The sequence below is a fragment of the Phragmites australis genome, chromosome 18 (genome assembly GCF_958298935.1).
Source record: "Phragmites australis chromosome 18, lpPhrAust1.1, whole genome shotgun sequence".
In the NCBI taxonomy this organism is placed as follows: Eukaryota; Viridiplantae; Streptophyta; class Magnoliopsida; order Poales; family Poaceae; genus Phragmites; species Phragmites australis.
In genome coordinates, this window is record NC_084938.1 from 11,072,039 (window position 1) to 11,216,217 (window position 144,179).

At 44.2% G+C, this 144,179-nt stretch overlaps 1 protein-coding gene across 4 annotated transcripts; it reads right to left on the minus strand.

Moving 5' to 3' along the window:
- Positions 1 to 42,379: 42,379 nt before the first annotated feature.
- LOC133898463 (synaptotagmin-5-like) lies at positions 42,380 to 93,790 on the minus strand. Of its 4 annotated transcripts, none has more exons than XM_062339168.1 (15): positions 93,516 to 93,790; positions 89,513 to 89,617; positions 89,377 to 89,427; positions 89,124 to 89,244; positions 83,028 to 83,149; positions 77,892 to 77,993; positions 77,738 to 77,812; positions 77,586 to 77,665; positions 77,353 to 77,503; positions 77,058 to 77,288; positions 70,005 to 70,277; positions 69,821 to 69,934; positions 69,259 to 69,307; positions 43,425 to 43,482; positions 42,380 to 42,757 (listed from the first exon to the last, which is right to left on the minus strand). In XM_062339168.1, exons 1-14 carry the CDS (start codon positions 93,618 to 93,620, stop codon positions 43,457 to 43,459), a joined length of 1,605 nt encoding a protein of 534 aa, XP_062195152.1. In that variant the 5' UTR covers positions 93,621 to 93,790; the 3' UTR covers positions 42,380 to 42,757; positions 43,425 to 43,456. The 4 variants fall into 4 exon arrangements, with proteins under 4 accessions (XP_062195152.1, XP_062195151.1, XP_062195153.1 ...); XM_062339167.1 differs by lacking the exons at positions 42,380 to 42,757; positions 43,425 to 43,482 and adding exons at positions 47,864 to 48,101; positions 48,770 to 48,827; XM_062339169.1 differs by lacking the exons at positions 42,380 to 42,757; positions 43,425 to 43,482 and adding an exon at positions 47,864 to 48,101.
- Positions 93,791 to 144,179: the final 50,389 nt, after the last annotated feature.

A 144,179-nucleotide genomic window follows, 5' to 3' on the forward strand; every position in this document is an offset into this window, starting at 1 on the left:
CCCTCTCTCTTAAACCCCCAGTCCGACCGTTTCCCCCTCGATTCCCCTCTCACTTGCATGGAAACCGAAGTTTGTGTTAAAATTAGGGCCGTCGGCAAATCTTCTCAAATCCGGCGCCTCCCTCCCCCTCTCGGCTATTTAAGCCCTCCTTCGGCATCGTTGCTTCATTCCCCACCCGAACCATCCGTTTTCCCCTCAGTTTGCGCTCGAGTTTAAGCCCTCCGCCGAGACCACCATTGTTGACGGTAAGAAGCTCAACCGCCGCCCATTTCCTCCATGGCCGAGCCTCATTTAACCTTGCTCTTCGCTCAAACGGTTCCGTACGGTCTCGGTCTTCGTCCCTTGGTGCTTTTTGGAGTGTCTCTCGTGACCGGACTCCACTTCCGCCGAAGACCGAAGCGCCACCGGCCTCCCTCACCGTCCACCATGGACCGGTGGACCGGCCTTCCAGGCCGTGGTCCATGGTCCCGTAGACCTTTTCCATACAATTTTGTTTTGAGGAATAAATCTGTTTTGCTTTATGACGTCATAAATCCAATTTCCAGTATAAAAACAATTCGGATTTTCTCTGATAATAAGGAAATTTTGCAGAAACACCCCTGGAACTTCAAATAATCATAACTTTTTGTTCATAGCTCCGATTTAGGCGATTTTCGCGCTCAAACGATCGTAGCGTCGCGTAGAATCTGTTTATAGGGTTTTCATCTAGTTTTAGGAATGTTTGGTGCACTGTTCTTATGTTAGATTGTGTGCTCGTGTAGACGGTTCAGTCCAGGAGTTCGGCAACTTTCAAGAGGAAGATTTTGAAGGACCTGTGCAATACTTCGACAAAGGCAAGTGTCTTGACCATGTTGCAAACCCAGTTTTTACATAAAGCTAGTCTTTGTCAAAATATGCATGCTATTTTACAAAAATGGGTAGTATAGCAAATACTAGTGTTAGATATAGATGCTTTATCCATACAAGATCATCATGTTTATGCTTAGCCATGCTTTAGATGAACATGTAGCGTGTAGGTGATGAATCTTGAGTTATGAACTAAAAATTGATATAGGAAGAATATCATGGAAACTGATGTTGTTAAGGGAGTTAACAACAAAGATAATTGGGGTTTTTGGGCAAGAAAGAGCTACTTTTCCCAGCATGATTGGTTGTTTGGTAGTATACCCTTATGGGGTTATTGGAGGTCTTGTCCAGACCATTTTAAGGACCGATTCGTGGAGCGAACATCCATGGCAAACAGAGCAACCTCGAGACCAATATGGTACGGCTTGACCTAGTAACTAGATGTTCTCCCAGTGTTGTAAGAGCCAATCGGATGTGTAGATAAGGAAGGGTTACTTCCCGATTCTACCCGGCACAAGAGGGGGCTTCTGGGGTGGAGGGTTACTCCACTTATGTACGGCGGTGAAACCTCAGTGGGCAAGTGCGTAACTAGGAGACTCTTTGGAAAAGCCTCGTAGTGATCTCTTGGCGCACACCCCGGAAGTGTGTAAGGTACCTTCAGGTGCTGGCAACAGAGAAGATCACGACTCGTGGGTAAAGTGTGTAAACTCTGCAGAGTGTCAAACTGAATATTCAGCCGTGCTCACGGTTATGAGCAGCATGGACCCTCACATGATTAGCCGGGTGGGTGTTTCTCTTGGTTTGGGAATTGGGTTGAATTCCCGGAGGTTAAAGAAGATCTTTGGGAATTGGGTTGAATTCCCGGAGGTTAAAGAAAATCTTTGGTACATCTTTTCTCGGTTAAAGTAAAATTTGTTTTCCATAGTTTAGGGCTAAAAATCGGCTTTTATGCAAATGAAACCCTAGAATAGGAAACCTTGTTTCAAGCCACCATATCAAATTCATTTTTCCCCCACTTGTTGAGTATTGGAAATACTCACGCTTGCTGTTTCAGAAGGTGAAACCTTTGAAGAATTTCCGGAGGACGACTTCCCCAAGGATGATGCCGAGTTCTAGGCTTGTGGAACTCTCGGTCGGCTGCCTGTTGGCTTGGAGCTGCGCCGTTCCTTTTTCTGTTGTGGTGTTCTTTTCTTTAGACCCGTGTGTGGTCATTTTGTAATAATTTAGCGTTGTAATAAGAAGCATTGTGTATATTACACTAATGAAGTCGCTATATGTATGAATAACTGATCTTGGCATACATATAGTTTACATCTGGTTTTGGTCTTAAAACCGGGTGTGACAGATGGGGAGAGGTGAAAACTGGGCCGGAAAAAGGATTCGGCCCAAACGAATTTCTTTATTTTCAAAACCTTTTTCCATTTGAATTTCAGCATATTTTCCAATAAGGTTTTAAAGCGACGAAACCTAGCGAAATTTTGCAAACTTTTTCCACCCAATAAAACCTTATTGCATCTACAACGGCATGAATGCATTCAAACAATTATCGTAGGCCAAATTAATTTCCTATTGAGCTAAGTTGCAACACCTGAGTTCATTTCTAGGAAAATTTTAAATTATAGCAAATATTAAAATTCTCGAGATTCGGGTTGATCTACAAACAACTGCGGGAATTCTGCCTTCAGATCATCTTCTTGCTCCCAGGTTGCCTCATCTTCTGAGTGATGACTCCATTGAACCTTGCACATTCTAATAGCCTTTCTTCTCGTCGTTCGCTCTGCAGTATCCAGAATCCTGATAGGATATTCTGCATAGGTTAGGTCTTCTTTTGGGTCCACTTCTTCCAGGGACAGCTGTTCTTCTGGCATCCTTAAACATTTCTTTAATTGAGATACATGAAATACATCATGCACGTCAGCCAGTGCAGATGGTAGTTCTAGCTGATAGGCTACATCTCCACGTCTAGCGATTATCCTGAATGGTCCAATGTACCTGGGTGCCAATTTTCCTTTAACCTTAAACCTGCGGAGACCTCTGATAGGTGAGACTTTCAAATACACCATATCCCCTACTTCAAAAGTCAATTCTCTTCGCCGATTATCCGCATAACTCTTTTGTCGGGACTGTGCAGTCCTCAAGTTTTCCAGTATGGCTTGAACCTGTTCTTCTGCTCTTCTAAGAATTTCTGGCCCAAACACTTGGCTTTCTCCAGTTTCGTTCCAATATAGCGGAGTTCTGCACTTTCTACCATACAAAGCTTCATATGGAGACATTTTGAGGCTGGCTTGGTAGCTATTATTGTAAGAAAACTCTGCATATGGTAGGCTTTTATCCCAACTCTGCTTGTACTTCAAGGTGCAGGCTCTTAACATGTCTTCCAACACTTGGTTGGTCCTCTCTGTTTGTCCATCGGTTTGGGGGTGGTATGCGGAACTGAAGTTCAGTTTAGTGTCCAAGGATTCGTGTAGTTTCTGCCAGAAGCGAGAGGTAAATTGGTTACCTCTGTTCGACACAATCTTTTTGGGTACCCCATGTAGACACACAATTCTTGACATACACAACTTGGCAAGTTTCGCACTTGAATATGTTGTCTACTCTACGATAAAATGCGCAACCTTCGTTAAGCAATCCACCACTACCCAGATAGAATCGTAGCCTGCTTGAGTGCGGGGTAAACCGACGATGAAATCCATACCAATTTCTTCCCACTTCCACTCTGGAACTTTCCAGGGTTTCAATAATCCCGCTGGCCTTTGATGTTCTGCCTTTACTCTCTGACAGGTGTCGCACAAAGCCACATATTCTGCAACATCTCTCTTCATACCATACCACCAATAATACTCTTTCAGATCTTGATACATCTTAGTGCTCCCGGGGTGAATGGAATGTGCAGAATCGTGTGCTTCTCGTAAAATCAAATCCTTCAAAACTTTCTGGTTGGGTACACAAATCCTTTTCCCAAACCACACTATTCCTTGATTATCTTCCGAGAATCCCGGTGCCTTATCTGTTTTTATGAGTTCTTTGATCTCCTTTATTTTCTCATCTTCCCATTGTTCTTTTCAGATGTTTTGTTCCAATTGTGACTTCATTTCTATTACTGTTGCATCCATGTCGGCAATAAAACCTAAATTTAATCCCTAAAACTCCTTGCATAATTCCGGCTGACTTCCTCGCAACATAGTCATATTGCAATATCCCTTCCTACTCAGGGCATCTGCCACAACATTTGCTTTCCCAGGGTGGTAATGTATTCCCACATCGTAATCCTTGATTAGTTCCAACCATCTACGTTGCCGCAGATTAAGATCTGGTTGGGTGAAAATATAGTTTAGGCTTTTATGATCCGTATATATTTCATATTGGTTGCCTATGAGGTAGTGCCTCCAAATCTTTAGGGCGTGAACCACTGCAGCTAATTCCAAATCGTGGGTCGGATAATTTTCCTCATGTTTTCTTAACTGCCTAGATGCATATGCTACCACATGACCTTCCTGCATAAGCACACATCCCAACCCTTGTCGAGACGCGTCACAATACACAGAGAACGATTTTTGGGCGTCTGGCATGATAAGAACTGGCGCGGTGGTCAACTTTTTCTTCAATTCGTTTAAACTGGCTTCTTGAGTGGTTGTCCATTTGAATTCTGCTCCTTTTCCTAGTAGTTCTGTCATTGGTTTCGCTATCTTGGAAAAACCTTCTATAAATCGGTGGTAATACCCTGCTAAACCCAAGAAACTGCGGATCTCCGAAACGTTCTGCGGGGTTTTCCAGTTTAGTACATCCCTTACTTTGGATGGATCTACGGACACACCTCCTGATGAAATAATATGACCAAGGAAGGGTACTTCCGTCAACCAGAACTCACACTTACTCAATTTGGCATGAAGCTAGTTCTCTCTGAGTTTCTGTAATACCATCCTTAAGTGTTCCTTTTGTTCTTCCTTGTCCTTGGAGAAGACCAGGATATCATCAATAAACATTACGACAAACTTGTCCAGAAACTCCATGAAGACCTTATTCATTAGGTACATGAAGTATGCTGGCGCATTTGTCAAGCCAAAAGACATTACTGTGAACTCATAAAGGCCATATCGGGTGATGAACGCAGTCTTTGGAATATCTGAAGCACGAATCTTCAACCGGTGGTATCCGGACCGAAGATCAATCTTGGAGAAAATACACGCTCCTTTCAACTGATGAAACAGACCATCAATGTGAGGTAGTGGGTATTTGTTCTTGATAGTTGCTTCATTGAGAGCCCGATAGTCTATGCACATCCTTTGCGTCCCATCTTTCTTGGGTACAAAGATGACCGGAGCTCCCCAGGGTGAAGAACTAGGGCGGATAAACCCTTTGTCTAACAGCTCTTGGATTTGCTCCTTGAGCTCTGCCAGCTGATTGGCATCCATTTCTATAAGGTCTCTTATATATAGGTGCAGTTCCTAGCACTAACTCAATCACAAATTCTATTTCACGATCTGGCGGCATACCTGGAAGATCATCGGGGAAAACGTCCGGGAACTCGTTCACCACATTGATCTCTTCTATAGGAATATCCTTCATTTGATTTAGTGAGCTTTCCTCTGTCGAGGGTATAGCTGCAACAAACTCGACCTGCGTGCCTTCTCGTTTAGTCAGTTGAACTGCTCTTCTGCGCAGTCTATGATTCCCTTATATTTCGCCAGCCAGTCCATACCCAAAATGACATCAATTCCATTGGATTCCAGAACTACAAGGTTGGCTAAGAAATCTACCCCCCTTATATAAAGGCTTAGCTTTGAGCATATATACTTTGCCCTCATCTCTCCTCCAGGAGAGCTAATAATCATTTGTTTCTTCATATGTACAATTGGCAGATTATACTTTGCAACATATCTTGTAGTGATGAATGAATGCGATGCTCCTGAATCAAATAAAACTGATGCTGGGTTTGAGTTGACAAGGAACATACCAAGCACCACGTCTTGCGCCTCTTGGACTTCTTCAGCAGTGACATGGTTGATTCGCCCACGCGCGTAATTCTGTTGAGCCCGGTTGGTTGGAGCTGGTGCCGGGTTCCCATTGTGGCCCGGAGCTTGATGTTGTCCTTGCTTTGGAGCATTCCCATTGCCATACTGCATGGGAGAGTTGTTGGGTTTCTTCCTTGGGCATTTATTGGCATATTGCCCTACTTCACCACAGACGAAACATGCCTTTCCGGTGGAAGGTGCCTGATCACCAAACTTCTGTTGAGGCGTCAGGGGTTGGGTCTGACGAGGGGCTTGGAAGTTTGAGCGATGAGCTTGCATCTGTAGCTTGTTCTGATTCTGATGCTGGTTCTGATTTTGGTGCTGGTTCTGTTGGCGGAACATGGGTCCTTGTTGAGGTGGGTTATAGCGGGGTCGGGAGTGACTGCTTGAGCCTTGACCTTGAGAAGACATCTTTCTCTTATGATCCATCTGGCGGCGTTTGTGTTCCACCACCAGGGCTTTATTTACCATAGCCTGGAAGCTTGCAAAATCTTGGGGAAGCAATGCATATTGGATACCATCATTCAGGCCCTCTAGGAAGTGCTCCTGCTTTTTCTCATCTGTATCGACATCCTCGGGGGCATACCTTGATAGTTGTGTGAACTTTGCCACATACTCACTTACAGACATAGCTCCCTGCTTAAGCTCATGAAATTCCTTCTTTTTGAGTTTCATTGCCCTAGCTGGTATATGGTGAGTGCAAAAACTAGTCTGAAACTCCGCCCATGTAATGGCTTGTGCGTCTTCATGGGCATTGATGTATGCGTCCCACCAATCTGTCGCGGGCTCAGAAAGCTGATGTGAAGCAAACAAGACCTTTTCCCTGTCGTTGCACTGAGCTATTCGGAGTTTCTTCTCCGTGGCGTTCAACCAGTCGTCAGCATCCTTTGGTTCCATAGCCTGTGAGAATACTGGGGGTTTGGTCCTCATAAACTCTCCCAACTTATATTGCGGGGGAGGAGGAGGGGCTTGCATGCGCACGGGGGCCTGCTGCATATTTGCCATAGTTTGAGCTAGTCCCTGAAGGATTTGCGTTTGCATGGCCATCATTTGCTCCATGTTGAATTGAGGTGGTGGAGGAGGAGGAGGCAGTTGCTGGTTGTTGTTGACTTCGTTGTTGTCGGCGCGGAGGTTTCTCCTGGTGTTCACCATCTGCTGGTTGCCAAGGTATGAGCGGGGAACGGAGGGAAAAGCAAAGATGACAAGATATGACTGAGACAGGAAGAACAAGAGCAAAAAGACTCCCAACTATTTATTATATTATAAGATAAGTGATGCAACGTGGAGAAAGAGCATCCACCTTACATCGACAGTCACGCAAAGATCCAACTCATAACATGATCACAAAATAGACATGACGACACCAGGACTAGACAACACAAACGGTCTAGACGACTTATTAAACTGGCTTCAGGTACTCTCCTAAGCTTGCGACCCGACAGATGGTTTGGCAGTTGACTGATCGCCGTCCTCCGAAGACTCCTCACTAGAAGGATCATTGTGGCGCGGCCTCTTGGGAGAGGGCGAGCGAACGGACTGGTCCTCTGAGTCGGAAGAGCTGGACATCCCATTGAGGCTCTTCTGCAGCTCCCTGATCTGTGCTTCGGCATCACGAAGGCGCTTGCGTGTGTCCTGAAGCTCGTCCAAAGCTTCATCCAAGTCCTCGTGCAATGTGGTGGCCAGCAGCACCTGCTCTCGAGCCACACCGCTGTGCTCGTGGGTGGTTGCCTTCACCTTGATGTCCCCGCTTCCACGCTCTCGATGAGGGAAGTAGTCGTAGGAGGTCCCCCTCAGAGTACTCTTGTGGCGCTCACAAACACGAGCCAGTGCCTGCCTTGCTGCGTCTCGGATCCCCACTTCGAAGCTTGCACGGACGGCCATTGCTTTGTGGATGCCCATGATCTCATAATTGTCGTCGCCTTCTGGAGAACCATAGAGGCACACCTCCACTGTCCACTCCTCACGTCCTGGACGAATCTGGCGAAGATCGTGGTAGACAGGCACCTTGGTGTACCCTAGACGCTGCAGCATTTCCACCAGTATCATTGGTGCCTTCCCTGCTTCGAATCCCTTGGAATGGTACAGCTTCTTGCTTCCGTTCTCAGGGATGGTGACAACACGGCTGGGTCCAGCAGAGGCGTTGGGTGCAAAAATGGCCGACGCACGGGGAAGAACATAGCCACCGGTGGTCTTGCGGGAAGTCTTCTTGATGCGGGCCATCTACAGTTTGGAAACAAGAGAGAATCAGTAAAACATTTTTAATAAGGCGGTAAAATGAAGCTCAAGGGTAAATGAGGATTTTGCAAATATAGTTTTTATAAATTAATCCTTATTACACGATCATTTCTAGCTAGGCTTGCGACCTACGGTCAACACGGCTCTGATACCACTTCTGTCACACCCGGTTTTAAGACCAAAACCAGATGTAAACTATATGTATGCCAGGATCAGTTATTTATACATATAGCGACTTCATTAGTGTAACAGACACAGTGCTTCTTATTACAACGCTAAATTATTACAAAATGACCACACATGGGTCTAAAGAAAAGAACATCACAGCGGAAAAAGGAACGGCGCAGCTCCACGCCAATAGGCAGCCGACCGAGAGTTCTACAAGCCTAGAACTCGGCATCATCCTCGGGGAAGTCATCCTCAGGAAATTCTTCAAAGGTTTCACCTTCGGAAACAGCAAGCGTGAGTATTTCCAATACTCAACAAGTGGGCGGAAAAATGAATTTGATATGATGGCTTGAAACAAGGTTTCCTATTCTAGGTTTTCATTTGCATAAAAGCCGATTTTTAGCCCTGAACTATGGAAAACAAATTTTACTTTAACCGAGAAAAGATGTACCAAAGATTTTCTTTAACCTCCAGGAATTCAACCCAATTCCCAAAGGTCTTCTTTAACCTCCGGGAATTCAACCCAATTCCCAAACCAAGAGAAACACCCACCCGACTAATCATGTGAGGGTCCATGCTGCTCATAACCGTGAGCACGGCTGAATATTCAGTTTGACACTTTGCAGAGTTTGCACACTTTACCCACGAGTCGTGATCTTCTCTGTTGCTGGCACCTGAAGGTACCTTACACATTTCCGGGGTGTGCGCCAAGAGATCACTACGAGGCTTTTCTAAATAGTCTCCCAGTTACGCACTTGCCCACTGAGGTTTCACCGCCGTACATAAGTGGAGTAACCCTCCACCCCAGAAGCCTCCTCTTGTGCCGGGTAGAATCGGGAAGTAACCCTTCCTTATCTACACATCTGATTGGCTCATACAACACTGGCAGAACATCTAGTTACTAGGCCAAGCCGTACCATATTGGTCTCGTGGTTGCTCTGTTTGCCATGGATGTTTGCTCCACGAACCGGTCCTTAAAATGGTCTGGGCAAGACCTCCAATAACCCCATAAGGGTATACTACCAAACAACCAATCATGCTGGGAAAAGTAGCCCTTTCTTGCCAAAAACCCCCAATTATCATTGTTGTTAACTCCCTTAACAACATTAGTTTCCATGATATTCTTCCTATATCAATTTTTAGTTCATAACTCAAGATTCATCACCTACACGCTACATGTTCATCTAAAGCATGGCTAAGCATAAACATGATGATCTTGTATGGATAAAGCATCTAGATCTAACACTAGTATTTGCTATACTACCCATTTTTGTAAAATAGCATGCATATTTTGACAAAGACTAGCTTTATGTAAAACCTGGATTTGCAACATGGTCAAGACACTTGCCTTCGTCGAAGTGTTGCACAGGTCCTTCAAAATCTTCCTCTTGAAAGTCGCCGAACTCCTGGACTGAACCGTCTACACGGGCACACAATCTAACATAAGAACAGTACACCAAAATTTCCTAAAACTAGATGAAAACCATATAAACAGATTCTACACGATGCTACGATCATTTGAGCGTGAAAATCGCCTAAATCGGAGCTACGAACAAAAAGTTATGATTATTTGATGTTCCAGGGGTGTTTCTGCAAAATTTCCTTATTATCAGAGAAAATCCGAATTGTTTTTATACTGGAAATTGGATTTATGACGTCATAAAGTGAAACAAATTTATTCCTCAAAACAAAATCGTATGGAAAAGGTCTACGGGACCATGGACCACGGCCTGGAAGGCCGGTCCACCGGTCCATGGTGGACCAAGGGGTCTACAGGCTCGGCAGGTCTAATCCGGCCGTTGGTTGGAGATCTGATGGCTGATATTTAAAAGGGGTGATGCCGGCAGCTTTCAACGAAGGGGGCGACGGCTGGCAGCGGCAGGGGTGGCGGCGAGCTCGCCGGTGATGCGCCAAACGGCGCATCCGGCCACGGAGCTCAACGGCAAGCGGCGAGAGAAAGGGGGAGAAAGGGAATCTCATCACGGGTTCGACGGCGACCGAGGAGTACCGGAGATGGCCAGCGACGGTGAGGGAGGCCAGCGGCGCTTCGGTCTTCGGCGGAAGTGGAGTCCGGTCACGAGAGACACTCCAAAAAGCGTCGAGGGACGAAGACCGAGACCCTACGGAACCGTTTGAGCGAAGAACAAGGTTAAATGAGGCTCGGCCATGGAGGAAACGGGCGACGGCTGAGCTTCTTACCGTCAACAATGGTGGTCTCGACGGAGGGCTTAAACTCGAGCGCAAACCGAGGGGAAAACGGATGGTTCGGGTGGGGAATGAAGCAACGATGCCGAAGGAGAGCTTAAATATCCGAGAGGGGGAGGGAGGCGGCCGGATTCGAGAAGATTGGCCGACGGCCCCAATTTTAATCCAAACTTCGGTTTCCATGCAAGTGAGAGGGGAATCGAGGGGGAAACGGTCGGACTGGGGGTTTAAGAGAGAGGGGAACGCATCCATGCACTTTGATTGCCGAATCAATGCGCGGGGAGGCGATGATTTGAAGCGGCGGCGGGATTTGGGAGCTCGGGAGTCCGGCGTCGGGAGGAGGAAGAAGGCGAGCCGACGGCTTCGAGGCTTGGCGCTGGCTTCGGCTCGGGCTTGGCGGGTCCACATGTCAGCGAGAGCGGGGCGACGGGGCCAGCTAGAGTGGGAGGCGGGTCGGCTCGGCGCTGGCTTGGGCCGGTGCTGAGAGGGACTTGGGCTGGCGCGGGGAGAGGCCGGTCCACGCGGGAGGGGAAAGGAGGGAGGGGAGGAAGGTAAAATGGGCCGGAAGAAAGAAATCGGCCCAAACACATTTTCTTAATTTCCAAAACCTTTTCCATTAGAATTTTAACATAATTTCAAATGAGGTTTTAAAGCGGCTAAATCTAGCGAATTTTTGCAAACTTTTTCCACCCAATAAAACCTTATTGCATCTACAATGGCATGAATGCATTCAAACAATTATCCTAGGCCAAATTAATTTTAGAAATTAATTTCCTATTGAGCTAAGTTGCAACACTAGATTAAATTTCTAGAAAAATTTAAATTGTTGCAAAAATTTGAATTTTGGGTGTTACACCCTCCCTTCTTCCCCTCCCACGTGGGCTGGAATCCCTCTCAGCGCCGGCCCAAGCCAGCGCCGAGCCGACCCGCCTCCCACTCCAGCCGGCCCCGTCGCCCCGCTCTCGCTGACGTGTGGACCCGCCGAGCCCGAGCCGAAGCCATGCGCCGAGCCTCGAAGCCGTCGACTCGCCTTCTTCCTCCTCCCGATGCCCGACGCCGAGCTCTCTTTTGCCACCGTCGTTTCAAATCGAAGCCGCCCCTCGCATTGAATCGCGAAATCAATCGCATGGCCGTGATCCTCCCCCTCCCCACTCTTGATTCCGACCGTTTCCCCTTCGTTTCCCTTTCCCCTTGCATGGAAACCATAGTTTGAATAAAATTTGGGGCCGCTGGCCAATCCTCTCGAATCCGGCCGCCTCCCTTCCCCTTTCGGCTATTTAAGCCCTCCATCGACATCGTTGCATCATTCCCCACCCGAACCATCCTTTTTCCCCTCGGTTTGCACTCGGGTTTAAGCCCTCCGCCGAGACCACCATTGTTGACAGTAAGAAGCTCGGCCGCCGCCCGTTTCCTCCATGGCCGAGCCTCATTTAACCTTGTTCTTCGCTCAAACGGTTCCGTAGGGTCTCGGTCTTCGTCCCTCGGCGCTTTTTGGAGTGTCTCTCGTGACCGGACTCCACTTCCGCCGAAGACCGAAGCGCCGCTGGCCTCCCTCACCGTTGCTAGCCATCTCTGGTACTCCTCTGCCGCCGTCGAACCCGTGGTGAGATTCCCTTTCTCCCCCTTTTCTCTTTTTCGCTGCTCACCGTTGAGTATCATGGCCGGATGCACCGTTTGGCGCATCGCCGGCGAGCTCGCCGCCGCCCCTGCCGCTGCCGGCCGTCGCCCCCTCCGTTGGAAGCCGCCGGCACCGCTATTTCAAACCCCAGCCATCGGATCTCCGATCTACGGCTCGGATTAGACCGGCCGGGGGCATACCCCTTCGGTCCACCATGGACTAGTGGACCGGTGTGTCCTCTGTGGTCCACAAGCCCTGTGAACCTTTTCCACGCCTTTTCCTTTTAAGAATTAAATCTGTTTTGCTTTATGACGTCATAAATCCAATTTCCAGTATAAAAACAATTCGGATTTTCTCTGATAATTAGGAAATTTTGCAGAAACACCCCTGGAACTTCAAATAATCATAACTTTTTGTTCGTAGCTCCGATTTAGGTGATTTTCGAGCTCAAACGATCGTAGCATCACGTAGAATCTGTTTGTAGGGTTTTCGTCTAGTTTTAGGAATGTTTGGTTTACTGTTCTTATGTTAGATTGTGTGCTCGTGTAGACGATTCATTCCAGGGGTTCGACAACTTTCAAGAGGAAGATTTTGAAGGACCTGTGCTGTTTCGACGAAGGCAAGTGTCTTGACCATGTTGCAATCCCAGTTTTTACATAAAGTGAGTCTTTGTCAAATATGCATGCGGTTTTACAAAATGGGTACTATAGCAAATATTAGTGTTAGATATAGATGCTTTATCCATACAAGATCATCATGTTTATGCTTAGCCATGCTTTAGATGAACATGTAGCGTGTAGGTGATGAATCTTGAGTTATAACTAAAAATTGATATAGGAAGAATATCATGGAAACTGATGTTGTTAAGGGAGTTAACAACAAAGATAATTGGGGTTTTGGGCAAGAAAGGGCTACTTTTCCCAACATGGTTGGTTGTTTGGAAATGTTTGGTAATATACCCTTATGGGGTTATTGGAGGTCTTGCCCAGACCATTTTAAGGACCGGTTCGTGGAGCGAACATCCATGGCAAACAAAGCAACCACTAGATGTTCTCCTAGTGTTGTATGAGCCAATCGGATGTGTAGAAAAGGAAGGGTTACTTCCCGATTCTACCCGGCACAAGAGGGGGCTTCTGGGGTGGAGGGTTACTCCACTTATGTACGGAGGTGAAACCTCAGTGGGCAAAGTGCATACTGAGAGGCTCTTGGGAGAATCCTTGTAGTGATCTCTTGGCGCACACCCCGGAAGTGTGTAAGGTACCATCAGGTGCCGGCAACAGAGAAGATCACGACTTGTGGGTAAAGTGCACAAACTCTGCAGAGTGTCAAATTGAATATTCAGCCGTGCTCACGGTTATGAGCAGCATGGACCCTCGCATGATTAGTCGGGTGGGTGTTTCTCTCGGTTTGGGAATTGGGTTGAATTCCCGGAGGTTAAAGAAAATCTTTGGGAATTGGGTTGAATTCCCAGAGGTTAAAGAAAATCTTTGGTACATCTTTTCCCGGTTAAAATAAAAATTTGTTTTCCATAGTTTAGGGCTAAAAATCGGCTTTTATGCAAATGAAACCCTAGAGAATAGGAAGCCTTGTTTCAAGCCACCATATCAAATTACATGTTTTCCCCCACTTGTTGACTATTGGAAATACTCACGCTTGCTGTTTCAGAAGGTGAAACCTTTGAGGAATTTCCTGAGGATGACTTCCCCGAGGATGATGTCGAGTTCTAGGCTTGTGGAACTCTCGGTCGGCTTCCTGTTGGCTTGGAGCTGCGCCGTTCCTTTTTTCCGCTGTGGTGTTCTTTTCTTTAGACCCGTGTGTGGTCATTTTTGTAATAATTTAGCGTTGTAATAAGAAGCACTGTGTCTGTTACACTAATGAAGTCGCTATATGTATGAATAACTGATCCTGGCATACATATAGTTTACATCTGGTTTTGGTCTTAAACCGGGTGTGACAAAATATAAATAAGGTAGAGAGAGAGCAAACTCAGCACAATGGATTTTTCCCGTGGTATCGATGGTATGAATGCTATCCCTAGTCCACATGGAGCTGCACAAAGGATATGCTCCTAGTCGGCACCCTGTCACGGCTCTTGAGCCACCAAGTCACAAAGACAAGGCCTCCACCCAAATGTGCCACCAAGCCACCAAGGAAAATCTTAGCACTAGCCTCTCTTCCGGTTCCTTGCCGCTATGATCATTTTGGAGCTTGAGCCACCAAGGCAAGGGTCTACGCGTCCCTGTACACACTTCTCTCCACCGCTCCACACCAAGTCAGAGGGTCAACTAGCTTGCCGGCAAGTCACCAAGACTCCAAAGTACCGGCATACCACTTGGATCACTCCTTGATCCACTCTCTAGGCAACAATCACCTAGCAACACTCTCTCTAGGCCTATAAGCACTAATCACTCCCTAATCTTGTGCTTAATCACCTTGGATAATCACACTAAACACTTTGGTGGCTTGGTTGTCTTCTCAAGTGTGTATAAGCTTCCTCTAGACTCCAGCAGCTTGCCACATCTTTAAATGACCGAGTGGAGGGGTATTTATAGCCTTAAACCCGAGCAATAGCCATTAACCAAATGACTTAGAAAAGTTGTTAACACCGGATGACCCGGTGAGAACAATAGTACTAACTCCGGATCATCCAGTGAGTACACTCTGACAAACTAGCCGTTGGAACCCCACTCAAGCCTCTATGAACACCGGACACTATGGTGTATACTTCATCTCCATCACTGGACTATCTGGTGAGTTATCATGAACCATCCGAACCTTTCCTTCTTCTTTGTGTAAATTGCTCCGGTGAAAGCATCTGGTGCACATCACTTCATCACTGGACTATCCGATGAGTTGACTTTAGGTCAACCGAGCCAATACAACCCTCTCTGAAAATAATGCTCCGGTGTACATAACATCCATCACCGGACCATCCGGTGCCTTGAACTTCATTCATCAACACTTGGCACCCTGTGTAAATTGATTTGGTGTTAAGCCTCCAGTGTGTACAATACATACACCGGACCTTCCGGTGTGTTGAACTCCTTCTGTCCAGTTGCACTGTTCATTGTCCAATGTGTGCAACACATTGATCACCAAACCATCTGGTGCTTTGATCTTCAATTTCAATGGCTGCAATCTTCTTTGATTACCGGACCTTTCAGTTAGGTCTTCAGGCTTCTTTCCCCTTTGTCAAATATGCTCTGGTGAGATCAACACCTAAAGCATTGGATCATCTGGTGAGGCAAATTCTTCTAGGACTTCTCCAATTCAGTCCAACTTTGTCTAGGCTGCAGTGGTTTCTTCATATATTGCATCTGTGAGAACTACTAACATATATTCTTAACAAACATGTTAGTCCCATTGAATATGTTATGGTTAGTCACCGAAATCACAATCATAGCCTAATAGGGTCATTTGCACTACAATGTCCCTTTTTTTTTATTGATGACAACATAACCAAAGCAAGTGACAAGTAATAAATTATACCAAATGTAAAGATCATATGTGAGCACGAAGTCTTACCACATTGCTTGAATTCATGTTCTTACCACTTAGTCTCCTTTTGTTGTGGCTCCCCCTTTCTCCATTGCTACTATCTCCCTTGAACGACCTATGCAAGAGGTTCTCTTTTGTTAATCTAGGAGCCTAGCATCTTTTTTTCTCCCCCTTTGTCGACTTCGGTATTCCTAGATATCTTGCTAGTTGCTACAATCTCCTCCACATTGTTCATCTTGCAAACGTCTTTGTTTGGTCGTCAAACTTCTCCCTCTTTGTCAACAATCTCCCAAAAAAGGGTTATAAACACATGTTGAACTTAAGGGAAAAACATTAGAGCACATGGGAGAGAGCTTCACAAATTATGATCCAATAAAAGAATACCAATTGTATGGATATCACTACAAACGAATGATACTAACTGTAGGCTATGAAAGCACATGGATCATAATTTATGAAACTCATATAATATAGTCTAAACTCCTTCTATATGTGTGCATACATATAATAAGAAAGAAACATATGCACAACTAGACAATATGTCAAGATAGGAAGTTTAAGCTATATTATGCATGGAGGTAGATTAAATGAATAAAAGATTTGACAATAATATCAATTGAAGCATTTAAGCATTGCATACCTCCAGGGATATGTTGATTGTTCCATGAGACTACAAAAGATGTCACTAGAAATACATGTTAGTCTCAAAATCATAACCTATAGGATATACTCCCTCTAAATATGTGCATACAAGTGTTGAATACTTGTGAGATATATATGCACTTGTTATTGATAACAATGAAGATTTATCCTATAGATTGGATCATGGCACATGAAAGATACCAATTATAAAAACTAGTGCCATAAAATGAACCTACAACTAATAAACCATGTAGGTTACTCATGGTTAGAGATAAACACAAGCAACCTACCATATGAAAACATACACTAGGTATTGCAATAAATTGAAATAAGCATATGCAATCCTAGACGAGGCAAATAAGCTAGAAGCAAAAAAAACAAAATGCATGAACATAAGTCTAGCTACTATTTACCTCTTTTACCTTTGGATACGGATTTAGGTATACGATGATCATAATCTTCATCAACGCACCTATCTTGTACACTTGGCTTATTTGCTTCAACCTTCACTACATCTTGCGAGCCAAATCTCTAAATCTCCATAGTAGCTTCGGGCTTCAAGTCGTCTTTGGAACCCAAACCGATTGGGGCCCCTTCATATTGGTGATGACTTCTTTAGGCACCCAAATGGGTTGGTTCCACCTCCAAAACTTTCTCCTAACCATATGTGCAACCACCTTGCCATTGTCCTCCTTCTTGAGCTTGTAGTGGTTGCTCTTGATCTTGATCTTGTACTTGGGTTTGGTGTAGAGGTTGGAGGTCGTGTTTGAGAGGTTCGCTATCTTCTTCTTCTCCTTGGTCTCCTTCTTCACTTGTTTGTATTGGACGGACTTGTGGCCTTCTTGACAGCATTTGAAGCATGTCACGGTTGACCCCTCCATAAGCTTCTTCATCATGAAAGCACGGTTATCTTGAGGAGGTTGGACATGTCCTTTGCCCTTTAAACTTGCCAAGTTCTTCTTGAGCTTCTCCACTTCTTGCTTAAGCTCATCATTCTCTTGTGCAATGAGGCTGTTAGATGATTCTACAACAACATTCTCAACACAAATCTCATTACAAAAGGGTGAGCTAGATAAAGCAATTAAATCATCACAAGAAGTAGAAGCATCTACCTTAGGATTGAAATTAAATAGAGAGGTAGATTGCTTCAAACGGACCTTAGTTTGAGATTCAATGCACTCAAATTTAGCTTTAAGTTCTTCATGCTCCTTGTTTAGCAAATTGAAGTTACATAATAATTGTTCATAATTAGAAACAAAGGTAGCATGAATCCCATTAAGTGCATTGAATTTCTTAAGCGCTTTTGATTATTTCTTAAGGGCCCTTTGTTGCTCATTAATCAAATGAAGGAGTTCATCATAGGAGGGAGAATTCTCATCGGATTCATCATCGCTTATATTACTATCCATACCTTTGGCCATAAGGCACTTGTGTGATGACTTACGCGATGACGACCTTGAGGAAAAGCTTCTTTTGGAGGACTGGATAGTGATTCTATCATCACATGAGCTTGAATCTTTATCATCACTCACCAATCTTCATATGCTAGCAAGTGCTTTGGCCCTCCCCTTTGTCTCCCTCTTCTTGATCTTGATCTTTTTCTCCTTCTTGATGTGATCAATTGTGTTGACCAAGTCTTCAATGGAGATAGGATGGTCAACCTTGGCATTTATGCTCTTCATGTTCTTCTCTTACTTTGAGAAGAGTTTGGCCATGTTAGGATCAATTTCTTCATCACTTGACGTGCTTTGATCATCCTTTTCATAACTCTCTTCATCTTCATCTCCGTCATCTTCAATTGAGCTTGACTCTTGCTCTTTTCTCTTCATCCTTGCCTTCATGTGTTGGCATCGAGCTTGCTTGCTTGTGAGAGTAAGGTTTTTGGTGTCGGATGAGGAAGAAGTTGATGAGCAATGTTGGCCTGATCTTTCGATAGGTAGTGATAAGTCGATGGGTGGAGAACTCGACGTTGATGATCCAAAGGCTTCGACCCAAACAGATCGTCTCCCTTGCAATCACTACACCACAGCTCTGATGGTTATCAACCGTGTCGCGCGGTTGACCTCACCAAGAAGGCTCAATCCCTGCAAGCGTATCGAGAACACAAGCAAGAACGTAGAAGATGCAATCTGAAATATTGCGAATTGAATTCAAGCATTCGAAGTCGGGGTTCCACAAACACTTGCGGCGGCCTAGTTGGTCTGGAACAAGAGCGAAAATCTCACAACTGTGTGTAGATCAATGTCTAAGCAAAACCCAACCCTAATTAGGGCGGCGGCTACTGTATATAAAAGACTAGGGTCGGCCAAGGACCCCTGGACGCGTCTCTAATGGACTCCAACACGTTACACGGCCCAACGGCCCAAAAGACGGTGGCGCAACACCCTGACAGATTCTGGACGTCCACATGTTTCGACGATTCCTGTTGACTCAGAAAGAATTTGGACATGGAACTAGTACCGTTGGAAAGCTTATCTCCTTAGCTTTCCAACCATGTGTAGAACGTCGAAAACGGAGTCCGTATGCGTCCCGGGCGATGATTTTAGTGCGGACTGGTCCTGGACTCCGAAACGGACTCGAACTGGATTGGGCCTCCACCTTGGCTTGAGCGCCCTTGCTGTTCTTCTCCCGTGTTCCTAAGTAACAATACATCACAATTATTTAGTAGCATCCTATCCTCATCAAAATATAAAGGAACACTAAGGAACGAGCTCACCTCATGATTTAGTTGATGTGCACGAGCTCGTGTCAATGGACCTATTGTTGGAGGAATACTCGGTGTGTGTGTATCCGAAAGAGTGATGTCCTCATCAGAAGTTTTCACCCTCATGTTCACTGTTATCTCATAGGCAGTGATCTTGCCGAGCACTAGACTTGGAGTCATCTTCTTGATGTCATTATTATTGTAGATGATGCAGACTATCAACCTGTACTTCGTAAGAAGAGCTTGAAGTATTTTTCTCACCACTTGATCATCTTCAATTGGCGTCAAACTGATGAGCAATGTTGGCCTGATCTTTCGATAGGTAGTGATAAGTCGGTGGATGGAGAACTCGACGTTGATGAATCCAAAGGCTTCGACCCGAACAGATCGTCTCCCTTGCAATCACTACACCACAGCTCCGATGGTTATCAACCGTGTCGCGCGGTTGACCTCGCCAAGAAGACTTAATCCCTGCAAGCGTACCGAGAACACAAGCAAGAACGTAGAAGATGCAATCTGAAATATTGCGAATTGAATTCAAGCACTCGAAGTCGGGGTTCCACAAACACTTGCGGCGGCCTAGTCGGTCCGGAACAAGAGCGAAAATCTCACAACTGTGTGTAGATCAATGTCTAAGCAAAACCCAACCCTAATTAGGGCGGCGGCTACTGTATATAAAAGACTAGGGTTGGCCAAGGACCCCTGGACGCATCCCTAATGGACTCCAACACGTTACACAGCCCAACGGCCCAAAAGATGGTGGCGCAGCACCCTGACAGATTCTGGACGTCCACTTGTTTCGACGATTTCCATTGACGCAGAAAGAATTTGGATATGGGACTAGTACCGTTGGAAATCTTATCTCCTTAACTTTCCAACCATGTGTAGAACGTCAAAAACGGAGTCCGTATGCGTCCTGAGCGATGATTTTAGTGCGGACTGGTCCTAGACTCCGAAACGGACTCGAACTGGATTGGGCCTCCACCTTGTCTTGGGCGCCCTTGCTGTTCTTCTCCCGTGTTCCTAAGTAATAATACATCACAATTATTCAGTAGCATCCCATCCTCATCAAAATATAAAGGAACACTAAGGAACGAGCTCACCTCATGATTTAGTTGACGTGCATGAGCTCGTGTCAATGGACCTATTGTTGGAGGAATATTCGGTGTGTGTGTATCCGAAAGAGTGATGTCCTCATCATCCTCCCCCTCTTGAATTGGAGTCGTCCTCGACGCAATATCATCTTCTTCTCCCAAGTAAGGCTTTAAATCTGAAATGTTAAATGTGGGACTAACCCCATAATCTGCAGGCAACTCAAGCTTATATGCATTATCATTGATCTTTTCCACAATTTTAAAAGGACCATCAGCTCGAGGTAGCAATTTAGACTTTCTCAAATCAGAAAACCTATCTTTGCGCAAATGTAACCACACAAGATCACCAATTTCAAAAGTAATATGTTTCCGACCTTGGCTACCATAAGTTCTATACTTCTCATTCATCTTTTCAATATTTTTCTTAGTCAACTCATGCATTTTCAGAATCAAATCAGCACGTGTCTTAGCATCAAAATTCAATTTCTCGGATGTTGGTAAAGGAAGTAAATCAATAGGGGCATGGGGGTTAAAACCATACACTACCTGAAACAGACTTACCTTGGTGGTGGAGTGAACTGATCTGTTGTAAGCGAACTCAATATGGGGTAGACACTCTTCCCACATCCTCAAATTTTTCTTCAAAACAGCCCGCAACATGGTGGATAATGTGCGGTTCACAACCTCCGTTTGTCCATCGGTTTGAGGGTGACATGTCGTCGAAAACAGCAGATTTGTCCCAAGTTTATTCCAAAGTGTCCTCCAAAAGTGGCTCAAAATTTTTGCATCACAATCCGAAACAATGGTGTTAGGCACTCCATGCAAGCGAATGATTTCCCTAAAAAACAAATCAGCTATGTTTGTAGCATCATCGCTCTTGTGACAAGGTATAAAATGTGCCATTTTTGAAAAACGATCCACAACGAAAAATATACTATCCCTCCCCCTCTTGGTCCTAGGCAATCCTAAAACAAAATCCATAGAAATATCCTCCCAAGGCACACTAGGAACAGGAAGAGGCATATAAAGTCCATGTGGGTTCAAGCGAGACTTAGCTTTATTGCAAGTAGTGCAGCGTGCCACGTAGCGCTCGACGTCGCGCCTCATCTTAGGCCAAAAGAAGTGAGTAGCCAGTACATCCTCGGTCTTCTTCACTCCAAAATGTCCCATCAAACCACCTCCATGCGCTTCCTGCAAGAACAATAGGCGAATAGAGGTAGCTGGGATGCATAGCCTGTTAGCACGGTATAGTAATCCATCATTGAGCACATATTTATTCCAAGTTCTTCCTTCTTTACAATGTTCGAAATCATCTTTAAAGTCCAAATCAGTAGCATATAATCCTTTAATTGTTTCTAAACCAAAAATCTTATGATCGAGTTGGGACAACATGGTATAACGTCTAGATAACGCATCTGCAATGACATTGTCTTTACCTTTCTTGTGTTTAATGATATAAGGAAAAGACTCTATAAATTCAACCCATTTAGCATGACGTTTGTTCAGTTTGGCTTGGCTTCTAATATGTTTCAAAGCTTCATGATCAGAATGAATAATAAACTCCTTGGGTCAAAGATAATGTTGCCATGTTTCTAAAACTCGCACTAAAACATACAACTACTTATCATAAGTCGAATAATTAAGAGATGGCCCATTCAATTTCTCACTAAAATAAGCAACGGGTTTACCTCCTTGTAGTAGCACTCCTCCAATTCCAATGCCGCTAGCATCACATTCTAACTCAAAAGTCTTACCAAAGTCCGGAAGTTGGAGTAGAGGTGCATGCGTAAGCTTATCTTTCAGCGTATTAAAAGCTTGTTCTTGTGCTGGCCCCCATTGGAACGGAACGCCCTTCTTTGTCAACTCATTGAGTGGGGGCAGCAATGGTGCTGAAATCTCTCAAAAAACACCGATAGAACCCTGCAAGGCCATGAAAGCTTCTCACCTGTGTGATAGTCCCAGGGGTCGGCCAGCTCTTGATGGCTTCAATTTTAGCTTCATCCACTTCAATTCCCTGTGGAGTAACAACATAGCTAAGAAAAGCAACTCTATTCGTGCAAAAGGTGCACTTGTCAAGGTTAGCAAACAAACGTGCCTCTCTCAAAGCAGTAAAAACAGCACGTAGATGATCAATGTGTTCTTCATATGACTTGCTATAGATCAAAATATCATCAAAGTACACCACCACAAATCTTCCTATGAAAGCACGTAAAACCTCATTCATCAATCTCATGAAAGTGCTAGGTGCATTAGTTAAACCAAAAGGCATCACTAACCACTCATATAGACCGAACTTAGTTTTGAAAGCAGTTTTCCATTCATCTCCCAATTTCATTCTTATTTGGTGGTAACCACTACGCAAGTCAATTTTCGTGAAAATAATAGAACCACTCAACTCATCAAGCATGTCGTCTAGCCTAGGAATAGGGTGACGATACCTTATTGTGATATTATTTTTTTCTCTATAATCAACACATATACGCCATGTACCATCTTTCTTAGGAACCAAAAGAACAGGAACAGCACAAGGACTAAGGCTCTCTCGTACGTACCTACGGTCCAAAAGGTCTTGGACTTGTCGCTGAATTTCCTTAGTCTCCTCCGGATTGGTCCTATATGCAGCGCGGTTTGGCAAAGTCGCTCCCGGGATCAAATCTATTTGGTGCTCTATCCCTCTCAATAGTGGTAGCCCCGGGGGTATCTCAGCTGGAAAGACATCCTTATACTCCTGCAAAAGGTTAGTGACAGCAGCAGGCAAAGAGCTAGGTATATCATCAATTGAAAATAAAACCTCTTTGCATACGAAAGCATAGCACAAAGTATCATTATCTTGAATTTCAGCAAGGTCAGATTTAGTAGCAAGCATAACACCACCCTTTAACTTAATGCCTTCGGACCTAGGTGTGTTCTTCTCTTTCTTAGGTGGAAAAACAGATTGAGCTACTTGCTGATTTTCATATTCCAAAACACGTTCTTTCTTTTCTTTGTCAGCTAAAGCTTTATCACATTGCACAATTTCAGCAGGTGTCAAAGGAAGCAAAGAGTTTTTCTTTCCCTTCTGCATGAGAGAGTATTTATTACTTCTACCATGGTGTGTAGCATCGGTATCAAATTCCCAAGGACGGCCTAACAAAAGTGAACATGCTTGCATAGGCACTACATCAAAATCAGCATAATCATGGTAGGAACCAATAGAAAAATATAATCTCGCAGATTATGTTACCTTAACCTTACCGCTATTATTGAACCACTGAATGTAGTATGGATGAGGATGTGCACGTGTTGGCAAGGAAAGATTCTTCACAAGATCGGAGCTCAAGAGGTTGTTGCAACTCCCGCCATCAATTATGGTACGAACACGTGCATCTTTGACAATGAGGAATGTCTGGAATAGATTATGGCGTTGTAGCTGCTCCGCTTGCCCCATTTGAGAACTCAAAACTCGCTTCACAATGAAGGTGCGTGCTGCATAACTCTCCGTGGCAGCGGTACCACTAATCTCCTCCCCCTCACTATCCATGTCATGATCGGCTGCAAGATTAGCTTCAAATGCATATTCTTCCTCGACATCACTATGACTAACATATCCACCATCTGCTGTTGCGGAGTATGCTCGCTGGCTTGGGCAATCCTTCATGACGTGGCCAATACCTTGGTAGCGACGGCACACAATGCCCGTTGTACGACCCGTGGTAGCTGCACCTGAAGAAGAGCGTGGCATTGGATCCTGCGAAACAGTAGATTTACTCACCTCACGTGATGGTTGTGGTGCTCCTGCTGAACGCGCCCGAGTGTTGGAGGAGGGGGCAGCAGATCGTGTAGATGTTGAAGGGAATGTTGTTGCTTGTCCCTGTGGTACTCGTGAAGTAGATGTACTCCCAAAATTGTTCCGCAATTTCTGCACCTGTTGTCGACCCTGCAGTTCTTTTTCTGCCAAGATAGCAAAATGGAACAATCTATTGGTAGTATTGTAATCTTTGTAATCAACAAGGTCCTGAATTTCACGTCTCAACCCGGAGTAAAAACGAATCATGGTATCCTCATCATCCTCTTGTATACTACAACGAAGCATAGCAATTTGAAGCTCTTGATAGTAATCATGCACAGATTTAGAACCTTGATTTAAGCGCTGCAATTTCTTTTTCAATTCACGTGTATAATCAAGAGGAATAAATCTATTGCGCATGGCACGCTTTAGTCTAGGCCATGATTCAGGTTCTAAGCCACTAGAAACTAGACCATTCCACCAAATAATAGCATAATTCGTGAACTCACAAGTGGCGAGTCTAACTCTATGCATTTCAGGAACCATATGAGAACTATACTTTTGATCAACCGTCATTTCCCAATTCAAATAAGCATCAGCATCATATGCACCATCAAAAGGAGGCATTGAAAACTTAATCTTAGAATAAGGATCATCGCGACCGTTGCGATTAACATTATTACCTCCATTACCTTGACGACGTTGTTGTTGGCCACGACGTAATTGTTCAGCATGAGGACGTTGCTCAGCACGCGCATCTTGCCCAACAAAAACCTCACCATCTTCTTGGTCACCATCATTAGTATCATCATCATCATCATCATGTGAATGGTCATCATCCTGTGGTGGCTGTCGCAACTCAAGATCGTTGACTCGCGTGACGAGGTTAGCAATGCTTGTTCTAATGTCTGTCAATAGCCTAGTATGCTCTTGCAAGGCTTTGTTGAGTTCTTCCTTGGATACACAATCCTTAAAATCCAACGGAGAGCCATCACCTGACATGGTTAGTAGAAAACAAAGGATAACAAATATTATCCCTATCAACTACTAGGTTGTGGAAGGTGGAATCACACACACTCAAGCATCTTACCACGCTCTTACAAATGTTCTTACCAACGTAGCAAGGAGGAACAACCGGTGACGAGTCTGGAAGCGTGGGATGATTGCAAGAGTGAACCTGTTCGGATAAAAGGAGGTGGAGCTTGGAAGGCACAATATGGTAGCAAGGGTTAGCAATAATTGTAATCAGAAGAGCAAAGCTAAATAAGTGTCCAAAGTATGAATCATAGTTGCTGGTCTATCACGTGTCCCTAGTCCTAGCACAATAGCTGAAACAAAGCTAAAAAGGATGATCAAAGAAAGACACAGCAAACAGCACAATTATCTGGGTGTTCTGTATGTGCTCCTCTTTTTTGTCTTTTAGCACTAGTAGGAATCACGATTTTTTTTTTTCATATTTTTCTGATATTTTTTTCTGAACTAGGAGCACACAAGCAACAACCATAGAAATTTTCAGCTCAAACGGATGCAAGATGTGGCCTACAGAAAATCAAGCACATTCTCTGAAAAGCGTGCGGAAACTTCGCGGCTCGAATACTCAATCTTCCAAGCCGAATTTGGGAAAAAATTTTTGGTGGAACCCAGCAAAGTAGGGGGAGCAACGGATGTAACTTTTTCTGTAGATGTCCGTGAAAAAAAATTTTGCCTGATTCCGAGTCCGTATGAGAAAGTTATGGCTGTTTTACTGAACCCCTGTCGAGTTAGGGTTTTTTTTTCAAGCAACTCTTGCAGAAATTGACCTCTTTAAGGTATTGCAAGCAATAGGATCGCGAGATGAACAAGGATGGCAGCGGTGGCAAGGCAATTGATACAAGGCGGCTTGCGACCTATCTAGGGTTGGCGTGGCGGAAAGTAACACAAGGCGGCTCGCGGTGGCAAATCGAGTAATGTGGTGGCTCGACTTGTTGGTGGGGATAGTGGCGATGGGATAGCGGCGTGATCAAAATAGCACGGAGCGTTGACTAAAAACCAAGAACACGACTCTAACACCAGCAACAAGACTCGACCACGGACACAAACTCAACAACGCGTAACTGAAAACAAAAATTGCAAAGACACAAAGGGTTCTAGGGCAGCGGAAATTGACGAAATTTTTTTTGGGCTTTTTCTGGACTCTTGGTAATGAAAAACAGACTAATCTAAAGGGGAAGACGAAATTACCTAACGGGTAACCTGAAAATTTGATACCAGTTGATGAGCAATGTTGGCCTGATCTTCCGATAGGTAGTGATAAGTCGGTGGGTGGAGAACTCGACGTTGATGAATCCAAAGGCTTCGACCCGAACAGATCGTCTCCCTTGCAATCACTACACCACAGCTCCGATGGTTATCAACTGTGTCGCGCGGTTGACCTCGCCAAGAAGGCTCAATCCCTGCAAGCGTACCGAGAACACAAGCAAGAACGTAGAAGATGCAATCTGAAATATTGCGAATTGAATTCAAGCACTCGAAGTCGGGGTTCCACAGACACTTGCGGCGGCCTAGTCGGTCCGGAACAAGAGCGAAAATCTCACAACTGTGTGTAGATCAATGTCTAAGCAAAATCCAACTCTAATTAGGGCGGCGGCTACTGTATATAAAAGACTAGGGTCGGCCAAGGACCCCTGGACGCATCCCTAATGGACTCCAACACGTTACACGGCCCAACGGCCCAAAAGATGGTGGCGCAGCACCCTGACAGATTCTGGACGTCCACTTATTTTGATGATTCCCGTTGAATCATAAAGAATTTGGACATGGTACCAGTACCGTTGGAAAGCTTATCTCCTTAGCTTTCCAACCATGTGTAGAACGTCAAAAACGGAGTCCGTATGCGTCCTGGGCGACGATTTTAGTGCGGACTGGTCCTGGATTCCGAAACGGACTCGAACTGGATTGGGCCTCCACCTTGGCTTGGGCGCCCTTGCTGTTCTTCTCCCGTGTTCCTAAGTAATAATACATCACAATTATTTAGTAGCATCCCATCCTCATCAAAATATAAAGAAACACTAAGGAACGAGCTCACCTCATGATTTAGTTGACGTGCACGAGCTCGTGTCAATGGACCTATTATTGGAGGAATACTCGGTGTGTGTGTATCCGAAAGAGTGATGTCCTCATCACAAACCTAACCCATTAATCTCATTAACAAGAATGTTCAAATGAGAATAGATATCATTAGCACTTTCATAGGATAGTTGCTTGATGCCATTGAGCTTAGTAACAAGCACATGATATTTCTCATAGCACGCATCCTTTGTGCCTTCATGTATTTCAATGAGACTAATCCAAATATCATATGCATTAGTAAGAGAATAAACACGATTAAATGCATAAATACATATAGATGATAAAAGGATACTCTTGGTCAATACATCTAATTGCCTCTTCTTGTTGGCGATGCGAGGTCTCATCCCATCCTGAGTGACTCTCCAAACATCCAACCCTCGAGCTTACAAATATAAAGTCATTAGAATTTTTTAACAGGAAAAATTTGAGTCATCGAAAAGTGGAGCACTATAGGAATCCATCGCAACCCTGAACATCACAACTCACTAGGCGGTGAAGCCTAACCGATCACAATGAGACTAAGTCTTAAATGCCACTTGAATTGGCGAAACCTTGTAAAAGGTGTGAAGCTCTAACACAAATTAAAGAGCTAGATGTGAGTCCTAGCTCTGATACCAATTGAAGGGATTGGTGACGTTATAAGAGGGGGGTGAATTATGATGCTTGGAATTATTTTGGCTCCAAAAACTATACAAGATAAACCTATATCAATTTCTATCTATATGTACTCTAGGTTTATCTAGTATGTCTACTCTACCGATCAAAGAGCTTGCAACCTATCTAAGAAGGTAGATTGCAAGAAGGTAAATGCGGAAACGTAAATAAGGTAGAGAGAGCAAACTCAGCACAAGAGATTTTTTTCCCATGGTATGATGGTATGAATGTCATCTCTAGTCCACATTGGAGCTACACAAAGGATATGCTCCTGTTCGCCATCCGGTTATAGCTCTTGAGCCACCAAGTCACAAAGACAAGGCATCCACCCAGATGAGCCACCAAGCCACAAGGCAAGGTCTCACCACTAGCCTCTCTTCCGGTTCCTTGCCATCGTGATCACTTCGGAGTTTCAGCCACCAACACAAGGGTCTCCGCATCCCTGTACACGCTTCTCGTAACTGCTCCACACCAAATTGGAAAGTCAACAAGCTTGCCGGTGGGTCACCAAGACTCCAAGGTGCCGGCGTACCACTTGGATCACTCCTTGATCCACTCTCTAGGCAGCAATCACCTAGCAACTCTCTCTAGACCTATAAGCACTAATCACTCGCTAATCTTATGTTTAATCATATTGCTTAATCATATTAAGCACTTTGGTGGCTTGGATGTCTTCTCAAGTGTGTATAAGCTTCCTCTAGACTCTAGCAGCATGCCACACCTTCAAATGAATGAGTGGAGGTATTTATAGCCTCAAACCCGCGCACTAGCTATTAACCCAACGGCTCAAAAAAGTTGTTAACACCGAATGATCCGGTGAGATAACAGTACTAACACTAGATCATCCGTGAGTACACTCTCACAAACTAGCTGTTGTAACCTCACTCAAGCCTTTATGAACATCGAACACTACGGTGTATATTTCATGTCCATCATCGGACTATCCGGTGAGTTATCATGAGTCTCCGAGCCTTTCCTTCTTCTCTGTGTAAATTGCTACGGTGAAAGCATCCAGTGCACATCACTTCATCACCAGACTATCCAATGAGTTGACTCTAGGTCAACCGAGCCAATACAACCCTCTCTGAAAATAATGCTCCGGTGTACATAGCATCCATCACGGACCATCCGGTGCCTTGAACTTCATTCTTCAACACTTGGCACCCTGTGTAAATTGGTTTGGTATTAAGCCTCCAGTGTGTACAACACATACACTGGACCTTCCGGTGTGTTTACCTCCATCTGTCAATTTGCATTGTTCATTGTCCGGTGTGTGCAACACATTGATCACCGGACCATCCAGTGCTTTGATCTTCAACTTCAATGGTTGCAACCTTCTCTGGACAAAATGCTCCGATGTGTATCTTCTCTGATCATTGGACCTTCTAGTGAGGTCTTTAGGCCTCCTTCCCCTTTGTCAAATATGCTCCGGTGAGATCAACACTTAGAGCACCAGACCATCCGGTAAGGCAAATCTTCCTGGGACTTCTCTAATTCAGTCCAAGTTTGTGCCAGCAGCGGGTGGCTTCTTCATGTATTGCATCCATAAGAGCTACTAACATATATTATTGATAAACATGTTAGTCCCATGGACTATATTATCATTAATCATAAAAATCACAATCATTGCCTAATAGGGCCATTTTCGCTACACCAGGCTACCAATAGAACCAAAACAAGCCATTGTGCATTCTTTCTCTTCGATAGTAGAATTACATTACTAAATCACACTAGAAGAAAGTTGATGCGTGGCACACCATTGTTCGCAAAATTCTTGTCAAAAACAAACAAAAACTAAAAATGTCTGCACTACACTAGAAACCCTATGACATCCCTACACTGAAACTGCATCATTTCACAAATCCCAGCCACCTAGTGTCGTCTCCAAACATTCCTACACTGAAAACCCTATGACAAATACATCAATATATGGACTAGTCCAAACACCCGCACTTAATTTTGCACTTCAACTCGATATCTGCACTAGTCTAGCAATAGCTAAAGGTAACCACTTATTGCACACTTCAAACCAAAGATGGGGGACGAGACGGAGGGTGGAGTGGGGCGTACCTGACAGAGATGGGAGGTGGACGACGAGATTGATGGAGATGGGGGTGGCTACCTGGATCTCCAGTCACACCCAACGAGGATGGTGGTGGCTGGACGGAGCAAAAGGTAGTGGCACGGGCAACCTCCTGCTCCACTGGGGAAGTGCCGTAGAGGGTGTCATCGGTCAGGCCGTCAATGGGCACAGGGGCTAGATAGCAACGGAGCACGGAGGAGAGGGCGTTGACAGTGGCAATACATAGAGGAGAGGGCATCAATGGTGGCAGCACGGGCTTGACGGCGACTTTGGGACGAGGAGGCTGGAGGTGCGGCTCGGGGAGTTAGGGCTAGGACTTAGAAAAAATGACATGGGGAGGCAACCTATCTATAGTTAAATGATTATAGGTGACGGGTAAACACTACTATCACCCATCACCTATGATATTGACCATCACTTATTACAAATCATAAGCGATGGGTGAATATTATCACCCATCACTTATTACTTATACTCAGTGACCGGTAAAGAAAGTCATAGGTGATGACTAAATAGTATCACCCGTCACTTATGACTTTCTTCACCGATCACTCTGTAAGTGATGGGTGATAATATTCACTTGTCACCTATAATTTGGACAGAAATTTCAGATTCAAATTCATAACTTGTTATGTTCAATTTAATATTACAAATTTGACATTAATATTCAAATTAGATATTAATATTGCAAATTTGACATAAATATTGAAAATTTAATATATATACAAATTAAAATTTGAACTTAATATTACACATTTGACATTAATATTACAAATTCAAAAACCTTGAAGCCTAAAATTCAAAGTCGCCATTTTCGTGCTTTCTTGACATGGATCCCTTAGTTATGGTCAGAGCGTGGGTATAGAGTTCTCTCGGTCGGCGAAAGGCATGGCATGATTGCATAGCAAAAGTGGGGATTTCATCGAATTGATTGAACTCCTCCTCATCAATGACATTTGCAAGATGCGTCTTTTCCCAGTGAGAACCACATGGTGTTTCTTCTTTGTTGTGTTAGCCACATAAAAGACTTGGCGAACATCTTTAGCGAATACGAAGGGTTCAGACTTGTATCCGGCATGTTTGAGATCAGTGCTAGTAAATCCATGCTTGTCATTAGTAACACCCTTTGCCCTATATTACCCAACAGCACCGAAATAGGGCTACCTTTAATCCCAAGTAGTTTAGCTCCCAGATCTCCTCTATTTGACCATAGTATATGCCCCTCCGCATGTCGTTATCACACGCATCTATACGGACACCACTGTTCTGATATATGCTCTTCTCACCTTGGGCAACCGTGTAAAATGTGTATCCGTTTATATCGTAGCCTTGATATGTCATAATTGTGTATATAGGGCTCGATGCCAGTTTTTTTTTATCAGAGCACTTGTAGGAGTACTCGATTGTCTGATTCAATCTCGGAACCAAGTGGTGAACCTTTGCATATGTTGCTTTGCAACCCAAGCTTTAGTCTACCCTGGATTCTCTTCAAGTAGCATCTACTTGTGTTCATTGACATATAGGCACACTTCGATCATTTGTTATAGAATGAGAAAATGAGCTTGGTTGTATGCCTTTGGATCAGGAGCTATTGCCATCTTCCCTAGAACATGTTTCTATATGGGTGCTTCCTAGGAAGGAAACATCAATGCTGCCTGTACACTATTTTCTTTGAGTTTGTTAAACCTCAAATTGCATGTGTCATCTAAGCAATGGGGCAAGCTTTACCTCTTTTGCTCTGACCTGACAAGTTACGAAGTGCTAGCAGATCGTTGATGGTGATGAACAACACGGCGTGCAAGTAAAGTACTCTTGCTTGTACTGATCCCAAACCTTGACGCCTTCCGACCAGAGTTCCTTAAGATCATCGACTAAAGGCCTGAGGTACACATCAATATCGTTGCTAGGTTATTTCGGTTCTGATATCAAGATTGACAATATAATGTATTTCTGCTTATTACAAAGCTAGGGTGGAAAGTTGTAGATAGACAATACAACAGGCCAGGTGCTATGTGAGGTACTCATGTTACCAAATGGATTCATGCCATCTGTGCTCATAGCAAACACAATATTTTTCAACTCTTTAGCGAACTAACCAAATGTGGAATCAACGATTTGCCACTAAGCAGAATACGCCAGGTGCCGTATCATTGCGTTGTTCTTACGACCCGTCTTATGCCAATGCACCAATTAGGCCTCCTTTCTATTTGCATATAGACGCTTCAGATGGGGAATTACAGAAAAATATTTATTTTTCTTGCCTCTGTCCTTGTCACCACCATCATTTCTATGCTTATATCGATAGGTTCCACACACGAGGCATTGATCCAGCTCTGCATATTCTCCACAAAACAAGATGCAATCATGCTTACATTCATGCATTTTTTCTATTTCTAGTCTTAAATGACCAATTATTTTCTTTGCATCGTAGATGCCCTCAAGCACCAAGTTCTCCTCCGGTAGCATGTCCCTTAGCAGATCTAGCAATGCTTCAAAACTCTTATCAGTCCAACCATAGGTTGCCTTCAGATATAGAAGCTTTAAGTTCTGAAATATCTGTGTGTACTTCTTCTTATAGTTGGGACAAAGGGGTGTCTTGGAATCCCGCACAAAATCCTGGAATTTAGCAAACTCACCATTGTTATACTCGTCGTGGCACTCAATATTCCCCACCATCTGGTCTATATTCTCCACAAAATCCTCAAGATCATTGTCATTGAAACCTAATATATCCTCGTCCCTGAGATCATGATCCATTTCACAGGGTGTAAGTGCTTGATCCACACTGTCGGCATGGAGGGTCCGATCCATCTCTCCCTCGTTAATGCCTTCCCCACCATGTTTGTTCCAACATATACAATTCTCTTTAAATCCACGCATTACCAAGTGTGCATGGATATTGTCTGGTTTCATGAACTTCTTATCATTCCTGCTGTCGCGACATGGACAATACATTGCAGTTTTACCACGATCTTTCATATCTACTAAGGCAGCACTCATGAAATGCTTCACCCAGTTCAGGTTCCAGACAAGTTCGGGTCTCAAGGTACATCCAACTTTTGTCCATCATCTATAATTAATGTAAAAACATTCATTCTTCATCAACAATTACCTTAATTTTGTGGTTAAGCATGCGATTAAAAATTCCATACAATTACACTAGATTTGTGGCATCTCGCGGTAGACCAGGCAAACCTAGCACCAAATCTAACATAAATACAACTCAATTGTACTAAGATTTTGGATAAAGATGCAAAATATCCGATAAGAACTCAAAACACAACAAATCTATCAAATATGGATTAGATGAGGAGGAAAGGGAGAGATACAAACCTTCAAAGACCTAGCACCAATTCAAACATCAAATCAACAAAATATTACTGAGTCTCTAGGGGAACCAGAGAAAATCACCGATCTACTGTGCGCGCATAGTCCTGGCCAGTCTGGGTGTACAGTAGCGGGCCAGATCTTATAACAGAGCTAAGTCATAAGTAACGGGTCATAATATGACCCTTCACTTATTACTTGTGCAGGGAGACCCGTCACCTACGCCATATTATAAGTGATGGGTCGTGATATGACCCGCCACTTATGTTTGGTGTGAGGAGACCCATCACTTATAACCAGATCATAAGTGACAGGTGTAGTTATAACCCGTCACCTATACAGAAGTGACGGGTAGTATTATAATCCGTTACCTATGACCTACAATTAGTGACGGGTCTATGCCCTGTCCCAACCTGAGGCTATATAAGTGATGGATCGTATAATGACCTGTCACTAAATTATGTCTCTTTTGTCCATTTTTAACATAATGATATTTGTATCATTTGTCAAGAATGATATTCAAACTTTGAGTCTGAATACTTGGTACTTCTGTGCAATTGAAGAAGATGCATGCACTTGTATATGCTGTTGCAAGATGTTTATTGCCTTATAAACTAGATCAACTCTCTTATTTTTAATATATGCTCAGCTTGAGCTCTAGCTCGTTGTGTTCGTTTTAAAAGATGCTTATTGTATTCTATGGTCCCTTTGAGGGGGAAAAATAATAATGGAGGAATTTAAAGGGATTGAATTTTGTGGATGAAGCCCTATGAAACAAAGCAGCGAGCTTTTAAAGTTTTACTAGATGACTTGTTTGTTCCGCAGGGATTTTGGAGAAACTATAACATGAGGCCCATCCTTTTTTATTGCAAATTTTTGAACCAACACAACATAAAGTATTCCAATGAACATTGGATTAGGTTTATATGCCAAGTGCCACAGATAAGAATTAATAATGGGAACAATAATTAAATTTAAACTGCCTCTGTTCTCAAATAAATATTGTTTCAAAAATGCATGCATGTAAACTTTAAAAACTTTGATCATCACTGTACACAAAATAACTAGCATTTTTAAGCAAAAAAGTATTAGTACACTTTTCATGAAAAATACTTTCAATTATATTTTAAATATTTTGCTAACATATATTTGGAAAATGTAAGTGTACAGTTCATGAAACTACGGAAAAAAAATCACAAAACTACACTTTTTAGAATCAATTTTGTAACCATGCACCTTTTTATCACTTTGTATCACAAGACCACACTTAAGATTCAATTTCACATCAGGCAAAATTGCCCCGGTAGCATTATTCGTGAACCATTTTGCAAACATGCCACTCTGTTGTTCCCAATTTAGCAGTTCTCAGTTCAGCTTTGTCTAGCACTATACCACACGATTGAAAAATCAATGACTTAGATTAGATCCGATCCCAGCACCGTTATATATCTCCGGTCAGTCCTCTATTTCTCCCTCATCGGAGTTTCCTCCTTCCTCTGAATCCCTCTCTTATATATGGCACCAATCCCAATCGTTGACCCATAGCATGTGGCTTCTTCATCCCACTAGCAAAAGTCCCCTGCTCTCCTCGACACGCCCACCTCCACTTTGTTTGCCAGATTTAGAAGCACTCCATATCATATTGATGCTGCACGGTGGCACCAGCGCCATAGCCATGCTATGTCTCACCATCTGTGTATCCTTGAATTGCAGCACCGAAGTCCAATCCGATGAGCCCCATCTCCAACCTCCCCTATGCTACTACGCTTTGTGTTGCTGGATCCAATGGTGCATGTGATATGGCCACTGCGGCCGCTATGCGCATGTGGCCTGCTCATGCACAAGCAGCTACATCCATGGCCTTCACGGTGGGGTGGACTCCCGTCGGCAACACCCAGATCCACAGCCGACTATGACAGCTGCGGGGCGGTGGTGGTAGGAGGCAGAAGCAGGGCATGGCGATGTGAAAGGATAGAGATGCCCAAGAGAGGGGGGTTGAATTTGGATTCAAAAACTTTTTTATCACTAAAAATATAGAAATGATCTACCCATCCTTAATCTATGTGATTCTAGGCTTCTATGTGTGTCTATGCTAACACACAATAAATTTCCAACCTAGTTCAAATTCTATTCTTTCATGGCAATTCTGCAAAGGTAAATTGTGGAAAGTAAATTGCGGGAATTGAAATACTAGAAATGAAAATGCTCAAATGTAAAGAGAGGGACTAGGAAGGCTCATTTTTTTTTTTTTTTGAGGTATCGGAGAGTTGCCGCTCTCCATAAGGAACTAAGCGCAAGGGTAGTTCTTCTCCACTCCGGATTAGTGGACTCCAATCAGACATAACTCCTTCTTGGGTATTCAACAATATCTTCTCCAATCCGCCTAGGTGACACAAAGAGTAACAAGCTAAGAATATCACTTGACCTAATCAAGATCAAAGAGCTGAATGTATGTACACAAGCTACTCTCCTAGCACTAATGATGTCCTTAATATTCAATTAAGAACTTGAATGATCACTCTAGTGCTTCTTCTTCCTCTTGGCTCTCCAAAGGTGTAGATGAACTAAACAACTAGCTAAGAGGGCCATCAATGAGGTGAGGGGGCATATTTATATCGAACCACCAAAAACTATTTGTTAACCCCTCGGCCTCCAGAAAAACAGGTCAACAGACAATTAGGTGGGCCATCAGACTTTCCGCTGCCTTCAAATCCAATTACCAAAAAACTAGCCATTTACTATATGGCCGCCTCACCGGACAATTAGGTGGGTCACTGGACTATCCGGTGGCCTTCATCTTCCAAGTGTCCAAGCCCTCTAGACAAATATTCTAGTGGCCAATGGACAAGATAGACGAACTGTCTGGTGACCCACCGAACCTTCCAATGGCGTCCAAAGTACCAGATGAAAGGATTGGATGGCTCGAGAGGAGGGGGGTGAATTGGGCACTAATTAAAAACAACTTCTATCGAATTCTAAGCCAAGTAACCACCTTAAACTATAGGAAAGGTAATGAAACTACACGATCAAACTAAAGGAAGGCAAGGAAAAAAATAAGGTAGAACACAAAGTAAATGCAGAATTGAAAGCTTGCAAGAAAGTAAATGCTCAAATTTAAATGTGAGAAAGTAAAGAGATGGGAAAGAAGACAAAGTAAAGAGATCCAGGAAACAAGCTAGAACACACATATGTCCACATCCATGAGCAGAGCTAATTAACCAAGGAAGGCAGCAAAGTGTTGTCTCATATCAACTCCTACAGCCAACTGCATATAATGCCAATTGAGCGTCTTGTGCTCGCTCAAGTTGACCTTCCTCCTTAGGTAAGATGCATGAAAGCTCTTGCAGAATGGTCCAGAACCTAGGATTTACCCTCTCATCTCTCTGTGGGCTAAACCACTCTCCAACTGGCACAAACTTCAGCTTCTTGATCTTTATTGACTTGAAGGACGTCAAGTCACGCAACCTGATCTCACCCTGTGCTGGAGACTCCTCTGACTGCTGCTCCTCCTCCTGAGACTGCTCCTCCTCTGTCTCTGGCTCCTGACGAGCCCTTTTTCGGCTGCTTGACTGGCTGGAAGGCGTCGAGCCCAACCCCATGGCAGAACAAGTGTGGATGGACCGACGCAGTGTAGAACTGTCTCCAATCTAAAAACCACGCTAAGTCTCAGATGCATCTGTAACAGCTACCGCTCGGTCCCATTCCTTCTGTGCCTTTATCTTCTTCTTTGGCTGCTCAACTTCCTTTCCCTTGTTGCGGCACTTATGACCCATCTAACAGATCAAACTTGAATAGCAAGATGAGCGAACGTGTCAGGTTTAAGCAATTTGACTGAATTTGACCTGAATTTGAATCCTAAGCAAGAATTTGATGTGAATTTGGATGAACATGCTACAGATTCAAGTTTGCAACACTAGACATTGATCAAATGCAAATGATTTGTCTTCAGTTTGAACAAATTGATCAAATTTGAGTAAATTTTGGGCAAATTTTGGGGCTAATTTGCATAATTTTAAATCGAGGATTTGCAAAAATGAGCAATCAGTCGAAGAGAATCTCACCAGGAAGAAATTAGCGAAGGAGATGCTGGTGGTGAAGGAGGAATGGTGGTCGATGGCACTGGCGACGGAGTTAGGGCATAGAACAAGCGGTGGCTCTGGGCGGCACAGCACTGGGCGGTGATAGTGGAGGTGGCGCGATGCTGGGATGGAGTGGCGGTGAGATGCTACAGTGTGGAGTGGCACAGAGCGGTGGCTGGACTGCGGTGGAGTGTTGGGCGGTGGCGTGCGAGTCGGCAAGAGGCATGGGCGACGGCCCGACAGGTCAAAAATGAGGGTACGGTGCTCAGCCTGAAAGCTTATATGACAGGTGGGACCCACAAAAAATGTGAGTGCCGACGATCCGCTGGTAACCATCTAAGCATCAGAGAGATGCATCGGACCATTATTTCCAGAATGTTTTCTAACTGAGCCGAAACCAAATTTCAAACGCCAGATTATCCGCTGATCATAGCATTGAATGCCGGACCTTTTCTGAGAGAGAACTGACTTCTACACGTCGGAAGATCCGATGATTGGAAATTGGCATGCACCAGACTGTTTTCCAAAACATCTAAGAGACAACTATTGTCTTGAGCGCTGAAAGGTCCGGTGAAAGTCTTTGAGCATACGCCAAAACAGACTGAACACAGAGCGCCGGATGATCCGCTGAGAAGAAAGAAAGTAGTGTCAGACCATCTGGTGAGAAGAAAACTTTCTATTGATCTAAAATCTCTCACTATGTCCAAACTTCAAATAAGCGCGCAATAAAAACAGATGTTTGGATCAATTTGAGTTAAGACCTTATCCTCTCAAACACTCATTTACAAATATTTGCCCATAAAAGCTATAGCATACATACTTTTTGAAATAGGCAATAAGAACCGAAAATTAAGGAGGGAGAAAACTCCAAAGAAATGTATGAGCTATATTGCCTATGAGTTCAAAGATTAAGACTTTAAATTCGCTAGGACATGACTCACTAGGCACTAAGCACAAACATCTTAGAGATGTTCATACTTTTACTCTTGAGAAACTTAGAGAAGAAATTGAGAAAAAGGAGAAACTTGTTGTGTTAAATTGCAAATATGTTAAAAATTCAAGTTGTTCAATGTCTGATTTGCATGATTAAATTTCCTATTCTAATTGCTCAATTCTTGAATTGAAGTTGCATGATGCTAATAATAGAGTTTCTCAAATAGCTAATTACATGATTACTCATGAGGTTCTTTCATGCTCTAACTGTCATAAACAAAAGAAACCTATGAGTGTTGCTTGTGATAAGTGTCCAGCTCTTTCTAAACAGGTTGATTATTTGAAAGGAACTTTAGAACGTTCTAAGGGAAAGATTTAGATTCATCTAAGTCAAGTATATGTAAACATGGTTTAGGTTTTGATCCCTATGCTCGTTCTAAGATAAATGCACCCACTATTGTTAGAACTCTTGGCTGTGGCAAATTTAAACCTCTTGCTGAATCTGAACCTAAGAAGGTTATTTTTATGACCGTTGGATTTTTCTCCTCTACAATGAATGCAAATGTTGCTTCTTTTTCAAAATCCATACATTGGGTTAAGTATACTTGCACTCATTGTGGTAGAGATGGATATTTAGTTGATTTTTGTATTAGACTAACTAAACAACAAAAGAAAGAGAAGTCTAAGCTAGGTCTAATTTGTAAAAGGCATGTTTTATTCCTCGTGAGGTTGTGGAACCTCATTTTGTGCATTAGGTGAAACAGTCATCACCTTTTACTCCTCGTGTAACTCGAGTTGAATCTACTCGAGTTTCTCAAGTTATGATTACTCGAGCTGCTAGTGCTTCTCGAGTGGAACTCACTCGAGCTGCTTGAGTTAAGTCTACTCAGGCTACTCATGTTTTGCCTACTCGTGTCGTTGGTCGAGTGACTCAGTACTAGATTCCTAAAAGCCTTATTACTAACCCTAGTATTGAGCCCTCGACATCTTATGTTTACTTGTAGGCTTCTCGAGCAAGGAAGGAGAATATTTGGCTGGTCGATTCTTCCTCATTGTCGATATTCGTCTCATGTTCATCCTCATCACCTGCATGGTTAGTTGCAAGTACACATTCATTTTCAACATCACTAGCACTTACATATCCATCGTCTTCTGTTACAATGTACGCTCGTTGAGTTGGCAATCCTTCATGACGTTGCTCATTCCCTTGCATCGGTGTCATACAATCCCGGTCGATCAGCCTGTAGAAGCAACCGAAGAAGAGCTCTTGGTTGGCCCCTGCACACTTACAGATTTGCTTACCTCAGGAGCATATCAGGTGTCGAAGGTACTGCTGAATGCGCCCTACTCAAGAAGGGGTAGTACACCGTGTAGCTGAATGTGGAGCTATTTTGACTTGTCCCGTTGTTGATTTTGAAGTGGTCATGCTTCCAAAATTGCTCCTTGGCCTCTATTGTCGTCCCTATAATTCTTTTTCTACCAGACATGCAAGTTAGAATAACCTAGGAACACTATTGTATTCTTTGTAATCAACTATGTTCTGAATTTCACACCTTAACCCTCCATAAAAGCAACACAACATACTAATTTGTAGCTCCTAGTAATATTCTTCTATAGATCTATCACCTTGGTTTAAGCGCTGCAATTTCTTACATAAATCACATTTAAAAGAGGGTGGAACAAATCTATTATGCATAGCAACCTTTAAAGCATTCCAAGTAGTAGGAGCTAATCCGTCGATCCATACCTTATTCCACCAGATGATTGCAAAATTTTTAAATTCACTAGTGGCTTGCCTAACTCTATGCACTTTAGGAACTAAATGACATTAAACTTTTGTTCTACCATCATCTCCCAATGTAAATACCTTTCAACATCATAAGCATCCTCAAAAGACGGTATAGTAAACCCTAGCAAATGGATCATCATTAATACGTGAGTTATGTTGCTGAAAATTATTATCTCTCATACCTTGACGGTTGAAGTTCAATCGGTTCCTTTATCGTTCATCAAAGGTGTCACGTTCTTGTCTCAAAATTTCATCATCCGCGACAAACTCCTCTTGTTCATAGGCTGCACCATGGGGATCCACTCGACCATTGTTTGGTGGTAGATTAACCAATCGATCAAAGCGTGTATTGAGCATTACAATGCATTCATTAAGTCGTTGCAATGTGGTATTGGTTCCCGCAAGCTTCTTTTCGATGTCATCATTAATAGTTTGTCGATGATCATCCAACAACATTGTGAGTTCTTCCCTCAAAACACACTCTTTCGCATCCGATGCTTCTCCTGCCATGGTTAGTCGAAGATAGAAAACAACGAAAGATAAATTATATCTATTGACTACTAGATGGTGAAGGTGGAGTCACGCCACGCTTTTGCAAGTGTTCTTACCAATCACAACAGTTGGCACAATCGGTAGCTGGTTCGTGATAGCTTATCAAGTGCAAGTGAGGTAGTTGCAAGAGGAGAAACCGTTCTGGTCGAGAGAAGGTGTAGCTTAGATAAGTAATATTTAGTAGCAAGGAATGACAATAATTGAAATCAGATTAGCAAAGCTAAATAAAAGTCCACAATACTTGTCACATTTGCTGGCCCGAACATGTTCCTAGAACTAGCTCAAGCAAGCCGAAAACTATAACAGACACAAGCACAATGGAACAAAATTCGCAATGCAAACTGATTCTCTTTTTTTTAATGTGACACAAATTCAAAAACTCTTCTACTGCCTTTTCGAACACCAGTGAGATATGTGGGTCACAAACTTTTTTCCGGAGAGCAGGAGTATAAAGGTAATAAAAAGACAAAACAAAGCGGATATCGAGTGATACTCAAACTTTGTCAGACAATGCTCGATATGACGAGTTCGTAGGATGTTCGAGACTAGCTAGAAACAGATAGACTCTGACTAGGTGGTGGAGGCGAAAACGAGTGGTTAGTTGAATCCGACTAGGTGGTCGAAATGACTGGTCGGGACCCTGAGTGGGTGGTCGGAGTGACCGATCGGACCTCGAGTGGGTGGCCAAAATAACTGGTCGGGACCCTGAGTGGGTGGTCGGAGCGACTAGTGGTCAAACCCGAGTAGATGGTCGACTCGACTAGTGGTGGAACTCGAGTAGATGGTTTAAATGACTAGTTGTTGAACACAACTTGATGGTTGACTTGACTAGTGGTTGAACTCGAGTAGATGGTTAAAGCGACTAGTGGTCGAACACGACTTGATGGTCGACTCGACTAGTGGTCGAACTCGAGGCGAGGAAGGAGAATATTTAGCTGCAGCGAGTGTTAAGCACTCAAATGGAGCAAGCGAAACAGCTACAATACCACAATTCGTTTCAGATGTTCCTTATAGTCAAGGATTATCGTGTTCGAGTCATTATTGATGGAGAAAGCTGCAACAACTTTGTATGTTCAGATATGATCAAGAAGCTTGCCTTGCCGACAAGAAACCATCTTGACCCGTATCATATTCAATGCTTCAACAACAGTGGTAAGTTGATGGTAATGCAAACAGCTAGGGTTCATTTTTCTATTGGTTCATACCATGATTGTGCTGATTTCGATGTAGTTCCCATGGAAGCATGCTCTCTTTTGTTAGGATGACTATGAGAGTTTAATACTGATGCAACACATCATGGTAGAAGTAATAAGTACTCTTATGCATAAAGGAAAAAAAATAACTTGTCCATCGTTAACCCCTGTTGAAATTATGAAATGTGAACAAGAGATAGCTGAAAATAAGAGAGAAGAGTTTGAGAATGAATCTGAAAATCAGCAAGTAGCGGAAAAAGTTTTTCCACCCAAAAAGGAGAAAGCAACGACTTCTAAGTCTGATGGAATTAGACTAAAAGAGTGTGTTATACTTGTTACTAAATCTGATCTTGCTGAAATTTGTGATAATGAGTTGTCATGCTATGCTTTGATATGCAAAGATGCTTTAGTTTCACTAGAGAATATATCTAGCTCTTTACCTCCTGCTATTTCTAACCTTTTGCAGGAGTTTGTGGATGTATTTCCAGCTAAAGTACCCTTGGGATTACCACATATTCGAGGGATTGAACATCAAATTGATTTGATTCAGATAGCAACTTTGCCAAATCGTGCTGCATACAGGACCAACCCGGAAGAGACTAAGGAAATTCAGCGACAAGTCCAAGACCTTTTGGACCACGGGTATGTCCGAGAAAGTCTTAGCCCTTGTGCTGTTCTTGTTTTTTTGGTTCCTAAGAAAGACGGTAGTTGGCGTATGTATGTTGATTGTAGAGCCATCAATAATATTACTATAAGATATCGTCACCCTATCTCTAGGTTAGATGATATGCTTAATGAGCTGAGTGGTTCTATAATTTTCACTAAAATTGACTTGCGAAGTGGATACCACCAAATTAGGATGAAACTTGGAGATGAATGAAAGACTGCATTCAAAACTAAGTTTGGTTTGTATGAGTGTTTAGTAATGCCCTTTGGGTTAACTAACTGTAACACCCTACTTCCAACTGAGCCTAATCATCTGAAAATAGGAAATTTTGGCAGCATTTCCTCTGTAGAGTGGTATAACTGACCACAACATAAATTCTCAGGCAGCCAAAAACAGATATAACCAATATTTATATATCACCTTCACGACGCTATCAGTGTCTCACCACAACATATACCAAAACAAACGGCAACTCATCAACAAAGCTCAACTCAAACACCGGGAGACTATCGGCGTTGTGATGAGGGCGTGCGTGCAACTACCAAAAACCATCCCCCGACAAGCACGTCAGCAATCAAACATACCTGTAAAAGATTTAACAGGGGGTGAGACGAGCACAGCAAGTAACAGCTATGTATATAAACACATCTCACTCCGTTTTAAAAGTATTTAGGAATAAAACGTTCTTCTCCCAGCAATCAGAACAAACCACATGGTTTTAAAGAGGTCGTTATTTCAGAATTTTCTTTTTTGTCGAGACAGTAACGACAAACTTCAACCTGTTCTCCCACAAGAATATGGCATTCAACCCCGAGAAAGCTGAATTCTCCAAATATCATAAAAAAATGTATGAATGCCATGATGCAATTCCATTTGAGAGTTGGACGATGCCAACATCTCATGCAACTCCATGTACCGGTACGAATCACGCACGATGGCAGTGATCAGCCTTTATCACCATATGAAGTGCACAAATGCATATGTATACATGTGAATTGATGTCAATTCTTTATTTCTTTTTGAATAGCTCATGATGAAAACCACAATTGATTCATGAAGACAAACTGATTTCATGAAGATAAAGGTACAGTCCAGATTAATAAGAAAAACATTGATTTAAATAATTCAAAAGCAACGACATCCATAATTTAAATGGATTTGAAAAGAAAACCATATACTTCAATTTTGTTTGCAAAAGAAGTAAGACATGAATATAAATATAGCATAGAACCACACCCCCACGTTACTTGCCTTTTACCAAAAGCGATGAAGAAAATATCCGATCAAGAGCGCCCGGAAGCGGTACCACCTGTATAGGTATGTTATTAGCTCTAAAGCACAATTAAAACACATAAAATACGAAGCGTCAACCCTACGCCGGAAAACGTCGCGTCTACGCCGATATTTCGGACAACTGAAAAGAGAACTGTATCACATGAAATGATACACTATTTTCAATTCAGGGTTGAACTAAAATTCTCATTACTTAGACTTCACTTCGATGAATTGAATACTTCAACTCGGATGTCGTATCTTCGAGTCAACCACGATTATCACAACGAATCAAACTATTGATCACATGAAACGATACGACACGAATTAACTGATTTAATTTAATCCAACCACGAACGTCCAGAAAAAATTACCAAGAATTCGCCTTCGAAAGATTGACGACGAAACCGACGAAATTCCAAAATTTCCAACTTTTTTCCCTTTTCTTCTTCTTTTTTCTTTTCTTCTTCTTTTTTTTTCTCCTTCTTCTTCCTGGCTTCTCTCCCGGCCGGCTCTTCTTTTTCTTCTTTCTTCCTTTCCACCGGCTGCTACTTGCTTCGATTGACTGAGGGAGAGGGGAGAGGCAGCCGGCGGCGGCGGGGCAGCGACGGCGGCCGGCGAAAACGTGCGGCGCAGCGGCAGGAGAGAGAGAGAAACGCTCGAGAGAGAGAGAGAACGGCTCGAGAGAGAGAGAACGCAGAAGAGAGCGAGACGGCACACACGACGTGAAGAGTCTGGATGGATCGGGTTGAGGACCGATCCATCCAGTACTTATCTCTTTTTTTATTTTTTATTTCCAAAACAACGGACGGTCTAAATTTATTGGGCTCGCTACGGGTTTCAAAGTGCCCGGAACGGACATATGAATAGCAAAATGGGTTCGTCTCGACGAGATGAACGCAACCGCGGTCTCCGATCGGCCATCCGAGCAACGGATAAAAAAAGTCAAAATTTTGGTCAACCTCTCTCTTTTTTTTTCCAAGAAATTCAGTATTACATTCTCCCCCCCCCCCCTTAAAAGAATTCGTCCCCGAATTCTACCGCTTCCATGGCAACTATAAAACAGAGGTATAAATATTTCAAAACTTATGACTCACCAGTCTCAAAGAGCTCAGGATACTCCTTGCGCATTTGTTCTTCGAGTTCCCAAGTTGCTTCTCGTTCTGTTTGATTTGTCCAAAGGACTCTCACAAACTTGATAGTCCTCCTCCTCATAACTCGCTCTGAGGAATCCAGAATACGTACCGGGTGGCATTTTACGGTCAGATCCTTCTCTATCGTGATTGATTCCACATCAACTTTATGCTCCGGGTCTCTCAGATATTTTCTTAGCATAGAAACATGGAAGATATTATGTATTCCACTCATTGAGTCTGGTAATTCAAGACGATATGCCAAACTGCCTACTCAGGCTGTGATTAGGAATGGACCAATGTACCTCGGATTAAGCTTCCCCGACCTTCCAAAACGTACAACACCTTTGGTTGGCGACACTCTGAGAAGAACATAGTCACCAACTGAGAATTCTAGTTCTCGCCTCCGGATATCTGCATAGCTCTTCTATCGACTTTGAGCAGCCAACAGGTTCTGACGTATTTGGTGCACCTTTTCTGATGTTTGATGAACCAAATCCGGACCAATCAGTGATCTCTCTCCAACAGAATCCCAACACAAAGGAGAAACACACCTTCAGCCATATAAGGCCTCAAAAGGAGCCATCCGAATACTAGCTTGATAGCTGTTATTATAAGCAAACTCTGCTAAAGCCAGATGGTCTTCCCAACTGCCTTTCCAAGATAAGACACAAGCACGGAGCATGTCCTCCAAAGTCTGAATGGTCCGCTCCGACTGACCATCCGTATGAGGGTGGAAGGCTGTGCTAAGAGAAAGTTTCGTGCCCAAGGCACTTTGCAAACTCTGCCAAAACTGAGATACAAATTTGGAATCCCGATCTGAAATGATCGATTTTGGCACACCATGCAACCTTACTATTTCCCTAATATATAAGGGAGCCAAATCATGTGCCGAACTGGTTGTCTTCATTGGAATGAAATGTGCAGATTTTGTAAGCCTATCCACGACAACCCAAATAGCATCCCTGCCTCGAGGTGAACGAGGCAACCCAACAATGAAGTCCATAGTGATATGTTCCCATTTCCATTCTGGAATTTCTAAGAGTTGCATTAATCCTGCAGGTCTTTTATGTTCAGCCTTTACTTGTTGGCAGACCCCACAAGCTGCAACATACTTAGCAATATCCACTTTCATCCTTTTCCACCAAAAATTTTGCTTCAGGTCTCGATACATTTTGGTTTCACCTGGATGAATAGTATAAGGAGCCCGGTGAGCTTCTCTCAATATATCCATTTTCACATCTGCCTTCTGTGGTACACAGAGACGGCCTCTAAAGCGTATTGTACCTTGCTCATCCACACTAAACTCTTTTGATTTTCCTGCTAAAATTCTCTTTCGAACTTCTAAAAGAAGACGATCATGCTGTTGAGCTTCATGTACATGTTCAGGTATAGCAGATTGGATAATCATTTGAGTTTCTGGCTGCACAGTGCCAGCAAAGCAAAAAGATATTCCCATCCGATCCAACTCTGAATGTAAAGACATTATTGCTTTAGGTACACCTGTTCTGCTGAGGGCGTCAGCTACCACATTGGCCTTTCCAGGATGATACTGAATTGTCAGATCATAATCTTTGATTAATTCTAACCATCTCCGCTGTCTCAAATTCAGATCCCTTTGAGTGAAAATATACTTGAGACTCTTATGATCAGTGAAGATACCACATGACTCCCCATACAGGTAATGTCTCCAACTCTTCAAGGCAAAAACCACTGCAGCCAATTCTAAATCATGAGTGGGATAATTCTGTTCATGAGTCTTCAATTGTCTGGAAGCATATGCAATTACCCGATCTTCTTGCATAAGCACACAGCCAAGCCCAATCCGAGAAGCATCAGTGTAAACTGTGAAACGCTTACCACTCTCGGGCAAAGCCAAAATAGGAGCATTCACCAGCTTATTCTTTAAGGTTTGGAAACTGACCTCACAATCATCAGTCCATACAAAAGGAACACCCTTTTGGGTAAGTCTAGTCATAGGCTTTGCTATAATGGAGAAGTCTTGTACGAAGCGCCGATAATAGCCAGCTAGTCCAAGAAAACTTCGAATCTCTGTCACATTAGATGGTCTTTGCCATTCTATTACTGCAGCAACATTCTTTGGGTCCACAGTAATACCACGTTGATTAATAACATGCCCAAGAAATCCGACTTCTTCGAGCCAAAAGGCACATTTCTTTAGCTTCGCATAAAATTTATTCTTCCGAAGAGCCTCCAACACCAGACTGAGATGCACCTCATGTTCCTCTTTTGACTTGGAATAAATCAATATATCATTGATGAAAACCACCACAAAGACATCCAGATATTCATGGAGCATCCGGTTCATGGCTTCCATAAAAACAGCAGGGGCATTCGTTAGTCCAAAAGACATAACTACATATTCAAAATGCCCATACCTTGTATTGAAAGCCGTCTTCGCAATATCCTCATCTCAGATTCGCAATTGATGATAACCCGATTGCAAATCGATCTTCGAAAATATCATAGCACCCCTCAACTGATCAAAAAGATCATCAATACGAGGTAGAGGATATTTGTTTTGATTGTCACTTGATTAAGCGTCCGATAATCCACACAAAGCCTTTTTGTGCCATCTTTCTTTTCCACAAATAAAACAGGGGCAGCCCAAGGCGACGTACTCGGCCTGATAAATCCCTTAGCAAGGAGTTCATCGAATTGCTTCTTCAATTCCATTTGTTCCATTGGAGCCATTCGGTATGGAGTCTTATAAATGGGTTGTGTACCTGGAATCAACTCAATACGGAAGATTGTTTCTCGTTCAGGAGGCAATCCTGGAAGCTCACTAGGGAACACATCAGGATAACGACACACTACTGGGATATCTTCCACACGTAGAGTGACATCCTGCCCTTCAACCAATGACCAAAGAGCACCAGATTTCCACATCCTTTGGTCAGGGAAAATCCTGCACAACATGGAAAGTGTATATGGCAAGGCCTTCCCTTGGAAAACAATCTCCACTCCTGATGGAGCTCGCAAGGTGATGATTCTCAAAGAACAAGAGATAATGGCTTGGTACTGGGCAAGCCAATCCATACCAAGAATAACGTCGAAGGACTCTAAATTGATCATCACCAAGTTAGCCGTGAATTCCTCATCTCCAATATTTACAACACACCCCGGGCAAACATAAGAACTGGATATAAGACCACTGGGAGAGTTAACTATCACAGATTGCCCAATTTGTTGTACTGATAGTCTCGCTCGTATTAACTGAGCCTAATCATCTGAAAATAGGAAATTTTGGCAGTATTTCCTCTGTAGAGTGGTATAACTGACCACAACATAAGTTCTCAGGCAGCCAAAAACAGATATAACCAATATTTATATATCACCTTCACGACGCTACCAGCGTCTCACCACAACATATACCAAAACAAACGGCAACTCATCAACAAAGCTCAACTCAAACACCGGGAGACTATCGGCGTTGTGATGAGGGCGTGCGTGCAACTACCAAAAACCATCCCCCGACAAGCACGTCAGCAATCAAACATACCTGTAAAAGATTTAACAGGGGGTGAGACGAGCTCAGCAAGTAACAGCTATGTATATAAACACATCTCACTCCGTTTTAAAAGTATTTAGGAATAAAACGTTCTTCTCCCAGCAATCAGAACAAACCACATGGTTTTAAAGAGGTCATTATTTCAGAATTTTCTTTTTTGTCGAGACAGTAACGACAAACTTCAACCTGTTCTCCCACAAGAATATGGCATTCAACCCCGAGAAAGCTGAATTCTCCAAATATCATAAAAAAAATGTATGAATGCCATGATGCAACTCCATTTGAGAGTTGGACGATGCCAACATCTCATGCAACTCCATGTACCGGTACGAATCACGCACGATGGCAGTGATCGGCCTTTATCACCATATGAAGTGCACAAATGCATATGTATGCATGTGAATTGATGTCAATTCTTTATTTCTTTTTGAATAGCTCATGATGAAAACCACAATTGATTCATGAAGACAAACTGATTTCATGAAGATAAAGGTACAATCCAGATTAATAAGAAAAACATTGATTTAAATAATTCAAAAGCAACGACATCCATAATTTAAATGGATTTGAAAAGAAAACCATATACTTCAATTTTGTTTGCAAAAGAAGTAAGACATGAATATAAACATAGCATAGAACCACACCCCCACGTTACTTGCCTTTTACCAAAAGCGATGAAGAAAAAATCCGATCAAGAGCGCCCGGAAGCGGTACCACCTGTATAGGTATGTTATTAGCTCTAAAGCACAATTAAAACACATAAAATACGAAGCGTCAACCCTACGTCGGAAAACGTCGCGTCTACGCCGATATTTCGGACAACTGAAAAGAGAACTGTATCACATGAAATGATACACTATTTTCAATTCAGGGTTGAACTAAAATTCTCATTACTTAGACTTCACTTCGATGAATTGAATACTTCAACTCGGATGTCGTATCTTCGAGTCAACCACGATTATCACAACGAATCAAACTATTGATCACATGAAACGATACGACACGAATTAACTGATTTAATTTAATCCAACCACGAACGTCCAGAAAAAATTACCGAGAATTCGCCTTTGAAAGATTGACGACGAAACCGACGAAATTCCAAAATTTCCAACTTTTTTCCCCTTTTCTTTTTTTTCCCTTTTCTTCTTCTTTTTTCTTTTCTTCTTCTTTTTTTTCTCCTTCTTCTTCCTGGCTTCTCTCCTGGCCGGCTCTTCTCTTTCTTCTTTCTTCCTTTCCACCGGCTGCTACTTGCTTCGGTTGGCTGAGCTACCACGGCAAAACACAGAGGGAGAGGGGAGAGGCAGCCGGCGGCGGCGGGGCAGCGGCGGCGGCACGGCGACGCGCGGCGGCCGGCGCTCGGCGGCGCAGGGGCTCGGCCGCAGCTGCGGCGGTAGGAGAGAGAGAGAGAGAAACACTCGAGAGAGAGAGAACACAGAAGAGAGCGAGATGGCACACACGACGTGAAGAATCTGGATGGATCGGGTTGAGGACCTATCCATCCAGTACTTATCCCTTTTTTATTTTTTTTTCCAAAACAACGGACGGTCTAAATTTATTGGGCTCGCTACGGGTTTTAAAGTGCCCGGAACGGACATATGAATAGCAAAATAGGTTCGTCTCGACGAGATGAACGCAACCGCGGTCTCTGATCGGCCATCCGAGCAACAGATAAAAAAAGTCAAAATTTTGGTCAACCTCTCTCTCTTTTTTTTCCAAGAAATTCAGTATTACACTAATGCACCTAGTACTTTCATGCACTTGATGAATGAAGTTTTATGTGCTTTCATTGGGATACTTGTAGTTGTTTACTTTGATGACATCTTGGTTTACGACAAATCATATGAACTACCCTTTGCTCACTTATGTGATGTTTTTAACGCTTTGAGAGATGCATGTTTGTTTAGTAACCTCAAAAAGTGCATCTTCACGGATCGAGTTTCTTTTCTTAGCTATGTTGTTACTCCACAAGGAATAGAGGTGGATGAAGCAAAAATTGATGCTATAAAGAGCTATCCAACCCCTGAGACTGTTACTCTAGTGAGCAGCTTTCATGATCTTACGGGTTTCTATCAGCGATTTGTGTGGGATTTTAGCACCATTGCTGCTCCGTTAAATGAGTTGACAAAGAAAAGAGTAGTTTTCAAATGGAGACCTGCACAAGAACAAGCATTCAAGTTGTTGGAAGAGAAGCTCACCTATGCTCTATTGCTCCAACTCCCTGATTTTGGTAAGACCTTTGAACTAGAATGTGATGCTAGTGGGATTAGAATTAGAGGTGTCCTAATTCAAGAAGGTAAACCTATTGCTTATTTCAGTGACAAATTAAGTGGGCCAAGTATGAATTGTTCCACTTTTGATAAAGAATTGTATGCTTTAGTTCGTGTGCTTGAAACTTGGCAACATTATTTATGGCCCAAAGAATTTGTTATCTATTATGATCATGAATCACTGAAACATATTAGAAGTCAAGCTAAACTGAATAAACGACATGCTAAATGGGTAAAATTTACTGAGTCTTTTCCATATATCATAAAACATAAGAAAGGAAAGGACAATGTGATTGCTGATGCGCTTTTTAGGTATTATATCATGTTATCTCAACTTGATTATAAGATTTTTGGTTTAGAGACCATTAAGAACTTATATGCTGCCGATTTGGACTATAAAGAAGTGCTTGAAAATTGTAAAGAAGGGAAGACATGGAATAAATATGTACTGAATGAAGGATTGCTCTATCGTGCTAATAAACTATACATTCCAGCTAGCTCCATTCGTCTTTTGTTGTTACTGGAGGTGCATGGAGGAGGATTGATGACACATTTTGGAGAAAAGAAGACTAAAGATGTGCTGGCCGCCCACTTCTTTTGGCCGAAAATGAGACGTGACATCGAGCGCTACGTTTTACGTTGTACCATTTGCAACAAAGCTAAGTCTTGCTTAAATCCACATGGTCTTTATATGTCTCTTCCTGTTCCTAGTACACCATATGAGGATATTTCTATGGATTTTGTTTAAGGACTGCCTAGGATAATGAGGGAGAGGGATAGCATATTTGTAGTTGTGGATAGATTTTTTAAAATAGCGTATTTTATACCTTTTCACAAAAGTGATGATGCTACAAACATAGCTGATTTATTTTTTAGAAAATTGTTCGCCTACATGGAGTGCCTAATACTATCATCTCGAATCGTGACACAAAGTTTTTGAGTCACTTTTGGAGATCACTTTGGAATAAATTAGGGACGAAGCTGCTATTTTCTACTACGTGTCATCCCCAAACCGATGGTCAAACAGAGATCGTCAATCGCACATTATCGACCATGTTACGAGCAATTCTGAAGAAGAATTTAAGGATGTGGAAAGAGTATTTACCACATCTTGAATTCTCTTACAACAGGTCGGTACACTCCATCACCAAGGTAAGTCCGTTCCAGGTAGTGTATGCATTTAATCCCTGTGCTCCTATTGATTTACTACCTTTGCCTATTTTTTAAAGACTTAATTTAGATGCTAAAAATCGTGCTAAATTTATTCTTAAGTTGCATGAAACAACTAAAAAGAATATAGAGAGCATGACTAAAAAGTATAGGATTGCTGGAAGTAAAGCTAGTAAGGAAATAAAATTTGAACTGGGTAATTTAGTTTGGTTGTATTTGAGGAATGATAAATTTCTAGAACTAAGAAAATCAAAGTTGATGTCTAGAGCTGACGGACCATTTAAGATAATTGAGAAAATCAATTACAATGCATACAAATTGGACTTGCCTGTAGATTTTGGGATTAGTCCTATATTTAACATTTTAGATTTGAAGCCATATTTGGGAGAAGAAGATGAGTTTGAGTCGAGGATGACTCCAATTCAAGAGGGGGAATGATGAGCCCATGGCTCCTTCGGATACGATCAATACCGCCAATAATCCTCATATCATATAAGGTCCAATTACAAGAGCACATGCACAACAATTAGACCACTACGTGAACTCGTCCCTTGCTGTTCATGCTTCCTTGGATGGATTACTAATAAATTCTTATAATGTTTTATTACTTAGGAACATGGGAGAAGTAGCACAACCGTACCCGGACATCACCCCGCGAAGGCCAAGTCTACTCGGACTCGAGGCTGAGCTCTAGTCGTGGTCGTAGTTGAGGTCAAGGTCGTGGTCAAGTCGCAGGACAACACGTTAGTAAAACGGGTATAACTCTCTCATACGAAGTCCGTTTTAGGCAATCTTATACATTCTGGAAATCTTACGATGAGCCCTTTCCAATGGGTATCAACTCGACCAAATATTCCTTATGGTGTAGTCAAAGTTGAACGAATAATGTGTTGTACCACCATTTTGGATATAGTTGGGTCTTGTAATCGTGTCGGAGTCTAGATTGTGTACACCTCTTTCTATGGCTGCACAACCCTAGGTCGACCTCCTCACGTCCCCCTATATATAAACAGTAGCCGTCATAGTTTAGACTCGGATTTAGCTTAGATTATTCTGTTTTAGACAGTTTTGCCTTTTATCGGTTTGTTGAACCCCAACTCGAGTACTTCATTAGTAACTAGCAATATTCAGATTGCATCTACCTGTTGTTACTTGTGTTCCCAATTCGCATGCAGGAAAAGCCTTCTTGGCAAGGTCAATCGCGTCTTAGCACGGTTGATAACCACGAGTAGTGGTGTAGTGGTTGCGAGGGTTCACGATCTGTTCTGTTCAGAGCCTTTGGATCATCAACGTCGAAGCTCCACCAATCGACTTATCATATTACCTTTCGGAAGATCGAGCAAACGCGCATCAATGACTACTCTATATGTTCTTGGGTTTACTTTATGGTATCTAAGGATGAAACTTTTGATTATTTTAGAAGTTTAGTTCTTAGATTGTCTGTTGATCTCCTAGGATTGTTGAGAGCGATTAGAAGTGATAATGGAACAAAATTTAAGAATTCTTCTTTTGATCACTTTTGTGCTGAGAAAGGTATTGAACATCAATTTTCATCACCTAGAGTTCCTCAACAAAATGGTGTAGTTGAAAGGAAAAATAGAACTCGGGTCGAGATGGCTAGGACCATGTTAGATGAATTTTCTACTCCTAGAAAATTTTGGGTTGAAGCTATATCTACTGCTTATTATGTTTCAAACTGTGTTTCCTTGAAATCTAAATTAGGTAAAACTTGATCTGAGCTGTGGTTTGGACAGAGGCCCTAGTGTATCTCACTTTCGAGTTTTTAGCTGCAAGTGCTTTGTGCTGAAATCTAGAAATTTGGATAAATTTGAGTCTAGATCAATAGATGGTATTTTTCTTAGATATCCTGCTCATACTCGTGGCTATCGAGTGCTTGTTTTCGAGACTAACAAAATTGTTGAAACCCTTGAGGTTACTTTTGATGAGACTAGTCTTGGAACTAGATCAAGTGATGCAGGTATATACATGGGGAGTTCGAGAGTATTTTTGTGGATGATGATGAGGTCGATGAGGAGGAGATTTTAATTCTGATGATACAATCAGCTGTAGATCCCTTGACACATTCTATCACTTCAGCTACAGTTGGACATCCTCAAGCTACTATATCATCTGTGCATATTGAAGGAGAAGAAAAGATTGCTTCTCAAGTGACATCTCCTTTGCACATTTACTGGAGTCATCCACCTGATCAGATGATTAAAGATTTACATGAGCGAGTCACACGATCCAGGTTTATTGATTCTAATTCTCATGCTCATTCAGTTTTTGTTACTACTTTTGAATCCAAAGATGTTTCACATGCATTAACTGATGAATCTTGGATCAATGTCATGAATGAGGAACTTGAAAATTTTGAACGCAACAAAGTATGGAATCTTGTCACACCTTCTCTGGGTCATACACTTATCGGTACTAAATGGGTTTTCAAAAATAAACAAAGGGAAGGTAGTGTTGTTGTTAGAAATAAATCTAGACTTGTTGCTCAAGGTTTTACATAGGTAGAAGGGCTAGATTTTGAGGAAACTTTTGCTCTGGTTGCTAGACTAGAAGCCATTAGAATTCTTTTAGCTTTTGCTGCATCTAAAGGCTTTAGATTATATCAAATGGATGTCAAAAGTGCTTTTCTGAATGGCTACATAGATGAAGTGATTTATGTTAAGCAACCAGCTGGTTTTGAAAATCCTAAATATCTATATTATATGTACAAGTTGTTTAAAGCTTTGTATGGTTTAAAACAAGCCCCTAGATCGTGGTATGATAGGTTTAAAACTATGGTTTAAAACAAGCCCCTAGTGGTATGATAGGTTTAAAACCTTCTTGCTTGAAAAGGGTTTTGAAATGGGAAAAGTGGACAAGACGTTGTTTATGCTCAAGCATTATAATGATCAACTATTGGTTAAAATTTATGTAGATGATATCATCTTTGGTTGTTTTTCTCATGCTCTGGTGTCCCAGTTTTTAGAAATGATGAGTATGGAATTTGAGATGAGTATGATAGGTGAACTAATGTACTTTTTGGACTTTAAGTCAAACAAGCTAAAGAAAATACTTTTGTTCATCAAAGTAAGTATACATGAGACCTGCTAGGACATTTTGAGATGGAAAACAACAAGCCGATCATGACATCTATTGGAGCAAGGACACTTGATCCTGATGAAGATGGTGAGCCAGTTGATCAAAAAGAGTATAGAAGTATGATTGGATTACTTTTGTATCTCACTGCTTCAAGGCCAGACATACAATTTGTTGTATGATTATGTGCACAATTTCAAGCTTCTCCACATGCTTCACATCGACAAGCTATCAAACGGATTCTAAGGTATCTTCATGGAACTCAAGATTTTGGTATTTAACTTTCTGCTTCTTCATCTATTATGTTAAGAGATTTTTCTGATGCTGATTATGGAGGTTGTAGAATTGATAGAAAAAAGTACATCTGGTACATATCATTTCTTAGGTAATTCTCTTGTTGCATGGTCATCTAAGAAACAATCCTCTGTTGCACAATCTACTGCTGAATCTGAATATATAGTTGTTGCTAGCTATTGTTCACAAACTCTTTGGATACTTGCTACACTTAAAGGTTATAGAGTTACTTTAGAGAGTGTTCTACTTTTCTGTGATAACACTAGTGCTATAAGTATTGCTAAAAATCATGTGCAACATTCTCAAACTAAACATATTGATATCAGATTTCATTTTCTTAGAGACAATGTTGAAAAAGAAAACATTGAACTTCTTCGTGTGAATACTGAGCACCAATTGGCATACATTTTCACAAAACCTTTGGATTTTTCTCAGTTTACTTTTCTTTGGGGAGAACTTGGTGTTATTCATCATATGGGATTGTTTTGAGGGGAAGTTCTTGTCGAAGTTTATAAAAATGAAAAAAACTGAGATATGATGAGCATCATATCTCATACATATATGGCTTTTGAGGTCAATGCTTATGCTATATAGGAGTTTTTGCACTTTCATATCTACATGTGTAATTATGTAGTTTTTGTCATAATTTTTTAAATCGAATGACAACTTGAATTAAATTTTATCATGGTTAACCTCTCTTGATTGCTTTGATTTTGATAAAAATGCTATATGTGAAAGAATCAAAGAAATGAATAAGTGCCGAATAATAGTTGATAGACAAAAGATCAAGAAAGTATGCACCGTCGCACTTATTTTTTTGAGACTACTTATCATTGCACTTTGATATGAACTTGGAAGAAGTCGTGTATGACCAACATTATTGTCTTAAGCTTCTGATTATCTTTTTGATATAGGCTTGGCATAGTTGGATAGAATAAGGATGATGGTGTATATAATTCCTTGCAAAAGAATATGAGAAGTTCTTGACATCAAAATTGGCTTCTTGTTATGTCTTTTTAAATCAAAACAATGACATACTTTTGATATTCATGTTTTTGATAGCATATAAATTGAGGATTCAAGTAATTGAGATTGGGAAACCATGCCTTACAAATAAGTCATTAATTATACTTGATAAGTTGTTCTCACACTATATTTTTACATGTGTAGACGGGTTGGTGCAAATATTCTTGATAGTGTGGCTTGGTCGAGTATTTGTTATATATGTGGATGAATTCTGATGCTCATTGAAATGAGTGAAATAACAAGATTTGATTCTCTCTTTAGAATTTTTGATGAAACCATTGCCAAAGGGGGAGAGAAAGTTGCTCTTTTTTGCTTCAAAGGATGTTTTTGCTTCGAAGGGGGAGAGAAAAAAAAATTCTTCAAAGGATTTTTTTTCTTTTGATTTCACTTTGTGTTTGATTATAAAATCAAATCATGTCTGTTAAAAATTTGCCAATGTTCACATGAGGGTTTCCAATGTTTTCATCAAGGGGAAGATTGCGAGATCATGTGATGAAAAATTGGTTTGATTGATGAAATTGCCAGAGCGAAGTGATTTAGCATAATGATATTTGTTTGATGTTCATGAGTTGCTATGATATGCTTGGAGTTTGCGTGGTGTTGCATGAACTGATCTTGAGTCAAGTCGGGAAGGACTTGTGCTCGTATTTGATTTTTGTTTGATTCGTGTGAAGGTGTTACTCGAAGGCGAACGTAGTCGATGACAGATCGAAAAACTAAGTTCAGGAAGGAACCAAGGTTCAGTGACTAGGTTCAGGAGGAACTGAGGTCGTGGTGATCGAGTATGTCATGCGGGACGTTCGAGCTGAGAAAACAATGCATATGGAGACAAGGCTTCACGATGGACGCAGGAGGCGATCTAATTGTGACAGGATGTGAAGACTAATTCATGTTCAAGTCAGAGCAACACGAGGGAGACGTGTGGTGGCTGGACTCTGAGTTGGCTACGTATATGCATGTGTGCATGGGAGATGTGCATGTATGGCTACGTAAGGGTTGTTGGCTAATTAGTTTAATTAGTGGAAGTTGTTTGTCCACTTGTGGTTAGAGGAGGATAGAGACCAGATTGAATACGACACGGAGTTGTAGTTCGATTCGGTCACGTTTGTGCGTGTGGCTACCCTATAAATAGAGAGGTATGTTGTATTAGGGAAGAGCGCACAGAACACAGTAGAGAGATAGAGAAACTCGAGAGAGAGCTACTTTGGGATTTCGTGGAAATCTTTGTTGGATGCTTTGGAGATGCATTTGTAAACTCATTTATGCAATGAAAATCAAGTTTCGTAAGTTGATGAGTTGCTAATTGGGAATTTTCTCTCTTTTTTATATTTTGCATACATAGTTTTGGTTTTCAGTTAATTTCCTGTGTCTATGAAGTTTATCTTGGTTTAATCCATCCAAAACCTTGCTAGAATATCTAGTGTTTGATCTGAGAAAATTTCGAGTGGATTTGGTTTGTTCTCAAATAGTTTTTTGTCAACTCGACTAAGTTTTGATCTACTCGATATTGATTGACATAGTCTGCTTCAACCAGAAATAACTTTTGATCCACATATCCGATTTACTCGATACTTATTGGGTTAGTTTCATATTTGAATCCAGTTTCCGCTGACCAAATTTGAGAGCAATCCGACCTACAAATCTTTCTCTACATTGTTTTTACTAGAGCTTATGCAATCTGTCTCGAGTGGAATACCGAGTTTAAATCAAGTTTTGATTTGGGTGAGTTAATCTTTGAATTTGGTTTCCGCAATCATTCACCCCCCTCTGATTGGGTATTTTGCGCATATTTGATCCTACAATCTTGTATAATCATCAACGATGACAAGATAATAGAGGTTACCATCAACACTTTTTGTAGGTAGTTGATTCAAAGAGGTCAATGTGTAGAAGCTCCAAATGTCTTGATGTAGACATCATTTACTTGTATGGATATGAGCTTGTAACTTACATCCCCACTTGGCAAGCACTAAGCAACTTATCCTTCTTGAATACCACATCCTTCAAACTAACCACCATACCATTCTTCAACACCTTCTTGAGTTGACTCATTCCAATTATATGTTGTGTGCATCCGCTATCAAGCACCCAATGTTTGCCACCGGTTTTGTAGTTCACCTATACATAAGAGATCAAGCTTTTTGTTTAGGTACCGAAACAAGTTTGTTACCCATGATGTGAGACACAAGAGCTTTAAGCACCCAAAGTTGCCTAGGAAGTTTGCTGTTAGCTTGAATTCTAATGAATTTAGCCATAACTTTTCCATTTTTAAGGTTATGAAATAGAAAATGATGATCATTGAAAGTGGACTTATATTTAGAAGGCAAAGTAGAGAGGGGTTTGGTAGGAATTAGACACTCTTTTGTGTGGTGACCAATGACTTTACAATGTTGACAATATGAATCAACTTCCTTGATGAAGTAATTTTTTATCTCCGATGACTTGATGATCTTTTCCACCGGGTTGGGAAATTACCCAAGGCCTCTCTTGTTGTAATGCATTGCATTCTTTATGAGGATTTTCTTATGCTTGTACTCCTCCTTAGTCAACCAGGCCACACATGAATTGAGATTTGCAATCTCATATTTGAGCTCTTACTCCCTTGCATGATTAGTCTTAGAAGACAATATAGTATTACATAAAGAGGAGTATGGCATATCGAGAAGATCATCACAAGAAGTAGATGCATTGACCTTAACAATATCAATAGTAGGAAATTCATTTCTGCTAGGATCATGGCATCATAAGCTAATTCAAATTCTTGATATTTGTATTTCAATTCTACGTGTTCAAGTTTTAGCTTCTTGTTACTAGCCTTAAGTGACTTATTAGATGCAACTACTTCATCATGTTTCTTAAGCACATCCTTGTATTTAGCAAGCAACTCATCATGACTAGAGCTAAGCTTAGCATTAACATTTTCAGGAGATTTGATATTAGCATTTTTCATCTTGATGATAGTAGTATAATCATTCATGAGATTAGATAGATCATTAGAGGAAAGACCATCATCATCACTACTACTACCATCATCCTCACTACTCACCTTGTTGTTAGGTGGTTGAGGAAACGGTGGATCATCATTGGTGATGGTGAGACCCGCAAAGTCGTTATCTTCGTCATCACTTGAATCATCACTTGAGCTCTCGATAGAGACCCATTCACCAATATTGTAAGCCTTGCAGCCTCCACCCTTCTTCTTCTTGTCTTGGCTCCTCTTCTTATGCTTGTCCTCATCCTCACTTGCATCATTAGTCTTGCCCTTATTCTAGTTCCTCTTGTCGGGGTTAGAGCAATAATATGAAATGTGGGCCATAGTCATCACAATTGTAGCATTTCTTCTTATCTCCGCTACCAGACTAGTCAAATTTCTTTGAGCCAAATTTGTTCTTCTTGGGATCATAATTGTAACTCTTCTTGCCCAACTTGGATATCATCCTTATGATTCTTCCATGAGAAGGGCAAGCTTGATGTTGGAGACATCATCATCATCTTCATCACTCTCACTTGATGATGAAAGTTTCATCTTCTTCTTCTTATCAACCTTCTTGGCCTTAAGAGAAATATTCTTCTTAGATGAAGATTGATCACCTTGATCTCTAAACAAGAACATCTCATGAGCACAAATCTTCCTAACAGCATTAGGGACGGTCATGTCATTAATCTCTCTTTCATGAAGAAGAGAGAAGACAATATTGTATTGTAGCTTGGGAAGCACCATTAAGATCCTACTAATAATGTCTCTTGAGACAATTTTGATTAAGCTCAAGTGAATTAATTTTCTCAACAAGCATATTCATACGAGAATATATATCATTGTATAACTCATTGGGAAACATCTTAAAATTGATTAAGAGCATTCATAAGAACGTGGTATCTTTCCTCCTGGATTTTCCTAGAACTCTAATGAATTTCACAAAGAGCGGTACAAATATCATGAACGAATTCCTTGCTTCTTACTCTAGAGAAAACCTCTTCACTAATTCCCTCAAATATAGCATTTTTAGTCTTAGCATTCCATCTAACTTGTTGTTTGGTAAAAGGTTGATCAAATCCAATGAAAGTGGCTAGCCAAACTTGAAGAAAAATAGCCTCAAGATAGCTCGCCACACGAACTATTCAATAGGTGAAGTTCTTTCTCATGAACTTTGGCACACTATTCCATTCTCAGGGGGCCATTTCTCTAGGATGTTAAGCGTATCAAGAGCACGAGGCTCTGATATAAATTGAAAGGATCGAATGGCCCAAGTTAGAGGTGAATTGGGCACTAATTGAAAACAACTTCTACCAAATTCTAGAATTAGTAACAACCTTAACCTAGAGGAAAGGTAATGCAACTACACAATGAAACTAGAGGAAGGCAAGAAAACAAGCAAGCTAGAACACAAAGTAAATATGGAATTAAAAGCTTGCAAGAAATTAAATGCTCAAATTTAAATGCGGAAAAGTAAAAAGATGGGCAAGACATTGATTTTTTCTCGAGGTATCAAGGAGTTGGCACTACCCCTAATCCTCCTTGGAGCATCCACCAAAGATATGACTCTCCCTTGAGTCACCAAGACTCAAGTGCTCCCTCATGATTGCCACTTCTCAATCTCTAGATTCACGGGCATCAAACTAAGTACATCACTCTTTTCAAGGCTCTCACAAGAACTCCAAGAGCTCACCGAGACACCTCCAATCACCAAAGACCGGCCAGGTATTGCTAACCACCAAGAGTAACAAGCCAATAACTGTAACAGCCCAGATGACTTAAGCATGTCATTAAACATCGTAAACGTCATTGGCATCATGCTTAATTGTTTTGGTGAATTATAAACATGCATTATCAATTAAACATAAATTGTGAAAATTGATATTAATTGGTGCATTGTTAAGCAACTCAAAATATTGCTATACAACATAGGGTTGAAAACAATTTTAGAAATTAGTCCATACAATATGAAGAATATAAGTAAATTTTTCCAAATTTTTGGAAATTATTTTGAAGGCATGAAAATTGTCACAAGTTAGAAAAGCTAGCATCTTTGGAGGATTTTAGTTTGAAATTGGCTCAGGCATTATGGGTCAAACCAATTAAAATGAGTTGCATATGAATTGTAGTTTCACACAAAAATTGTCCCATAATTTTGGGATAAGAGGAAGATATTCTTTTGAATAGCAGAAGTAGAGATGATATTTTCCTTAGTTGGTCACTGTTCATCGGCCCCATCTGTCATCCCTCTCTCTGCCTCTCACCTCCTCTCTCTCGCCGAGCACTGCTCATGAGCAGCACCGATTTTATTGACTTCCATGGCCAGCCACGTCGCCGGAAGCCGAAGCATGGCATCGAGGAGTAGCCGCAGTCCTTATCTCCTCCCCTCCCTACCCTCTGCTCGCTCTCTCCTCCCTCTCTCACTTGCTGTGCGCACGCAAGAGCAGAGCACACAGAGCGCAGCCGAGAAGCACACCGGCCGACGGCAAAATCTGAGCCGTCGAGCTCACCTCCGCCCCAGCCAAGCCCCTAGGAGCTCGTGTGGAGCTTCACCGAAGTCTCCCCGGCCGTTTTCCCTCCGAATCTGCCGCCGGCCAATCGTGCGGGCGCCTTCTTCTTCGTTTCCGACGGCCGAGTTCCGCACCTTACCACCGAGCCATCGAGCCACCGCCTCTCTGGCCCAACCGACACTGTGGTGAGCTTCCCCGCGATCTCTTGAACCCTTTGCGCGCTCAGTTTTCCCTTTTTCCTATCGCCGGCGCGCAACTCCACGTGAGCCACCCACCGCCGCCATCTCAGCGCATGCTGCCGGCTGGGCCACCGTCAGACCTGTCGAAAACTAACCGCGTCGTTGGATCCACATGCTTGCGTAGATGCTGTAGGAGTGCTCGTTCGGCTCGATTGCGTCGTCGTTTAGCCGTCGGCTCGCCGAACCGTGTAACCGCCGTGCTGTTTCCGCCGTGCACCACCGCTCGTTGCCTTCTGGCCATCGCCGTCGACGACATGTACACTAGTCGAGTTTGTCGACCCTTCGGCCTCGTGTGGAGCGGCAGCAAGAAACTTGCATGGTGATGCGGAGACCCTTGCCATGGTAGCTCAAGCTCCGAAGTGAAGATGGTAGCAAGTGACCAGAAGAGAGGCTTGTGGTGAGCCTTGCTTTTATGGCTTTGTGGCTCAACCTACTTGAGGCCTAGGTGGCTCAAGGGTCGTGATCGGGTGCCGACCAGGAGAAATAGCCTAGGTGGCTGCTCCAACATGGACTAGGTGTGGTGTTTATATCATGGATACCATAGGATAAAAATCCTTTATGTCGAGTTTGCTCTCTCTAACTTCTTTACATTTCTACATTTACATATTTGCAAGTTACCTTTACATGTTTACCTTCCTAGAGTAGTTTGCTAGGATTGGCTATAGGTGTAAATCCTTTTGAGCAGTAAAGTAGACTATAAACCTAGAGCTTTTTAGATAGAAATTGATATAGATTTATCTTATTAAGTTTTTGGAACCAATCAGTTTTAGGTGTCCTAATACACCCTCTTCCCATCTTAGGACGTCACCGATCCCTTTTAGTTATGGCGGTGAGTTCCGTATTTATATTCGGCGAATTAGGCCAATTTTAGGAGGTGAACAGTGCACGTTGCTTGGAATTAAGTGGCGACAGTTGTGATTCTCCATGGAATCTCTGGCATCTCAGTGCCTACACCGTACGCCATTATGGTGACGTACGACGACACGGGTAATTTCATGGCGTTATGTGACACCACCTCCTGCTATCATGTGTCACTCGCACATCCCACAATTTTCTCATCGTGCAGACATGACCTGGACGTTATGGGCTATGTGTGTCAAGACATGCAGCGCGCTCTAATACGCCATACGTGCAGTGACGTGCTACAACATACCCCGAGTTTTTTGATGATGTGCCCTGGGTGCAAGGTATATATATACAGGTTACCCCTCCCCTTGTGGTAATTCTTTTCCTCACTTCCATTGCATTCTTTCTCTTCTATTAGTCATCTCCTTGCTCTTGTGCTAACCCTTCGAGTGGGGTGTCCCTCATTTCCTCTGGTACTTTGTTTTTCCCCTTCAGAGAGATGACGAAAGCCCAAGCTTCAATGCATGAGCGCCATGACTCTATCCACGCCATACTTCAGAGTCAACAGATGCATCGAAGGACATATCAAGTCCCTAGTGAAGAAAGGTTGGATTCGCGACGCCAACAATGCCCGGTTGCCTTTGCCTGAGGAGACGATACCGTAGATGCACGAAGGCGAGGTTGTTGTCTTCCTCAAGTTCTTCTCTTCGGGCCTTCGTTTCCCTTGGATCTCTATGCTGGCCAGTATGCTGAATCAATATGAGCTGCAGATCCATGAGCTAACACCAAACGCCGTTGTTTGGCTTTAGCATGGGCTAGTGTTCGCAGGGTCAGGAATCCAGCTCTGTGACTTGTACATACCTTCACTATGCGCATTGCCAGCCAAAGAAGCTAGTGTTGAACAGGGATGAATTCATCGTGTCATACGGCAGTGTCGTGTTCGTTCCCTTGAATGGGGTGTAGGCACCAGCGAAGGCCCAACGAAATTGATGGAGTGACGACTAGACTAATTTCTGTTCTACCACAGAGTTCCCCATGGCTCGAAGATGTTCTCGGGCAAACAGGAATGGTAGATGAGGTCAGTGTGAGGCTTTGGACCATCATCACTATCTCGAGGCATCTCGGCGTCTGTGACCTTATTGAGGAGTACTTCGCAGCCAAAGTTGGCCCACTATCCATTGGCCGGAAGTTTAATGTGCTGCCTGTAGTGTCTTTGGACACACTTCAAACTTTTAAAATTTGTCTTGAAGGGTCGCTGGGTAAGTGCCTTCAAGCATTCAATGCCCCCCCCCCCCCCCCCCGCTTTTGGCAAAATGTTTTAGTTGATCATTCCTTATTTCTAGGAGCGCTAAAGAGGTCGAAGCAGAGGTTCTACTTGAGCCATATACACGGTCTGGGCATGAGGAATTAACTTCATGGGTAAAGGGTGGACGGGTCAATCACATCATGGACAACATACCTACCCTACGGACCCCGCTCTCCACCTCTCAAAGTTGAGCAAAGGCGGAAAATATTGGACTCTACCACTGATGATGCCTCTGCTTCTGTCGCTGCTACGAAGGCCCCTCGTTGAGCCTTCGGATCGTGCAATGAGCCAGGGCCAAAGAAGCGGCAGGTTGCCCCCGTCATCGAAGGCCATGATGATAATCGTAGTGGCCTATCTTCAAAACTGGGCTGTGATGGTGATGCAACGGCTAACTCATCCGCCGCCGAAGCCTCTGCCAAGTCTCATATCGCTGTGACACATCTTACTTTCTTGCCTCCTCCTTCACATGAGAGCATCTGTGTGGTTCGAGACATCTACAAGGTCTTTGATTTGGACTCGGAAGGTGACGGGGAAGATGACGAGGAGGAGGATGTTGCCCTGAACTCACCCACGCTGTGGCCCCCGAAGGCTCTACTGTGGATCCGGTAGGCTCCCCCATCCTGAAGGATCTTATGATCTTGATTACAATGTCCATTTGGATGTGGGTGGAGAAGACACTTCAGGTACCCTTCTTGTAGTTTTGTTGTATCTTTCTGGTATGCATGACCTTATATTTTGCTTGTTCATCAGAGAGCACCTCTCCACGTCATGCTTCTCCACCAAAATCGACTGTAACAACCTCTTCGCGAGGTCATCTTCCAGGTAGGCCCTTATCGTGCGCAGCAAATCGCTAGAGAAGACCCCGACAAAGACAATGGCGACACATTATGCCCTTGTTGACCTGATTGACCAACTTTTATGGTGTAAACGAAGTTATGGCTTCACATGTTTTGTTTTTAGTGATGTTTTGTCAGTACTAACTTGCGTATGAATTTGTGATAGGGCTTGGTTCTGATGTGGGGTGCTCGGACGGTTATCGGCCACATGGGGTCTAGCTTGACAAAGCCAGGTCCATACATTATCACGCCGAGGAGCAGGTGAAAGACCTCTGGACCAAACTCGAGGAAGAGTGCCAGGGTGTCCTCAAGGAAGCGAAGAAAAGGTGACGCGCTTCTGATGATGCCCTTGAAGGGGAGAAGAAACCACGGTGCGCTTCAGACGTTGCACTGAAGAGGAAAAACAGAAAATGCTCGATCTGGAGCCCGCTCTCGAAAAGGAGCGAGGGTAGGTGCTTGCCTCCGTTGTCGCCCTCGAGCGCGAGAAGGCGGTGCGAGAGGAGTCTGCGGTCGCCTTAGAGCAGGAAAAAGGTCCCCTTTAGTGGGCGAAGACAGCCCTAGAGGAAGAGTTGGCTGACCACGAGAAGAATGCCCACACCACTTCCGTTGTAGTGTCCCAGTTGTTTGGTGAGCTGGGTTTGGTTGATACTCCTCCTTTTCGAGCCGAAGTTGACATCCGGGGTGCTCGAGTGGATTGGTCGCGTCACCTCTCTCTTCAAGACCAGCGCATGCACCTTTGGTGACTTCTGTGCCAAGGTATCCATCAAGGGCACCCTAGCTACTTTGAGGTTACTGGATGCTCTCATTTTGAGGCTCTTGGCACACCAAACTATGAGCTCCCTACGAGAACCGCTTCGAAAGCTACATGGTGTAGGGTGAAGGTGGTCGCTCACACCTTCTTCGACAAGTATTGGTGCACCTGCGGCCAGGCTGAAGCCTTTGCCAGCACCTAGAATGTTGGGACCATTGCCTTGGTCTCAGCGGTGACGGGACCCGATGGGTTGTGTGATGGAGACATGACACAGGGAGGCCAAGATGGAGGAGTCAATATTGGTGGAGCCTAGGTGTGAATTTCTGATCCTGGCTCCGCCAATATGTTCACTAGGTCATAGGATAGGTCGTAGGCCAAGGCCTCTACTCTAATTTTGTAAAGATTGGGTCTTTGTCAGTCTTTTTGTAAGGAAAACTTTTGGTGATGAAACAGCCTTCCATTGGCTTTGTCTCTTAATATTTCTCTTTACTTTTTCAACGTTTCAAATGCACGGCGGGCTGCAGTCCTCATCCTATTTTTAGGCGAGAGAAGACCCTTTCATCAGGCCCTAGACCAAAGATGATTGTGCATGATGCAATGCCTTTGGCAATGGAATACGATGGACTTTATATGCGTTGCGCGACATGGCAAACATTTTTACGTCAATATCCCCATGGGGAGTTCGAAGACAATTACTGTTGGCAAATGGCCATTAATGATGCTTCTGACATCGAGACTCAAGGGTTTTGGAGTACCTTTGATGATTTAGTTTTAGAGGCTTGATGAAAGCGTAGAGGAGCACAACTTTTTTAGAGGTAGAGCTCCTCGTACCGAAGGAGGAGCCTACTAAGGAAGATGAGCCTATTGCGTCCGAAGCTTTTACTATGGCTTTGTCATCTGAGTCCCTTCTATCTAGGAGCTGGTCCGATCGGAAATGGACCTAGAGGTTCCATTCGATGTGGGGCACAACCTCACCTTTCAATCGACGCGTAGTAGTAGGTAGGTAGGTATAGGGAGATGTTGGATCTTCGGCCAGCCCCTAGCCTCTTCATGATGTTGTAATATTATCTTGTTAAATAATGCGGTGACAACGAGTTGGCAACTATGGTGGTGACCTTATGTTACGGTGTGAGTTCTTAAGCCTTAGGTGTTTGGAGCCCTTGGGCCCAACCGACATTTAGGAGGAGTCGAGCCCATACTTGAGCGACGACTGCTACACTCTTTTATCATTGGTGAGTTCTTAAATGTCAGCCCTAGGTGAGCCCTTAGACTGCTACCCTCTTTTGTTACTGGTGAGCCCTCAGGCATGGAACCTCCAGGGCCCTCAGGCTCGTTTAGTTTTTGAGATAGCGAGTCCTTAGACTTTTGCCACATGTGAGTCCTCATATTATCACCCTTTATCACATGAAGCAAAAATAGACATTCTTCTTTGTGGAATTAATTTTCATTCCCCTAGGGAATACATAAGGAGGTTGCCTCATTAAAAACATTGCACCTCAAATTGGGGATTCCCTTGCAAGGAGAAGAGTACAGCTCAGAAGGTACTTACTTATATATTCGTGCAGAAAAGTAAAGGCCCTAGCTAACCCTACCTATCCTAGTGGGTGTACGAAGGTTGGTCCTTAGACCCAGTACTAGTGGAGCGAATCCGCATTCCATGTGTGAGTCAACGTTTCACAACCTAAAGTGACTAGGCGGCACGAGCCTAGTCTTCGAGATTCCGAACGGGCCATCCCGTTTGGACTAAAGATTTCCTACCGTTTCATGGTTTAGCTTGCGTTGAAGTACTAGGTCTCCGAGCCGGTAGGCTTTGTTGGTGATCTTTTTATCGACCCAACATCTGGCCTCCTCTTGAAACTTCGCTAAGTTAGCGGTAGCCACCAGGCGAGTCTCCTCTACGAGATCCTTTGACAATGCTTTGCCACCGGTGCTGGTCAATAGAACTCTTAAAGACTTAACTCAGGCCTCCTCAGGGGTCATCACTTCGTCCCGGAATAGCAAATGAAAAGGTGTGAAATCTATGGGTCGAGTAAGTGTTGTGTGGAGAGACCACAGAACCTTTGATAGTTCCTCTGCCCATTTGCCCTTAAGTAGCCCTACTAGCTGCTTGGCTACCGCCGTTGATATGCCTCCGTTGGCCCTCTTGATCGCCCTATTGGGCTGCAGATGGTCCACCAACGCGAAGCATAGCTTCATTCCCAAGCTATCGTAGAAATGTCTGAACAACGTGGAGTTAAACTATGTCCCATTGTCAAGTTCTCAGGGGACCTCGAATCGGCACACAATGTTGTGCCAGAAGATGCGTTGAATGTTCTTCACCATAATTCGGGCCACCACTACGTAGTGCAAGTCCCCCAACGATTGAGGAAAGAGACCGATGATGTTAGTTCCCCATTGCACTAGTGGCCACACCAGAGGAATGGGCTAGAGGGGACTATGCCAAACGTGTGTCTGCCTTCTCATCAATTGAATCCTAGACATGAGCGGACTAGGGCCTCCGCATCTGAAGTCACTATGACCTAGTAGATACCTGGCCAAAATACCTTCGCCACTACGACCCTTAGTCCTAAGTGAGATCCACACAATCCATCATGTATTTCTTTTAGTAACTCCACACCTTCGGCCTTTGCATTTCGAAGACCCAGCAGAACGACCATGTATTCTGCGATACTGTTGGTGGCATTGAAACGAAGCCTTGCCGCATAGAACATCTTCGACCCTCCTAGTGATGTGAGTACTGTTGCTGCTCCTATGCCTGAGAGTTCGCAGGCTTCATTATTGTTTATGGTCTATTTGGTCAGGTTGTGGCTCTCCCGGCTCAATTGTTGAAGGAATGGTACCACGTGAGCCTTGTTCGTTAACTTCAGCCATAGTGGCCTATCAAAAAAAAGCGAAATAGCGAGGATGTTAAGGTAGTGGTGTTTCCATTTATGCTATGCAGAATTTAGGCTTGCAAAAGTGTAGCAAAGCCCAATGAATAAAGGGGCACGACAAGGACCAAAGGGCGAAGGGGCGAAATGAGGTCTGAAGGCTCACCCAAAAGAGCCCACAAGTTATTTAGAATCCGACCAGAGAATGGCTGAAGAAAGGTCACCATTAGCCCCGATAGAGGATCCATCCCTCTAGGACATGTGCCAGGACTTAGTTACATAGAGCAATGTAGATAGACAATGATCATAATACCTCAAGAATATTTTGGGATATTCCCTAGTGCTAGAAGGAATATTCCTATAAATAAAGAAAAAAAATATAATGATAACATAAGTGATTAAGATATACCTATAAATACGATCACTCAACTAATATATTAACATAGATGAACAATTATTCTGTTCACTATGTTACGTCACAATCCTAACAATGGTGATGGCGAGAAACAAAATTCTTAATGTAGGAATTATCAAAGTTAACGAAAACATCAGAAAAGGCTGGGCAACGCCACATACAATGCTGAGCTTGGCTATCACTCCTCATGATTGAAAATACTTTGCAAATATGCACTTTCAAGGTGATGAAACTTAAAAATTTTCCTATTGACGACTCCAAAGTCTCCCGTGTAATCTTCCATCTTCATCCGCAGCTCCATGCACTTCCAACGTGAGAGGAGAAACTACAGAGGATCGATCGTTCTATTCTTTTTTTCATCATGTGCACAGAAAAGCTAATGTACAGGCATCGCAGGGGATGAAGCGTTTATCTGCTTTTTCGTAAAATATATATACAGGTTCACTGGTCACGGTCACGATCACGGTAGATTGGCTGCGGCGTCCACTTGAAATGCAAGTTCAGCTTTCCAGATTTAGCACCTTGCAAGACAAAGGTATCTTGGAACTCACCTTCAAGCAAAACTCTTGTGAGTGTCAAGATGCACCTCCCTATGTAATCCTGCAACGTAAATAGGTGACGTTAGCAAACAAGAATTACAGGATCAGGCACCATGTTTGAGTTTCAACGACAAACCATATTCCACCCAAGAAACCATACTAGATAAGAGCAATTTCACATTCAAGGGTACAAAGAGCACTGCGGACTTCCAGTTGAACTCAACAACCGTGACGAGGAATCAGCAATAAATCCTCTACTAGCATAATCAGTCACCAAGCAGTGACCAGGTCATTTCTCGCATAACGGCACAGAAAATTTGAAGGAAAACAAACAAGATAGCAAGAAGGGCTACACGTTACTGAAAATGCATAAAGAACAACAAACATATCCACAGTTTCTCCATCAGTTGGATAACTGGAATGGTTACCTGGTCCAGACCACAAAAACCAAACATTGTAATGTTTACCAGTGAAACAAACAAGAACACAGATACAATTTGGTAGAAAAATCTCAAAACCATAAAGAATGTAGGGAGTTCAAATGACCAGATAGTATGTAGGAAATAGAATGCACCTTTCCGAATGTATCATGATCCCATACTTCCACCATGAGCAAATCATGCAGCGCATCTTCTACCACAAAATCAAATGTCTGGTTCCATATTGGATTTAGAGTGTCTGTCACAACCTGCAATAATATCAAATCAGGTGAAAAAGAATATGGCCAAACAGAACTCGGGATGGGGACAGATAATAACCCTAGTCTTCTTTTTGGTTTCTCCCTTCTTTAAGTACACCACGACAAATGGGTCAGCCTTGCCACCAATGTCCATTGGTGGCAAGTCGTCTGCAGATATAACAGTTACTGAAAGAACTCCTCTCATAATAACATTTTTCCTCTGATTAACATCATATCCATTAGGCTCGGTCTTGAGGACCTTCTCCAAAGAAGTTAGTTGAATCTGATTAGCAAAAGGGTTGGAAACCCCTTCATGTTTAGCGTAAGGGTAGTACAGGAGCTCCAGGTGGACCTGAGGACCAAGCAAAAATGTAAAATCATTAGCTTCCCTGCTAGAAAAATTGAGAGCACCAGTGTTACATAAATGTGTCCAATCTGAACTTTACTCAATGTCCAATAACAATATAGCGAAAGAAAGAACGTATGTTAACTGAGATTGTTGGTGGCAGGCTAGAAAAATCATTAGCTTACCACAGGTGTCAGGCTAGTTCTTCTAAACTCAGTCCCCAACAGCTTACCCATATACATGATGTCCTTCTTCAATATCCCTCGTAGGGTAATCAAAAGGCTCGACTACTTTCACTCTTGATTCTACTGCCAAAGCGATAGCTAAAAAAAAGGTATCGTCTGGCAAGATGTAAAGTCCTTTGCAAACCCAAGGACCCGGTGTCAAGCCTAATCATGATTTATAAGCATTAGGTTTAATTTTGAGTAATTTTGTTTCGGAGCATTAGAGCACTTGATTTTAAATCAATTGGAGGAGAAAGAAATTCAAAGAGAAATAAATAAATTCGCAGTTGAAACGGGCTTATTTCTCTAGCATGTGAGACTCGCATGGGTGGCCAACCACCCCATCTCCTCTTGGGGCAGCAGCCCCACCGTGCTCTCACTCCCTCCCGTTTCCAACTAGCCAAGGAGACAGCAGCCCCCCTCCTTCTCTCTCAAGCTCTCTCCCTTTCTCCCTCGATTCCTCCCTCTAGAAGTTGAATCGAGGTAGGCATGTGGTATTCACGCGATCACTAGTTCCTAAGCTCCTCATCCATCCATTCACTTTTGTTTTCCCGAAGGATTCGAGCCATTCTTAATGTTTTTGCTTGAAGCACAAGGAACCACGGTTGGACTCCTCTTCCCGAGCAATTTCTTCGTTTCCTTCATTATCCGGTGGTCACCAACGTCCACAATCACCATAGGTAAGTCCCTTAGACTTCCCTCAGCAATAATGTGTGAATTGGTGAGTCGATTTCGAGTTTGGATCTAAGTTTGCGGAGTTCTCGAGTTCTTAACATGCGAGTCGAATCGGATAGTCCAGGTTAAACCCAGAGGGTCCGGGTAATTCGCGGTGCTTTTAACAGAGCACCCTCGCTCGGAGCCTCACCCGGATAGTCCGCCCAACCCGGATAGTCCGGGTTAAACCTGGAAGGTCCGGGTTAATTCAATTTAGATTTAGCAGAGAACTCTCGTCCGGAGTACAACTTGGAGGTTCCGAGTTCGACCCGGAGTCTCCAGCCTCCTGATAGCTTTCCGAAGTCGTTTCAATCGCAAAGTTTGCAATTATTTCGCATGTCTTTCACTTTTAGCTCGTTGTTATGCATATTGTCGCATACATTGTTGCACTTCATTCGCACTCATCATTGCACGCGTTCTTCTTTAGTAAACGAGGATCCAGAGCGTGACGCAGGTGTGGTTCAAGGTGACAGTGAACCACACAGGTTCTGTGAATTCTATGTGGGTAGCATCAGACAGTCGCCTGAGCAGCATGGCATTCCATTAATTTGGATCATATGTGTCTAATGTGATAAAATATGCTTTATATACATTATCCATGTTGTTGAGTCGTCGTTAGCTCTTATGTGTGCTCTGAGCATTGTCAGACGATCTTTAGTCATTAGCATGTATTGTCACCCCCCTTGCGATCAAGTGCGCCATTGTCAAACGACAATCGTTGAGACACGCCTGGCAGAGGCAGGAACTCCCAGATGACGTCCCCCACCGTGCGCACCGAAGTTGTTCTCGTGCTCCTGGCAAATCCGGTTCGTCCCATTAACACCTACCTGTATCAATGCCAGCGAATAAGTTGTGTCCCGACCCTTCGGACGATGCAATACGATCGTTGACAGTGTGACCTCTCTCAAGCCATCAACAAATCTGGTGGTAAAGAAAACGGGATCATAAGCAGAGTTGTGGGCTAGAATTTGGTGCATGAGCAGTTCAAACCACGACATGTACTCCGTAACAGTGCCCAGTTGCTTCAACTTGAACAGTTGCCTCAACTTGAACAGTTGCCATATGAGTTCCTGATACTGATCCCTCCCAAACTGATCGACCAGACGAGTATAGAGATCCGTCCATGACGAGAATTCACGTTGCGCCTGAAACCATAGTGCAGCCTGTCCAGAGAAATGATATGTTACAGCTTCACCCAAAGATCTTGCGGAACCGAGTACACGCCGAAGTAATCTTCACATTTTCGCCTCCAAAATTGGGAAGCCTCGCCATCGAAGGAAGGAAAATCAAGTTTAGACATGTGTCCCCCAATCTGAGATGCATAGCTAGTAGCAATGGATTTTGGATGGAATTTGTCAGGCGGAAATGTCCACGGGGACGGTGTGATCAGGGGTGTCCTGGGCGTACTTGTGACAGGGGTTGGCAGCAAGGTCGTGATCGACCCATACGCTTTACCCCGGTGATCTTCTTCATCAGAGATGTACATTGCAATCATGCTAAAAACCAGTCAAGCGAGTACTTTTTAACTGATAAACGCTAAATGCCGGTTACCTCTTACTTTTTATCCTTAATTACCATTATGAAGTTTTGGGTTTTCCAAAAGCTAATGGCAATCAATGCCCATTCTGCTAACCATTCCAGCAAGTTTATGCATAAAACAAACAAAATAGTAGGAGAAGATTAAGTTATTTTCAAAATAACCAAACTATCCTCGGTATTCTCTGTTCCACCTCTCCTTTGGAACCAGTTGGAGAGGGAGAATGGGCAGGTTTTGGCTTGCCAGAGTTGACAATGAGATTGGGGGCAGAGCGGCGAGGAAGAGGGATCCAGGGTCAGCGAACCGGTTGGAAGGAAACAACATTGACAGGGTGTCTCCACATGAGTTTTCACAATGTGTGAGGTAGCAGCGAACAGGTAAGGTCAGCCATAAAGCTAGAATCAGTGACCACAAAAAAAGAAATCCACGGACTGATGGACGCCCATTGCAGCAGCAACAGCGCTCAAGTTGGCCTCAATCTGAATAGAAGTCTGGTATTTGGATGGCCATGCACTCAAATTGTCCTTGATTTAGTGGCCAGGAGCTCAAGTCAGGGACAACAGAGCTTGCTTTGGCGGCGATGAGCTCGATTCGGTAGTGAGGAGTGTTCGGAATAGCAACCAGTATTCCATGAACACCATAGACCAATATATACACATGTGCATGTGAGCAATATGCGAATAACCCCTTATAGCATGGGATATATATCTCTAACACCCCCTGAAACTCATGGGGGTGAACCACACTGAGTTTGAAGAGATAGAACATGTGCTAAGCAATACTATCTGCCTTCGTGAAGAAACATACCGAAGATCAATAACCTCATCTTGTATTTGTGTCCTTGTGTAAGAAGCATCAACACCAATATGCTCGATGAGCTCATGATTCACTGGATCTCGAACAATACTGATAGCACATGTACTAACGGAGAAAAGAGTAGTAGGTGCAGAAGATGAAACACCAAAATTCTCAAGTAACCACCGTAACTAAGCTACACTGTCAGCAAAGCTATAGCTCGCAACTCAGCCTCTGCACTGGAACGAGAAACTGCGGTTTGCTTTAGTCTTCCAAGCAATGAGAGAACCACCAAGGAAAACACAGTAAGCAGAAAAAGACCTGCGAAAGATAGTCCCACGAACTGACTGAGGACGCTGAGGAGCTCGAGGAGGTCACTGGCGAGGCCTTCTCCCTCGCTTCTCGGCCTCTTCCTGCTTCGCCGCCGGTCCCACAGACGCCGGCTCACTCTCCCTTCGCAGGAGATCCCAGTCGATTTCCTCGTCGTCATCGGAGATATCGATGATCTCGACAGGCATGCTCTCCCCAGCCAAAGGTCGGGCCGGAGCGGCGGACAACCGCCTCCCCTGCAGAGGTGGAAGTAGTTTCGCCTCCGGCGCCTCTGCCGACGACCGAAACAGCCAAGCTCCCAAAGGAGCCGTCGAGATCATCAATGTCTCCGAGGAGGATGAGGAGGAAGACGATGCTAAACTCAAGTCAAGGTTAACTGCTGCTCATAGGGCTGTGGAGACTCCAACCGGATAACCCCGGCTTTATACCCGGGCCACGCAGCCACGTAGGTCCGAAAGACGAAGCGGGGCGAACGTCGCCGTGTCCTCCCACTAAACACCTAGGGGACAGGGCCATGGCCATATCCGGTTTCCCTCCTTTTAGCACTCCACGACGAAATGCCTCGTTTTCTCGCGCAGACGTCCCGTCACATTAATGACCCAAACCCCTTTCGACGCGTGATCGGATCGCGGGCACAAGACCCTAGGGACCCCTCGCATTGTTCAGTCAGAACGCGGCAGTGGCACGTCCTGTCCTGCCAGGCGAACGTGTGGGATTCTCCAAACCCACACGAAACCTCTACTCTAGCGACTTTGAAGGACAGAGAATCGCCATCATGCATCCTTGATACGATACCAGACTGGGGTTGATTTTTCCTCTGCATCCTCTCCCCCCTTCGAAACATCGGGGCCCGAGAATGAGGGAGTACTGTTGGGGGAAAAATAAGCCAGCCTGAGGATAACGGTTGAAGATCACCATCCAGGTCCCTCTGAAGCAGTGATCTCCGAACTCTCTGTTAGAAGCTCGATCTCCGATATCATCAGATCCTTTCACGGTACTCCTTCGCACCTACAAAGCCTTCCCTTGGCTCCGCCGGTTCAACTCCCCGAAGCCTTCCAAAACACAGCCTCTCGAAGCCTCGGTCCTCCGAAGCTTCAGCCTCCCGAAGTCCCGTCTCTCCAGGGTCCCGCTTCCCAACGCCTTCACCTCCCTGTTCTATGCCTCCTGAGGCCCCCTGCCCTGGGATGATCGGGCCACCTTCCCGAAGGTAGCGGGGTGAGTCAGCAGGCTCTGGGAAGATCTGCTGAAAGGGGAGCACCGGTCGTGCTTTTCCTGCTAGGAAGTGACCGGCATTAAAGGCCTAGGCTGATGGGCGCCACTCTGACACCTTGGCGTGATGAGGGCTATCCTGACACCCCTAACAGTGCGACGCCGGACCGCAATTGGCGACCAGCTCGACCCCTTCAGGGGGCAGGCACCACGATAATTACCACGGTGGATATTTATCTCCCGATAGGATAGAAGGTATTTATCCAGGATAAGACTCAGAAATTTAGCCAGATCCCGGATATTTGTATATTATGATAACTTGTACGCCAAGCTACGCATGGCCCTATAAATAGGATTCCATGGTCCTCTGTAAAAAGAGGGACAAGGACATAGCGAAAAAGAACACGCATCACAGCGAACGTTGTGATACTCCTCCCAGAGTGATACATTTTACTATCATCAATATACTCGTGGTGTTCCTTCCTCTAAAACTTCGTCTCCAAACTTGAGTCTCCTCCTAAGAAGAAACTCTCGTTGTACTTGCTGGAGCAAGACGAACTCTTGCTCCAACAATATGTGAATACACATATGATGCACAAAATCCAGGTAGTTGACACCATAAAAAATCACCAGGCAGCGAGGAACTTAAACGGTGCCTGACGACATCCTGAAGAAGGGGCAACATCAAGAGCGCAAAGGAGTAGCAGCGAGCGACAGTGAGCGCAAAGAAGAGCAGCATCAGCTGCAATTTTATTTTTTTATGAGGCAAAGACATGACAACAAATAAACGACAACAACCCATCAGGATGACAATGATTGAGGAAGCGGAGCCAGCGGGAAGGTAGCGGTGGAGGCAGTGGAGCCGGCAGTGAGGTGACAACGCACGACGGCCCAAAGAGCCGACGACGACTGAGGTCCATTCGACTGGGGGGAGGCAGATCAGATGGCGGAGCAAGCGATGACAACCTAGGGGAAGGCCGGATCGGCGGCGTGGTGGACGGAGATGGCTAGAGGAGGCGGATCCAGCCGGGAGGAAACTGATTGGCAACAGGGAAAAAGTCGACAAGGAGAGAAAAAAACAACGTGAGGGCTAAGGTCGGGACAATTTGCTACATCCTAAAAAATAACTTAGCTCTAATACCATATTCGGAATATCAATTTGTACTGTATGGAAATTATAGGCCAGTATATATACATGTACATGTGAGCAAATATGCAAATAACCCCATGTAACATGGGGATATTACACAGACACAATATGTCACAATATATATCTCTAACAAGGAGCACGATTCAGGCTTGATTTGGTAGCAAGTAGATAACCCGAAGCTTGATTTGGTAGTGACGAGGGCCTAGGTTGATGGGGATGGGCTCATCAGAGGAGACAAGGACGACCTTGCCTTGGTCTGTAGCTCGATTGGCTTGGCACTCGAGCAAACGAGGGAGCCTTGCTCGTCCAAGAGAGCCAAATCGGCTATCCTGTATGGGCAAGGAAAAGCTTGGGCAACTTTGTCAGGCAAAGCAAGTTTTTTGTTTGGTACCAAATGGCTAGCCTTGTTGAGCATTTGCCTAGGAACCAAACTTGCCCTAAAGCTGGAGGTGACAACCATAGTTTTCGGCCAAGATATGTTTTCTCATACATCTGGCAAGCTTTCATGTAAGCGGCACAAGATGTCACTAGGGGTAGGAAATAAAGGGGCCAGACAAAACATGGTTTGTTTGGATTCAGGCAAATTATCATTTCACTTGGAATATTTCTCCAAGTTTTGGAAAGAGAAGCTGATTTTTTAAGGTGCAGAAGTGTTCTTTGGTAAATCTTATGGTGAATCATGATTGTGCACTGCATATCCATGCATTCACAACTACAACTAGCAAATGGGACTGAATTACACTGCTTTAGAGCTAATTATACAGTTTCACCACATATTAGTAATCTGTATCTAAACTAGAAAAGAAATGTCAAGTGCATCATCTGACCTGACCACGAGGTTTCTTATCCCGTTGAATTTCTAAGTCCTTCACAAGATCCAGCCATAAATCCTTCACTTTTCCTGGCTGTAGATCAGCTAAGTCTACTCTAGCAGAACCAATGATCTCTGATGGCTGGAGCCCTTCATCATCATAAATTTTCACAGTCAGATGCTGCGTAGATATGTCCTCGACCACAAACTCATAATGCTCATTCCAGATGGGATTCAAATCATTGTTCTGCAGAAGAATAAAGTTAGGATGCCATTCATCTGCATTAAACAAAAGAATGAAACCCACTTACAATTGTTTTGCTTTTCTTTGTTTTCTCATGCAATGGACGTATGTATAGCACAGCAAAAGGATCTGACTTTCCTACAAGGTCTTTGTTCTTCAAGTCCCTAGCTTCCACAAGTTTTACTTCTAATAATCCAACAGGTCTGAGCTCCAAGTCACTGAAAGAGCAGGTATATTCTCAATAGTCAATACTCCCATGACAAACATACATACTCCAAGACTATTTATGCTGTTAATTACCTATAATCTCCAGGTACAATGGGAATAATTATGCGATTTGGCCATGTCAGTGTATCCTCGATGGTATCACGTATTGTTCCCTGAATTGTTTAACAAATGTAATTTGTCCAGAGGTATATATTAAAATGATAGCTGATGATGTATTAAAAAACCTCAATTGCATCAGAAATTCCTGGAATTGCAGTCATATCGCCGCCAATAACCTTGAGAGTAAAATCCACCTTGCTCTGCAGTCAAACTAATCACGATCATGCAATTTACTAGGGTCATTTCCAGAATTATTACATCTGAAAGAAACTGCGATACCTTCTCCCTCAAAGAACAGCAAACAGCTCCAAAACAAGGGAATTCAGACACCAGAGGTTTGAATACAAGCCGAAGTACTCCTGTGAATCCAATATTTTTCACCTGAACAAGGAAAAAGTTTACATAAAGATGCTTGGTACTTTATATATGTTTACATCCTGATACAGAAACTGCTTATATATGACAAAGTTAATTATAGTGTTAACACAACATTGAACAAAGCTCGATTGCGCAATTCAGACAATTGTGACAATGAACTCCTTCCATGGTCTACATGGACACCACAAGTCATATGCAGATCATAGCATCAAGTATATTTTTGTTTCTTCAAATCACGTTTCCTTGGCATAAGTATAACTGTTTCATGCTTTTTGACAGAAAATTGGTGGTCTGTGGCAAAAATATAGAAACCAACGTGTAAAGGTAATACAACTGTGATTCAGCAGCTGGTTCCATTGCTGAACTACACTGTGCTTCTCAGATTCAGTGATTCAGTAGCATGAGTGACCTCAGCTTACCCAACATGCTATCCTCCGTTGCGCACTCACCTTCCACTATGCACTAGGCACGTGAACAGCAGATGTCTTGCCAGCCATGAGCATGCTTCCAGGCAACGTCAAAAACCACCGTAGATGTCTGGTCATGGAGATTGCTTGCTCAGAGGAACATGACGAGTCAGAGGGTGGCAGGTGTGTTGACTGTTAGATATATATTGCCTTCTGTGTAATATCCCGATCTTATAAAGAGTTCTTTACTTATTGTCACATGTATATGTATATATATTGACATATAACCTCTAGAAAATACAAGTTGCTATTCCTAAAATGGTATACAGAGCAAAAATTAGAGTTAGGGTTTCTCTCCTCTAGTTGTTTCCTTACATGTTGCAACTTCCATGCATTCTTCCTGCCATTGGTCAGACTTCCTCGTTTTCTCGCCTGCTCCTCCCACCCTGCCGCCCCTCCCAGGCCAGCCGCTCATGTGCCTATACTCGCGCAACCCACTCACTCCCGTCGCCGACCTCACATCGCCAGAAAACGGGCCACCGCTCTGCCGCTCGTCTGACTCACCGGCCACTGTGCATGCTCGCTCTGAGCTGCCTCCAGCCACCGCTGCTCACCATCCACTCGCCGGCCCTCTTCTCGTCGCCAGTCGTTGCTGGTTCGATTGCTGATGATGCCACCTGCTCGGTTTGATCGGATCTCAAGCGCCACCATCTGACTACAAACCGGCTGGCCATAGAGGATCTCACGAGCTGTGCTGACATCCGCCCCCGATTCGGTGTCGTCTTCGTGTGTTCTTAACAAAGACACGTGAAGGCCTAAAAAATTTGTAGCAATTGTCGCTTTTCTTTGCGCTCCTGTTGTTGCTTGCCGCTACTTTTGCAACCTCGCCGTCGCCCGCCGGTACTTTAGCTCTCTCATCGTCGCTTGCCGCTACTTTTGCAACCTCGCCGTCGCCTGCCGCTACATTTGCTCTCTCACCGTCGCCCGCCGCTACTCCTTTGCGCTCTCACCGACGCTTGTCACTTCATAATGGCATCGGGCACCATTTTTGTTCCTCGGCACTAGGTGATCTTTGATGGTGCCAACTACCGAGATTTCGCGCAACATGTGTACTAACATGCGTGGGCTTCGTCTTCGGGGTGTTCTCTCTGGCGACATTTCTTGTCCGCCTTCCCTATTCTTTCGACAGCCTGTGCAGTCTTCTGCCGACAAAGGAGACAAGGCAGCTACTGAAGCCGCTACCGTTGCCTATGATAAGGTTGTCTCCACCTATCAAGATGCCTTGGAACTATACAGAGATCGGTTGTTTGATTGTGCTTAGTGGATAGATAATGATGCTCGTGTAGCGTCCATTCTGGTTGCTAGTGTTGAACAGTGGTTTTCTTCTGAGATTGTTCAATTCTCTACTGCCTTTCAGATGTGGACTCATCTTCGTCAGAACTATGAGCCTTCTCGGGATGCACTCTACCTGTCTGTTGTTCACCAAGAGCGATCTCTTCTTAAGGGTGATGCCACTATTGATGTGTTCTACACTCAGATGTCTACAGTGTGACATCAGTTGGACTCTCTTTGTGTTCCTGGTTGCGGCTCATGTCAATGTTGTTTGAATCTACGTGCTGAGATTGCTCTTGGTGAATCTACGAGTCACGTAGATTGCTCTTGGTGAATCTACGAGTTCCTGACTCATTTTCGTCGCCTCTATGAGTTCCTGACTCGTCTTCGTCCTAAGTTTGAGCAGCGCCATGCTTAGCTGCTCGCATGTCATTTTCATGTTACGCTTGTGGAGGCCCTTACGAAGCTGCGTTCGAAGGAGACTTGTTTGTGTGGTACCGATTTGTTATCACTTCCCTCAGTGTTGACTGCTCGTCTACCTGTTGTGCCTACGTCTTCATCTACACCGTTGTCTGTTCCTTGTGACTCCTTTGCTTTCTACGACCTCCTCAGGTGGTGGTGGTCATCCTTGCTGAACATACTGTAGCAGTGAGGCCCATGTTGGAGCAAACTGCTACCAGGGGAAGAAGCGTCTTTAGCAACCCTCTCATGCTTAAAAAAACTCTCTGGTGCTTATAAAAAAAAAACTCGACCAACCTTGGATGAACGAGGTGGCATTGTATATAACAAGATAGGCCCCCAAATTCTAGTCAAAGAGAACTCGAACCTAGATGGTGAAGGTGTTGTTTCTGTTGAGTCGCTAAAACACATGGTTGTAGATAGGGTAAAAGTTCAACCAAAAAACACAAAGCAAACTAATAACAAAGAAATAGATGCCTACATAGATTCAAAATTAACTTCTATAAAACTGAATTGTTCTACTTTGGTGTGGCTCAAGACAAAGCCGATCAATACGCATATATTTTCGGATGTGCAAAGCGTGAGCTACCATTGCGCTATTTAGGAATTCCATTTCACTACCGGAAACTAAGAAACTCAGATTGGAAAGGAGTAGAGGAACGAATCGAAGAAAGGCTGAGCAGATGGAAGACAGGTCCTTCTTAACTCAGTCCTTAACAACCTACCCGCATATACGATGTCCTAATCTCACATGGGATACTAAAAAAGATTGACTACTTCTGTTCCAGATTCTACTGCCAAAACGATAGTAAAAAAAAGTATCGTTTGGCGAAATGGAATGTCCTTTGTAAACCATAAGACATGGGTGGATTTGGGATTCAGGACCTCAATATCCAAAATGTCTCTCCTATGTATGTGGCTTTACAAATTACTAAATGAGGATGGGATCCGGCAAAACCTGATACGCAATCAATATATGTGGTCAAAACAACTTTCAGAAGTCGAAGGAAAACTAGGTGACTCACTTCTGGACCGTCTTAATGAAAGTGAAAAGAATTCTATTCCGATATGGCTCCATTAAGATAAAGGACGGGTCTAAAATTAGATTTTGCGAGGACAACTAGTTAGGCAATTCGCCTTTAAGAGACTAATATCCTTCCTTATATAACATCGTATGACAAAAGCAAGACTCAGTTACGAAGGTAATGGAGTCAGTCCCACAAAACATATCCTTCAGGCGGGACCTAATAGACTCGAAATTGGTGGCGACAAATGACCTGATGGCACACCTAAACAACATCACATTGTCCGAGGGACGAGATGGATTTAGATGGAGTGTAAATCAATTTGGAAAGTTCTCAGTCAATTCTCTGGTGCAAGGTGCCGAGCCAATCCAGAAAAGTCAATTGTGGAAATTAAAATTTTCCTTTGGTATATACACAAATGAGTTTTACTAACAAAAGACAACCTAAGTAAAAGACAACGGGTAGACGATCAGAAGTGTTGCTTTTATCGCAAACCAGAGACAATTAAGCACCTCTTTTTTTATTGTCGCTTTGAACGTTTTGTATGGTTTATAGTCCAAGTAGCCTCAAATCTTTACCAACCACGAAATGCACCAAATATGTTTAGAAATTAGCTTCATGGTCTTAGTAAAAAATTTAAAGCAAATATACTGGCAGCAGCGGCCATTTTTTATCGGTCCATTTGGTTATGCAGGAATGATATTGTTTTTAACAATTGGAAATCATTCTCCTTTGTAGGTTATTTTTACTTATAAATATTGACTCTGTTCGTGGTCTATGCTACAACAGTAGGAGCACCGCGAGCTGGTTACTTCGGTATGCGCACGCTTGGAAAAAGTGGTCAGGGAGTTCTTCACCCGGTTTCGATGGCAATCTAGACTCCGCATCTAAACTTGAAGATAATAAGCATACTGGCGGGGATCAGATTCCAGCTTGTTCAGCTATACTTTATCTTTTATCTGTCTTTGGTGTTTTTGTATCTAGGTTGTGTGCATCTTTATTATGCAGAGGTCGGGGAGAAACTCTTTTGTAGCTGTATTGCCTCGATGTAACAATGAGAGTTAATTAAGCTTCCCATTTCAAAAAAAAAATGCCCAAACCTTGACTCAGGCTAGCGGTCTCCTTTTACTACTAATACTATTACTATATTTACTATCACTAATACCTTTTTTTTACTTTTTCATAATCCATATTAGCGGATCTTGTTGGGTGTCATCTCTAGCCTACCCTAACTTGCTTGGAATTGAAAGGCTTTGTTGTTGAAAGACATAATTTTGCCTATAGTTGATGTTACACTCTAGCCTTTAAAAACTACTATCTTGGTTCTTTCTTTTTTTCTACTTGTCAATTAGGACATCGCTACAAAATAAATTACGATATTGAATTATTTCTGGTGACAAATCTACTGGCATAATTTTCATGTCACAAATCTAAATATTTTTACAAATATTTGTAGTCAAAAGAAATAGTGTAGAATGCCAAGCAAAAATGGACCGAGGGAGTATCCAGTAAAACAAACATGGCACAGTATCATCATGAATACACAAGATCAGACATATATCAAAATCTATCATGAGAAGTAACCATAGAGTGTGGTATCTTGAAGTACACTCTACAGAAGTGGCTACGTGAGTAAGTCATGTTAAACATAGTAAAGGGACAAGAATAAATTTGTATGTGTCTCAAATAAGCAAATAGAAAATAATAGTAAACAATGAAAACAAAGAAATGGACCGTTTCTCATCATATTTTGCAGTAGAGTGTTCTGCGTACCCTTCTCTGTTTCAATTCACTGTGCAATAATTGTGAATTACCTGTACAGGAAGTGAAATTCCAAGTGTTGTTTGGATGTCAAGTACTATATTGGGATTGCCATCCCATTGCAACTCGAGCTCCATGGTGATGGCAGAACTATCACTCTCCACGATTGAAACTCCTGAAAAGATCATCTGTTAAAAATCAACAAATAAACATGATGATTCTCTCCTGCTGCCTAAAAATGGTAATACAGACTAAAGAGCGACGTCCTGACTGACCAGCAGAACCAATTATCTAACATGACCAGGCCAGCATTGGGATCATAGAAAGATATTTAAGCTATATAACTTTACAATATTGATATTTGTTCCCCAGAGAGTCTCAAAAGCATCAAGATAGCTGTAGAGGATGTAGTCCCCGTATGTAAGTGGATTAAGGGAAAAATGATACAACTGCAAATATGAAGAGGTTGCAGCATAGATAGAGGATGCAACTACATATGATATGGATTGGTTTATAATGGGTAAACATCCTCGGAGAGGAACCGGACAGCAATGACTTGAGTGGTAGAACGGCGCTTAGGAAGGAGAGCGAGGGAGGAGGGAGTTAAGGGAGAAGAGGCGTTGAGATGGCTTAGTAGATCAAATTGGTAGGGTAAACGGCAGCAGCGTACTCTCCCTCTTGTAGACACTCTGAGCAGCTGATTACATGGAGGAAACTCTTGTTTATTCATTGCTTAACTTGGAACAGATGCACAGCTGCCTCTTAAATAGGCCGAGCCCTTGACAATCGACTCTAACAAACTCTATCTCTAAGCAACTACAAGATAACCATGCAGCTAACCAATCCTCCATGCGTGCAAACAAGGCTAACAACCCATATCTCCTTCTAACATGCATGTAGCTAACTAATGCAACGCTGTAACAAACCAAACTTATTGACGTGTGCAGCTTGTGCCTTGCCATGCCTGTACTGCTGCGTTGATGTACAAGCTATGAGGAGCACTCAAGCTACTGCCCTAGCCTTCACGTGAGACACTCCTCATATTGCTGTGTTGGATCAGGACACTTACAGTAGGAAAGAAATAGAGTAGGGAAACATTAAGTTTGTTTGTTACTTAAGTTGAACGATCCAAAGAAGATGCTAGTAACTCATACTTGCCAGCTTATTGTTACCATCCACACAGGTTCTTTTTCTTCATTATAAAACTAAAAATGAAATACAAAGTAACGATGTAGGGAAATTCCCATGGAATCTATGTATTTAAGCAGGATAAGGCAGTAGTGTCCGTCCACCTTTGGATGCCAACCTCCACTGCATCCAGCAATTCTAGTGTTTGGATATATTCTTTGTACTAACATGTATTAAAGCATTGAAAAGCTGCAACTTCTACATACCTAGTCTTGATCAAGAGTGTTCCACAAGGGCAGACAGCAGAGTCTTGATCAAGAGTGTACCACAAGAGCAAACAGCAGTACTAGGGGTGCCAATAGGTGAACTTTAGGGTAACCTCTGACCCGCTTTAGTTCATTTGTTTGTATAAGAAATCTACTAATTAGATGAGAAAGTGAGTTTAGTTCATTTGTAACAAACTAAAGAGGGTCAGAGAAGATAGCAACTAAGCATTCATCTTAGATTTGTAAAGATGCAGGGTCTCAACATATATTTATTACTTGGAAAAAAAACAGAGATCGGACTAACTGATCGCAAAACAACAACTAAATAGTTGATAGGTGGCTGCTGATGTCGTATTGAAGCCTCCTTGCTGCAGATCCAGCTTGAATTCAAAAACATAAAAACAAAAAACACCGCAAAGCGCAAAGAAGATAACTTGTATAATACTGTCATGGGTCAGGGCCCTTTTGGCCAGCCCAACCTGGAGGCGGCAACAGTCGAGGCTAGGGCGGCCACCGCCATGCTGCCGCCAGGGAGGGCACAGGCCCTAGGGCTGGCTGCCACCTTCCTTTTGTCGTCAAGCTGGATTCGCAGGCAAGTTATCATATTAATGGAATTAGAGATAGGTCGGTTTGAATTGTTTAGGTAGGAGGGATCATATCTATAAGATACCATCCATAGGGGTTTCTTGCGTACCTCTTTTGGATTAAGAAGGAAAAGGGGTTTCTCCTCATCTCTCTCTCTCTTTGTGTGTGTGTGCCCTAGCCGCCCTGCCTCCCGCACAGCCGTCGACATCCTCCTTGCCAGCGACAACAGATCGCCGACAACAATTCATTTGCCTCGTCCTCTCACCTAGTTTACCTACAATCTACGCAATCCCCCCCCCACCCCCCGGAACCATCGCCTATCACATCTAGTACCAGAGACCAACCCACCATCCTCATCATCCATGGCCAACAACACTCCCGACTTCACCACGGCTTTTCAAAACCTTCAGATGGAGATTGTTGAGAGCGACTTCACCACGGCTTCAACACTCTCAATTTGACTTCTCGTATGGACCTCCAGGAGGAACGACTTTGCGCCATGGAAACATGTAAGAAGGTGGAACCCCACGACAACCACACAGCAATGACAGCGATGCTGCAACCTGGAGACGCGACGCCAATGCGGTGCGTTGTGCAGCCGCCAAGCGACGCTGCCCTTTAGGCCGGGCACATGGCTATCGCGGTTGCCCTCGGCGCGACGGCCAACATTGGTGCCAACACATCCGACGTCGACACACTCGTCAATGAGCTCGCCAACACCGTCTGGGTACCGTTCTTCGCGACACCTTCCCCGGCCACTTCAACGGCTCCGGGCGACTCTTCAACAACTAGGATCGACAGTCTTGGGGTACCTAGGTACCACAAGCTCTCGTTCCCCTTCCGTGGATCAACAGATGTGAACAATTCTTCCTCAGCCAGCGAATTCCTGCAAGCAAGAAAGTTTGGCGGTACATGCGCTTGGCCAATGAGAACAGGCCACTAACATGGGTGAGCTTCTCTAAGCTTCATTAACACTCACTTTGGGCCCTCGACACACCATAACCCGCTGGGGAAGCTGGCTGCGCTCCGCAAGACCGAGACTATGGAGTACACTCTCGCTCTTGTCGGTCAAGCAGGGAATCTTGATGAACAGCAGCAAGTAAGCATTTATACAGCTGGTTTGATGGAACCTTTAAAGACGACATTGAGTTGCAGGAACCCAACGACATGGAGCCGGCTATGAGAATGGCGCACACCTATGGGAGGTGTGCAAATGTGGTCATTGAACTGGTGCAGTAGCAGTAGGTTACTACATCTAAGCCTTCGGCTCGCATTACTCCATTACGTCTGTCCTCGACGCTACCGACAACACTGTTGTTGGAGGCGCTGTCTGGGGGGGCTGCCTATTGAGCCAACTCCGGCTGGGGGTGCCAACCCTAGGGTCTTCACGCGCCTTTCACCCGAGGAGATGGCGAAACACAGGTGCTTGAACTTGTGCTATAACTGCGATGAGTAGTTCAGCAAAGGTCACAAGTGCAAGCACTTATTCTTCATCGACATCAAGCCTGAGGGCTCGCTTATGGTCCTGACTGGTGACTAGGAGGGTCGCCGTCCTTGTGGTCACACCAGAGGTGGCCAACTGGGCCTAACGAGCCGGGCCGACACGAGCACGCCGAGGCACGACCTGGTTAGGGCACGGCCTATCAGGCTCGGCTAGTCTTTCAACCATGTCGTGCCAGCCCGCGTGCTGGAGGCTCGACCCATGGCACGGCCCGTGAAGCATCGTGCCGCGCCAGGCTAGCCCAGGCACAGCTAAGGCACAACAGGCACGGCGGGGCGAAGGCGGGGCAGCGGGGCAGGGCCCCTCTCCTCAATCTTAGCGAGTGCTTCCTCAACCTCACCAACAACGTACTCTGCCGCATCACCTTCGGCCGCCGATTCCCGCACGGCAAGGGCAACAAGCTCAACGCAGTCCTCGTCGAGGCGCAGGACCTCTTCGCTAGGTTCACCATCGGCAACTTCTTCCTGGAGCTCGAGGCCATCGCTAGCACAATCACAGGCCTCTGCCGCCAGCTCAAGAGTTGCTTCGCCGACCTCCGCGAGGTCTGCCATGAGATCGTTGACGAGCACATCAGCGGCAAGCGCCAACGGATCCCCAGCAACTGCGACGATGACTTTGCACGATGGGCATGGCGAAGTGACGGCTGGGCGAGGTGGGGCGGCGTGGCGAGACAACCATGCTTGGCCGGGCCAAGCTGGGCCGGCACACCATGCCGAGGCGTCGGCCCAGGCACAGCCCGGCTAATCGTGCCATGCCGTGCTCGGGCCGGGCCAAAATTCACGTGCCTCGTGTCGGCCTGTCCCATTTGGCCAGCTTTAGGTCACACTATGCAGCTTGTGGCCATGCCACAGGAGGACAGTCTTCATGTTCTCGTTGACACCGGCTCTACTCATAACATCATCAACGAGCACGTGGAGTTTCATCTCGGCTTACCCATATGTCAAGTTCACCTCGGCATCACCGTCGGCAACGAGGAGCGCATTGGTAGCTGCGGCGTTTGCCGTAATCTTTCACTTATCATTCAAAATGAGCTTCTAGCAGGGCAGCCACAATGTCTTCTTCTACGGCCTCAACACTGTGCCTCCACCTACTCTGTGGCGCCCTCTACTCCTCCCTCTCTATGGTGGGCAACCCACGCAAGGTCGACAATGCCCTCGATAGCTTCGCCCCGCACATGGAGATTTTTAACAACATTCGTCGCGCCATTCGGGAGGATCTTGAAATTGCGCATATTATGGCGCATATTCAGGTACTTGTGCTCGTTCTTGAACAACAGTTGATGGCGCTATTTTATTTGATCATTGCCTCTATCTTCCGGCTTTGTCACTACTCCTGCACCGTTTAATTCAAGAGGTCATTGCAACTGGTGAAGAGGTCCTGTGATATCTTGCAATTGGCATACATATGTCATTAGTTGGCAAGCATCATTCTTTTCCAAAGTCAGTCCTTATGTTGCAGGAGATGCCTAATATTTCGGTGCCTAAGGCAGATTTGCTCTTTATGGATAACACCGACTGTGAGTTCCTTATTATTGCCCATGTTTTCTTTGGTGCTTTCTATTCTTCTGGTTATCCTGCTCTGTCTCCAGTCGGTGATACATACTCTAGGCTATTGTTCGGTCACTCTCTTGATCTAACCGACAACAAGCCTGTTGCGGTAGACACATTCATCTTTAACACCGACATCCACCTGCTTTATCACAAAGATCATTGTCACCAATATTTTGATGCATCGCCACTTGACGTCCCTCTCCAGCACGACGTGGGCATTTGGCGCCACTTGGTTGTAGCGCCAAGAAGTCCAGGAGTGCGCCATGACGTTACCCAATCCATCTCACCATTTCGTCATGAAGGGCCACATTGGAGATGTGGGCTATGAGTTGACTTTGTGCTTGGACAGAACTCTACGCAACTTGACCTCTGACCTTGTTTTGGGGTAGCTTCGCACTCACATATGGCGTAGGGAAGCTTCTCATCCACCTTGGCATGAGGAGACAACGGGATGGAGCTTCAACATGGTAGCCTAGCGCGTGGACAGGCTAGATTTCAGTGGAGATGTCATGGGTCAAGGCCTAATGGGCCCTTTTGGCCAGCCCAACCCGGAGGCAGAGGCAACCAGGCTAGGGCTGCTGCCACCATGCTGCCGCCAGGGAGGGCACATGCAAAAGGGCTAGCCGTCACCTTCCTTTTGTCGTCAATCTTGATTCACCGACAAGTTATCATATTAACGGAATTAGAGATATGTCGGTTAGGATTGAATTGTTTAGGTAGGAGGGATCATATCTATAAGATCTCATCCTTAGGTATCTCTTGGCTTTCAAGTAACTTGCTTCTATATAATGAGAGGAGTTGTACCCCTTTCTAAGAAGGAAAAGGAGTTTTCCCTCATCTCTCTCTCTCTCTCTCTCTCTCTCCATGCGCCACCCCCTCTCCCTGCCCTAGCCGCTGCCGTTGTAGCCCTCCTCCTTGCCAATGACCACGGGTCACCGGCGACAACTCCCTCCACCTCGTCCTCTCACCCAACTTAGCTACAATCTACGCAATCCCCCTCCCACGAACCGTCGCCCATCACAAATAGTATCCACAACAAGCACCACCAGAGTATTAAAAATGAAGACCATTGATAAAAAATACAAACAAAAACATCCAGATTGTGTAAAGAGTCCATACCTGTAAATTGAGGGGCAACAGTACCAAGTGTCAACTTTGAGAAATGGAGGGAGGCCAAGATGAATGACTTGTACTGCTCAAAAACAGGCTCCACAGTGGTTTTAATCAGCTCTGATGCAGCCTACAACAACCACATTTGTCTCCCTAAGTACTTCCACTATCCATAACCAATTCATTCAAGAGGAACAGTACAAGAATTCAGAATTAACATCGTAAGTATGGAATACTGAAATGATCCTGGAATTGTTAGTACCTCAGTAACAAATGGCCAGATTTTTACCAACTCTTGATTCAACCATTTAAGCTGTAGAAATTAAGAAGCCCAATGTATCAGTATAAACTGTATTGGACAACATAAAGGTCAGTGGTAAGCATCGGCAAAAACTCAACTTTTGCTTATGTGTGAATGAAACCCATGATGGATAGAACTCCGGAGGAATAAGATTCCTCAAATCCTGTACAGTCAACTTCGAGAAAGATGAAACTGTAGCAGCCTGGGGAGACAGGTCAAATCAGGCATAAGAAATAGATGACTGATCCCAAAACATGAATGGTGAGAATATGGATTCTCCATCCATTCCTAAATAAGCATTTTCTAGGAAGATACTCTGTCCAGAAACAACCGCTATTCTAGGATTTGAAGATATGCCAACATCAGTGGTATTAATTAAGTAGGAGAACCGGGCTGAGAGTCCCAGAAGGTAATTAATAAACCAGAACATTAATTACATGGCTGAAAAGGCAGCCTTTAGTTGCTTTTACTTGCCCCGACGTTTGTTCACGAATAAAGACAAAGATGGGGTACAATAGAAATTATAACTGGTTCTTGATGTGCACAAAGGTTTAGCAACACTAAATTAGGAGTCACGACAGTACTAAACTAGATGACAAAAAAAATCTGAAGATAAAATCAAGCAATTGATTACACACAATTAGCATGATGTATGTCATAAGCATAGTCACCAGAAATCCGGGTCAACCGAGTTGAGAAATGGGGTTGCAGGACACAGGTTGACACCTGTCAAAAGTGTGGTACTAAGGGGGTATACTTCTTCAGGACGACAATTTGCGACGCGGCACATGACCCCAAGGATTTTGGGTCAATGACCCCAGGACAAAGCATACACATGTGACCAGATCCACACTTAAATGCATCATATGTTTAAAAGTTGAAAAAGAAAAGGGAATGAAGGATTAATTGGGTTGTCATGTGCTGGCCCATCCAACCTTATCTTTTCTCCCCATCCACCCTTATCTTTTTCTCCCCATCTGAACGCACGCAGCGGCCTCTTCTTTTCCCCTCGCTGTTCTCTCTCCTACAACACAGCGCCACCTCCCGTCGCCTCGGAAGTCGCCGCCACACACTCCCCTTTCAATCCTTCGATGTCGCGCCAGATCCGCCCTTCGCTGCGGGAGCCGAAGCTCCCTGCGCCGCCACCCTTGATGTCGGATCCGTCAGGGCCGATGACATTGATGGCCTTGGTGTGGCCCGGGAAAGGAAGCTTCTACGTGAAGTTTGCGAGACGGGTGCAAGCGTCTCGCCCTCGAAGAGGGAGAACTCGACAATCACGCCCTCAGAGACGCTACCTCGTCACCACCACCGCAGGTAAGCCTCATCTGCATCTCGTCCCGTCGTAGACCTGTGCGGCAAAGGGCAACGACCCTATCAGAATGGGAACGTCAACCCTGTACGTCCCCAACCATCGATTCGGGACAGCGTCCCAGGGTTGTGGAACACGAGGTCGACCCCGTATCCGGTGACTATGGTTACAAGTCATTCAACTTTGTGGGTATTAAAGGAATGAAGTCAAGCAGGAAGCCACTACAACAAAGATGTTTGAAGATTTAGCTTTGGACTGACGGTCAAAGACTCATCTACGACAGTCTATTATACAATGCCACAGATAAGTCACTTTTGAACATACAGATGTCCCTATGGTATACTTCAACAGATAATTTTCTACCAATATATGATGATACAATCATAGAAAACATACAATATGGAGGTATATTCCACGATGAATCTAGTAGTAGTAATTTCACTTTGTCAATTTAGGTACTTATTTATATATTAATGGCTACGCATAAATGTTCAACCATAAAAGATCCCAACACAACTTACATTTGGAATCGTAGGGAGTGCATATCGAATGTAGCATTCTAGATGCTGGCAATGGATGAATCCAAGAATGCACAACTGAATTTGGCGCTGATACAAAACTTAGTTTACAATGTATTATTTTCTTAGGGATTGTTCCAGAATGCATGAGCCATAATCTAAATGGCATGTATATTGTTCAGTTGGAGCAATTCAAGTGATTTTAAGATTTCCAGTCAACCTTAATGTCTCAATGAAGATGTATTTAGCTTCAAGCTATTGATAGGGCCAGTAAACAAGACAGCAAGCTGCAGCACTAACAAACAACTTGCAGATGGAGTTGGAAATCGCTAAAGGCCATCAAATGCGAATTATAATATTCTAATTTGTTCCATGGATATTAACAGTTCACACTCAGTATATTTAGTATAAAATCTCATGTTATGTGTTTTGTGTTTCGCTGTTTGTAAAAAGTAACTTCAGAAGGTTCATACCAGTGATACAAGAAAAAATGGATCTAAACAAAACCATCTCATACTTGCTCATATGAAATCCATCTAAAAGAGAAAAAATAATTTATAAATTTCTTCAACAATCTTTTGCCAGGCTTCATTTGTCCACGAATTAGCAAATATGCGGATCCATGACAACCAGCGATGCTTAAAATCCAACTTGTTCCACAGGCATTGCTACATCCTATCACGCCATACCAAATTAGGACACATTGAATATTAAATCAATAATAGGATGCTGAGCCATAGTCTACGGAGCATCAATAGCCCATACATTTTGCCTGTTACATTTTGGAAACAACAAAGAATTAGATTTTAGATATTACATGGGGCATTAGCTTTGTTAGGCCTCATTGTGTAAACATCATCAACATCACAAATCTAGAGATTCATATGACATTAACTTAAACATGTCTAAGTGTACATTTAATATCCTGTGATTAGCACTACAGACTACCCAAAATACATACTTTCAGTTGCCATAGCAAGCAACGTTAGTGCCACAGATTGTCATTTAAAAAAAGAGAATAGACAAGAGGAATTGTGCAAGAGCAGGGGGCATGGAAAACGGCAGAATCACTGGTTCCCTCGGCTAACACTCAATCACTCAAAACCGGATAAATTTTAGGATGTTCAAAGAACACCAAGCTTTAGAATTTGCACAAATAAGAAATTGCTGTGGTAGTAAGCTGTCAACTAAGTACAAAGGAACATTGTGACTTTAGATTAGAAATTAATTTGGACGTTGGAAATGCTATTTTTTCGTTTTCCTACCCAAAATTTTCAAACATGATTCAAAAGTTTCAGATGATTTTTTTTCTGAAATTTCCAATTTCCAGTGGTAACCAAAAATCTCAATGTGGTCTGAATTTTTTCATGAAAAGGAAATTTTAAACCTTGGAAGGGGTAGGTCAGGCAGGTGTCCCCCGAATTATCACTTTATCATGTATAGGTTTTTGGCATGTGAGAGGCAACATTTGAGATATGCAGATATCATGCGAATAAATCGTGATGCCAAAGAATCTACTGTATCGCATCTAAAAACAAAATCCATTCATTTTCTCTCCACTCAAGCAAAACAATCATATTTTCACAAAAAAGGAAATAAACAAAGCTCAGAACAAAATCACATCATATTCACCACGCTTACATTCTAACTGAAGTGCAATTAGTCACCGACCCAGGGTCAGGGTCACGCAGAGCTCAAAAGCCAATCAATATCGTTACTCTGCTATGCAGTACAAGAGGGACAATAAAGATTACTCTAACCCCCAAAGAGCAGCTGAATCCACCATGCCCACGAATTTCATGAAATGTCCCAATTGGGAATGAAAATCAAGGTTATAACAAGCCTAGCAATTATACAGCATGTAGAAATGCAACCGAGAGACTTCCACACCACTCAATACCTAAACACCTCCTCATACCGAAATCTCCACCTCACAGCAAAGCCAGACCTAATTCCCCTCCGCAATCAGTAGCGCTCTAAACTCTAATACTCCTCATCTCGAGAATGTCCCCAAATACAGGAACCAAGTCACCTATCACGGAAGCAAATTCTATAGAATCGGGTCCTACGAAAAACACTTTCCCTTAATGACATGTGTCCTTTGTCTCTCCTCTTTAATCCCGGATTACGGAATGGATAAGATCTCACGGTCATGTAGAATTTACTTCCACCCACCCACACCCGCCGAATCGAATTGAACCAAACTAGTGATCGCAGAGAGGTATCAGGAAACGAAAAGGAGCAATTGGGCGTCGATAGACGGCAGCACGTACCAGCTCGCGGCGCTGCTCCGCGCGGGCGTTCTCGAGGCGCACGAACGCCATCACGACGGCCACGCCGAGCACCAGCCCCAGGAAGGCGCCGAACAGGAACGCCATGGTGCGGAGCCCTCTTCCTCCTCCGCCTCCTGGCGAGGAGCGTGCGCGCGACGGAGATGGCAGTGCTAAAGAGGGATTGCGCGATTGGGACAAGGTGCGCGAAAAGGAGGAGGCGAGGCGAACGGTGGTGGCCGGCCTCGGCTCGTGGTCTCCCTGTTCTGCTTTGGGTTTCCCGAATTGTTATTTGCCATGTGCTTTGCGTAAGGATGTGGGGTGTCGGTGAAGCTTGGGCCCACGTGTCATCGGGCTGAAGTTGATAGACCTCGCGTGCTTTTTTTTTCCTTGGAACACATAATTGCATTAAACAACGGATTCAGACCAATCGCCGAATACAAGTTGAGATGCAAAATCTGGTGCGTACCTCATCAGCTCGTACCAGCCAGGGGTAACCATAGACGCACTATAGACAGCTAAATAATATTTCATTCTGGTAGATTTTCTTAGAATAAATCGAGATATCATAAGACATAAATTCATAATACATAAAATCTTAAATCTGCCGGAACAAACTACTGTTTTGGTTCCGATCCATCTATATCAATTGCAGCGCCTTTGCTAGTTTACTAGTACTGATGCATCTGTTTCTAACAATTCTTCCCATCCCCAAGTGTGCTATAAGGCGCAATCTCTGTATTGCTACTTCTGCCTCGGCATGTAGTGCAGAAGAGGCACATTTAAATATTCCTAACACATGTGGCCATCACCTCCCCTGTGTTGTTCCTCGCTACGAATCCTCAACCTCCAATTTCTGTGTCAGCATGATAAGAAACATTGACATTAGTCTGGTATATTTCTCTTGACAGTGGACTCCATTTGTCTTGTCCGTGAGAATGCTCCTTCTCCTCCTTCGCATTAAGTTTCTCAAACTCAGTTAGATGATATATAACTGAGCTACTAATCTCAGCTGCACTTTGCATTCATTCGCCTATATTAACTTTGTTCCTTACTGATCACCATCTCCAGAGGGACACAGTGACTTTCAACTGCATTTTACGGTTCATTACCCATATTTTTTGCATCATATCTTAGCCTGACTAGCGATCTTCTAAAACTATACGTACATGTTTCATATCCATCAGGCGCTAGTATTCTTTCACCTTTTTACACTTGTAGAAAAGGTGATTATAGTCTTCATCAAGTCTTATGCATACTGGGCAAATCGTATCTAGGGCCACGCCCCTTCTCGCTGCATTTCGACAAATAGGGACACTGTTGTGAATAAGCCGCCATAAAAACGTCTTAACTTTATTTGGTGTTGTGAACTGCCAGATCTTATGCCACTTAAAACTCTCATTTCCAACTGCACAACTCTTTGAAGAAGAAGCATCTCTGCATGCTCGAGAGTCACATATGGACAGCCAACTTATATGCCGATTTGACGGAGAAGATACCTTTCGGATAATAATGCCATGCTAGCCAATCTTCAACGTGTTCATTCACTGGAATCCTGAGAATTTCTTCTGCATCACATGCCCAGAAAGTGTCTCGAATTAGCTGCTCATCCCATCCACCATTGACTGGATCAATTAGTTCTTTGACTCTAGTCAGCCGAGATGCGCCTCTCGATGTTGCTAGTTTGCGCATAGAACCCCTTGGGAGCCATGCATCCACCCAAATATTCACAGACGCTCCATACCCTATCCGCCAGATGACTCCATCTTTTAATAGGTTTGTTCCTTGTAAGATACTCCTCTATGTGTATGAGCTACCCGCTCGAGCTGTAGCATGTAAAATATCTGTGTTTAGGAAACATTTCGCTTTCAAAATCCTCCTGCACAAAGTATCTGGGTTGGTCAGCAGGCGCCATGCTTATCGTGTTAACATTGCCATGTTGAACAGATGTAGGTCTCGGAATCCTAACCCTCCCTTCTTCTTGGAACGGGTCAATTTCTCCCAACTAAACCAATGGATTGTATTGACCTTATCTTGCTGGCTCCACCAGTAATGCCCAATCATGCTGCTCAGTTCATCACAAAGCCCCTTAGTCAAATCAAAACATGACATAGCATATGTCGGAACTGCTTGTGTCACTGCCTTCACAAGAATCTCTTTCCTAGCTTTTGATAGGAGTTTTTCTTGCCAACCCTGAATTTTGCTCCAAATCTTTTTGTTTTATATATTCAAAGGTTTTTTCTTTGATTTACCAACTGATACTGGCAAATCCAAATATCTCTCACTTCTGGCTTCTTGTGCAATATGGAATCTAGTTCTCATTTGTTCCTCTCCACATAGAGTTTATACAGTGTGTTAGCTCATAAGCAAGTAAAATATTATCAGTAATCAATCTATGTAACACCCTAAATTTCAATTTTTGTAATAATTTAAAATTTTGCAAGAAATTAAATAAGTGGTTGCAATTTTGTTCAATAGGAAAATTAATTTCTAAATTTAAATTGTCCTAGGATAATGTTTGATGCATTCATGGCATTATAGATGCATTAAGGTTTTTTTTATTGTGTGGAAAAATTTGCTAAAATTCGCTAGAAATCGCTTGTTCAAACCCCTTTTTGAAAATTGTTGAAAATCAAATTAGAAAAGGAATTTCTAAAAAGAAAAATGCCCTTTGGCCGATTCTCTCTCCCTCGGCCCATCTCCCCTCCCCTTTCTCCATCTCGTGGGCCGCCTTTTTCTTCCCCGCGCCGGCCCGTTGGCCGAGCCGGCCTGCAGCCGCTCCCGAGCCGGCCCCCTCCACCGCTCCCTCTCTGCCGTGCGGGCCCCGCGCCGAGCCGCTCCGCCCGAGCCGCGGCTCCCCTTCCTCTTCCTCCCGCCGCCCGAACCCGAGCGCCCCCAAATCCACCGCCGTGCAAATCCCGCGCCTCCCCGCGCCCTCTCCCCTCCCAAAAACAGCCGAATTCAAAGCCATAAACCCCATCAAGGTGCCCCCGCCTGTTTCCCCTCTTTACTTCTCCCTCTAGTGCCCAATCAAAACGAAAAAACCGACGCCATTGAAGGCCATGGCTGCCGGCCATTTTCTTCAAATTCCGGCCAATCCTCTTCCCCTCTATCGTATATAAGCCGTCCATCGTCTCCCTTGTGACGTTCCACGCATTTTGCACCCGTTTCCCCCTTTTCTTCCGCTCGGATTCGAGCCCGACGCCGTCTCCTCCATTGCCGCCGGTGAGAAGCTCGCCGCCGCCTTGTTTCACTGTGCCGAACCCCTTTTGACCTTGGTCTTCGCTTCTTTGGTGTCGCAGGACCCCAGGCGACGCTTCCCGACGCTCCTCAGTGTCTCTCCCGCCGCCGGACGCCGTCGCACCGAGCTCCAAGGCCGCCGCCTGTTCTTCCCCGTCGTCGGCCATCACTCGGACCATCTCCGTCACCGTGAAGCCTCGATATAGAATCCCCACGAGCTCCTCGTTCTTTTGCTCTTGTTTCGTGAAGAACCGTGGCCGGATGTGTGTTCCGGCGCATCTTCGGCGAAGCTCCGGTGCCCCGCCGCCGTCAGCCGCCGTCCGCTCCGTCCCGTGCCGGCGGCGGCCGCCCGTTTTGAACCCCGGCCATCCTATCCTGGATGGGCAGCCCAGATCAGAGGGGCGCATACCCCTTCGGCCTGGTCCACCGTGGACCCATGGACCGGCCTTCAGGCCGTGGTCCATGGGCCCATAAATCTTTTCCATGCGATTTTTCCATTGAAAAATAATGTTGTTTCGTTTTATGACATCATAATTAGAATTTCCAGTATAAAATCAATTCAGGTTTTTCTCTGAAAATCATGTAAAATTTGCAGTTAAGCCCCTGAAACTTCAAAAGCTCAATACTTTTTGCTCGTGGCTCCGATTTGGATGATTTTCGCGCTCAAATGTTCGTAGCGATGTGTAGAATCTTTTTATAGGGTTTTTGCTTAGATTCTGTATTGTCTGGTGTACTGCTCTTAGAAGTTTGTTCTCTGTGTGCTTTTCTGGTCTGTCGTTTTAGGAGCTGAGCAGTTCGGCAATCTCGAAGACCAAGCTTTTGAGGACGTTGAGCAGCACCCAGTTGAAGGCAAGTGTCCTTGAGCATATTTATCCTATTTTAGAATTGTAGGTGTAGTTTTTAATCTTCAAAATGCATGCTTGTCTAAACATGAATCCTATGTTAGGGTTTACTAGTTTTGAATCAATATTTCCTTGTCGCTGTTGTTCATCAAGTTATGAAAATGGGTAGTCTATGCTAGTGCAGTCTTTGTTGGGGAAATCTTAATATTGATTAATGAACTATACAACAATGTTGGGAGATGGTAATTCTTTTTGTAGCAACATGGTATAGGTTGTCCCCAACAGAATGGATGGGTTGAGGTGGAGCCTATGTCATGTTTGTGTTTGTATCTGTGTGGGGTCCTAAGGACCGGTTCTTGGGCATGTAACCAAGTTTTGTCCGCACAACCACGAGGCCTATATGGGTATGGCCTGGCCAACTAATTAGTCACCTTCTAGCTTAGTGGGCACCATAGGTCGGTATAAGTGGTACAAGAGGGGGCTTCTGCAGCAATGTAATTGTCTGTTAGCGGTGAAACCTTAGTGGATGTCTGCGGGTTAGAGGGAGCTTTGTAAAGGCCTTGTAGTGAGACCTCGACTCCACACCCTGGAAGCTTGGAGCAACAAGGGAATCACGACTCGTGGGGAAAGCAGTGCAAACTCTGCAGAGTGTCAATCTGGTCGATCAGCCGTGCTCACAGTTAAGAGCGAGCTTGAACTTCTTCAAGATTAGTTGGGGTAAAGGTTTGGTATGGTGGGTTGGGGTAGCCAGGTAATAGAATTATCTGGTGAGTCTTGATAGTTGGATGGAATCCGATGAGTCAAACCTTTGGATACAGTCGTGCCTTTTCACTTAGTAAATAGGATGCCTGATGTTGGAGTCATAGGCAGATCGTAGTTGCTTAGTACTGTTAGCCAGTGTCAAAGCCGTTCCTTGACTTAAGCCGCATATCATGTTTTCCCTACGCTTGCGGAGTACAATCCTTGTACTCACACTTGTTGTCCCCTACCCTGCATTCTACCGCTGTTCAAAAGCTGGCAATGAAGTTGGAGCTTTTGACGACGACTTCGACCCAGAGCTGCTGTTCTAGGCTGTGTTGCCCCCGGTAGACGCCTGTGGAAGATGGAGCCACTGGCGCTGAAGACCCCTTTAGTTTCCCTGCTGTGTTTTCTTAAGACCCTCAGGTCCTTTTGTATTAAGTTAAATACGATGTTGTAATAAAGGCATTGTGATGATATTACTAATGATGTAAGCACATGTATGAAACTTGATCCTGGCATACATGTGTTGTGCCCAATTTTGTTCGTTTAAAATTGAGTGTTACAGAAGTGGTATCAGAGCCGTGTTGACCATAGGACGTAGCCTAGATAGACTGGACGTGCTAAGGACTTATGTTTGTACAAACTACTTTAGCAAAATTGTTTTTCTTCCATTTTTTTTCTCTGTCTTTTGCTTTTTATAAAATGGTTACTAATTTCTGTCTTCTTCAAAATTTTAGATGGCTCGAACAAAGATCACCCCGCGTAAGCGCGTGCTGGTCCCAGACGTGGAGGTTCCTGCTGGTGCAGTTTGGAGGCACCAACCCCCAGCTGAGTTCTACTCCGATAGACAGTTGGCCGGGTACTTCGCCCGTACGCTGTGGTACCTGCTGCAGGGTCTCGGGTACCACGACGCTCCCCTTTTCATAGGCGTCAGAGTTCCGCTTGGAGGACGTGGTTACTCCTGGTCAGTGAAGGTGACCATGTTCGAGAAGCCCTGTGACGACAATCTTCGCTGAGTTCGCCGAGTCCACACCGCCACCGCCCTCAGAGCTACGTTCGAGGCAAGGATCGAGGACGCTGCTCGCCAGGCTCTAGCTGTTCTCTACCGGGAGAACAGATAGGACCTCTGCCTCACTCAGTTCGGGAAGTTCCCGCAGCGCCCGTCAGGCAGTCTGGAGGACATCTTCGCGCCCGTCAACAACGAGCCGGATCTCCATCTGCGAGAGCAGGTCCGCCTCATTGCCGCCCTCTACGCCGAGTTGGACAGAGCACTCGACGAGTTGGAGGATCTTCACCAGCGCCACGCCGAGCATGAGCAGATGATCTACGAGCTGGAGATGATGCTGCAGGATCCTGACCAGCACCCCGACGAGGTTCCCCCAGCACCGTTTTCCGCCCCTGCACCGCCCCGCTCTCCTTCGCGCAAGAGGCTTCGTCAGGCAGATGTTGCAAGCCCTTCAGGCACCGCCGGTTAGGAGTAGAGTAGAGCTAAGAAGTTGTCCCTAGCAGAATAATCGTTTAGACTCGTGTTGTTTGTCCTTGTGTGTGCCTGTGTCTGTTTAGCGTGAGCCTTGTAATAAGTTGGATCTTTGCATGTGTGTTGGTGTGATGTAGGGGTTTCCTCTCTACATTCTCATCAGTTAATAAATTATAGTTGGGAGTCATTTCTATCTGTTTCCTTCAGTTCCTATCTGTTCTTGGCTTGTCCTTCCGCCCTTGCCTCTCTCTTATGTTTTCCATACCTTGGCAACAACAGATGGTGAACACTAGGCGCAACAATAACGCTGCCAACAATAACGACAATATCAACAACAACACTGCCAACAATAACGACAACATCAACAACAACGCTGCCAACAACAACGACCTTCCTCCCCCGCCACCCCTCATGGACGCCAACCAAGTCGTGACTCTTCTTCAAGGTTTGGTCCAAGCCATCAATCAGCAAGCTCAAGCTCAGCAAGCACCACCGCTGCAACCGCAGTCTAGGCTCAGGACTTTCTTGAGCACTCAACCACCCACTTTTTCTCAGGCAGTGGAGCCTATAGAGGCAGATGACTGGTTGAGGACAATAGAGAGCAAGCTTCAGATAGCTCAGTGCAATGCAAGGGAAAAAGTTATCTTTGCATCCCACCAGCTGAGCGGGCCAGCTTAGGAATGGTGGACTGCTTACACCGCTGCTCACGAGGATCCCCAGGAGACTACCTGGACAGAATTCAAGAATAGTTTCTGTGCCCATCATGTTCCCGCCGGAGAATTAAAGCTGAAGAGGAAGGAATTCCTCAGTCTCAAGCAAGGCCCCATGTCTGTGAGGGAGTACCTCACGAAGTTCACTCAACTGTCTCGCTACGCCCCCGATGATGTTGACACGGACAAGAAGAAGCAAGATTGTTTTCTTGAGGGTCTTCACCCTGGTCTACAGTATGCCCTCTCCGCCAATGAGTATCCCAGTTTCCAGAAGCTGGTAGATAGGGCCTTAATCATGGAGAAAAAGCGCCAGAATCTGGGTGAAGAGCGTAAGCGCCATCTGCAGGGTCAGTCTTTTGGTAGTAACACCCGCCCCCGCTTCAACGCCCCTGCCACTGGACCGATGTTTCACCATGGAGGGCAGAACCAGCAACAGCAGAATCAGCCGCAGAAGTCGTAGCAGAAAATGCAAAATCAGGGTATAGGGTCGTTCAAGCCGCCAATGTAGCCGCAGCAGCAGCAACAGTCTCGTCCCAGCTTCCCGTAGCAGCAGTAGCAACCCAACAGCAACCAGCCACAGCAGCAGAACCACAACGGCTAAGGGTCAAGCAACATTAGTCCATGCTTCAGTTGCGGCAACTTTGGGCATCTCGCCAACAAGTGTCCCAAGAAGCAGCAAGGCCAGGCCCAGGGCAACAATCAATAGCAGCAGCCTCGCCAGAATGCAATGTATGGTCGTGTCAACCATGTTGCAGTGGAGGAAGCCCAGGAAGCTCCAGATGTGGTTCTAGGTATGTTTTCTGCCAACTCTCATCCTGCAACAGTGTTATTTGATTCCGGTGCTATGCATTCATTCATATCATACCAGTTTGTGAATACATATAAATTGCCAAGAGCATTAATGAAAAATTGAGTGCTAGTAAGTCCTTCTGGAGGAGAAATGGAATCAAGGCATGTATGCCCTAAAATAGGTATATGCATAAGGGGGTAGACTTTCTGGCCAACCTCATTATTCTGGAGTCCAAGGGTATTGATATCATTCTGGGAATGAATTGGTTAACCAAGTACAAAGGAGTCATCAGATATGCTACAAAGACAGTTCAGTTGACCCATACAGACGGAACCAAGGTGGAGTTTCAGGCCACAACAGAGTCAGCTATCAACACCAGTTTAAACAAAGCCAACGCAGTGGAAGATAGCAGGGTGGTCGGTGAATTTCCGGACGTCTTCCTAGAGGATTTTCCAAGTATGCCCCCTGATCGAGAAATTGAATTCATCATTGAATTAGTACCTGGAACAGCTCCTATATACAAGAGGACATATATAATGGATGCCAATCAGTTGGCTGACCTCAAGGAACAAATCCAAGAGCTCCTAGACAAGGGTTTATCTACCCCAGTTCTTCACCCTGGGGAGCCCCAGTAATCTTCGTTCTGAAGAAAGATGGTACACAAAGGATGTGCATAGACTATCGAGCTCTAAATGAAGTAACAATCAAGAACAAGTACCCTCTGCCCCGCATTGAAGATCTATTTGATATGCTGATAGGCGCATATGTGTTTTCCAAGATTGATCTTCGATCTGGATACCATCAGTTGAAAATTCGTGCTTCGGATATCCCCAAGACAGCATTTGTTACTCGGTACGGTCTGTACGAATACACAGTGATGTCTTTCAGACTGACCAATGCCCCAGCATACTTCATGTATTTAATGAATAAGGTCTTCATGGAATTTTTGGACAAGTTTGTTGTGGTATTCATTGATGATATCTTGGTCTACTCCAAGAACGAAGAAGAACACGAGGAACACCTAAGGATGGTTTTACAGAAGCTAAGGGAAAACCAGTTGTACGCTAAACTGAGCAAATGTGATTTCTGGCTGAAAAAAGTTCCTTTCCTTGGTCATATCATATCAGCAGGTGGTGTGTCTGTAGATCCGTCCAAGGTAAGTGATGTTCTGAATTGGAAGCCACCGCAAAATGTATCCAAAATCCATAGTTTTCTGGGTCTAGCAGGATACTATCGTCGTTTTATAGATGGTTTCTCCAAAATAGCAAAGCCAATGACAGAACTGCTAGAAAAAGGAGTAGAGTTCAAGTGGACAGCAGCTCGAGAAGCTAGTTTCAATGAATTAAAGAAGAGGTTGACCTCAGCACCAGTTTTGATTATGCCGGATATTCAGAAGCCATTTTCGGTGTATTGTGATGCATCCTGTCAAGGCTTGGGATGTGTGCTCATGCAAGAAGGTCATGTCATTGCATATGTGTCCCGACAGTTAAGGAAACATGAAGAAAATTATCCGACGCATGACTTGGAACTAGCCGCAGTAGTTCATGCACTCAAGATCTGGAGGCATTATCTGATTGGTCAAAGATGTGAGATCTATTCTGATCATAAAAGCTTGAAGTATATTTTTACTCAACCGGATCTTAACCTCAGGCAGCGCAGATGGTTAGAGCTTATCAAGGACTATAATATGGGAATCAAATATCACCCAGGAAAGGCAAATGTAGTAGCTGATGCCCTGAGCAGAAAGTCTCAAATTAATGCAATGACTCTTCAAGAGTTGAGTCTCGAGCTATGCAAAGAGTTCGAGAGGTTAAATCTGGGAATGGTGTATAACACCGAGATGGTTGCAATGAAAATAGACTCAACGCTTGAGCAAGAAATAAGAAAGGGTCAGCTTGAAGATGAAAAGATTTTGGAAATTAAGCAGCTCATCAAAGTTGGCAAAGCCCCAGATTTCTCTGAAGATGAGCAAGGCACAGTGTGGTATAAGTACAGGATTTGTGTTCCGGACATAAAGTCTATTCGGGACACCATCTTAAAAGAAGCCCATGATTCAGCATATTCTATCCACCCTGGAAGTACCAAGATGTATCAAGATCTCAAAGATCAGTATTGGTGGTACGGAATGAAGCGTGCAGTAGCAGAACTTGTAGCTTTGTGTGATATCTGCCATCGAGTCAAAGCCGAACACCAAAGACCTGCAGGACTGCTACAGCCATTGAAAATACCTGAATGGAAGTAGGAAGAAATCAGCATGGACTTCGTAGTGGATCTACCACGATCGCAATCAGGATATGATTCTATATGGGTCATTGTTGACCGTCTGACAAAAGTATCTCACTTCATTCCAGTCAAAGAATCCTATCGACGGAGACGCTTCCCGACGCTCCTTGGTGTCTCTCTCGCCGCCAGACGCCGTCGCACCGAGCTCCAAGGCCGCCGCCCGTTCTTCCCTGTCGCCGGCCATCACCCGGACCATCTCCGTCGCTGTGAAGCCTCAGTATAGAATCCCCGCAAGCTCCTTGTTCTTTTGCTCTTTGTCCCGTGAAGAACCGTGGCTGGATGCGTGTTCCAGCGCATCTCCGGTGAAGCTCCGGTGCCCCGCCGCCGTCAGCCGCCGCCCGCTCCGTCCCGTGCCGCCGGCTGCCGCTCGTTTTGAACCCCGGCCATCCGATCCTGGATGGGCGGCCCAAATCAGAGGGGCGCATACCCCTTCGGCCTGGTCAGTTAGATCAAAATGTAATTGACTTACCTTTAACCTACCTTATCTATGAATGAAACTGTTGGAGTTGATTGATGTTCCATGAGTTCTTGGGTTCTTCACCGTTTAAAGTAGATAGTCATACTGATCTAGGTCGAGTAACTTCGACTACTATTTAGGCTCCTTCCCACTTAGGTGATAACTTATGGCGCCTAGCCTGTTTCTGCACCTTCCGAAGAACAAGGTCCCCAGCAGTGAGTCTCTTGGGCTAGATTTTCTGACTGTGATATCTACGTAACACTTATTGATATTTAACTATTGAATGGATGCTCAATCATGGTACTCCTCAAGTAGATTGATGTTGTATGCTCGTAATTACTCTTGCACCTCTTCTGAGTAACTTTCCACTCATGATGATCCAAACTATAGTTCATTTAGAAGCATTGCTTCTACACCGTAGACTAAAAAGAAAGGAGTTTCACCGGTGGCCCTGTTAGCCGAAGTACGAAGGGCCCATAGTACTGAGGGAAGTTACTTCACGTATCATTTCGAGTAAGCTTTCAACATGTCAAAAACCTGAGTTTTGATACCCTGCAAGACTATACTATTGGTGCGCTCAACCTGACTGTTACTTTGAGGGTCAGATACCGATGTGAAATAAGTTTTAATGCCAAATTCATCATAGGTCCCGCTTCTGAACTAGCTACTATTGTTTGTAATTATTAGATGCAGAATACCATATCGAGTAATTATGCTCCACATGAACTTCTTAGCCACTTCTGTGTTTATCTTTCCCCTGGGTTCAGCCTTGATCCACTTAGTTAACGTGTCGATAGCCACATATAGGAATTTGAAACCACCTTGGGCTCTTGGGAATAGGATATCCAAGCCCTGGACGAAGAAAGGCCAAGAAAGAGGAATTGTTTGTAGAGCTTGGGCTAGTCGAGTGGTCTGCCTTGCGCAAAATTGGTAGCTTTCACACCTTTTTACTAGCTCAGAACCATCCTGGAGGGAGTCAACCAATAAAAGCCTTGGTGGAAAACCTTTTCATCCCGAGTGCCATAAGACACATGATTTGCACACATGCCACCATTGATATTGAGCAAAATCTTATTACCCTCTTCCTGAGATGCATTTCATCAAGATTTTGTTACTCCCCTTACGGAAGAGCTTGCCGCCTACCAAAGCGTATTGCTTAGACTTACGAGCAATTTTCTCTACAGACGCATCATTGTTAGGGATGCCTCGACCTTCGAGATAGGCTTGAAATGTCTGCGGATTCTACCCCGCTGACCGACCAGACTCCTGGCCGAGTTGGGCAGCATCTGCACTTGAGACTATCGAGATAAATGGTTTGAGGAGTTTCTCAATGAAGACTACTACAAGTGTAGGTGAATGAGACAAAGCGAGTTTGGCGAGTTCATTGGTAGTGGAGTTGTCATTTGTTCGGATGTGCGTAACTTCTAGACCTTTGAACTTTTGCTCAAGCTTTTGTACTTCACTCAAATAAGCTACAATGTTGTCATCTAAGCACTGGTAATCCCTTTGCACTTGGTTTACGACTAGCTATGAGTCCCCTTTCACAAGTAGTCACCTGATTCTGATTGATACAACATGATTGGAAGCTTTAAATTGTACAACATACCTAAGTCCATGTACCAGTCCTTCGTATTCTACAACATTATTGGAAGCTTTAAATTCTCGTTGTAAAACGTACTAGAGTTCTTCGTCCATTGGAGATTTGAGCATGATGCCAGCCCACGAGCCTTGGAGATCATAGAAGAGCGTCCAGTGATCCTCGACCATATTTGGCTTTGTTTCCTCAATATTTGTCCATTCAACGATGAATTTTGTTAGTACTCCCAACTTTATGCTTGTTCATGGTGCGTAATCTACGTCGAACTCATTGAGCTCGACCGCCCATTGTGAGATTCGTCCAGTAGCCTCCCTATTGGGTATAACGTCCTTCAACGGAGTTCAGCCCAGTCTTCGACAATGATAGACTTTCTGATCTTGTGCACTTACAAATAATGTCATAGCTTCCGGGAAGTCATCAGGAATGCATTCAACAACTTTTGAACTTGTGGGTATCATAGCTTAGCATCATGTAGGACTTCGCTTATGTAGTAAACCGGCTTCTGGATCTTGGCCTTCTTCTCAGGGCATTCCCGCTCGACCACCAGAGAGCTTGTGGGGTGGCTGCAATGTACAAAGAGAGCTCCTCCTTTCGTTAGGTGGGGTAAGAATTAACGGCGACAATAAATACCTTTTTAAGTCTTAAAAAGCCTTCTTCGCTTCTTCCGTCCACTCGAACCAGTCGTGTTTCTTTAGCAGCTTGAAGAAAGGCATCCCTCATTTGCCTATCTTGGAGATGAATTGACTAAGGGCTACTATGCAGCCTGCCAATTTCTGGACTTTCTTCAGCGTTCGAGGTGATCGCATTTGGTAGAGCCTTTATTTTGCGTGGATTGGCCTCAATGCCTCGACTTGACACCATGAAGCTGAGAAGCTTGCCAGACAGGACACCGAACATGCACTTCTCAGGGTTGAGCATCATACAATACTTCCTTCGGTTGTTGAATGTCTCATTGAGATCATCAATCAATGCATATTTGGTTCTGGACTTAACTACAATATCATCGATATAAGCTTCTACATTGTGCCCAATTTGGGGTTGTAGGAAAAACAAAATACACCAAAGGGGGTAACAAAAGCGGTTTTTCCTCATCGTTGACTCCCATGCTAATTTGGTAATACCCCGAGTATGCATTTAGAAAACATAGTACTACACAACCCACAGTAGTGTCAACAATTTGATCGATACGAGGGATAGGAAAAAGATTTTGGGACAAACTATGTTTAGATCGGTGAAATCTACACACATTCTATTTTTGCCATTGGCTTTATTCACAAGGACGGGATTAGTGAGGCATGTAGGATGACGAACCTCTCGGATGAAGCCCACTTTTAGGAGTTTGCTGATCTCCTCCTGCATGGCTTGTTTTCTATCGTCCACCAATTTTCTCTACTTTTGTACCACAGGTTTGGCACCGGGTCTCACAGCTAGTCAATGCTCGATCACCTCCCTGGAGACCCCAGGCATGATGGACGGTTGCCATGCAAATACAACCTAGTTTGCTTGAAGGAAAGCGATGAGCTTAAGTTCCTATTTTGGATCAAGGTCGACCCCTATCTTGACCGTCTTGGCTAGTTCAGACAGGTCCAGAGGCACTACCTTGACGCCGCCACTAGCATTCCTGTCCTTAGCATCGTCGTTGTTCTCACCTTTGGCAGCATCATTGGATCTGGAGATATTAGCAAGGTTTATGAGCTTGAAATCCTTGACCTTGGGGGTGGTGTGGTACTTCTAGTGCTTAGACTCTGTGCCTCTTGAGGTAGTTGCCACTCGACTGAAGTGTTCGACCATATCCAGGCTCTTCTTGTCACACTTGACCGTTACACATTGATCTCTCTTGATGGTTACAACTTCATTAGGGCCTGGGATCTTGAGCACCTGGCATGTGTAGTGCACTACGGCCATGAACCTGCCTAACATTGGGCGACCTAGGATCAAGTTGTAGGCCATCTCAAAATCCGCAACCTCAGAGCTAAGCTTCTCTGTACGGAAATTGTCAGGCTCACCAAATGTGACCAGCAACTTGATCTGGCCGAGGGGCATGATTGATGAGTTTAGAGTTATACCATGGAAAGGCTCAGCTCCTATCTTAAGCTCCGATCTTTGGATTCGCATCTTGTCTAATGTTTTAGCAAAGATGAGGTTGAGTGAGTTACCCTCGTCGACCAAGGTCCTATGAATTTTGATGTTGAGGATAGTAGGCTGGACCACAACCGTATATCGACTCGGGTGTGGAACCGCGGCGGGATGGTCAGCTTGATCAAAGGTGATCGGGACTTCCGACCACTTGAGGTATCAGGGAGACTCAGTTTGAGCCAGGTTGACCCCCCTTTTGACTACTTTGTACTACCTCTTGGACTCATATGAGGCGGATCCTCCAAAGATGTGCATCAAGCTTTGGTTGGCCCCGCGGAATTCGAGCTCATTGTCTTTGGTGTCTGGCTTGTTTTATTTGCTATGGTACTCAGCAATAGCAGCCTTAAGCTTGTCATCGAGCTTCGTTTTGATAACATGACATTCGTTAAAGTTGTGCTAGTTGGTCCCATGGACAGGACACCATTTTCCGCCCTTATTATCCCTGGTGTTGCTTAACTTTCTCCTATAGACCACAACCACGGTCATATCTGGACCCTTGTGCTTGTCACTAGGTTTGTTCTTCTTCCCCTCATTCTTTGAGGACTCGGGCTTGTCCTTGCTAAACTAAATATTTTTGGCATGTGCTTGGGCTTCAACATACTTTGCGTACTTGTCAGCCAGCTTGAAGAGTTCTTTCACTGTATTGATCTTCTGGGTAGAAAGCTTCCCGACTAGATCTTTGTCCTTGACACCTCACTTGAAGGGGATGATGATCAAGCTATCAGAGATGTTTGGGACCGTATTGACTCATCCTTACCTTGATTTAGCTGATGGAGATTGTCTTCCCTTCTTTGGCGCTCAAATGTTCCCTAATAGTTGGCGATGAACTGAGCCTTCAACTTAGCCCACGATCGGATTGAGTTAGGTGGTAGGTTCAACAGCTAGGACCTTGCAGGTTCATCGAGGGCAGTTAGTAGGTAATTGGCCATTACCCTGTTGTCGCCACCGACCGCTCGAATAATAGTGGTGTAGATCTATAACCACTCATTGGTTTGATGTGAGGAACCATCCAAACAATATTCTAATTAATCACTGAATCAATCATTTACGTAATCACGATTGCAATGATTAATCAGAATACCATCCTGATAGTCCCGGCATGTGTTTTATGCCCAAGATTGGAACACACGCCTTTCCAACATATGTTATTACAACCAAGCTTAATAAAGAGTGAGTAATGAAATTATATTACAAGTCTTTAGAGGATTGTCATTTACAACAATTTACAACACTCAAGCACTAGGAGGATAAAAGAATAGTCTCACCACCTGTACTACGTAGTAGAAAATAAAATCTATGAACAACAAAAGATGGGTGAAACCATTTGCCCTGAGGCACCACCCCAAAACCTTGTCACTCGAGTAGTTTACACTATTCTTGCCCATCACCTACATCGGTGGACGTGAAGTAACCAAACACTAGCTCTTTCTCACTTGTAGCACCTGTAAAAGTAGCGTGAGTACGAAGGTACTCGTAAAACTTAATCCATAATGGGTACATATAATAACTCAACTCCAAGGATTTTGTATTTGGATAAGTTAGCAATCGGCCACAAGGTTAAGTAGATTCATATACAAAAGCAATTTTTGACACAAAGGTGTGGGCATCTATAGTTAACCACATATACCCTTCTATCATGAAATCTCCAACATAAACATATTTGCAGCAGAACCATCTTATCTCATCAATAACCATCACCAACCATGTCCCAACATACCATACCATCATCCCATATTGGTACTCTATGACTGCTGCAAATGGACAGAAGCGTGCTCATTACCGAGACCGTGGCAGTTTGAATTGTTCTTACACCCTATAGGAGGATACATCTTTACCCACACGTCATGAGGATCATTCGGCTTGTGTGACCACACATGTCCACATAAGGGGGTACTCATGACAACCTTTTGTCACACCCAGTTTTAACGGCCAAAAAAAGATGCAGCTTATGTGTGACTAAGATGTTCAACACACATAAGGACATCACAGGTGAAGTAACAAAAGCAATACTTTTATTAAACAAATGTTAAACTCTTATAACCATTGACATATATTGTCTTCTATGTAGATATCTACAGCGAAACAGAAGCACTAGTGCCAAACAACACCGCAGGCAACCGACCAGGAGACACGTGCCTAGAACGTCATAACTTCGTCTTGATAATCTTCAACGTTTCCACTCACTGAGCAGCACCACACATGTCGTATGGCATAGGGAAAATAGCAAGTGTGAGCACATGATGTGCTCAGCAAGTGTGGGAAAGATAATGATATGTAGGCTTACAACAAGAATAGGCTAACACATGTTATATGTGCGTAAGTCTGAGTAATGAAAAGATATTGGACTAAAAAAGAATTAAACAATTATTAAGTGAATGTAACCTATACAGTCCAACACCCAGCATACAAGGCTCCCCACCTTGCATACCATAATCGTCTAGTACTCCCTGTACTATAACCAAAACAACAACCAAACCCATAACCACAACCCACTAATCATGTGAGGATTCAAGTCTCCCATAACCGCGGGCACGACTGTTATAACAGTTTTTACACTCTACAGAGGCTGTCCAACTTTCCCCACGAGTCAGTGAATTCTATGTTGCCATGTTCGCAAAACACCTAACACACGCCAATGGTATGCCGCCAATAAATCACTGAATGACATTTTCCACTAACCAGATACTAATCTAGTATGTACCTACCCACTAGGTTTCATCGTCAGGGTTTACGCGAGTCTAACTCCTACCCAGAAGCCCCCTTTTGTGCTGACACAACATACACTGGAAAGACTTTAACTAGTATATCACATCTTACCCATATCAACCATGTGGTTGGTACATTACTTCTTGGGTTGTGTTCCACGAATTGATCCTTACTTAGGTTACTTGAGCAAACATTAAACCAACAACATAACCATGACAACCACCAAAACCACTTTGCTCAAGGCCTAAGGTTCCATGTTGCTAGACCATTAACACATTAACGAACATTGTTGCATAAGTTCATTAATCAAGTATGTGACACTTCCAACATCATGAAAGCATGGCTAAGCACTTCTACCCATAAAAGACACCTAACCATAACCCATCTAGGTTCCAAAGGATAATAAGAGAAAAACTAGAGAAAACCCAAACATTGGTGACTTCCCGTTAGATTAATAGACATTGCATGCAATTTGTGAAACAAAACATTTAAAACATAGGTTCAAGATGATCAATGACACTTGCCTTTGACCCAATGCTGCTCAGTGTTGTCGAAATCTTGGTCTTGAAGTCCCTTGAACTATTCTGAAATGCTATCAACTAATCACAGGAACTACCGACAAACAACACAAACCAAACACTAAGAACAACACACCAAATATCATCAAAACTCTTTAAAAACACTATGGTTGGATAGGTATGATTTTAGGAATATTTAGATGCAAGAATCATCTAAATTAGAGTTAAGGTGAAAGAGAATGGGCTTTCGGAAGATGGGTTAGGCTGAGAAGCAAAGACTAGTTCACTGGAGTTATCTTCCTATGGAAAAGAGTTTATTGTGCAATCATTTCACAGGCTTGACAACGTCATTATGCATGGTTCAAGAAGTATAGGGCCGATTAGACTAAGGAGGAGGATGTGGTGCTGACTCGGCATGTTATGCAACCATCAACTTGGATTAAAGAAGAGGTACATTGAGGTCGAGTCTCGACCACCCATATCAAATGGCCGGGGTTACGCTTCTTGGTTAAAGATACAACCGTTAAGTATGCATAGTGGAGGCAGCTCGGGTTTCATCGAAGACAGGGATTGGGCGCATCGCCACTGACATTGACATTGGGTTTCGGTGGCATTTTAGCAAAATGAGGGATACATGGTGTAAAATGCAGAAAGGCTAACTCAAAGGCATGATCAATTTTCGAAGGGGTCATCCGAGGTAGCGGCAAAACAACGATGACTGCGGCTAGGTTTGGTGGTGACCGCGAACAGATGCAGCAACGAAGATGCTCGCGTTTCCTGAGATTGGCTATGAAATTTAAGAAAGCGTCTGAACAGAGATGTTCATAATCTCTAGGAACACAATGCTACTACATGGGTTTTGGTAGATCATCCCTTTAGAGGAAGAACAATCAGCAGAGATGAGATGGGTGACGGTTGTGACATGCTGTGGTTGGCAACGCGCTCTTGTCATGTAGCTACACAAACGAGGATGGGCTCCTAGGGTCATGTAGAAGACTCAATGGGACATGACGTGACGTGGTTGGTGCATCTATATGGCATCTGGATTCACGGGGAACGCGAATGCAAATCCAGTATGTGCATAGAACGTGTCCAGAAATTGGACAACGGGCATGTCAACTTTGATCCCGGTGGTTTGGCTGATCTACTTGATGACCCAGTTGGTGAGGGCGTGGGCAACATCATGGGTCATGCACTGCTGAAAAGGCATGGCGATTTGACCTCTGGTCAGCCGGGAACGTTGATGCCAATCAGTCGTGGCATGGTTGTTCACGACGACGACGACCATGGAGGTGTAGATCGGGCTTTTGCTGGAGCTAAGGCTTGGCTAGGGACATAGTTTGATGGTAAGACCATAGTAAGGGATGAGAAGAAGGGGTCCTCACCTCGCTTCGATGGTCGAGGAAGGAGGATTCGTGGAGAAGGCGACGTAGCGCATCATGGGCGGCGATCGGCGGCTCCGGCGAACAGTGGTGCACGGACAGGGCAGCAGCGACGTCTAGGGCTTGGGGGAGTAGAATAGGGATAGGAGAGGACGTGCAACTCCTATTTTTAGGGCTAGGGGCGGCTGGTTGAGGTGGAGTCCAAGCTGGACACGAATCGGATTTGAGTTCATGTCGGTTAGGATTTCCTTTTTTGCAGCTCTTTATTCCAAGGATGATATCTCCACTGTCCAGACTCCAAATTGGACGTTTCTAGACTCTAAATTGTAGTACTGAAAAATATCTACAACTTTAGTATTCATTGGAATTTCTGAAAACTCCATCTAGAGTTTCAAAAATGCACCACAACTTAAACTATTCGAACATAGACTTATCTGCGCAATACTGATTTCGGGGGCCATAACTCCTAGCTCCATTATCCAGAAGGGGACTTACATAGGTTCAAATTGAAGCTCTAGATGAGACCTACAACTTTGGTATTATCAAGATTTGCATTTGAGGCCATATTGAACTCCAATACTTCACGGGAAGAAGAGGATATCTAGGATTGCGCGGATATTTACAGATTTTGTGGATCCTTTTTGTTGGGCCTTTTAGAAGACTTGGCTAAGAGTTTGGACTTGAGCAAGATTGTGCCTAAAGACACTTTCAGTATATCTAGGGTTTAGGAAAGAAACTTTTATAGAGAAATTTTAACTGAACTAGAGAAGGATTAGATATGATTAATGATTGAATAGATGATAAATTCAAGGATTTTGAATTCCAACCATTAAGACCCTTAACTTATTCACTATTGAGTTTTGTAAAAACCTTTTCAAAACCTATTTCACTCAAAACACCAAAGAGAAAGAAAAGAAAAAGCACTCTAATGTATTTACCTGGCTCCTAACAAAACTCAGCATGGAATGCATAGAAAATAATAACTTATTTTAATTGATTGATTAAGAAAATAGGTTTTAAACCTATTCTACTGACGAAGTTATTCAATAATCTTGGAAATTTTTAAAAAATTGTAAATTCTAAAAATCGAGGTGTTACACCTTGTCCATGTAATATCCTACCATTTAAACAAGCACCTCTAGATGTGGGGGTCATCTAGAACTACTCTCAAAGCAAACTAGATACCCCTACAAGCCTATTATGCACATGACAGCTGAGACGTGGAAGCCAAAGGGTCACAACTACATGAGGTATTTGGCTCATCCTTCCCATAATCAGATATGTTGTTAGTACGAAAAGTACTAGAGTCAACTACAACAATGGTCACTGCTTAAATGATGCAAGCGGTCTACGGCATCTGGGTTCCTCTCACATGTCGCCTCACTCTTACAACTCATACTTCCCTATGTCATCATTATTCTTGTGAATAATAAATAAGCCCTAAGCTTGTAAACAATGGTTGAACCACTGCTCGACTTCTACCATGGATCTATACATTGCTAAACATGTCGGAGAAAACATTTAAATTATACAACAACATTGTTAACCTAGGTTACAAGGATAGTGTTGGGGAAAATAGACCAGCCTGAGGATAATGGTTGACGATTGTTATCAAAGGTCCCTCTGGAGCCTTCAGTCTCTGGACCCTCAACAGGAGGCCCGACTTCCGGAGGCTGCAGGCCCCTTCGGGCCACCTCTCCGGGACGTATGTGGCCTTCAGAATAGTCGAAGCTACAGCAAATCCCTCCAGAGCTTTCGGCCTCCCTGCCCTTAGGAGGAGGCCTGGCCGCAAGAGGCTGCGGACCCCTTTGGGCCACCCCTCTGGTGCCTGTGCCCCTGGAGGCTATGGACCCATTTGGTCCACCCCTCTGGTGCCTGTGCAGCCTACCAAAGCCTAAAGATGCAGCAGGTCCCTGGAGACAATATCAAGGAAGAAAGGACACCCCCTGCAACCGACCTGACACAACATGACGGGCGATTAATGCCAGTGCATGTGGTGCTTATCCTGACACCCCAGTGCGACGAAGGTCGTCCTGATACCCCCGGCAGAGTAGGTTGGGCCGCAATTGGTGACCGGCTCAACCCTCAAGCGGCAGGCACCACAATAGTTACCACGGTAGATATTTATCTTCCATATAGGGTAAAAATTAGTTATCCAGGATAAGGCCTAGTAATTCGGTCAGGTCCTAGATATTTGTACATCATGATAACTTGTACACTAAGCTACGCACCACCCTATAAATAGGGGGTCGTGGTCATCTGGGGGGAGGAGGTGACAAGGAGAATGCTCAAGGCAACACACAGAACACAGAGGTGCCCAAACACTAAATCACACCATGATACTCCCCCCAAATCGATCCATTTTTCTACTACCAATACATTTGTGGTGTTCCTTCCTCTCAAATTTCATCTCCAAGCTTGAGTCTCCTCCTTAGAAGAAACTCTCGTCGTACTTGCTAGGGCAAGACGATCTCTTGCTCCAACAGCGCGCCGTCCGTGGGATCTCGAACACAGAAGTGCTAAAGAGAGGTAGGAATCCACCAGAAATGCAACCAACGCGCTAGCCACCATATCCACCGTTGGAACCATGCAACCATATGAGTGGCTATCTCAGCATGCACACCACGTGCACCCTCTAGCCCCGTTGCCATATGGGACGGTGTTCCTCCAGCCTTGACCGACCCAGAACCTTGGGTCGGTACAGAAAATACAAACAGCACAGAGGCCTTCCAGGCTCTGCATGGTGAAGACCTCACTGCACTAGGAGAGGTCGTGGCCGAGGTCGCAGCCAAGCAGGCGGCTTTCCAGTGATTTTGAGCGGTCGAACCCAGGGATGTTCCCGCTTGGGCTTGGTCCCAAAGTATCTCCGTCGACAACACCTGGGATGCCCCAGGTGAGCCAACATCTTTGGAGAATCTGTCCACCCAGCGTCCTCCTTGGGCCCCTCCGGCGAAAGAGGGTTCTAAGGAGGTGCAAGGCTCTGGAGTGTGTAGACCCTGCCAGTGCCCCCGACGCAGCTCTTGTGAAGCTAACTGTGCATAGGGAACCCCAAGTCCACCTCGTCGAGGGAGGCGTAGTTGGATCCACTCCGGCTCTGAAAGTCGGTTCTTTGGACGATCTTGATGATCTCCCCAAAGGGAAGGAGGCACTGGGGAAACCACGGCCTCTAGGGCACGCAACCCTCTACAGCGACCTCAACATCAACCACAAGCTCCGGTACCCTCAAAGGCACATCCTGCATGAACTAGGGTGCGGCCACATACTGCCGAACCCTCATGACCACCTGGGAGGAGTACCTCGGAAGACAAGCAGGATACCTGGCCACAGAGGGAACCGACAAAGGATGGCATAGGAGTCGAAAACATGGGCAAACTCCTAGGCAAATCCCTGGCCCTCTGGCGCCGCTCCATAGCCACCAACTTCGCCACCAACGGTGCAATACCCCAGTAGGAGAACACCGTCGCCAGGCTCCGGATGGATTACCTCTGGAGCCAGGCAATGGCGAAGGGCCGAGGGGGTCGAGGACCACCTCTCTTGACTAGCCTTCGGCTCCACCTCCGACACGCTATCGCCAGGCTGCAAACGAATTACCTCCGGAGTTGGGCAAATGGCTAATGGCCGAGGGGATAGAGAACCACCTCTCCCGACTAGCCTTCGGCTCCACCTCCAACACGTCGTTGCCATACTTCAGGGGGATTAACTCTGGAGCCGCGCAATGGCTAAGGACCGAGGGGGTTGAGGACCACCTCTCCTGGCCTAGCCGTAGGCTTTGAGGCCTTCAAGCCTTCTAATAGAGGCCTTATTCTGGCAAAGGTACGCCTACTATTACCTATCCATAGTTTACCTAGTTGGTTTATCTTTTATACAGAAAGATCAAAATATGTTGGAGGCCTCCAACCTCACTGCTAGAAGTTTTCACAATAGATAGTCACTAGGTAGAAATGGTAAATCTAGATTACGCCCCTGTTTAACAGTAAGCAGTAGAACTTAAGTTACATCTTCATTTGGCATGAGTTATGAATAGTCATCAAACCTAACTATGTCCTATACTGCAATTAGCTGCTTATTGCCAACAGTAGACTGCAAAACTTAAGTAGTACATAACAATGCAAAAACCCATGCCTAGGTCACCTGAAAAGCAAGACTGCCTAGGTTTCCTGGAAGGTATCACGTAGTCTCGGTAGACACTAAGGCCCACACACTTGCAGCTGCGCCGCATGCCTAGGTCACCCAAAGGGCAGATTATGCCAAGGTGTCCTATAAGGCATTGTATAGCCTTGGTAGTGTCGAAGTCACCTCAGGGGATGTCCTCAGAGGCGGAGATGCGGTGCTCTTAGGAATGCTATCGCAAGGAATCCTCGTTGCCTGACATGCCTACACACCGCAAGCATAGCAAGCCTAGGTCATCGCGAAGGTGTCAAGCCTAGGTTCCCTGGAAGGAGTTGCATAGCCTCGATATTGTGTAGATGTCGGTTATCAAGGGACTTCCTTAGTATGTAGTTGCGGTGCCCCCAAAGGATTTTTTCGGGAGGCGTGACACACCCACACACCTGTAAGCATTGCTTTCCTAAATCTAAAGTCACCTGAAAAGGTTTCCCTGAGGGTAGGCTTTGACCTAGTAGGTAGTGTTGCCCACACACCTGCAGAGTGCAGCATGCCTAGGTCACCTAAAAGGCAGATTATGCCAAGGTGTCCTAGAAGGCATTGCATATCCTCGGTAGTGTGGACGTCGTATATCAAGGGCTGACCTTGATGTGAGGATGCGGTGCTCTGAGTAATGCTGTCATAGGGAATCCTCGTTGCACGACGTGCTTATATACCGAGGTCACCGTGAAGGAATCAACCCTAGGTTTTCTCGAAGGTATTGCATAGCTTCGGTTGTATAAATGTCACGCACCAGGGCACACCCTTGGTGGATAGTGTTGTGGTGCACCCGGGGCATTTCCTCGGGAGCACGGCAAGCGTACACACCGCGGGTGTAGCATGCCTAGGTCACCTGGAAGGCAAGACTACCAAGGTTTCCTGGAAGGTATTGCGTAGCTCTTATAGTGTGTAAAGCCTTCAGCATTAATACATGCCAAGGGGATACAAAACCTCCAGCAAAAATGGAGAGACTTACAAAACCTCTAACAAAAACGGAGAGACCTACAAAACTTCGGCAAAAAAGGAGAGTCTTACAAAACCTCCAGCAAAAATGGAGAGACCTACAAAACCTCTGACAAAAACGGAGAGTCCTACAAAACCTCCGACGAAAATGGAGAGACTTACAAAACCTTCGGCAAAAATGGAGAGACCTACAAAACCTCCGGCAAAAACGGAGAGTCCTACAAAACCTCCAACAAAAACGGAGAATCTTACAAAACCTCTCGCAAAAACGAAGAGACCTACAAAACCTCTAGCAAAAACGGAGAGTCTTACAAAACCTCCAACAAAAACAGAGAATCTTACAAAACCTCTCGCAAAAACGGAGAGACCTACAAAACCTCTAGCAAAAACGGAGAGTCCGACAAAACCTCCAACAAAAACGGAGAGTCCGACAAAACCTCCAACAAAAATGGAGAGACCTACAAAACCTCCGGCAAAAACGGAGAGAGTCCTACAAAACCTGCAGCAAAAGTGAAGAGACTTACAAAACCTCCGGAAAAAATGGAGAGTCCTGCGAAAGCTCCAGCAAAAATGGATAGCCTTACAAAGCCTCCAGCAAAAATAGAGAGACTTCCAAAAACCTCCTTGAGACGAAGCGTCTTACGAAAATCTCCACCAAAACGGGGAGTCCCACTAAACCTTCGACAAAAATGGAGAATCCTCCAAAACCTCCGCAAGACAGAGAGTCTTACTAATCCTCTGCTAAAATGGAGAATCCTCCAAAAACATCGCAAGACGGAGAGTCTTACCAAACCTCCGCCAAAACAGAGAGACTTCCAAAACCTCCGCAAGACAGAGAGTCTTACAGAACCTCTATAAGACAGAGAGCCTTATAAAAACCTCCGTAAGACGGAGAGTCTTCAAAAACCCCCCGCAAATGGGGATGTCTTCCAAAAAACCTCCACAGGATGGAGAGCCTTGCAAAAACCTCCGCAAGATAGAGATTCTTCAAACCCCCCCCCCCCGCCCCAAATGGGGATGTCTTCCAAAAAACCTCAGCTAGACGGGGAGGTCTAAAAAGACCTATCAAACAAAATCCCCTGGCATCTTGAAGGCAAACGCCTCCATGACGAAGAAGTGCGAAACCCACTAGCTTCCTAGAGGCACAGCCAACAGATCAAAGGGGTATATACCCCCTCCCCGCAGGAAGAGGTATGGCCCATGTGACTCAAACACGCATGGTAAAAGGTAAAATCATTACCATGTAGTCTCATCTAAGACATGAATCATACATCGTTTATAAAGACTATGCTAATATTAAGAAAAATCCCACTCTGTGTGGCACAAGAAATAGAACGGAATCCACAACTGTTCATTGTAGAGGCAGCAGTTTTCGACACGCTATCGCCAGGCTCCAGACGGATTACCTCTGGAGCTAGGCAACGACTAAGAGCTGAGGGAGTCGAGGACCACCTCTCTCGTCTAGCCTTCGGCTTCACCTTTGACACGCCATCACTGGGCTCCAGACATATTACCTGCAGAGTCGAGCAGTGGCTAAGGGCCAAGGGGGTCGAGGACCACCTCTCCCATCTAGCATTTGGCTTTGCCTCTGACACGCCATCGCCAGGCTCCAGATGGATTACCTCTGGAGCCAGGCAGTGGCTAAGGGCCGAGGGGGTCGAGGACCACCTCTCCCGTCTAGCCTTCGGCTTCACCTCCGACACGCCATCGCTAGGCTCTAGAAGGATTACCTCTGGAGTCGGGTAGCGGCTAAGGGCCGAGGAGGTTGAGGACCACCTCTCCCGTCTAGCCTTCGGCTTCACCTCTGACACACCATCGCAAGGCTCTAGATGGATTAGCTCCAGAGGTAGGCAGTGGATAAGGGTTGAAGGGTTCGAGGACCACCTCTCCTGTCTAGCCTTCGGCTTCGCCTTCGACACGCCATCACCAGGCTTCGGACGAATTACCTTCGGAGTCGACAGCGGCTAAGTACCAAGGGCCTTGAGGACCACCTCTCCTATCTAGCCTTCGGCTTCGCCTCAGACACGCTGTCGCCAGGCTCTAGACGGATTACCTCCAGAGTCGGGCAGTGGCTAAGGGCCGAGGGGGTCAAGGACACCCTTCCCATCTGACCTTCGGCTTGGCCTCCGACACACCGTCGCCAAGTTCCGGATGTATTACCTCCGGAGCTGAGCAGCGCCTAAGGGCCGAGGGGGTCGAGGACCACCTCTACCCTCTAGCCTTCAGCTTCGCCTCCGACACGCTGTCGCTAGGCTTTAGACAGATCGCCTCCAGAGACGAGCAGTGGTTAAGAACCCGAAGGGACGCGGACCACCTCCGGAGCTTTTCCCCAAAAATTCCTTATGGACTTTGTCGGGTCAGAAATCTGGAACAAACTTGGAAGAAGGGCCTACCAACGCTGAACCCGAGTACACGATGGCCTGGAACGATGAAGTCGCCACTACTTCGCCCGACCCTCCTTAGTTAACCTATGTGTCTGCCGCTACTAGATTCCCATGGCTACCTCTCCCCATGAAGGAACATCTACGATCTATGCAAAGTCTCAATACCTCAGGCATCCGAAAAACCAGCCATCGCTTATGAAGGAGGCGCAGAAGCGCGACATGAAGGCATAGACATGCGGTCACCTATTCGAAGGATCCCCTTACACTTTAGCCCCAAAAAAATATACAATCACCCCCAAAGGTCCAAATTATATTATTAAACAAATTGTGCATCCAGAGGAAGTGTACAAAGAAGAAACACTACAAAGGCCGCTATGGAGGAGACAGACCTCGAAAGAGCAAGCCAGGGAGAGAAAGAGTATAAGGTGGCAAAAGCCAACTAGGGCTCGCAGCAGGGCCATAGTCGGACCGCCAGACAGGGATGTCCCACGGCTTCACCAGAAGCTCCCCCGAAGATTACCTTCACCTCCTACGGGTCCCGAGAGGGGCCGTGCATAGAGCGGCGTATGCACGTCATTCGTGGCCTACCACCATGGAAGATGATGCAGTAATAGACCCCTGAGCTATCGAAAGGCGAAGAAGAAACCGAAGGAGCCACCGTTCAGGCCTCCTCCCCCTTCTTCCCAGCCTCCTCCTTCACCGCTGAAGCCGTCGGTGTCTCCGCAAACGTCCGCTCCTCCTCGTTGCTCTCCCTCAGTAGGAGATCCCAGTTGTTCTCCTGAAACAGGGGTTGAATAGGAGCGGTAGGTAGCTATCCACGCCACAGGGACGGAAGTAGAACGGCCACCGACGTCACCGTAGGTCGTTGAGCTGTCCCAGCCCCAGTAGAAGTAGTCGAGATCATCGACATCTCCGAAGAGGATGAGGAGGAAGACGATGCCATATTCAAGTCAAAGGTTAAGTGCTCACTCGTGGGGCAGTGGTGAATCCAGCCGGATGACCCCTACTTTATATCTGGGCCAAGAAGCCACGTACGCCTGGGAGATGAAGCGGAACCAACGCGGCATCACTCCATGGCGTTCCCCATTGAATCCCTGGGGGCCTGTGGCCATATCTTGGTCGTTCCATCGATACATGGCAACATCCCACAGTGACGCCTTGTTCTCTCGCACGATCATCCCGTCACATTAATGACCTAGACTCCTTTCGGTGCATTCCAGTGGTGTGGGCACAAGACCCTAAACGAACCCACACATTATCCAGTCAAAATGAACCAGTGACACATCCCATCTTGCCATCCTCAAACGGGAAAACGCGGGGAGCACCTCGATCCCACACGTAATCTCCACTCTAACAAAACTCAAATGGCAAGAATCTAAATCGGCCTCAGCACGGACCCCGGGGTGCATCACCTCCACCGATGCCCCTCCAGCCTCGGGTTCCAATACCGCATATACCAACTCCAAATAGGCTCCGAAGCGTGCCTCGTTTCCTAATACGTCTTCGGTCTTCAACTTCAACTTCGATGCCAGCTGCACCTTCGACTTCAGTATAACCCCAGGGTGTGTTGTCACCACCAATGCACCATCAGCCTTGAGCTTCGCCATCAACGGCCACAGTTCCTACCGAAATACTTCTCAAGGACAGGGAATTGCCCTCAGCCATTCTTTTTACTATCCCAGGCTGGAGTTGGTTTTCCTCTACATCCTCTCACCCCTCTGAACGTCAGGGCCAGATAATGAGGTGTACTATTGGGGAAAATAGACCAGCCTGACAATAATGGTTGACGATTGCTATCAAAGGTCCTTCCAAAGCCTTTGGTCTCCAGACCCTCAGCAGGAGGTCTGACTTTCGGAGGCTGCGGGCCCCTTCGAGCCACCTCTTCGGTACGTATGACACCCTGATTTTCAGATTTATCGAATTTCTAAAATTTTCCAAGAGTATTGAATAGCTTCACTAGTAATATAGGTTTAAAACCTATTTTCTTAATCGATCAATCAATATAGGTTATTATTTTCTGTTCATTGCATGCTGAGTTTTGTTAGGAGCCAGGTAAATGCATTAGAGTTCTTTTTTCTTTTTCTTTCTCTTTGATATTTTGGGTGAAAAAGATTTTGAACAGGTTTTTACAAAACTCAGTAGTGAATAAGTTAAGGATCTTAATGGTTGGAATTCAAAGTCTTTGAATTCATCATCTATTCAATCCTTGATCATACCTGTCTTTCTCCAGGTCAAATCAAATCTTATCCAAATCCTTGTTTAAAGTTAATCTCTCCTCTTTCTCAAATTCTACCCAAATCCAAATTCAAATTCCTTATCTAGTCCTATTCTTGTTCAACCTCATCTTTTTCGTTTCTCTTAAATTCACTCCGAACACAATTCAAATTTAAACCCTTTTCAAATTTCTCTGCAAATTTTTCTTATCTAAACCCTAGATATACCTAAAGTGTCTTTGGGCTCAATCTTGCTCAAGTCCAAACCCTTAGCCAAGTCTTCTAGATGGCCCAACAAAGGATCCACGAAATCTGCAAATTTTCGCGGAGTCCTGGACAGCCTCATCTTCTCATGATGTTTTGAGTTCAAAACAGCCTCAAATGCAAATATTGACAATACCAAAGTTGTAGGTTGCGTCGAGAGCTTCGATTTGAACCTATGGAAGTCCTCTTTTGGATAATGGAGCTAGGAGTTATAGCCTCCGAAATCAGTGCTGCGCAGAGAGGTCTGAGTTCAAACAGTTTATCTTGTGATACATTTTTAAAAATCAAGATGGCATTTTCAGAAGTTCCAATGACTACCAAAGTTGTAGATATTTTCGAGTAATACAATGTAAAATCAAGAAACGTCCAATTTGGAGTCCGGATAATAGAGATATCATCCTCGGAATACAGAGCTGCGAAAAGGAAATCATAACCATCTCGAACTCGAATTCGATTCGTGTTTGGTTTGGACTCCACCTCAACCAGCCGCCCCTAGCCCGATATATATAAGTTGCACGCCCTTTCCTACATCTATTCCATGCCCGCAGGCCCTATAAGTCGCTGCTGCCATATCCGTGTGTCGCCAGAGCGCCGCCGCCTGTGACGCGCTGCGTCGTCTTCTCCGCGAATCCTCCTTTCTTGGCCATCAAAGCAATGTGAGGACCCCTTCTTCTCCTCCCTTACTACTATTTTAGCATCATAATAAGTCGCTAGCCAAGCTCTAGCCCTAGCCAAAGCCCGATCTACACCGCCACTGTCGTCGCCGTCGTGGACAACCGTGAGACAACCGCGCTGTAGCCGATTGGCATCGATGTTCCCGACCGACCAAAGGTCAAATCACCAAGCCCTTTCACCGGTGCATGTCCCATGATGTTCCCCACGCCCTCACCAACCAGGTCGGCCAGTAGAGCAGCCAAACTATCGAAATCAAGGTCGACATACCCGCTGTCCGGTGTTTGAACTCGTTCTGCGCGTGCACCTCAGGTCAAATCAAATCTTATCCAAATCCTTGTTTAAAGTTAATCTCTCCTATTTCTCAAATTCTACCCAAATCCAAATTCAAATTCCTTATCTAGTCTTATTCTTGTTCAACCTCATCTTTTTCGTTTCTCTTAAATTCACTCCGAACACAATTCAAATTTAAACCCTTTTCAAATTTCTCTGCAAATTTTTCTTATCTAAACCCTAGATATACCTAAAGTATTTTTGAGCTCAATCTTGCTCAAGTCCAAACCCTTAGCCAAGTCTTCTAGATGGCCCAACAAAGGATCCACGAAATCTGCAAATTTTCGCGGAGTCCTGGACAGCCTCATCTTCTCAAGACGTTTCGGAGTTCAAAACAGCCTCAAATGCAAATATTGACAATACCAAAGTTGTAGGTCGCGTCGAGGGCTTCGATTTGAACCTATGGAAGTCCTCTTTTGGATAATGGAGCTAGGAGTTATAGCCCCCGAAATCAGTGCTGCCCAGAGAAGTCTGAGTTCAAACAGTTTATCTTCTGTTACATTTTTGGAAATCAAGATGGCATTTTCAGAAGTTCCAATGACTACCAAAGTTGTATATATTTTCGAGTACTACAATGTAAAATCAAGAAACGTCCAATTTGGAGTCTGGACAATAGAGATATCATCCTCGGAATACAGAGCTGCGAAAAAGGAAATCGTAACTAACTCGAACTCGAATCCGATTCGTGTTTGGTTTGGACTCCACCTCAACCAGCCGCCCCTAGCCCAATATATATGAGTTGCACGCCCTTTCCTAACTCTATTCCATGCCCCCAGGCCCTATAAGTCGCTGCTGCCATATCCGTGTGTCGCCGGAGCGCTGCCGTTCGCCGGAGCCGCTGCCGCCGCCGCCCGTGATGCGCTACGTCGTCTTCTCCGTGAATCCTCCTTTCTCGGCCATCAAAGCAATGTGAGGACCCCTTCTTCTCCTCCCTTACTACTATTTTAGCATCATAATAAGTCGCTAGCCAAGCTCTAGCCCCAGCCATAGCCCGATCTACACCACCACTATCATCGCCGTCGCGGACAGCCGTGAGACAACCGTGCTGTAGCCGATTGGCATTGATGTTCCCAACCGACCAAAGGTCAAATCACCAAGCCTTTTCACCGGTGCATGTCCCATGATGTTCCCCACGCCCTCACCAACCAGGTCGGCCAATAGAGCAGCCAAACTATCGAAATCAAGGTCAACATACCCACTGTCCGGTTTCTGGACTCGTTCTGCGCGTGCACTGGATTTGCATTCACGTTCTCTGTCAATCCGAAAGCCGTATGGATACACCAACCACGTCACGGCGTATCCCATAGAATCTTCTATGTTACCCTAGGAGCCCATCCACGTTTATGCAGCGACACGACTAGGATGCTCTTCCCAACCACAGCACATCGCAACCATCGGCCGTCTCAGCTATGCTGATCGTTCTTCCTCCCAGTGGATGATCTACCCAAATTCCATGCCATAGCATTGTGTTCCCGGGATATATGAACATCTCTATTCAAACGGTTTCTCAAATTTCATAGTCAATCTCCTGGAACACGAGCATCTTTGTTCCTGCATCTGTTCGCGGTCGCCACCAAACCTAGAAGCAGTCATCGCTGTTTTGCCGCTATCTCGGATGATCCATTCCAAAACCAACCACTGAAACACCACTGAAGCCGACATCGATGTCTATAGCCACATGCCCTATCGCCATCTTCGACGAAACCCGAACCACCACCGCTACATAGAGTAACTAGTAGTATCCTTAACCTAAAAGCGCAACCTTCGGCCTTTTTGATCCATCATAGGTGGTCGATACTAGATCTCAGTGTATCCCTTCTTTAATCCAAGATATTACTTGCATAGCATGCCAAGTCAGGACCACATCAGTCTCCTTACCCTAGTCAGCGAAGTCTAGTCTGCCATACACTTCTTGAATCTTGCATAAGGATGTTATCAAGCCTGACACAGTGATTGTGCAATAATGCCTTTCCTATAGGAAGATAGTTCCGGAAAAATCAGCATTTCCTTTTCAGTCTAATCCATCTCCCGAAAGCTATTCTCTTTTCATCTTAACTCTGATTTAGACGATTCTTATGTCTAAATGTTTCTAAAATTTTCCCTATCCAATCATAGTGTTTTTAAAGTGTTTTAATAATGTTTGGTATGTTGTTCTTAGTGTTTGCTTTGTGTTGTTTGTCGGTAGTTCTCGCGATTAGTTGATAATGTTTCGGAGCACTTCGAGGGACTTCAAGACCAAGATTTTGACAACACTGAGCAGCATTGGGAAGAAGGCAAGTGTCCTATATCATCTTGAACCTATGTTTTACAAAATTGCATGCAATGTTTATCAATATGATGGATAGTCACCTATTGATGAGGACATCACTCTTTCGGATACACACACACCAAGTATTCCTCCAACAATAGGTCCATTGACACGAGCTCGTGCACGTCAACTAAATCATGAGGTGAGCTCGTTCCTTAGTGTTCCTTTATATTTTGATAAGAATGGGATGCTACTGAATAATTATGATGTATTGTTACTTAGGAACACAGGAGAAGAACAGCAAGGGCGCCCAAGCCAAGGTGGAGGTCCAATCAAGTTCGAGTCCGTTTCGGAGTCCAGGACCAGCCTGCACTAAAATCGTCGCCCAGGACGCATACGGACTCCGTTTTCGACGTTCTACACATGGTTGGAAAGCTAAGGAGATAAGCTTTCCAATGGGACTGGTACCATGTCCAAATTCTTTCTGAGTCAACAGAAATAATCGAAACAATTGGACGTCCAGAATCTATCAAGGTGCTGCGCCTCCATATTTTGGGCCGTTGGGCTGTGTAACGTGTTGGAGTCCATTAGGGACTCATCCAGGGGTCCTTGTCCGACCCTAGTATTTTATATACAGTAGCCGCCGCCCTAATTAGGGTTGGGTTTTGCTTAGATATTGATCTACACACAGATTGTGAGATTTTCGCTCTTGTTCCGGACCGATTAGGCCGCCGCAAGTGTTTGTGGAACCCCAACTTCGAGTGCTTGAATTCTATTCGCAATATTTCAGATTGCATCTTCTACGTTCTTGCTTGTGTTCTCGGTACGCTTGTAGTGATTGAGCCTTCTTGGCAAGGTCAACCGCGTGACACGGTTGATAACCAACAGAGCTGTGGTATAGTGATTGTAAGGAGAAGATCTGTTCGGGTCGAAGCCTTTGGATCATCAATGTCGAGTTCTCCACCCACCGACTTATCGCTACCTATCGGAAGATCAGGCCAACATTGCTCATCAACTGGTATCAAATTTTCAGTTGCCCGTTAGGTAATTTAGTTTTCCCCTTTAGATTAGTCTGTTTTTCATTACCTAGAGTCCAAAAAAAGCCAAAAAAATTCCGTCAATTTTCGCTGCCCTAGAACCCTTCGTGCCTTTGCAATTTTTGTTTTCAATTGCGCGTTGTTGAGTTTGTGTCCGTGGTCGAGTCTTGTTGCTAGTTTTAGAGTCGTGTTCTTAGTCTTTAGTCAACGCTCCATGCTGTTTTTGATCACGCCGCTATCCCATCGCCACCATCCCCACAAACAAGTCGAGCCACCACATTACTCGATTTGCCACCGCGAGACGCCTTGTGTTATTTTCCGCCACGCCAACCCTAGATAGGTCGCAAGCCGCCTTGTATCAATTGCCCTGCCACCGCTACCCTCCTTATTCATCTCACGATCCTATTGCTTGCAATACCTTAAAGAGGCCAATTTCTGCAAGAGGTGCTTTGAAAAAAAACCCTAACTCGACAGGAGTTCAGTAAAGCGGCCATAACTTTCTCATACGGACTCGGAATCAGGCAATTTTTTTTTCACGGACATCTACAGAAAAAGTTACATCCGTTGCTCCCTAGCTTTGCCAAGTTCCGCCAATTTTTTTTTCCCAAATTCGGCTTGGAAGATTGAGTATTCGAGCCGTGAAGTTTCCGCACGCTTTTCAGAGAACATGCTTGATTTTCTATAGGCCACATCTTGCATCCGTTTGAGCTGAAAATTTCTGTGGTTATTTCTTGTGTGCTCCTAGTTCAGAAAAAAATATCAGAAAAATACGAAAAAAAAATTGTGATTCCTACTAGTGCTAAAAGACAAAAAAGAGGAGCACATAGAGAACACCCAGATCATTGTGCTATTTGCTGTGTCTTTCTCTGATCATCTTTTTTAGCTTTGTTTCAGCTGTTGTGCTAGGACTAGGGACATGTGATAGACCAGCAACTGTGATTCATACTTTGGACACTTATTTAGCTTTGCTCTTCTGATTACAGTTATAGCTAATCATTGCTACCATATTGTGCCTTCCAAGCTCCACCTCCTTTGATCCGAACAGGTTCACTCTTGCAATCATCCCACGCTTTCAGACTCGTCACCGGTTGTTCCTCCTTGCTGCGTTGGTAAGAACATTTGTAAGAGCGTGGTAAGACGCTTGAGTGTGTATGATTCCACCTTCCACAACCTAGTTGTTGATAGGGATAATATTGTGTTGTCCTTTGTTTTCTACTAACCATGTCAGGTGATGGCTCTCCGTCGGATTTTAAGGATTGTGTGTCCAAGGAAGAACTCAACAAAGCATTACAGGATCATACTAGGCTATTGACAGACATTAGAACAAGCATTGCTAACCTCGTCACGCGAGTCAACGACCTTGAGTTGCGACAGCCACCATAGGATGATGACCATTCACATGATGATGATGATACTAATAATGGTGACCAAGAAGATGATGAGGTTTTTGTTGGGCAAGATGCGCGTGCTGAGCAACGTCCTCGTGCTGAACAATTACGTCGTGACCAACAACAACGTAGTCAAGGTAACGGAGGTAATAATGTTAATCGCAACGGTCACGATGATCCTTATTCTAAGATTAAGTTTTCAATGCCTCCTTTTGATGGTGCATATGATGCTGATGCTTATTTGAATTGGGAAATGACGGTTGATCAAAAGTATAGTTCTCATATGGATCCTGAAATGCATAGAGTTAGACTAGCCACTTGTGAGTTCATGAATTATGCTATTATTTGGTGGAATGGTTTAGTTTCTAGTGGCTTAGAACCTAAATCATGGCCTACACTAAAGCGTTCCATGCGCAATAGATTTATTCCTCCTGATTATACACGTGAATTGAAAAAGAAATTGCAGCGCTTAAATCATGGTTCTAAATCTGTGCATGATTACTATCAAGAGCTTCAAATTGCTATGCTTCGTTGTAGTATACAAGAGGATGATGAGGATACCATGATTCGTTTTTACTCCGGGTTGAGACGTGAAATTCAGGACCTTGTTGATTATAAAGATTACAATACTACCAATAGGTTGTTCCATTTTGCTATCTTGGCAGAAAAAGAACTGCAGGGTCGACAACAGGTGCAGAAATTGCGGAACAATTTTGGGAGTACATCTACTTCACGAGTACCACCGGGACAAGCAACAACATTCCCTTCTACATCTACACGATCTGCTGCCCCCTCCTCTAACACTCGGGCGCGTACAGCAGGAGCACCACAACCATCACGTGAGGTGAGCAAATCTACTGTTTCGCAGGATCTAATGCCAAGCTCTTCTTCAGGTGCAGCTACCACGGGTCGTATAACGGGCATTGTGTGCCGTCACTGCCAAGGTTTTGGCCACGTCATGAAGGATTGCCCGAGCCAGCGAGCATACTCCGCAACAGCAGATGGTGGATATGTTAGTCATAGTGATGTCGAGGAAGAATATGCATTTGTAGCTAATCTTGCAGCCGATCATGACATGGATAGTGAGGGGGAGGAGATTAGTGGTACCGCTGCCACGGAGAGTTATGCAGCACGCACCTTCATTGTGAAGCTAGTTTTGAGTTCTCAAATGGGGCAAGCGGAGCAGCTACAACGCCATAATCTGTTCCAGACATTCCTCATTGTCAAAGATGCACGTGTTCGTACCATAATTGATGGCGGGAGTTGCAACAACCTCTTGAGCTTCAATCTTGTGAAGAATCTTTCCTTGCCAACACGTGCACATCCTCATCCATACTACATTCAGTGGTTCAATAACAGCGGTAAGGTTAAGGTAACACAATCTGCGAGAGTAGATTTTTCTATTGGTTCCTACCATGATTATGCTGATTTTGATGTAGTGCCTATGCAAGCATGTTCACTTTTGTTAGGCCGTCCTTGGGAATTTGATACCGATGCTACACACCACGGTAGAAGTAATAAATACTCTCTCATGCACAAGGGAAAGAAAATCTCTTTGCTTCCTTTGACACCTACTGAAATTGTGCAATGTGATAAAGCTTTAGCTGAAAAAGAAAAGAAAGAACGTGTTTTCGAATCTGAAAATCAGCAAGTAGCTCAATCTGTTTTTCCACCTAAGAAAGAGAAGAACACACCTAGGTCCGAAGGTATTAAGTTAAAGGGTGGTGTTATGCTTGCTACTAAATCTGATCTTGCTGAAATTCAAGATAATGATACTTTGTGCTATGCTTTAGTATGCAAAGAGGTTTTATTTTCAATTGATGATATACCTAGATCTTTGCCTCCTGCTGTCACTAACCTTTTGCAGGAGTATAAGGATGTCTTTCCAGCTGAGATACCCCCGAGGCTGCCACCATTGAGAGGGATAGAGTACCAAATAGATTTGATCCCGGGAGCAACTTTGCCAAACCACGCTGCATATAGGACCAATCCAGAGGAGACTAAGGAAATTCAGCGACAAGTCCAAGACCTTTTGGACCATGGGTACGTACGAGAGAGCCTTAGTCCTTGTTCTGTTCCTGTTCTTTTGGTTCCTAAGAAAGATGGTACATGGCGCATGTGTGTTGATTGTAGAGCCATTAATAATATCACAATAAGGTATCGTCACCCTATTCCTAGGCTAGATGACATGCTTGATGAGTTGAGTGGTTCTATTATTTTCACGAAGATTGACTTGCGTAGTGGTTACCACCAAATAAGAATGAAATTGGAAGATGAATGGAAAACTGCTTTCAAAACTAAGTTCGGTCTATATGAGTGGTTAGTGATGCCTTTTGGTTTAATTAATGCACCTAGCACTTTCATGAGATTGATGAATGATGTTTTACGTGCTTTCATAGGAAGATTTGTGGTGGTGTACTTTGATGATATTTTGATCTATAGCAAGTCACATGAAGAACACATTGATCATCTACGTGCTGTTTTTACTGCTTTGAGAGAGGCACGTTTGTTTGCTAACCTTGACAAGTGCACTTTTTGCACGAATAGAGTTGCTTTTCTTGGTTATGTTGTTACTCCACAGGGAATTGAAGTGGATGAAGCTAAAATTGAAGCCATCAAGAGCTGGCCGACCCTTGGGACTATCACACAAGTGAGAAGCTTTCATGGCCTTGTAGGGTTCTATCGGCGTTTTGTGAGATATTTCAGCACCATTGCTGCCCCACTCAATGAGTTGACAAAGAAGGACGTTCCGTTCCAATGGGGGCCAACACAAGAACAAGCTTTTAATACGCTGAAAGATAAGCTTACGCATGCACCTCTACTCCAACTTCCGGACTTTGGTAAGACTTTTGAGTTAGAATGTGATGCTAGCGGCATTGGAATTGGAGGAGTGCTACTACAAGGAGGTAAACCCGTTGCTTATTTTAGTGAGAAATTGAATGGGCCATCTCTTAATTATTCGACTTATGATAAGGAGTTGTATGCTTTAGTGCGAGTTTTAGAAACATGGCAACATTATCTTTGGTCGAAGGAGTTTATTATTCATTCTGATCATGAAGCTTTGAAACATATTAGAAGCCAAGCCAAACTGAACAAACGTCATGCTAAATGGGTTGAATTTATAGAGTCATTTACTTATATCATTAAACACAAGAAAGGTAAAGACAATGTCATTGCAGATGCGTTATCTAGACGTTATACCATGCTGTCCCAACTTGATCATAGGTTTTTTGGTTTAGAAACAATTAAAGGATTATATGCTACTGATTTGGACTTTAAAGATGTTTTTGAAAATTATAAAGAAGGAAGAACTTGGAATAAATATGTGCTGAATGATGGATTACTATACCGTGCTAACAGGCTATACATCCCAGCTAGCTCTATTCGCCTATTGTTCTTGCAGGAAGCGCATGGAGGTGGTTTGATGGGACATTTTAGAGTGAAGAAGACCGAGGATGTACTGACTGCTCACTTCTTTTGGCCTAAGATGAGGCGCGACATCGAGCGCTACGTGGTACGCTGCACTACTTGCAATAAAGCTAAGTCTCGCTTGAACCCATATGGACTTTATATGCCTCTTCCTGTTCCTAGTGTGCCTTGGGAGGATATTTCTTTGGATTTTGTTTTAGGATTGCCTAGGACCAAGAGGGGGAGGGATAGTATATTTGTCGTTGTGGATTGTTTTTCAAAAATGGCACATTTTATACCTTGTCACAAGAGCGATGATGCTACAAACATAGCTAATTTGTTTTTCAGGGAAATCATTCGCTTGCATGGAGTGCCTAACACTATTGTTTCGGATCGTGATGCAAAATTTTTGAGCCACTTTTGGAGGACACTTTGGAATAAACTTGGGACAAAGCTGCTGTTTTCGACGACATGTCATCCTCAAACCGACGGACAAACGGAGGTTGTGAACCGCACATTATCCACCATGTTGCGGGCTGTTTTGAAGAAAAATTTGAGGATGTGGGAAGAGTGTCTACCCCATATTGAGTTCGCTTACAACAGATTAGTTCACTCCACCATCAAGGTAAGTCCGTTTCAGGTAGTGTATGGTTTTAACCCCTGTGCCCCTATTGATTTACTTCCTTTACCAACATCCGAGAAATTGAATTTTGATGCTAAGGCATGTGCTGATTTGATTCTGAAATTGCATGAGTTGACTAAGGAAAATATTGAAAAGATGAATGAGAAGTACAGAACTTATGATAGCTAAGGTCGGAAACATATTACTTTTGAAATTGGTGATCTTGTGTGGTTATATTTGCGCAAAGATAGGTTTCCTGATTTGAGAAAGTCTAAATTGCTGCCTCGAGCTGATGGTCCTTTTAAAATTGTGGAAAAGATCAATGATAATGCATATAAGCTTGAGTTGCCTGCAGATTATGGGGTTAGTCCCACATTTAACATTTCAGATTTAAAGCCTTACTTGGGAGAAGAAGATGTTATTGTGTCGAGGACGACTCCAATTCAAGAGGAGGAGGATAATGAGGACATCACTCTTTCGGATATACACACACCGAGTATTCCTCCAACAATAGGTCCATTGACACGAGCTCGTGCACGTCAACTAAATCATGAGGTGAGCTCGTTCCTTAGTGTTCCTTATTATTTTGATAAGGAAGGGATGCTATTGAATAATTGTGATGTATTGTTACTTAGGAACACGGGAGAAGAACAGCAAGGGCGCCCAAGCCAAGGTGGAGGTCCAATCAAGTTCGAGTCCATTTCGGAGTCCAGGATCAGTCTCCACTAAAATCGTCGCCCAGGACGCATACGGACTCCGTTTTCGACGTTCTACACATGGTTGGAAAGCTAAGGAGATAGGCTTTCCAACGGGACTGGTCCCATGTCCAAATTCTTTCTGAGTCAACAGGAATCGTCGAAACAAGTGGACGTCCAGAATCTGTCAGGGTGCTGCGCCACCATATTTTGGGCCGTTGGGCCGTGTAACGTGTTGGAGTCCATTAGGGACTCATCCAGGGGTCCTTGGCCGACTCTAGTCTTTTATATACAGTAGCCGTGACCCTAATTAGGGTTGGATTTTGCTTAGATATTGATCTACACACAGATTATGAGATTTTCACTCTTGTTCCGGACCGACTAGGCCGCCGCAAGTGTTTGTGGAACCCCAACTTCGAGTGCTTGAGTTCTATTCGTAATATTTTAGATTGCATCTTCTACGTTTTTGCTTGTGTTCTCGGTACGCTTGCAGGGATTGAGCCTTCTTTGCGAGGTCAACCGCGCGACACGGTTGATAACCAACGGAGCTGTGGTGTAGTGATTGCAAGGAGAAGATCTGTTCGGGTTGAAGACTTTGGATCATCAACGTCGAGTTCTCCACCCACCGACTTATCGTTACCTATCGAAAGATCAGGCCAACATTGCTCATCACCTATGTTAGGGTTGTCCCTAGATTTTTTCTTATCATCCCTTGGAACCTAGATGGTTTATGGTTAGATGTCTTTTATGGGTAGATTGCTTAGCCATGCTTTTGGGATGTCAAGAAGTGTCATAATCTTGACTAATAAACATATACAACATTGATGGTTAATTTGTTAATGGTCTAGCAACATGGAACCTTAGGCCTTGAGCAAAGTAGTTTTGATGATTGTCTTGGTCAAGATGTTGGTTTAGTGTTTGCTCAAGTAACCTAAGTAAGGACTGGTTCGTGGAGCGACAACCCAAGAAGTAACGTACCAACCACGAGGCTGATATGGGTAAGGTGTGATATACTAATTAGAGTTTATCCAGTGTATGTTGCGTCAGCACAAAAGGGGGCTTCTGGGTAGGAGCTTAGCTTGCGTAAAGCCTGGCGGTGAAACCTAGTGGGCAGACACATACTGGATTAGTCTCTGGTTAGTGGTAAATATCATGCAGTGATTCTTGGCGGCACACCACTGGCGTGTGTTAAGTGTTTTGTGAACACAGCAACATGGAATTCACTGACTCGTGGGGAAAGCTGGACAACCTCTGCAGAGTGTAAAACTGTTATAACAGCCGTGCTCACGGATATGAGAGACTTGGATCCTCACATGATTAGTGGGTTGTGGTTATGGGTTTAGTTGTGGTTATGGTTCTGGTACAGGGAGTACTAGATGGTTGTGGTTATGGTTCTGGTACAGGGAGTGCTAGATGGTTGTGGTTATGGTTCTGGTACAGGGAGTACTAGATGGTTTTGGTTATCGTACAAGGAGTACTAGAAGGTTATGGTGTGCAAGGTGGGGAGCTTTGTATGATGGATGCTGAATTGTTTGGGTTACATTTATTTAATAATTTCTTAATGCTTTTGAGTCCAAATATGTTTTCATTACTCGCATTTACATAAAAATACCATTTGTTAGCCTATTCTTGATATAAGCCTGCATATCATTATCTTTTTCACACTTGCTGAGTACTCTATGTGCTCACACTTGCTATTTTCCCTACACCATGCGACATGTATGCTGCTGCTCAGTGAGTGAAGATGTTGAAGGTTATCAAGACGAGATTGTGACGTTCTAGGCGCGTGTCTCCCGGTCGGTTGCCTGCGGTGTTGTTGAGCACCAGTGCTTCTGTTCCGCTGCGGATATCTTCATAGAAGACAATATATGTCAATTGCTGTAAGAGTTTAACGTTTATTTAATATAAGTATTTCTTTTGTTACTTCACCTGTGACGTCCTTATGCGTGTTGAACATTCTGGGCACACATAAGCCGCATCTGGTTTTGGCCGTTAAAACCGGGTGTGACAAAGTCCCTCCAGAGCCTTCGGCCTGGCCCCTGGAGGTTGTGGACCCATTTGGTCCACCCCTCCGATGCCTGTGCAGCTTTCCAAAGCCTAAAGATGCAGTAGGTCCCCGGAGACAATATCAGGGAAGAAAGAACACCCCTGCAACCAACCTGACGTGAGGTGACAAGCGATTAATGCCGGTGCAAGTGGTGCTGATCCTGACACCCTTGCGCGACGAAGGTCATTCTGACACCCCCAGCAGAGCAGCGCCGGGCTGTAATTGGCCACCAGCTCACCCCTCAAGGGGCAGACACCACAATAGTTACTACGGTAGATATTTATATTCAATATAGGGTAAAAAGTAGTTATCTCGGAAAAGGCCTAGTAATTCGATCAGGTCCTAGATATTTGTACATCATGATAACTTGTACACTAAGCTACGCACCACCCTATAAATAGGTGGTCATGGTTATCTGGGGGGAGGAGGTCACAGGAGAACGCTCAAGGAAAGACACTGGACACAGAGGTGCCCAAAGACTAAATCACGCCATGATACTCCCACTAGACCGATCCATTTTTCTACTATCAATACATTTGTGGTGTTCCTTCCTCTCAAAGTTTGTCTCCAAGCTTGAGTCTCCTCCTTAGAAGAAACTCTCATCGTACTTGTTGGGGCAAGATGATCTCTTGCTCCAACAGATAGGAATCATCAACAATTCAAGGTAGAAGTAATGTAGCAACATAGGTTCTACCCATACAACCAAACATTGGAATGCTAACATGCATAACTTACATAAGCTATAACTTATCAGTTTAGACTCCACATGATCCAAATTATAAGGTGAGATATGCTTAGATGCTTGCCTTGCTACTCCAGTGCCTGCATGACACATCCTGCACAACACTCACAAAGCTTTGGCGGTTCAATGTCGCCTTCAATCACTTGGATAGTTGGCGTGTCGCTCTCTAAATAAGTCGAGAATGCATCGAATAAGAAAATGACAATGAAAATGCATGCTTGAATAACAATAAAGTAGCGTATTTCAAAAACATTTGCAAAAGATCGACAAATGACTTGGGTTGGAAAGGTTCAAACATTGGATATGACATCCTATGTTCATGAGGCTTTGAGCAGCTAGCGGTTGGACCAGCAGTTTGGCAGCAGTCAGGCGATCGATGTGCAGAGAGTTTTTTTGTTGTGGTGGTCAGACCGGACCCCTAGGGGTTCCGACCATGGGGTCTGGTGGTAGCACCTTGGTGAGGTCGCGTGGAAAGGCTCCGATGATGCCTTCGACCATGAAAGGTACCAAAGCGCTCTAGGCCGACCAGTTGAGTGCTTCTAGGATGGTTTGGACAACATTCACTGAGGCAAACTTGGAAAGCTCCATGGATGGGATTTAGGCTAGGTTGAAGCTCAAGTCTAAATAGAATGGGGACCGATTAGGGTTTGGTAACGACCAGAAAACAGTAGGAGATGTCTCACCTAGTGTAGGGAAACTTTCTATTGGAGGAGATCACTCCAGGGAAGCTTTGATTTGGAGATCAGGCTCCAGGGTGGCGTACAGGCTTGAGGTGAATGAACGCTCATAAAAAATCCTCCGATGAAGAGGACGTAGGGGATGAGCTCAGGGAAGCCTTCGGGAAGCTCGTCGGAGTTCTCCTTGTCGATCTTCGGTCATCTAACACGTCGAGGTGGATCTCTCCTTCTCTCTCTAGGGTTGAGGGAGGAAGAGAGTGAGAGAGGAAAAGAGAGAGAGAGAGAGAGCGAGAAAAAGTGATCGATGCACTTAAGTGGCTCTGTGCTCTGGCGGTCAGACCGCAGAAGCTCCTGGTTGGACCACACGAGTGGTCTTTTTCCTTTTTCTTGTTTTTCCTATTCTTCTTCTCCTCCAACGTCCTTACGGTTTTTCCTAAATAGCTCTAACCCATTTCCACTCAGAAAATTACTTACATTTGGGTGGGGAAAATGTGTAAAGGTTCCAAACGTAAAACCTTCAAAATCTGATCAAACGCTTTAAAAATAATAATTATACATATAAAACATAATGCCATAATGATTATGCATACTTAATTACATAATTAACTCCTTGGGATGTGACAAACCTCCCCCCTTAAAAAAGAATCTCATCCTGAGATTCAGCAAACTCACAGAGAAGGTGACGGTGATTAAACACACTGGAATTTTCCGTAATTGGAAAAGATTTATGTCGGTTTTCATTGAGGGGCGAAAAGATGACCATCGGATCTTCATGTGCACTAGTGGTCAGACCGCAACTAAGCCTACTTAGAACGCAACACGGTTGGACCGTGAGTACAACAGTTAGACCGCTAATCATATAGAGAGTTTTGGGCTCCAACGGTCAGACTGTGAGACTTAGGCAGTTAGACCGCCTAGGAATAGAGAGTACAATGAATTCTGAACGCTTCTGGTGCTCAGACCGGTAGAGGCATGGTTGGACCGCCAGGAGTGTATTTTCCTGGCCGAAACGGTTTCTAAGTGGGATCCTTTGGGATCGAAGTTTTTGACCAACATGATAATTAACTACTAATATGTGAGATGCTCAACATATGCATAATGGAAACAATACTCACATGTTGTCACAAAGATCGAGAAATTCAGAGCGGATTCGATCCTCATGCTCCCAAGAAGTCTCATCTTCTGAGTGATTGTTCCATTGCACTTTAACAAACTTGATAGAGTGATATCGGGTCTTGTGTTCCGCTTCATCCAAAATTCATACTGGTCGCTTGCAATAAGAGAGATCTGGTTGCAACTCTTGGTTTGCAACTTCAGTGACTTCGGTTGGGACTCAAAGGTATTTCTTCAGATGCAAGATGTGAAACACATTATATGTAAACACATTATGAATGGCAGAGAGGGAGGAGGTAAGTCCAGCTGATAAGCCATGTCTCCTCACTAAGTGATGATTTGGAAAGGTCCCACATATTGAGGTGCTAACTTCCCTCTGACTTGAAATCATCAAACCCCCTTGAGGAGACACCTTGAGATAGAAAAAATCCCAGTAGTGAACACAAGTTCTCATCGGTAGTGATCCGTATAGCTCTTCTGACGAGATTGAGCCATGAGAAGACACTTGCGAATGGTCAAAACATGTTCTTTAGCCTCTGACCAAATTCGGGCCAAGAAAAGCTCCTTCGTCGGACTCGGACCAATTCAATGGAGTTTGGCACCATCGGCCATAAAGAGCTTCAAATGGTGATGTTTTAATGCTCGATTGGTAACTGTTATTGTAGGAGAACTCTACAAATGGCAAGCAAATCTCCCACTTCTTCCCATATGTGAGAGTACAGGCTCGCAACAAGTCTTAAAGGATTTGATTCACCCTCTCAGTTTGACCATCGGTTTGAGGATGTTAGGTGGTGCTATGGAAGAGTTCAGTTCCCATGCTTCATGAAGGCTCTTCTAGAAATGAGAGGTGAACTGGATGCATCTATTGGAGATGATCTTCTTTAGAATTCCATGAAGGCAAACAACTTGAGTGAGGTATAGCTTTGCATACTGCTTGACTAAGTACATGGTCTTGATAGGAAAGAAATGGGCTGACTTGGCCAATTGGTCCACAATGACCCTGATGCGTGTTTGCTCAATCTTCTGAAGGTAATATGATAAGTCGATTGGTGGAGTTTTGACGTTGATGATCCAAAGGCTCCGACCAGAACAGATCGAGAACCCTCGCAACCACTACACCACTACTTTGTTATTATCAACCATGCCAAGATGCGGTTGACCTCACCAAGAAGGCTTTTCCTACAATAGAATTGAGAACACAAGTAAGAATAGGTAGATGCAATCTGGATATTGCTAATTACCAATGAAGTACTCGATTTGGGGTTCAACAAACCGATAAACGGTGAAGTTATCTAAAATAGAATAATCTAAGCTAAACTCAAGCGAAACTATGACGGCTAGGGTTGTGAGGAGGTCAACCTAGGGTTGTACAGGCATGGAAAGAGGCGTACATAACCTGGATTCCGACTCTGACATGATTACAAGACCCGGCAGGGTCTAAAATAGTGACGTAGCACCTTATTTTAATGACTCTGATTAAACTATAAGAAATATTTGGTTGAGCTCATATCCATTGGAAAGGGCTCGTCGTAAGCTTTCTAGAATATCAAAGATTGCCTAAAAGGAACTTCGTATGAGAGTGTTATGTCTATTTTACTGATGTGCTATCCTACGACTCGACCACAACCACAGCTTCGACCATGACCACGACCATGACTAGAGCTTGGCCTCGAGTCTAATTAGACTTAACCTTCAAGGGGTGATGTTCAGGTAAGGTTTTGGTGCTTCTCCCATGTTCCTAAGCAACAAAACAACACAAAACTTAGTAGTATTTTATTCTCTATGAAGAAAATATGAACAATAAGGAATGAATTCACCATGTGTGTATCCGAGGGAACCGTGGGCTCATCAGACCAGATCGAGTCACACCCTTGGGAGGTCTTAGGTAGTCTGGTAATGTAATCCATACCAATCTTCTCCCACTTCCAGGAGGGAATAGGTAAGGATTGAAGCGTACCGGCCAGCTTGAGGTGTTCGGCCTTCAGTCTCCAGCAAACATCACACTCAACTACATATCGAGGGATTTCATGCTTCATGCGGGTCCACCAAAATCTTGGCTTGAGATCTTGGTACATCTTGGTACTCCCAGGATGAATGGATAACAACGAATCATGAGCTTCATCCAGAATCTTCTTTCTCAACTCAGGAACTATAAGGACCACTAGTCTCTTCCCGAACCACAAGACACCTTCGTCATCTGGGGTAAAGAATTTGTCTTGCCCCTCCTTGATCTTGTCATGAATCCTCTCCATGCCTTTATCTTTTTGCTGAACTTCCTTAATTTGGTCGAGTATAGTAGATTTTATCTCTAGATTGGCGATAAATCCCTCAAAAACCATCTCAAGTCCAAGCCTTCAGAAATCATCACAAAGCATGGTGACTCTAGGCTTCAGCGAGAGACAATTGCATCGAGCCTTTCAGATCAGTGCATCGGCGACAACATTTGCCTTGCCAAGATGATAATGATCTTCTAGCTCATAGTCTTTGATCAGCTCGAGCCAGCTTCTCTGTCTCATATTCAGGTCAGCTTGAGTGAAGATATATTTGAGACTCTTTTGATCCGTATAGATATGACAAAGATTGCCTAGCAGATAGTGATGCCAAATCTTAAGAGCATGCAAAACTGCCACAAGCTCTAAGTCGTGAGTTGGGTAGTTCTGTTCATGGCACTTCAATTGGCGTGAAGCATAGGCAATAGACGTTGAAACCCTTATCTACTTCAGGCTGAGCAAGAACAGGAGCGGTCATGAGCAGGTTCTTCAAGATTTGGAAAGCTGACTCTCATTTGTTTGACCACTCGAATACACTCCCTTGCTTCAAAAGCTCTATCATGGGCTTAGAGATCTTGGATAAGTTCTCGATGAACCGGTGGTAGTAACAGCAAGTCCGAGAAAACTCTTAATGTCGGTGACACTCTTGGGTTGAACCGGTTGAGAACCTCTTGCACCTTGCTCAGGTCAATAGCAATTCTGTTATCGAAAAAGACATGACCCAAAAAAGTGACTTCTTTCAGCTAAAACTCAGACTTGCTAAACATGGCATAGAGACGATGATCTTGAAATTGGCCAAGAAAAAATCAGAGGTGATCAAAATGTTCTTCTTCCGTCTTAGAGCATATGAGAATATCATCTATGAGAACCACGACAAACTTGTCGAGTTCCTCCATGAAGACCGTGTTCATCAAATACATGAAAAATGTTGGTGCATTGGTTAGGTTGAAAGACATAACGGTATACTTGTAAAGCCCATGACGAGCAGAGAAAGCCGTCTTTAGAATATCCTTTGGTCGGATCTTTATTTGGTGATAGCCCAATCTCAAATCAATCTTGGAGAAAGCCTGAGCATGGGTCAATTGATCAAATAAAATATCAATCCAAGGAAGCAGATACTTGTTCTTGACAGTGACCTCATTTACAGACGGTAATAAATACACATCTGCAGAGTTTGGTCCTTATTCTTCACAAAGACCGCCGGGCATCCCCAAGGTGAGGAGCTCGAGCAAATGATCCCTATGAGAGTAACTTCTGGACTTGCTTCTTCATCTCCACCAACTCATTTGGAGGAATCCAATATGACCTCTTTGAAATCAGGGCCATTCGAGGCAAAAGCTCGATAGAGAATTCAACTTCTCAGTTGGGTGGCATTCCTGACAACTCTTCCAAAAAGACATCGGGAAATTCACACACGACAGGAATATTAAGGAGATCCGTGGTGGTGACAACCTTCAGAGGATAAAGATTAGGATCAACTTCCTTAAGCTTCAGGGTGCCGGATAGATCATCAAGTGTGACAGTCCTCTGAGCACAATCAATAATGGCCTTATTCTTGGTGAGCCAATTCATTCCGAAAATGACATATATCCCCTTGGCATCAATTACCATCAGTTTTACAAAAAAGGATACCTCGTTAATAATAATCGATGTCTTCGACACATATTGATCGGTAAGAATGTTGGCTCCAGGTGCCTCTATAAGATAGGGTGCACGGGCAGTGCTAATCTTTAGCACACGATGCTGAGTATAACTCCTCATAATGAAAGAGTGAGAAGCTCTCGAATCAAAAAGAACAACAACAAGGACAATGGTGTAATTAGAATTCACAAGCAATGTACCAATCAAGACATTGGCACCCTCGTGAGCTTCTTTGGCAATGGTGTAGGTTACATGACCGTGCTTGGGAACTTGCATAGTCTGGGAGGCTTGCTGAGGGGTTGCACCAATAGCAGGGGTCTTGGAGCAGTCATCACAGCTCCCAGGTTCGGAAAATGGCAATCCCGTGAGAAGTGCCCGACACTCCCATAGTTGTAGCATGGGCCTCCAGGGTCACTTATCATACTCTCTTGAGATCCTGCATGTCACACCCGGTTTTAACGGCCAAAACCAAGTGCGGCTTATGTGTGCCCAGGAAGTTTAACACACATAAGGACGTCATAGGTGAAGTAACAAAAGCAATATTTTATTTAATTAAACGTTCACTTCTTACAATAAAAGACTTCACCTAAGCAACCTCAAAATTAACCTAAACGACATCATCTAAACGACGGTAGCGGGACGAAAGCATTGGCGACCAATACTCCACACGCACCGACTGGAAGACACGCTCCTTAGAACACCAGGTCGTCGTCTTGAAAATCCTCAAAGTCTTCCACTGAGCAGCATATGTTTTTGTAGGAGAAAGCAAGGGTGAGCACATAATGTACTCATCAAGTGTGGGAAAATAATGACATGCAGGCTTATATCAAGAATAGGCTGACACGAGGTATTATTTGTGTAAATGCGAGTAATGAAAACACATTTGGACTCAAAAGCATTAGACAAGTATTAAATGAATGTAACCCAACAATCCATCATCTAGCATACAAGGTTCCCGACCCTGCATACCACAACTGTCTAGTACTCCCTGTACTAAGACCAAAACCACACCATCTAGTACTCCCTGTACCAGAACCAAAACCACACCATCTAGTACTCCCTGTACCAGAACCAAAACCAAACCACCATCTAATCATGTGAGGATCCAAGTCTCTCATATCCGTGAGCACGACTGTTATAACAGTTTAACACTCTGTAGAGGTTGTCCAACTTTACCCACGAGTCAGTGAATTCCATGTTGCCGTGTTTTCAAGACACTTAACACGCGCCAGTGGTGTGCCGCCAAGAATCACTGTATGACACTTTCCACTAACCAGAGACTAATCCAGTGTGTGTCTGCCCACTAGATTTTACCGCCAGGCTTTACGCAAGCAAAGCTCCTACCCAGAAGCCCCCTTTTGTGCTGACCCAACGCACACTGGATAGACTCTAATCAGTATATCACGCCTTACCCATATCAGCCTCGTGGTTGGTACGTTACTTCTTGGGTTGTCGCTCCACGAACCGGTCCTTACTTAGGTTACTTGAGCAAACACTAATCCAACGTCATAACCATGACAACTATCACCAACATCCCTATGCTCACGACCTAAGGTTCGATGTTGCTAAAAATATCATCATATTAACCATCATTACCGCATTTGTTCATTAGTCAAAATTATGACACTTCCCAATATCCCAAGAGCAAGGCTAAGCAATCTACCCATAAAAGACTCCTAATCATAAACCATCTAGGTTCCAAGGGATGATAAGGGAATATCTAGGGAAAAACCCTAACATAGGTGACTACCTATCATATTGACAAACAATGCATGCAGTTTTGTAAAACAAAATATTTAAAAACGTAGGTTCAATATGATCAAGGACACTTGCCTTCTCCTTGCTGCTGCTCAGTGTATTCCTGCTCCTGGTCTTGATGTTCTTCAAATTGATTCGGAACGTTATCGGCTAATCGCACAATCACCGGCAAATAAACAAACAAGATACACTAAGAACAGAGCACAAAACAAAAGAACAACGAGATTAAAAACTAGCTAAAAAGAAAGAGTACTGAAAAACGAATCCATCGGCGCAAGAATCGCTTAAATTGGAGCTACGATGAAAAAGTTAGGGCTAAAACAAGTCTAGGGTTAAATCTGGAAAAAGAAAAGGGCTTATACTGAATTAACAGAAAGTTCAGGGACCTTTTTGTAAAAATAGAGGGACCTAAATGTAATTATGAAAAAGTATAGGGACCTAACTGCAAAAAGATAGGGCTCTTTTTTGTTATTTTAGAAACGTTCAGGGGCTAAATTGTAAAATTACCAATTAAAAGAATTATCAGATTTATTTTTATACTGAAAAAGGTTTGAATTACTGACTGGGTAGCTCTAGCTGACATGGCATGGTGACAGGGGTGACACATCAGCAGAAAGGTTGAGGTGGCGGCTGAGGTGGATGGGTGACATGGCATGGCTACTGACTGGGTTAAGTGGCAACATGTGGCAGCTTCTGGTTGGTTGAAAGAAGGGGTAAGAACAGATCTAATCTGGGCCGAGGGCTTCAGATCCGACGGCTGGGGAAGGTTTGGGCGGTCGGCACGGTGGTTCTCGGCGGAGCCGAGCTCGGGCACGGCGGCGACTCGCCGGAGACAAGCGCTAACCTCGTCGCCGGCCTTGGATCACGACGACAGGCGGAACACATCGAGAAGGAAACGACGATCTCGTTTTGGGGCTTACCGAAGGCGGCACGGCACGGGAAGGTGGTCGGCAACAGAAGGGGGCGGCGGCTGCTTCGGGAACTCGTCGGAGAAGGCTCTCTGGCGGCGCAGAGACCAAATCGACGACGGGAAAAGCTTCTGTGGTGGCAGGCACTCGCAATAGTGGGCTCGGGATGCGTTGCAAGGCTTTGGAACGGCGTGGCGGCGAGCTCGGTCGAAGCGGTGGCGAGGGCGGCTCGGCAAGCTCTGAGCTCGGCGTCTAAGGCTCG

Excerpts from the sequence above, each read along its gene's own strand:
- LOC133898463 (XM_062339166.1), bottom strand. The coding sequence starts at position 93,620 with ATGGCGTTCCTGTTCGGCGCCTTCCTGGGGCTGGTGCTCGGCGTGGCC. Across the intron at positions 89,618-93,515 it reads CGGAGCAGCGCCGCGAGCTG|GCTGCTACAGTTTCATCTTT; the intron begins GTACGTGCTGCC and ends CTGTCTCCCCAG. Across the intron at positions 77,666-77,737 it reads GAATTTCTGATGCAATTGAG|GGAACAATACGTGATACCAT; the intron begins GTTTTTTAATAC and ends TAAACAATTCAG.